The following is a 144179-nucleotide window of genomic DNA, read 5'->3' as shown; positions in this document are numbered from 1 at the left end:
GCGAAGTTCGGAAGTATATATCAGAGCCCGCCGCTAAGGTTTCTATATGCGTCGCAGCCGCTAACGCTGCCATAAGCGCCATCGAGGTTATGTAACACCAGCTGGAAGACAGGTAAATTCGCTGTTGCGAAGTTCGGAAGTATATATCAGAGCCCGCCGCTAAGGTGACTACATGCGTCGCAGCCGCTAAGGCTGCATAAGCGCCATCGAGGATATGTAACGCCAGGCGGAAGACAGGTAAATTTGCAGCTGTGAAGTTCGGAATTATATATCAGAGCACGCCGCTATGGTGACTACATGCGTCGCAGCCGCTAAGGCTGCATAAGCGCCATCGAGGTTATGTAACACCAGCTGGAAGACAGGTAAATTCGCTGTTGCGAAGTTCGGAAGTATATATCAGAGCCCGCCGCTAAGGTTTCTATATGCGTCGCAGCCGCTAACGCTGCCATAAGCGCCATCGAGGTTATGTAACACCAGCTGGAAGACAGGTAAATTCGCTGTTGCGAAGTTCGGAAGTATATATCAGAGCACGCTGCTGAGGTGACTACATGCGTCGCAGCCGCTAAGGCTGCATAAGCGCCATCGAGGATATGTAACACCACCTGGAAGACAGGTAAATTCGCTGTTGCGAAGTTCGGAAGTATATATCAGGGCCCGCCGCTAAGGTTTCTATATGCGTCGCAGCCGCTAACGCTGCCATAAGCGCCATCGAGGTTATGTAACACCAGCTGGAAGACAGGTAAATTCGCTGTTGCGAAGTTCGGAAGTATATATCAGAGCACGCTGCTAAGGTGACTACATGCGTCGCAGCCGCTAAGGCTGCATAAGCGCCATGGAGGATATGTAACGCCAGGCGGAAGACAGGTAAATTTGCAGCTGTGAAGTTCGGAATTATATATCAGAGCACGCCGCTATGGTGACTACATGCGTCGCAGCCGCTAAGGCTGCATAAGCGCCATCGAGGTTATGTAACACCAGCTGGAAGACAGGTAAATTCGCTGTTGCGAAGTTCGGAAGTATATATCAGAGCCCGCCGCTAAGGTTTCTATATGCGTCGCAGCCGCTAACGCTGCCATAAGCGCCATCGAGGTTATGTAACACCAGCTGGAAGACAGGTAAATTCGCTGTTGCGAAGTTCGGAAGTATATATCAGAGCACGCCGCAAAGTTTACTACATGCGTCGCAGCCGCTAACGCTGCCATAAGCGCCATCAAGGTTATGTAACGCCAGCTGGAAGACAGGTAAATTCACAGTTGCGAATTTCGGAAGTATATATCAGAGCACGACGCTAAGGCTACTATATGCGTCGCAGCCGCTAAGGCTGCTATAAGCGCCATACTAGGTTATATAATGCCAGCCGTTAGACAGGTAAATTCGCAGCTGCAAAGCTCGGAAGTATATATCAGAGCACGCCACTAAGGCTAACAACAGATTTCCGCTGCCAGCGCGAAAGTAACAGGAGTAGGTGTGGCCGCTTCTAGGGCTGTGCTTCACCGAGACCGAAGCAGCGGGGCCGTAGCCCCACCGCGTTTGGCAAGAAGCTGCTTCGGCTCCATGAGGTGCATTACAGCTACCAATGGAGGGAAAACCAGAGCTGGGATTCTACAACCACAAAGATGGAAAAACAGCGCCCGACTAACACACAAAGGAATAAAAAAAGAAAAATAACCCAAATTAAGCCGCAACAAAAGAGATTGAAGGAGAGAGACGGTTTACAGTGCCCCCCCCCCCCCCCCGTGCCTCTGCAGTCGCGCGTGCTGCAGATTATTTTCCCGGTGAATCTTTGCAAGCATATAAGGCTCCCTAAAATTTAAACTCGGGAAGAGAGCCAAGTGAAGTCACATTTGGATGATCCCAAAGCCTGGGTATAGTCAGGCTGATGATGATGATGATGATGATGATGATGAGTAGTATGCATGGAGTAGCTGGCGGTCTGGAATACAGCAGAAATAATGGACTGTACCCAGCCGTCTCATGCGTGGCGGTATTAAACGCACATGTGATGAAGGGTAGTATGGTGTCCCAGTTCTTATACCCTGCATCCACATGCATGGCTAACATGTTTATCAGCGTTCTGTTGACGCGCTCAGTCAAGCCAGTTGTCTGGGGATGGTATTGCATCGAATGTTGGGACGTTACGGCACAAACTCATGAGCTCTTCAACAACAATAGCAGTGAATTGTCGACCCCGATCAGTCATGAAAATATCGTGGCGGCCGGTGTCGTAGGATGACTGAGTGCAGCAGGGAAAACGACACCTGATGCGCCCTAGCAGATGGAAGAGCGGCGGTTTCACAGTAACGCGTGAGATAGTCCATGCAGATTACAATCCAGCGATTTCCACCCAGAGACTTCAGAAACGGACTTATCAGGTCAATGCCTACTTGAGCAAACGGAGCTGTCGAGTCTTCACAGGGTGCCAGATGTAGTTGCAGTTCGACGTTTGTGGCGTTGACATTGCTTGCAACTGGCAACGTATTATTCAATCGTCGAGCGCATTTTGGACCAGTAAAATCTTTCTTGAGCACGGAGGAGTGTTCTAACATGGAACGCCGCCGCGGTGATGGAGAACGACGCGCACGGGTGACGGGTGGAGGAGTGACACTTTTGTCAGATGCAGGGGAATGGTCGCGGAGAATCTCGTTATGGATGTAGCGGTAATACCCACGCGGAATATTTGATTGCTGAAACACGGGGTTGTATTGCCGATTGTTGGGTGCTGTTCGAGGCGCCGGGCGGTTATAGCGGGGCGGGAACCCACTGCGGCAGTACCTGGCGATGTGACCTTCGACGCCGCAGCGGTAGCATATCGGTGGGGAAGGTAGAAAATGCTGTTGTGGATAAAAACCAGCTACAGCAGGGCGCATCGTAGGTTTGGCTGAATGCTCATACTGCTCAGGAATCCTGGAAGATCGAACTGAAGATCTAGGTGCACTTGAGGCGCCGTTATACCTTTGGGCGTCAATAATTGACTCATTCGGGTTGGCAAAATGCATAGGCGGGTAGTCAATAGAAGCTGCAACTTCAAGAGCTCGGAAGAAAGGCTGCACCGCAATCGCTTGTCGGGGTGAAGCCGGCCGTCTAGGTACCCTCTGGACAGATAACTCAAGCAGATTCGTGCAGGGAAGTGGGTTGAGCCGTAGAAGTTCTTCCCGCACGTTTTGTCGGATAGTCGACGGAAGGTCTAGTTGGGTATGGTCTTATCAAGGCTGACCACGGTAGGCGCCTTGGCTAGCCGCCCAAATTTCGGCGCAATACGACTTGTTTTCAGAGCTTCAAAAGCACGGATGTGTCTAATGACATCGGAGACAGTGTCAAGGGTGTCTTTGGCGATCAAACAGTTGTACACGTCAGCCGCGATACCCTTCAAAATGAGGCCGACTCTGTCTTTTTCGGGCATGTTGTAACTGACACATCTGCATTATCTGAGGATTTCTTCTGTATACGTGGTACACGTTTCATCAGGCAATTGAGCTCTTTGAGCAAGGGTCTCCTCAGCCCGCTTTTTGCTCGGAACAGAGTCGCCAAAACGCTGTTTTATTTCGGTGGCAAACCGTTCCCAAGTCTTCAAGTTGACCTCGTTATTCTCAGACCAGGTCATCGCAGTGTGAGTTAAAAAGAAAACGACATTTGTTAGCATGGTGACAGGGTCCCACCGGTTGTACCGATTTACTCGTTGATAATGAAATAGCCACTTCTAAACGTCCTCACCTTCTGCAAACGGTCGTGGTTCCCGGTAAGGCAAGGACGGAGAAGGGCTGGAGGGGTCAGTCCTGTCGCCAGCCTGGCTTGCAGCGTCGCGGCTTGCACGACAAGAATCGGTGTGGTCCGTGATGGTCGGGAGCTGTGAGAGTTCAGCAAGGCGGCGGCTACGTCGAAACTCCAGTTGGTCTTGCTGCGCCGTAGGTAGAGATCTAACGGAGCACCTTCCACCAAGTTGTTACGGTAAAATAAGAAAGGGGGTGTTTAGTGTTGTTGCAGCAGGAGAAAGTGAAGCTTACCAGCCTCCAGAAACAAACGCTTCTTCCTCTTCTTCTGACACCATCACAATCCTTCATTGTCGTCAGTAGTGTGACAAAATATGAGAGCACGCGGCTAAGGCTTCCATTAGCGTGGCAGCCGCTAACGGTGCCATAAGCGCCATCGAGGTTATAGTTAGTTATATGAAGTTTTATGGCGCATAAGCAACTGTGGCTATCATGCGCCAACCGCAAGGTTAGACGATCAAGTGGCTACGGTCATGATGCTCAGATTCGGTTGAAAACATTGTCTTCCTTTAAAAATCCGTAAACAAGTGAAAAATCAACAAGTGCTTCTTGGCCTAAAAGCAATGCGGGATCGAGGTTATGTGACGCCAGCCGGAAGACAGGTAAATTTGCAGCTGTGATGTTCCGAAGTATATATCAGAGCACGACGCCAAGGCTACTATGTGCGTCGCAGCCGCTAAGGCTGCCATATGCGCCATCGAGGTTATGTAATGCCAGCCGGAAGACAGGTCAATTCGCAGCTGCAAGGTTCGGAAGTATATATATCAGAGCACGCCGCTAAGGCTATTATATGCGTCGAAGCCGCTAAGGCTGCTATAAGCGCCATCGAGGTTATGTAATGCCAGCCGGAAGACAGGTAAATTCGCTGCTGCGAAGTTCGGAAGTATATATCAGAGCACGCCGCTAAGGCTAACAGCAGATTTCCGCTGCCAGCGCGAAAGTAACAGGAGTAGGTGTGGCCGCTTCTAGGGCTGTGCTTCACCGAGTCCGAAGCAGCGGGGCCGTAGCCCCACCGCGTTTGGCATGAAGCTGCTTCGGCTCCATGAGGTGCATTACAGCTACCAATGGAGGGAAAACCAGAGCTGGGATTCTACAACCACAAAGATGGAAAAATAGCGGCCGACTAACACACTAAGGAATAAAAGAAGAAAAATAAACCAAAGTAAGCCGGAACAAAGGAGACAGAGACGGTTTACAGTGCCCCCCCACCCCATGCCTCTGCAGTCGCGCGCGCTGCAGATTATTTTCTTGGTGAATCTTTGCAAGCATATAAGGCTCCCTAAAATTTGAACTAGGGAAGAGAACCAAGTTAAATCACATTTGGATGATCCCAAAGCTTTGCCTGCTTCACTCGTAGGAGGACAAAGCATTCCTCTCGCTCCAAAGGCCAATCGGAACACTTGGAATATCTTGGCGGTAGAATACTTAGAACGAAGAGTGGAATATTTTTTAATTTTCTCTCTGTATTTGTTGGTAAGGAAGTCCTCGTTTGCATCCGAGGCGACAGCAACCTCAACAATGATGGTCTCATTGGGTGTTTCAACAACCAAGTCCGGTTTCAGGCGGGTCCGTGTGTTGGTAGTGAAGACAGGCTCTTCTCGGACCGTTGCATTGGGAAGTTTCTCCTCAGCCAAGCGAGCGATTTGCTTGGCTCTGTAATTGTGTCGCTCTTTTCAGGGAAGGTCGATCGACTCACACTCTTGCAAGGTATGGAAAGTTGTCTTTTTTCGGAGACCACAACGACGACAAAGTTGAGCGGAAGGATCTGTATACTTCGCTTATTTGATAAAGACCTTGTCGGATACCGATTCGTTCTAAGGCGAAGAGCCTTAATCCGATCGCCATCGCGCAGAAGATTAGAGTTAAGCCAGGTATTTGCCTGGGCTTGGTGCTGGTAGGCGAAGAGATCTTTGTTTTCATATCGTGACACAATTATTCCACCATCTATCGCTACCCCGTTTGAGAGCAGCCTCAACAGACTTAGCAGAAGTGATGCCATCGGGAATTTCAAACAGCCCATTGAGACGACTGCAGTGAGGCTCCAACTCAAGATAAAACAATTTGAAAATAAAAAGTTCATTGAGGCGAAGCATTGCTGAACGGACTGAGCCGTTTTCTCAAGTGAAATGAAACCTAACCCACCACACTTGGTAGGTAACGAAATGTGGGAGTTAGGAAACCCAAGAGGCAGGTGAAAAGTACGCTTAACTTTGTCTCGGATAAGCTTGTCAAGACGACAACCCTCCTGTTTCACTAACAAGGTATTGAAGAGCCATAAAGAAATGCTGGGAGAACCAGCTGTCTCCAGCAGTAAAGTCTCTGAAATGGTTTCGAAGACGATTTGGAAACAAGTTATAGCAACGCAATAGCCTTTTCCGACTCAACTAATGGGCAATTATTGATGAACAAAGGTAGACCTAAATACTTTATTGGCTGATTAGGTTGTTTACTGTAAATTACATGATCATTCATGGAGATAGCAGCAAGATTTTAGTAGAACCATTTCTTTTGATGATCTACTCGCCAACCAAAATACTGCGTTTTTGTTGGATTAATTTCTAGGCTAACATTCGGAAGATAGCTAGAAGTATGTCTTATGAGTGTCTTGAAGCCCTCAAAACTGTCAGAAAGTAGAAGCAAATCATCCGCAAATGCCAAGGCTAACAGAGAAGCGTCCTCCAGGTGCACTCCGGCTGGGCTGGAGTTTAGCTGTTCGAGCAAAGGATCGATGACAAAGTTGAAAAAAAGGTAATAGAGGATCCCCTTGTGTAATACCCCTCTTTTGAGGGACTGACGTTATCAGTGTGCCCTGAACACCAATACTTAGTTGTACAATTAGTGTATATTTCAAGCAGGTGCAATTGGATTTTGAGAGATGCTTGTACGCAAGCGCAGAAAAAATTGCATGATGGGAAATTGAGTCAAAAGCCTTCCGGAGGTCTAAGCTGACTGCAAAAAAAAGGCCGTTCTGCCTTCTTGAGATGCTTCATAAGTGCCTGGAGGAGCAAAAGGTTGGTGGAAGTAGAGCGGTCCTTCGTGAAACCCGATTGAAAGGAGTTGAATGAGTTGGAAGCGTCGAAGCCGCTAAGGCTGCCATAAGCGCCGTCGAATTTTTGTAACGCCAGCCGGAGGACAGGCGTTCTGAAATTCGCAGCCGCGTCATAAAAGAGGAAAACGTTGTCAAGAGTACACCGAAACGAAACAAAAAATTGAGAGAACGCGTAGTCAAAATTCGCAGCTGCGAAGTTCGGAACTATATTGTTACGGTAAAATAAGAAAGGGGGTGTTTATTTACAGTGCTGTTGCAGCGGGAGAAAGTGAAGCCTACTAGCCCCCAGACACCAACGCTTCTTTCTCTTCTGAAACCATCACATTCCTTCATCGTCGTCAGTAGTGTGACATTTCCCCCCTACTCAGCCGAAGCCCTCTCGGCGTGTTCGTCAGCTAGCGCGAGGCTGACACGCCTTCAAGCGGGCAACATGACATAGTTCAGTTTTGGCAGACCGACGACCCGTTGCTGTCAGGCGGGCAATTGCATAAGTTATATCACAGATGCGTTTGACTACCACATATGGGCAGTCATAGTGGGCCAAGAGTTCTTGGTGTAAGCCGCGGCGCGGAATTGGACGCCACAGCCAGACTAAATCGCTTATAGAGTACCTGACTGGCATCGTATCGTACTTTAGAACGTTCTTGTGAAGCACCAGATTGTAAGCTCCGAGCTTCTTCGGCGAGACAGAGGGTCTCAGCCAGGCAGAGATGTTCACAGTTGCAGAATAGTACCGGGCTAAGTGGAGAAATATGGGAGAGGCGTTCGCCCTGTAGTGGGTATAGTCAGGCGGATGATGATGATAATGATGATGATGAATAGTATCCATGTAGTAGCTGGCGCTCTGGCAGAAAGCAGGAATAATGGACTGTACCCAGCCGTCTCATGCGTGGCGGTATTAAACGCACATGTGATGAAGGGTAGTATGGTGTCCCAGTTCTTATACCCTGCATCCACATGCATGGCTAACATGTTTATCAGCGTTCTGTTGACGCGCTCAGTCAAGCCAGTTGTCTGGGGATGGTATATGGCGTAGAATGTCGGGGCGTTACGGCACAAACTCATGAGCTCTTCAACAACAATAGCAGTGAATTGTCGACCCCGATCAATCATGAAAATATCGTGGCGGCCGGTGTCGTAGGATGACTGAGTGCAGCAGGGAAAACGACACCTGATGCGCCCTAGCAGATGGAAGAGCGGCGGTTTCACAGTAACGCGTGAGATAGTCCACGCAGACTACAATCCAGCGCTTTCCACACAAAGACTTCAGAAACGGACTTATGAGGTCAATGCCTACTTGAGCAAACGGAGCTGTCGGAATCTTCACAGGGTGCCAGATGTAGTTGCAGTTCGACGTTTGTGGCGTTGACATTGCTTGCAACTAGCAACGTATTATTCAATCGTCGAGCGCATTTTGGACCAGTAAAATCTTTCTTGAGCACGGAGGAGTATTCTAACATGGAACGCCGCCGCGGTGATGGAGAACGACGCGCACGGGTGACGGGTGGAGGAGTGACACTTTTGTCAGATGCAGGGGAATAGTCGCGGAGAATCTCGTTATGGATGTAGCGGTAATACCCACGCGGAATATTTGATTGCTGAAACACGGGGTTGTATTGCCGATTGTTGGGTGCTGTTCGAGGCGCCGGGCGGTTATAGCGGGGCGGGAACCCACTGCGGCAGTACCTGGCGATGTGACCTTCGACGCCGCAGCGGTAGCATATCGGTGGGGAAGGTAGAAAATGCTGTTGTGGATAAAAACCAGCTACAGCAGGGCGCATCGTAGGTTTGGCTGAATGCTCATACTGCTCAGGAATCCTGGAAGATCGAACTGAAGATCTAGGTGCACTTGAGGCGCCGTTATGCATAGGCGGGTAGTCAATAGAAGCTGCAACTTCAAGAGCTTGGAAGAAAGGCTGCACCGCAATCGCTTGTCGGGGTGAAGCCGGCCGTCTAGGTACCCTCTGGACAGATAACTCAAGCAGATTCGTGCAGGGAAGTGGGTTGAGCCGTAGAAGTTCTTCCCGCACGTTTTGCCGGATAGTCGACGGAAGGTCTAGTTGGGCATGGTCTTATCAAGGCTGACCACGGTAGGCGCCTTGGCTAGCCGCCCAAATTTCGGCGCAATACGACTTGTTTTCAGAGCTTGAAAAGCACGGATGTGTCTAATGACATCGGAGACAGTGTCAAGGGTGTCTTTGGCGATCACAAAGTTGTACACGTCAGCCGCGATACCCTTCAAAATGAGGCCGACTGTCTTTTTCGGGCATGTTGTAACTGACACATCTGCATTATCTGAGGATTTCTTCTGTATACGTGGTACACGTTTCATCAGGCAATTGAGCTCTTTGAGCAAGGGTCTCCTCAGCCCGCTTTTTGCTCGGAACAGAGTCGCCAAAACGCTGTTTTATTTCGGTGGCAAACCGTTCCCAAGTCTTCAAGTTGACCTCGTTATTCTCAAACCAGGTCATCGCCGTGTGAGTTAAAAAGAAAACATTTGTTAGCATGGTGACAGGGTCCCACCGGTTGTACCGATTTACTCGTTGATAATGAAGAAGCCACTTCTAAACGTCCTCACCTTCTCCTGCAAACGGTCGTGGTTCCCGGTAAGGCTGGGACGGAGAAGGGCTGGAGGGGTCAGTCCTGTCACCAGCCTGGCTTGCAGCGTCGCGGCTTGCACGGCAAGTATCGGTGTGGCCTATGATGGTCGGGAGCTCTGACAGTCCAGCAAGGCGGCGGCTACGTCGAAACTCCAGTTGGTCTTGCTGCGCCGTAGGTAGAGATCTAACGGTGCACCTTCCACCAAGTTGTTACGGTAAAATACGAAAGGGGGTGTTTAGTGCTGTTGCAGCAGGAGAAAGTGAAGCTTACTAGCCTCCAGAAACAAACGCTTCTTCCTCTTCTTCTGACACCATCACAATCCTTCATTGTCGTCAGTAGTGTGACAATATGTCAGAGCACGCCGCTAAGGCTACCATTAGCGTGGCAGCCGCTAACGCTGCCATAAGCGCCATCGAGGTTATGTAACGCCGAGCTGGAAGACATCTAAATTCTCAGTTGCGAAGTTCGGAAGTATACGTCAGAGCCCGCCGCTAAGGTTACTATGCGTCGCAGCCGCTAAGGCTGCCATAAGCGCTATCAAGGTTATGTAACGCCAGCTGGAAGACAGGTAAATTCGCAGCTGTAAAGTTCGGAAGTATACATCAGAGCCCGCCGCTAAGGTTACCACGTGCGTCGCAGCCGCTAAGGATGCCATAAGCGCCATCAAGGTTATGTAACGCCAGCTGGAAGACAGGTAAATTCACAGTTGCGAATTTCGGAAGTATATATCAGAGCCTGCCGCTAAGGTTACTACATGCGTCGCAGCCGCTAACGCTGCCATTAGCGCCATCGAGGTTATGTAACGCCAGCTGGAAGACAGGTAAATTCGCAGCTGTAAAGTTCGGAAGTATACATCAGAGCCCGCCGCTAAGGTTACCACGTGCGTCGCAGCCGCTAAGGATGCCATAAGCGCCATCAAGGTTATGTAACGCCAGCTGGAAGACAGGTAAATTCACAGTTGCGAATTTCGGAAGTATATATCAGAGCCTGCCGCTAAGGTTACTACATGCGTCGCAGCCGCTAACGCTGCCATTAGCGCCATCGAGGTTATGTAACACCAGCTGGAAGACAGGTAAATTCACAGTTGCAAAGTTCGGAAGTATATATCAGAGCACGCCGCAAAGGTTACTACATGCGTCGTAGCCGCTAACGCTGCCATTAGCGCCATCGAGGTTATGTAACACCAGCTGGAAGACAGGTAAATTCGCAGTTGCGAAGTTCGGAAGTATATATCAGAGCACGCCGCTAAGGTGACTACATGCGTCGCAGCCGCTAAGGCTGCCATAAGCGCCATCGAGGTTATGTAACACCAGCTGGAAGACAGGAAAATTCGCAGCTGCAAAGTTCGGAAGTATACGTCAGAGCCCGCCGCTAAGGTTACTATATGCGTCGCAGCCGCTAAGGCTGCCATAAGCGCCATCGAGGTTATGTAATGCCAGCCGAAGACAGGTAAATTCGCAGCTGCGAAGTTCAGAAGTATATATCAGAGCCCGCCGCTAAGGTTTCTATATGCGTCGCAGCCGCTAACGCTGCCATAAGCGCCAGCGAGGTTATGTAACACCAGCTGGAAGACAGGTAAACTCGCAGCTGCGAAGTTCGGAAGTATACGTCAGAGCCCGCCGCTAAGGTTACTACATGCGTCGCAGCCGCTAAGGCTGCCATAAGCGCCATCGAGGTTATGTAGTGCCAGCCGAAGACAAGTAAATTCGCAGCTGCGAAGTTCGGAAGTATATATCAGAGCACGCCGCTAAGGCTATTATATGCGTCGAAGCCGCTAAGCCTGCTATAAGCGCCATCGAGGTTATGTAACACCAGCTGGAAGACAGGTAAATTCGCAGCTGCAAAGTTCGGAAGTATACGTCAGAGCCCGCCGCTAAGGTTACTATATGCGTCGCAGCCGCTAGGGCTGCCATAAGCGCCATCGAGGTTATGTAATGCCAGCCGAAGACAGGTAAATTCGCACCTGCGAAGTTCGGAAGTATATATCAGAGCCCGCCGCTAAGGTTTCTATATGCGTCGCAGCCGCTAACGCTGCCATAAGCGCCATCGAGGTTATCTAACGCCAGGCGGAAGACATAAATTTGCAGCTGTGAAGTTCGGAAGTATATATCAGTGCACGCCGCTAAGGCTACTATATGCGTCGCAGCCGCTGAGGCTGCCATAAGCGCCATCGAGGTTCTGTAACGCCAGGCGGAAGACAGGTAAATTTGCAGCTGTGAAGTTCGGAAGTATATATCAGAGCACGACGCTAAGGCTACTTTATGCATCACAGCCGCTAAAGCTGCCATAAGCGCCATCGAGGATATGTAACGCCAGGCGGAAGACAGGTAAATTTGCAGCTGTGAAATTCGGAAGTATATATCAGAGCACGACGCTAAGGCTACTTTATGCATCACAGCCGCTAAAGCTGCCATAAGCGCCATCGAGGATATGTAACGCCAGGCGGAAGACAGGTAAATTTGCAGCTGTGAAGTTCGGAAGTATATATCAGAGCACGACGCTAAGGCTACTTTATGCATCACAGCCGCTAAAGCTACCATAAGCGCCATCGAGGATATGTAACGCCAGGCGGAAGACAGGTAAATTTGCAGCTGTGAAGTTCGGAAGTATATATCAGAGCACGACGCTAAGGCTACTTTATGCATCACAGCCGCTAAAGCTGCCATAAGCGCCATCGAGGATATGTAACGCCAGGCGGAAGACAGGTAAATTTGCAGCTGTGAAGTTCGGAAGTATATATCAGAGCACGACGCTAAGGCTACTTTATGCATCACAGCCGCTAAAGCTGCCATAAGCGCCATCGAGGATATGTAACGCCAGGCGGAAGACAGGTAAATTTGCAGCTGTGAAGTTCGGAAGTATATATCAGAGCACGACGCTAAGGCTACTTTATGCATCACAGCCGCTAAAGCTGCCATAAGCGCCATCGAGGATATGTAACGCCAGGGGGAAGACAGGTAAACTCGCAGCTGCGAAGTTCGGAAGTATACGTCAGAGCCCGCCGCTAAGGTTACTACATGCGTCGCAGCCGCTAAGGCTGCCATAAGCGCCATCGAGGTTATGTAACGCCAGCTGGAAGACAGGTCAATTCGCAGCTGCAAGGTTCGGAAGTATATATCAGAGCACGACGCTAAGGCTACTTTATGCATCACAGCCGCTAAAGCTGCCATAAGCGCCATCGAGGATATGTAACGCCAGGCGGAAGACAGGTAAATTTGCAGCTGTGAAGTTCGGAAGTATATATCAGAGCACGACGCTAAGGCTACTATATGCGTCGCAGCCGCTAAGGCTGCTATAAGCGCCATACTAGGTTATATAATGCCAGCCGTTAGACAGGTAAATTCGCAGCTGCAAAGCTCGGAAGTATATATCAGAGCACGCCACTAAGGCTAACAACAGATTTCCGCTGCCAGCGCGAAAGTAACAGGAGTAGGTGTGGCCGCTTCTAGGGCTGTGCTTCACCGAGACCGAAGCAGCGGGGCCGTAGCCCCACCGCGTTTGGCAAGAAGCTGCTTCGGCTCCATGAGGTGCATTACAGCTACCAATGGAGGGAAAACCAGAGCTGGGATTCTACAACCACAAAGATGGAAAAACAGCGCCCGACTAACACACAAAGGAATAAAAAAAGAAAAATAACCCAAATTAAGCCGCAACAAAAGAGATTGAAGGGGAGAGACGGTTTACAGTGCCCCCCCCCCCCCCACCCCCCGTGCCTCTGCAGTCGCGCGTGCTGCAGATTATTTTCCCGGTGAATCTTTGCAAGCATATAAGGCTCCCTAAAATTTAAACTCGGGAAGAGAGCCAAGTGAAGTCACATTTGGATGATCCCAAAGCCTGGGTATAGTCAGGCTGATGATGATGATGATGAGTAGTATGCATGGAGTAGCTGGCGGTCTGGAATACAGCAGAAATAATGGACTGTACCCAGCCGTCTCATGCGTGGCGGTATTAAACGCACATGTGATGAAGGGTAGTATGGTGTCCCAGTTCTTATACCCTGCATCCACATGCATGGCTAACATGTTTATCAGCGTTCTGTTGACGCGCTCAGTCAAGCCAGTTGTCTGGGGATGGTATTGCATCGAATGTTGGGACGTTACGGCACAAACTCATGAGCTCTTCAACAACAATAGCAGTGAATTGTCGACCCCGATCAGTCATGAAAATATCGTGGCGGCCGGTGTCGTAGGATGACTGAGTGCAGCAGGGAAAACGACACCTGATGCGCCCTAGCAGATGGAAGAGCGGCGGTTTCACAGTAACGCGTGAGATAGTCCACGCAGACTACAATCCAGCGCTTTCCACACAAAGACTTCAGAAACAGACTTATGAGGTCAATGCCTACTTGAGCAAACGGAGCTGTCGGAATCTTCACAGGGTGCCAGATGTAGTTGCAGTTCGACGTTTGTGGCGTTGACATTGCTTGCAACTAGCAACGTATTATTCAATCGTCGAGCGCATTTTGGACCAGTAAAATCTTTCTTGAGCACGGAGGAGTGTTCTAACATGGAACGCCGCCGCGGTGATGGAGAACGACGCGCACGGGTGACGGGTGGAGGAGTGACACTTTTGTCAGATGCAGGGGAATAGTCGCGGAGAATCTCGTTATGGATGTAGCGGTAATACCCACGCGGAATATTTGATTGCTGAAACACGGGGTTGTATTGCCGATTGTTGGGTGCTGTTCGAGGCGCCGGGCGGTTATAGCGGGGCGGGAACCCACTGCGGCAGTACCTGGCGATGTGACCTTCGACGCCGCAGCGGTAGCATATCGGTGGGGAAGGTAGAAAATGCTGTTGTGGATAAAAACCAGCTACAGCAGGGCGCATCGTAGGTTTGGCTGAATGCTTATACTGCTCAGGAATCCTGGAAGATCGAACTGAAGATCTAGGTGCACTTGAGGCGCCGTTATGCATAGGCGGGTAGTCAATAGAAGCTGCAACTTCAAGAGCTTGGAAGAAAGGCTGCACCGCAATCGCTTGTCGGGGTGAAGCCGGCCGTCTAGGTACCCTCTGGACAGATAACTCAAGCAGATTCGTGCAGGGAAGTGGGTTGAGCCGTAGAAGTTCTTCCCGCACGTTTTGCCGGATAGTCGACGGAAGGTCTAGTTGGGCATGGTCTTATCAAGGCTGACCACGGTAGGCGCCTTGGCTAGCCGCCAAAATTTCGGCGCAATACGACTTGTTTTCAGAGCTTGAAAAGCACGGATGTGTCTAATGACATCGGAGACAGTGTCAAGGGTGTCTTTGGCGATCACAAAGTTGTACACGTCAGCCGCGATACCCTTCAAAATGAGGCCGACTCTGTCTTTTTCGGGCATGTTGTAACTGACACATCTGCATTATCTGAGGATTTCTTCTGTATACGTGGTACACGTTTCATCAGGCAATTGAGCTCTTTGAGCAAGGCTCTCCTCAGCCCGCTTTTTGCTCGGAACAGAGTCGCCAAAACGCTGTTTTATTTCGGTGGCAAACCGTTCCCAAGTCTTCAAGTTGACCTCGTTATTCTCAGACCAGGTCATCGCAGTGTGAGTTAAAAAGAAAACGACATTTGTTAGCATGGTGACAGGGTCCCACCGGTTGTACCGATTTACTCGTTGATAATGAAATAGCCACTTCTAAACGTCCTCACCTTCTGCAAACGGTCGTGGTTCCCGGTAAGGCAAGGACGGAGAAGGGCTGGAGGGGTCAGTCCTGTCGCCAACCTGGCTTGCAGCGTCGCGGCTTGCACGACAAGAATCGGTGTGGTCCGTGATGCTCGGGAGCTGTGAGAGTCCAGCAAGGCGGCGGCTACGTCGAAACTCCAGTTGGTCTTGCTGCGCCGTAGGTAGAGATCTAACGGAGCACCTTCCACCAAGTTGTTACGGTAAAATAAGAAAGGGGGTGTTTAGTGCTGTTGCAGCAGGAGAAAGTGAAGCTTACCAGCCTCCAGAAACAAACGCTTCTTCCTCTTCTTCTGACACCATCACAATCCTTCATTGTCGTCAGTAGTGTGACAAAATATGAGAGCACGCGGCTAAGGCTTCCATTAGCGTGGCAGCCGCTAACGGTGCCATAAGCGCCATCGAGGTTATAGTTAGTTATATGAAGTTTTATGGCGCATAAGCAACTGTGGCTATCATGCGCCAACCGCAAGGTTAGACGATCAAGTGGCTACAGTCATGATGCTCAGATTCGGTTGAAAACATTGTCTTCCTTTAAAAATCCGTAAACAAGTGAAAAATCAACAAGTGCTTCTTGGCCTAAAAGCAATGCGGGATCGAGGTTATGTGACGCCAGCCGGAAGACAGGTAAATTTGCAGCTGTGATGTTCCGAAGTATATATCAGAGCACGACGCCAAGGCTACTATGTGCGTCGCAGCCGCTAAGGCTGCCATATGCGCCATCAAGGTTATGTAATGCCAGCCGGAAGACAGGTCAATTCGCAGCTGCAAGGTTCGGAAGTATATATATCAGAGCACGCCGCTAAGGCTATTATATGCGTCGAAGCCGCTAAGGCTGCTATAAGCGCCATCGAGGTTATGTAATGCCAGCCGGAAGACAGGTAAATTCGCTGCTGCGAAGTTCGGAAGTATATATCAGAGCACGCCGCTAAGGCTAACAGCAGATTTCCGCTGCCAGCGCGAAAGTAACAGGAGTAGGTGTGGCCGCTTCTAGGGCTGTGCTTCACCGAGTCCGAAGCAGCGGGGCCGTAGCCCCACCGCGTTTGGCATGAAGCTGCTTCGGCTCCATGAGGTGCATTACAGCTACCAATGGAGGGAAAACCAGAGCTGGGATTCTACAACCACAAAGATGGAAAAATAGCGGCCGACTAACACACTAAGGAATAAAAGAAGAAAAATAAACCAAAGTAAGCCGGAACAAAGGAGACAGAGACGGTTTACAGTGCCCCCCCACCCCATGCCTCTGCAGTCGCGCGCGCTGCAGATTATTTTCTTGGTGAATCTTTGCAAGCATATAAGGCTCCCTAAAATTTGAACTAGGGAAGAGAACCAAGTTAAATCACATTTGGATGATCCCAAAGCTTTGCCTGCTTCACTCGTAGGAGGACAAAGCATTCCTCTCGCTCCAAAAGCCAATCGGAACACTTGGAATATCTTGGCGGTAGAATACTTAGAACGAAGAGTGGAATATTTTTTAATTTTCTCTCTGTATTTGTTGGTAAGGAAGTCCTCGTTTGCATCCGAGGCGACAGCAACCTCAACAATGATGGTCTCATTGGGTGTTTCAACAACCAAGTCCGGTTTCAGGCGGGTCCGTGTGTTGGTAGTGAAGACAGGCTCTTCTCGGACCGTTGCATTGGGAAGTTTCTCCTCAGCCAAGCGAGCGATTTGCTTGGCTCTGTAATTGTGTCGCTCTTTTCAGGGAAGGTCGATCGACTCACACTCTTGCAAGGTATGGAAAGTTGTCTTTTTTCGGAGACCACAACGACGACAAAGTTGAGCGGAAGGATCTGTATACTTCGCTTATTTGATAAAGACCTTGTCGGATACAGATTCGTTCTAAGGCGAAGAGCCTTAATCCGATCGCCATCGCGCAGAAGATTAGAGTTAAGCCAGGTATTTGCCTGGGCTTGGTGCTGGTAGGCGAAGAGATCTTTGTTTTCATATCGTGACACAATTATTCCACCATCTATCGCTACCCCGTTTGAGAGCAGCCTCAACAGACTTAGCAGAAGTGATGCCATCGGGAATTTCAAACAGCCCATTGAGACGACTGCAGTGAGGCTCCAACTCAAGATAAAACAATTTGAAAATAAAAAGTTCATTGAGGCGAAGCATTGCTGAACGGACTGAGCCGTTTTCTCAAGTGAAATGAAACCTAACCCACCACACTTGGTAGGTAACGAAATGTGGGAGTTAGGAAACCCAAGAGGCAGGTGAAAAGTACGCTTAACTTTGTCTCGGATAAGCTTGTCAAGACGACAACCCTCCTGTTTCACTAACAAGGTATTGAAGAGCCATAAAGAAATGCTGGGAGAACCAGCTGTCTCCAGCAGTAAAGTCTCTGAAATGGTTTCGAAGACGATTTGGAAACAAGTTATAGCAACGCAATAGCCTTTTCCGACTCAACTAATGGGCAATTATTGATGAACAAAGGTAGACCTAAATACTTTATTGGCTGATTAGGTTGTTTACTGTAAATTACATGATCATTCATGGAGATAGCAGCAAGATTTTAGTAGAACCATTTCTTTTGATGATCTACTCGCCAACCAAAATACTGCGTTTTTGTTGGATTAATTTCTAGGCTAACATTCGGAAGATAGCTAGAAGTATGTCTTATGAGTGTCTTGAAGCCCTCAAAACTGTCAGAAAGTAGAAGCAAATCATCCGCAAATGCCAAGGCTAACAGAGAAGCGTCCTCCAGGTGCACTCCGGCTGGGCTGGAGTTTAGCTGTTCGAGCAAAGGATCGATGACAAAGTTGAAAAAAAGGTAATAGAGGATCCCCTTGTGTAATACCCCTCTTTTGAGGGACTGACGTTATCAGTGTGCCCTGAACACCAATACTTAGTTGTACAATTAGTGTATATTTCAAGCAGGTGCAATTGGATTTTGAGAGATGCTTGTACGCAAGCGCAGAAAAAATTGCATGATGGGAAATTGAGTCAAAAGCCTTCCGGAGGTCTAAGCTGACTGCAAAAAAAGGGCCGTTCTGCCTTCTTGAGATGCTTCATAAGTGCCTGGAGGAGCAAAAGGTTGGTGGAAGTAGAGCGGTCCTTCGTGAAACCCGATTGAAAGGAGTTGAATGAGTTGGAAGCGTCGAAGCCGCTAAGGCTGCCATAAGCGCCGTCGAATTTATGTAACGCCAGCCGGAGGACAGGCGTTCTGAAATTCGCAGCCGCGTCATAAAAGAGGAAAACGTTGTCAAGAGTACACCGAAACGAAACAAAAAATTGAGAGAACGCGTAGTCAAAATTCGCAGCTGCGAAGTTCGGAACTATATTGTTACGGTAAAATAAGAAAGGGGGTGTTTATTTACAGTGCTGTTGCAGCGGGAGAAAGTGAAGCCTACTAGCCCCCAGACACCAACGCTTCTTTCTCTTCTGAAACCATCACATTCCTTCATCGTCGTCAGTAGTGTGACATTTCCCCCCTACTCAGCCGAAGCCCTCTCGGCGTGTTCGTCAGTAGCGCGAGGCTGACAAGCCTTCAAGCGGGCAACATGACATAGTTCAGTTTTGGCAGACGGAACCGAAACAAAATAAGAAAAAAAGTTGCCAGCGCCAGCCGGAAGACAGGTAAGGCTACCATAAGCGCCTTTGAGGTAATGTAACGCCAGCCGGAACCGAAGCAAAATAAAAAAAAATGGCCGTAAAATAAAAATTTGGCTGTCGAGGTTATGTAACGTCAGCCGGAAAACAGGCGTGCCGAGGGAACGGTTATTGTGTAACGGCAATCGCGGTATTTGAGAGCAGCTGAAAGGAGGAAAACAATGGCAAGAATAGCCCGAAGAAAAAAAAACCTTCACAGCACGCGTTGTCGAAATCCGCAGCCGCCAACGGTCATAGCGAGGGCGGCGATTATTTTGCAGCGGCAAGCGCGGTATTGCAAGCGTGCGATTGCGAGGAGGAAAGTTCCGAGGACGTGAGTGAGGGAGCGCTGCACGGAGTGCTTTTTTCTCGGCAGGCCTAGTGCGCTGGTAGCGCTGGTATGGAGGCGCCACTGCTCCGGAACAAGTAGCGCCACCTCCCGCCGGCGCACCCATATGTGGTATGTCTGCTCGTCGAAGAGATGCGGCGGAGTGAACGCGAAGTCTACTCTTCTCGGCAGAAACCTTGTGAGAAGAAAACTTTTGTCGGTCATTTCCTGCCTCGTGTCACACGCGTACATAACACACACATGTACCATGTGAGCGTGTTGAAAAATAAACCAAAAACAAAGCGAAGAAAGCCGCTACCCATTCATGCCGTCTGGTAGAAGGCCGCCGGCGCTTTGGGCGCAGCGCATCGTCGGCGCGCGAGTGCTTCTGCTGGCGGCTCTACGGTTTTTTTTTTTTTTTTCCTTTGAAGTAGGAATTCGGAACCCGAACAATACGGCACTTTGAAAGTAAAGACATAAATAAAACAAAAACTAAGCCAGTGTGCAATGCGCAGCACTGGCTTTTCGCTTCGGTGGCAGTGTATGTGGAAACGGCATGCTAGACCCCCCAGAAGCGACAGCCGAGAGCTGGACTCCGTTGGTCAATAGAAAGGCTCTTAAAAAAAAAAAAATCAACGGGACGAGCAGGCTGTATATGGAGATGTACCCTAAGGCGTCGGGCCTCGCGTGCACGTGCTTTTTCGGCGCTCGGCAGTTCTACCGTAGTTTTTATTTTCTACTCGATGCGTCGAAATAAGTGGTGACGGTTCAGTGCGCGGAAAAACAGCCATAGCTGAGCAAGCTCCACAGCGCGTGCTGTTCGGGGGATTTCGCGTGATCGGGAATGTTGAGACTTGATTTAAGACTTGGTGCGCGGTCAGAAACTGTACGAAGCCAGCACGTGCGTAGAGTGCGCGGGGAACTTCACAGTGCAGAGGGGCCTCGGATATCTTCAGAAAATGCGCTAACGAAATGAAAACCGCCTTCTACGACGTCAGCTTGGAGGTAAGTTTTATTCGGCCCTTTCGGCGTCTCTTCACCACATATGTAATTCATTTTTTTTTTGTATGTAGTTGTTGGCAAACCCACGCAATATCACGGATGCCAGTTGCATCTGCAAGGCCGGGTGCCACTGTTAACGATGCGACACATCGCTCTCGTATGATTTACAAGGAAACCGCAAAAAAAAAACAACAAATTGATATTCGATTGCCTCCCGACGGTTTTTTTTTTTATAACTATTATGACACCCGTAAACACAACAGCAGATCGAGCTGTTAGTTTAAAAGGACGTTTTCTCTTTGCGGGGAGCCATGAACGTGTGTCAAGTCAGCAAGCGCGCACTCCTGCAATGTGCTTCGCTCTCCATGTCGTGCTTCTACGTCTTTTACGTCAGGCTAGGCTTCCCAAAAGCGACCACCGAGAACAGCTGGAAACTATCATTAGGAAGTCGTTAGAAAAAAAAAAAAAAAAGGCTCCCGTTGAGCAGGAAGGCTCCGCGCTCTCTACAACACAGGCTGTGTCCGAAGACCTGCCAGCGCTGGTTACAACTTTTAGTAGTTGTTACAACTTTTAGAGCTCGAGTTGGGTCCAGAAGTAAAAAAAAAAAAAAGACCCGTTTTTTTTTTGTGTGTGTGTTTTTCGCGTGCTGCGCGCTCGATACAAACAAGCGATCGCTCGTGCATGCTTTAAAGAAACCTAGCGTCAAGTACTGTAAAAAAAAAAAGTGGGAAATGCGCAGCCGAAACAAAAAGCAATGGGTGCGATATGAGATTCGAAATGACTAAGTAAGTACAGGCCCTTGTTTTAGTCGCTGTTTATTTTTTATTCTTACGGGGAACCAAAATGAAATCGGAACACAGCGTCGGCGTTACCCACGGTTGCGGATCCAGACAGCCGCCTTTTACAGCGGCGCCTCCCAGACGGCGCCACATGTTCGGCCAAAGCTGCTGCGCACCAGGCCCATGCCTACTATTTTTAAGTAAATCAGTTGGCTGCAGTAGGTATAGTTTTATTTTATTTATTTTTTCAAGATTGGTGGCTACGTGAAATATACACGACTTCGCAACACTCGTTAAATTAAACAATGCAGCCCTCACAATTATTACTGCCAGTATTTAATTGGTATAATTATGTTGTGCACAACATAAATCTACAAGCGAATCGAAACTCTGAACAATACCAATTGCATATAATATGGTTACATATGGCACAACTATACAATTATAGCTGCTTTGGGACACGACGATGAAGTAAAACTGCAGATCTGAAGGAAATAAAGTGTATTTCTTCAAATACCACTTTTGTCCAAATGGGGTCAGCTTAGGTGCAAGCCTGAAACGCGTTCTGTGACACGATCGACGATGTTTCTGTTGATGGGCTCATTTCCGTGCAATGGAAAGAAGTGCAAACGCACCGCTACGAATCACTTCGGACGTAATGTCACTTTGCTCAATTTTCTGAGAAAATATGAAAACGGAAAACACGCTGTAAATATATTTTCGCGGACATTTATTGCAGCAGCAGTGAGGTATATATATATATATATATTGCCACGTGCCTAGCGCCGCGCGACAGCCGTGTTTGGCGCCGACGAGGACGAAGCGGTTGTTGTTGGCACGAGTGGCGCGCTGGTGCTGGACTCTGCGATCGGAACGACAAGCCGACCTTATTCTCTGGTCCTCGGCTACGTGTACCTTCACGGCTTCCTGTGACTTCAGTCGTGACACTAGTCGGTTCGGTCAGACGGCGGTAGTGTGGAGATGGAATTCAGCAGCCGAGCGTACTGGCTGCATCGCTGCTGTAGCAGTTTCTCCATGATCACAGCTTCAGCCGGTAACGCCGCGACGGTGGTGGGCGGGTTCCGCACGAGGCCGGAAAAAAGCTGTTCTTTGACGCCGTGCATCAGGTGCTGCACCTTCTCCTCACTCATGAACGGGTCGGCGCGATGGCAAAGGCGCATGACGTCTTCAACGTACATTGCGACCCCTTCGTTCTGAAGCTGAACTCGAGAGGTCAGGGCACGCTCGGCATTCTCTCGGCGGTCACTGTTGGCGTACGTACCGAGGAGCTGGCTTCGGAAGGCCGGCCACGTAGACAATGTGGCCTCGCGGTTCTCAAACCATGTCCGAGCAGCGTCTTCAAGGCTGAAGTAGACGTTCCGCATTTTCGCAGCGTCGTCCCAGCCGTTAAACGTCGCGACCCTTTCGTAGTGAGCTAGCCAGTCCTCGACGTCTTCAAACTGCTCACCGTGAAATGGTTTAGGGGCACGTGGGGTCTGAAGGATGAGACAGGACGAAGGGGTGGAAGGGACAGTCATGGTACGGGCGGGCGGTGTCGTTGCCACAGCTAGGGTCTCTTCGTCAAGAGTGAAGGCCTCGGGGCGCAAGCCTCGGAGCCGTCGGCTGGTACGATGAACAGGAGTGGTCACGAGAGGCGGCCGCGTAGGATCGTCCGCAGGAGAAGGGATCATCGATGGCACCTCCACCAGTGTCACGACTCTTGTCGTTCCGATCGCAGAGTCCAGCACCAGCGCGCCGCTCGTGCCAACAACAACCGCTTCGTCGTCGTCGGCACCAAACACGGCTGTCGCGCGGCGCTAGGCACGTGGCAATATAACCAAAATCTTGTTCCTTATATGCTATAAAAATGCACGCATGTAAAATTTTTGCGCATAGCCTTTGATGACATTACAAAAAAAAATAGAAAGGCACGTGTAAATTATATTTTTATCTTGACAGTGCACACGAGTGAGAACATACATGGCAACCGTAAGTAACAATTGGCACTGGTGCAAGTTTTGCTCCTTCGGAGGGAGTCACCAGTAATGAGAGCTGGGATACTTGGATACTTGGATCGGGAGGGAGTAAAGAGGGGAATTGAGTGAAAAAGCGGGTAGCACAAATCGTTTTTAGGAGAAAATATTTAAATGTGGCTTTTTGCGCAGTGGATGAGACATACTTGAAAAAGGGAAGCGATACATATACGCTCTGCCAGTGTCCTCGACAGTTTGTAATCTAAAACAGCTGACAATAAAACGACGCTTTGGCACTTGGTTCGTATTTATTACTTTTTGTGAGACCAAATTGTCATATATTATTTTACCATCGATCGAGGAGCGTCTGAGCAGTCCCGACGAGCTGGAAATCGAGATCTTACAAAAGTAAATACTTGCAAGTTATATTTCTGCAAATTATTGTACTTTAAATAAACTTTAATAGAAAGTGAACTACGTAAACTGGGCGAAATATGACTAATTTCGCTGCACAAGTGAACGAAAGAAAATTTCTCTCTGTCTAAATATATAACCTATATATATATAACCCTCATGGCCCTGCGGGCATTATTGAGGGGAGTGGCAAGCACAGATAACGAAAAATTAATACAATCGTGGGTTACAGCACTACATATATTGTTCACTGCACTGAGTTGTTACAAACTTCAACAATTCATGGGAAAAAAGAAACGAGAAAAGAGAAAAAACCAACAAAAACAAACTACAAATCAGAGTTCATGTGGCAATACTAACCGAAGGGCACGCATGTCATGAGCAACAAAAACAGGCACTCAACTTATTCTTAAAATGCTCGAGATCGTCGGTGAGTGCCACATTTGCTGGCTTCCTCTCGAATGATGTAGTTGGAATGAATTTTGGCGAGGTGGAACGCCCACTTTGCATGGCTGGTTAGTGCGTGATGAAACATAGGTGCGTGGAATGAGCAAAGCATTTTTCAAAACAGGATTCAAATTGTACATCTTAAAAAAGACAGAGTCGTGAAATTTTTCGTCGCAGTGAAAGTAATGGTAGTGACAAAGTGCTTTTAGTTTGAGTGACACTTGATGTACGGCCATAGTCATCAAGGAATAAAACGAGCGGCACGGTTCTGAACAGCTTCCAAAGCAGATATAAGTGACTTCGCTCGAAGCTCCCATATCGACGCGGCGTATTCAAGTTTCGAACGAACCAGTGTCTTATACAGAAAGAGTTTCAAGTGGGTGCATTAGAAAAGTTTCTTTTTATGTAACTGAACATGCGGTTAGCGTTTCCAATAATGTAGGTGATATGCTGGTTCCAGGATAAGTTTGATGTGAGATGTACACCGAGGTATTTGTACGAGATAACTGTTGATGCTGTAAGAGGCTGGTGGCGAGACGCCTTGACGGGAAAATCGCATGGCTTTGCATTTTGATGTGTTTAAAACCATTTTCCATTTAATACACTAGTCAGTAATACAATTAAGATCTGCTTGCATGGCATCATTAGTGTTTTTGATTTCACGGTACAGTATGCAATCATCTGCAAAAAGTTTAATTGAGGAATTTGTATTGTTAGGCAGATCATCAATGTAACAAAGGTCCCAGTACCGATCCTTGTGGTACCCCAGACGTAACCGGCATAGAAGAGGATCGTTAATGTAGACAAACTGCGAGCGATTAGTTCAAAAACAACGAATCCATGTTAGAACATTTGGGTCGATATGAAGGCTTATACAACAGCAGACTATGGGACACCTTATCGAAAGCCCTGCAAAAATCTAAAAAAATGACGTCGACCTCTGAACCTTTATCAAGAATCGAATGAATTTCGTTGCTAAACGATAATAATTGTGTTTCACAGGAAAACTGCTTCCCGAAACCATGTTGTGTAGGTGTGAAAAACGAAAATGATTCAAGAAAATTAGCTAACCGAGAAAAAATTATATGCTCCATTATTTTACAGAAAATGGAAGTTAATGATATTGGACGATAATTAAGGGGTGAATGTATGTCGCCAGATTTATGGAGTGGAATCACTTTAGCCAGTTTCCATTCGTGTGGCATATCTCCTGTTTGAAGCGATTGTTCACATATTTTCAGTAAAATAATTGCGGAGTACACTTTAGTATTCTTAAAGACTTTGGTGTTAATGTTATCAGGCCCGCAAGAAGAGGAGATTTTCAAATTGGTAATTATGTTAATAATGGCGTCATAACTAAACCTGACAGGGTCCATTGGAAAGCTTGTATTACATGCATAGTCTCTAATATCATTAATGTGAGTTGTGGTACTCGAAAACGCTGCACTAAAGGTCTCATTAAAGATGCCAGCGACGTCAGTGCTTGGAATAGTGTTTGATAGAGAGTCAACAAGGGATACAAGTGACTGGTCTCGTTGATTGACAGTCCTCCAAATTTTTTTTGGATTGTTCGTTAGGAGCGTCGGCAACGTCACATTAAAATAGTAGTGTTTCGATTCCTTTAAAGACTTCTTGTAACTGTTAACAATTTTTTGGAGTGCTGACCAGTGCTCACGCTTTCCAGAAGACTTAGCTTTGCGGAAAAGCCTGCTTTTTTTTGTTTGCCAGTCGTTTTAATGAGCTGTTATACCATGGACACTGCCGGTTGGTTAAAAGCTTCTTTCGAGGAATATACAAGTCGACCAGCTCGCAAAGCCTGTCTCTGAAAAGGTGCCAATTGGTATTTACGGATCTTTCGTTGAAATTTGCCAGAAATTCGTCAAGGAAGTCTTCAAGTGCTTTATTGGTCGCAGTGTAATTTCCCTTAGCATAATCATATATTAGTTTTATATTGTTATACGACGTTCGAGCAGGGAAGTTCAACATGACATGTAATAAAGAATGATCGCTTATACCTGATAAGTAGGTAATATTAGATACAGCATCAGGGGCTGTTAGCAACAAGTCTAATATATTGGAAGTTGAAGATGGTGACCCTTGTAGGCTGCGTGATTACCTGTGTTAAGCAAAAGTCTGAACAAACATTTAAAAAGTTAGACAATTCTGACGGAGAGTTGGTTGCGGTATACGGAACGCTGACCAGGTAATATTAGGGAAATTAAAATCACCAAATAAAGAAAAGCAGGAAAATTGGGAAACCCACCGCGCTTAGCGTGTCATGAATTAGGTCACTGGGAAAAGTGGAAGGTCACAAAATACAAGTTTCAGTCGTGATCATAAAAACTCCAGTGACGTAGGAATGTGAAGGCTATCAAGATGGTCCGAGACGGCAACACCTCTTGAGACTGCGCGATCACAGCGAAATATGGAGTAGCGCTTTTCGGTAGCGAGGATTTCGGTGCTTCTAACAGAATCATTCAGCCATTTTCCGTTAGGACAATAATGTCGGCCGATGTGGTATCGGCGGAACAGGAAAGGTCATCACGATTTCGCACAACACTGCGTATATTGGTGAATAGTACTGAAATTCCAAAGATCGGGCGCGCGTGGACGGAAGCAGCCAGCTATCTCGAACAATCAGAACCACCCGCGGCACTAGAATCAACACGTGAGGTAGTAGCATGCACGCTAGTTTGTTCACAAATTTTATCACTTTCAGCACAATAGGTGTAGCATTTCTTGTTTAATAACCTTACGTGTCTCAGTTTAAAGCGCGTGTTAGGCGCAGTTTCCTTCGCAAATTCCACCAGTTTTTTTTCTAGCATGCCTTGTAGATGAACTGAAATCTTCAGACATGGAAACGTCTGAATCTTTCAGTTTAGACTGAGCGTTTAGCAACATTTCTTTTGTTTTGTAGTTGCAAAAATTTACCATTATTAGGGTCTGCAATGCCGATTCGGTGGGCCCGGGCGATATCAGTACTAGAAATGGTAATTGCCATTTCTTGCTGTATTGCATTACAATTTTTTCTTCTCATTGCAACCATGTTTCGGTGCCTTCAGATATACCGAAAAATAAGAGGTTATCTCTGCGGGATCTATCTTCGAGATCATTCGTTCGGGCCCTTAATGAGTAATTTTCTTTGGCCAGGCATTCAGCAGTTGCTTGCATTCAGGTCCTGACGGAAGGATTCAAGACCCGCAAGTTTGGTCTCAACAGTAGTAAGCCGGTTTGAAATATCAGTAACCTTCACGTCTTATTCCTCTTGGTTGCATGTAATAGTTTTGAGTTCAATATTTCGACCTGCCCCTGTTCAATGTTTGTTGAGCTGATTCTTAGATCCTCCAGAAGGGCGAATATGGCACCGCTGTTAGATTCGGGCGTCGGGTTTTGAGTGCTGCTACGAGTGTTATGGCCAGGGTTTAATTCAACGTCTCCGGACAAGAGCAATTTGAGCACACATTTTCTCACAGCACTTGTGAGCAAGGGAGCATAACGAGGCAGACAACGCTTGGATGAAACTGGACTAACCTGAAGGATGAAAAAACGAAACACATTGGTGAACCACATCGTGTCGTTGCTCCCACTGAAGGGGTGGCGACGCCATTTATATCTTCTGCAATGGTTGACGTCGATGTCGATCCGGGGTAGAAATCTTGCGAAGCGGTGACCAACTGCGTCATGAAAGCATATAAGAACTGCATGGTTAATCTGTCGGACGGGCGACATACAACCTATATCGCACGAGCTGCGAGCATATCGACAATATATTGCTCAGTCGATGCTTTAAAAAATCAGGGAGACTTGGTGCCAGTGCAGAATAAGTTACTTTATTTATTCAGGGATACCCCGCTTCGCTCAAGGGCATACAAGTAGGGAGGGGGGGGGGGGGGGGGTTACAACTTGGAATAGAGCAGATCTTCATTAGTACAGCACACATGGTCACGAGACAAATCATTCCACTCTGATATGGTTCTGACAAAAAATGAGTTAAAGGTTCGTTCTAGTCCGGTATTCGCGAATTTTCAGGTCATGATCAGTTCTAATAGACACGTAATGCGGATGTTTAAAATAAATCTTTATTAATGCTAGTCCTGTTATGATAAATTCTAAAAAACAATTTCAATCGCAATTTCCTTCGACGAGTCGACAGCGCTTCTCCAGTTCTCTTTTCATTTCAGTGCAGCTCATCACCTCGATTTTACTGCCCATGAACGAACATTGCTGCTCTGTTCTGTATTCTCTCTATTTTGTCTATAAAGGTTTTTTGATGAGGGCCCACACACAACAAGCATATTCGAGGATCAGTCTAACGTAAGACAGATAAGCGGTGTTTTCCAGGGTACGAGGTGAAGATTTCAGGTTCCGTTAAATGATGTTTTGAGTTTTGGCGGCCTTTGAAACTACTTCACTCACATGGGCATTCCAGGAAGAATCTGACGAAAATGTCACCCAGATATTTATACATCGATTGGCGATTAATAACATCAGTATTCAAATAGGAACGCCTGTAGTTTCTTTTTTTTTTTGTGCGTGTGAAGGACAGATGGACACATTTGTTTATATTTAGTTCCATTTTCCACTTCTTACATCAAGCAACAATTTTCGCTATATCAGTCTGCAAATCTGGGAATCCTGTTCAGTTTTGATTTTTCTGTATATAATGCAGTCGTCGGCAAATAAGCGTAGTCGCGAAGATATACCGGTATGAATGTCATTAATATAAACCAAAAATAATAATGGCCCTAAGACGGAGTGACCTAAACAGTAGGGGAAAAAGCTCCGTTTAATACGACACATTGTCCACGCTGGTAATTGGCGATCCAGTTCCACACTTCCTGGTTGATATTTAATACGTGAAGTTTGTGAAGACGCAATGGGTGACACACCGTGTCGAATGCTTTACGAAAATAAAAAAAAAAAAGTCTGTTTGCCCGTTTTCATCTACCTCCGATGCTAAGTCATGGTAAAACTATTAGTTGTGTAGTACAGGACAATCCCTTACGAAAACAATGTTCATCAATTAGCAATCTGTATTCTAACAAATGTTTCTTTATTTCCTTGTACAGAATATGCTCCAATATTTTGCAACAGATAGATACTAATGAGATAGGCTTGTTGTTGTTTACCTCTTTTTTAGAACCACCCTTATGAATAGGAACTACATGTGCCATTTTTCATTCAGCTGGTAGCACGCCGGTGGAAAGAGATTTAGTGTATATCAGATAAAGGTAGGATGAGACAGGCCGCGCACAGCGCCTCAGTAGGCGGGGAGAAATACCTTCTGGTCCTCAGTTTCATCTATATTTCTTAACAATGATTCAGTACCGTTCACGCTAATCTCTACAGGTGGCATCGGTGGCGCAGCACACACACATCGGGAAATCGGAGTGAAATACGGAATGAAAAAAGTTATTCAAGAAGGACGCCTTAGCTGTGTCACATCAGATAAGACCTCGTTGTTGTGATAAATTTCCCTTATTCTAGTCCCATCACAACCACAGCTTTTCACGTATTTCCAAAACAATTTGGGGTTGGTTTTCATGTTATCATTCAGTCGGCTGAAGTACTGTTCCTTCGTAGTGATTATTTTAGATTGATATTCATTAGTTACCTCGATTCACTTGTTATACTGATAACTACTTTGTGCCCTTTTGTATGCGATATATACACGTCTTGATTTCCTGATTAGTCTCAAGATACTAGGAGTCACCCATGGCTTCTTGCACTTTTTCAGCCTGGTTGACTCGATACTCGGCACATACTTCTCTGTCTATCACTTTTTCTTTGAACAGTGACCACATTTGTTCTACGTCAGCATTTTCGGAAACACAGCCAAACACAGACAAGTGACTAACAGCTGTTGAGGAATGGCAGAATAATCGCCCCTATCAGATAAGAATACCTTCCTCGATTGAGGGGCCTTGTTTCGTTTGGCTGCATATTTAATGCTAGCCGTGGCAGCTAGGTGGTCGCTAATGCCAGGAATGCAAGTGACAGAGTCTATTAGATTAGGCGAATTACAGATCGAAAATATTGCTCTTGCGCGTTGGCCTCATCACATATTGGGTGAAGCCAAACGTGTCAATAATGTTTTTCATTTCCAAGTTTTCGCGAGAACCAGTAATAGTTACACATGTTCCATTAGACCAGTTCAAGTCCGGTAGATTAAAATCGTCGGCAAGAATTATCTCTTCCGACGTTTTAGAAATAATCTCGTAAAGTCGCTGCAATGTAAGTGCATCGAAATTTGGTGGGCGGTAAAATGCTCCAGCAATAAATTTAGCGTTATCAGGACCAGACTGATTCAACGTCATCGTGTCCAATATCTAACAAGGATGACGGTAAAGATAGCAGAAACACCCCTCCGCCTTTTCGTCACCTATCATTACGATAAGCGGTAAAGTGCTTAGGGAACACCTATCAGTGATGGACGGGTTCAGCCATGATTCCGTTCGAAACACGATGTCAGCCTTCAAAGATTCAATCAGACCTGATAATTCATCTACCTTGTGCAGTATGCTTCTGCAGTTTATGACAACAGCTGTTAAATTGTGTGAGCCGATTTGACAACAGGATGTCACTTCGTTAGGACTGGAACAACTTCCTCTTTGTCTGTATCCCAGGTGAAGGCCTTACCATCAACAATCAGCTTGTCAAACCTTAGTTTAATCTATACTGCTGCTGTCAGTTATTTCTGTTTTGGAATTGTCTTCCTTCGTCCCTGTAAGTTTTTTCTTTCTTCGCGTTGTTCTACACAAAGGAAGCTTCTGTGCTCTTCCTGTGCTAAGCTGGGCGTGAATAAGGACAAATGAGGCAGGGACCTCACTGAAGCCTCAGAGATAAAGAATTTCCATAATCTTTTCCGGATATCTCGTACCCATGGTGCGTAATCCTGATCTACACTATAAACAGACCCTTTGAATTTTTTTTTGCGTTTTTAAGGACATCCCTTTTTTCCTTGTCCAAGAAAAATCGACCGTGTGAACTTCTCGTTATATCGACCGACTCGATGCGCTCTTTGAACTGTCTTCAAGTCGATATTAAGCTGTGCCCGGCTTCTGACTGATCCCATGTTCCGTCCTTGTCGTCTTTGACACCATAAAAAACAAGGTTCTGCCTTCGACTTCTATTTTCAAGGTCGATGCTTCTTTTTGCAGGCCCCTAACATCTTTCATGACTTGTTTAACTGCTTTCCCTTGTTCCTCTACAGCCTCGTTAAGTGAAACAATCTTTCCCTCAGCAGTTCCCAATTTACTATTTATTTCGCTGAGCATAGCCTCATGTTCAGCAAATTGAGCTTCAATGTCATTCAGCTTATTCATGATCGTGTTCTGACCAGCCTGTAAACTTTGGAGCAATTCCAATTCAGACTCGCTGAGGGGGCCAGGGTTGCGCTGCACATCATCGGAAAGTAACAATATCCGGTTAGCAAAGAAACGAAATCCCCTATGGAGTAAGCGTTCCCTCAGTCGTTTACAATCAGAGCAAACACATGCCGTTATGGGAGGAGCCGGCAACGCACTCAATAGTATGCGTACTTGAAAGGGATTATAATTACTAACCTGAACCAAAAGGTGAATGAGCCTCATGTCGGTCAGCGTGCTGGCTCCAAATCCCCCGAAGGCATGCAGGCGCTTGGTTAAGTAGGGTAGTCCGTGGTCATGTGATGTATCGCGCTCGGTATCTTCCGGCATATCAGCCGCGATACAACTCGTATCACTGAGGCGCTTATCGTCGATGGCGGCTGGCTCATCCAGGCAGTATCTTGGACGCGCGTGGCATGTTGTTGCTGCTGAAAACGGTTTGAGAAGAAACAGTGCCGCCCCTTGACCGATCGTGACGGTTTCCAGCGCAGTTCCAAATACGGCAGCAACCTGCAGAGCCAAAAGATGCATGAGCCTCATGTCGGTTAGCGTGCCGGCTTGTGCGGCGAAACTGACTTATCTTTCCCCGTCTCGGGATACAGAAAACATGTTAATGATTATTTCTAAAACACTGCGAAGTTTTTGAAACGATAGAGAAGGAATGTTAATACTCAGACCATCACTGACAACTAGATAAAAAATTATTGCCTACTTTACATTCATGTAGTCTTTAAATTCCAGCGCGGAAGGCCTCAGATCCTTGTCAAATACAACTGGGGGGTCTAAGACCTCCGAGCCCTGACTTAGATTTAAGCCCTGACGTGCACAGGCAAACACTCCATAATTAACGCATTAAAGGTAAAAGTCGTGTGCGATCGACCTACGTTTAGCGAAGTGTACAGCGGTACAACTTTATCACATAATATGACATCCTCTCGGTTCAGTTTAGTTCGGTCCGACACTTCGTGACCCTATGGACCATATCACGCCACGCTTTCCGGTCTCTCACTATCTTCCTAACATCACATAACTTCATCTGCAGCGCCTCGAGGATGCCATCTAACCATCACGTTCGCTGCCTACCCCTTCTTCGGTGACCCTCAACCTTTCCCAACATCAAATCTTTCTCCAGCGACTCCTCTCTTCTCATCAGATGACCAAAGTAGCTGAGCTTTAACTTTGGAATTTGACCCTCCAATGAGCAGTCAGAGTTTATGGTCGACAATATCGACTGATATGATCTTCTGGCAGTCCAAGGAACTCTCAAGAGTCTCCGCCAGCACCACAATTAAAACGCGTCAATTCTTCGGCGGTCAGCCTTCTTCACAGTCCAACTCTCTCATCCATGCATCACAACTGGAAAGACCATAGCACGAGTTATACGGATCTTGGTTGGCAGTGTAATGTCTCTGCTCTTTACTAGGCGGTCAAGGCAAGCCATGGCTCTCTTTCCCAGAAGCAGGCGTCTTATAATTTCATGGCTGCAGTGTCCTTCCGGGATAATCTTGGAGCCCAAGAAGAGAAAATCTGTCACAGCTTCCACTTCTTGTTCCTTGATGCTCAAGGATTTGATAGGGCAAGACGCTATGATCTTTGTCTTTTTAATTTTTAATGTTCAGTTTAAGCCCAAACTTCTCACTCTCTTGTACGCACATCAGAAGTCTCTTGAGTTCCACTTCACTTTCTGCCATTAAAGTGGTATCATCCGCACATCTAAGGTTGTTGATATGTTTTCCAGCAATCTTCACTCAGGCTGAAGACTCGCCCAGACTGGCCTTCTTCATGATGCACTCAGCATATATAGGTTAAATAGGCAGGGCGACAGCATGCAGCCTTACCTCACTCCTTTCTCAATCTGAAACCAATCAGTAAGACCATGCCCAGTTCTGACTGTGGCCTTCTGCCCTTCATACAGGTTCCTGAGGAGACAAATGAGGTGAATTGAAACTCCCATCTCTTGGAGAGCTTGCCATAATCTGCTGTGATCTACGCAGTCAAACGCTTTCGCATAATCAATAACGCAGAAGTAGATGGGTTTCTGCATGGAACTCTCTTGCTTTTTTCGTGATGCAGCGAAGATTGGCAATCAGGTCTCTAGTTCCTCTGCTCTTGCGAAACCCAGCTTGCACGTCCGGAAGCTCCCGATCCACATGCTGCTGCAGCCTACTTAGAAGGATTTACAACATCACCTTGCTAGCATGCGAAATAAGCGCGATCGTGCGATAGTTGGAACAATCCTTGGCACTGCCTTTCTTTGGAATGGGGATGTAAACTGACCTCCAACCCTGTGGTCACTGCAAGGTTCTCCAAATTTGCTGACATAAGGTATATAGAACGTTAACAGCGTCATCGTTAAGGTTTTGAAACAACTCAGCTGGAATGCCATCAATTCCGCTAGCTTTGTTCTTAGCAAGGTTGGCTAACGCCCATTCAACTTCACTCCTCAGGATGCCCGGCTCGAGATCAGTAATCACAACCGTCTTATGTTGGGTTTGCACATCCGGGTCCTTCTTGTACATTTCTTCTGTGTATTCTTGCCGCCTCTTCTTTATCTCTGAGGCTTCAGTGAGGTCCCTGCCTCGTTTGTCCTTATTCACGCCCAGCTTAGCACAGGAAGAGCACAGAAGCTTCCTTTGTGTAGAACAACGCGAAGAAAAAAAAAACTTACAGGGACGATCGAAGGAAGCTCAACAAGACGAGCGCTGACTTTCAACTGACAAGTTTACTGCATGCTTGCATCAATATATGAACACGTTCACACAATAAAAGAAACAAGAACAAATTAGCAATACACCAGAAAATGTAAGATATGCAAGAGAAACATGTGTCATCCAGAATTTCACAACGCATAACTTTCTCGTGTTCATAAATCTTACTTCACGTTCCGATAACGCTAGGACGGGCTGCTGATACAAGTTCCTTTATCCTGTTGATTTCTTTTGCTTCTAAAATTTCACGAACTGTCTAGTCATTATGCCTATTGATTATTTTTGCTTCCTCTATTCCTCTAGAAAGGGCTGGCAAGCGTCGCTTTTACAGTACCTGCAGTGTATGCACATAGTTTCTTTTACCGTACCAAAAACATTGTGATGGTCCATTAGTATTTCGTTAATACAACATCCCGTCTGTCCGACAATGTTTTCCACGTGACAGTGAAACAGAGTCCACCATCTCCTTTTGGCAAACCACATAAGGGTCTTTGTGTTTTATGGTACAGCCCTGACAAATGCTTCTCGTAAAATTAACTTTTTTGCACATTTTCCCTAATTTATGGGAGCCGAAAGCACAACTTTCACACCTGCCCGATTTCCTATACATTTTAGTCTATGCGAGAGGTGATGAATGTACGGAATGACCGCTATATTTTCTTTTGTCCGCTGGTTTATGGCTGAGCTCTCCATGCTAGGATATCCTGCGTTTTGAAGCCGTCGAGTTTGACAGATGAAACTATCTTAATTAGAATGGATGCATGATTTTCTTAAAGCATTAATATAGCATAATTTCGCTACGCTACGTTTCACTAATTTCGAATACGAGGACTCGAAGGAAAGCAACGGTTTGCTGGCGCGCGGTTCGTATGTCCAACGCGTGTTAATCTGGAAGTGGACTGGGCGGCATTGCATCGGCCAGACATGCCTCACCTTTGCCTTGTGCAGCAGCTGTTGTGTTCCATCCGTTTCCATCCCCAGTGTTGCGCTGCGACTACGCAGTCCCGCCGTTTCCGAAGGAATGCTATTCCAGCTGCATCGCCTGTCGTCGCCGCAGGAACCGCCCGCCCCGGAACCACCTTTCTGCGCACCCTCTCCACGCATTACATCATCGTCACCGCATAAAAGCCTCCCCGTAATCAATTGTTACACTCTTTACGCAAAGCGAACTGGTTATGCTGGTCTAATCGTGCTGTGCTGCTCTTGCAATTGAATGTGCACATGTGCTAATCAATCTCCAGTGCGGCACTCGCTTCGGCGGGGGTGATAAGGGCAAAAGTAGTGATAAGAGTGACATGCACTGGACGAAATATAAAGCCGCTTTTAAATGAAATGATAGCTATCTGTGCGTGGCTGAACATGACAAAAGAAATTAAAATAACACGGAGCTAGTTGGTACATATTTTTAAGGAATAACAGCGCGGAGACGAAGGACACCTGCGCCAGAGAAGTTCCAAAAGGTGCTGAAGCTCGGACCGAAGTTTTGTTTCCAGCCTACGCTCAACAAAGAGGAAAAACTGGCACTTGGCGTCATGCCCGGCAAGAGGAGGTGCGTGGCAGAATGTGTTGAAGCTCTTAAAAAGACTCGGGGAGGTAGCTTTGCACCACTGGTTAATTTTCTGCATTCCGAAAAGTTAAGGGTGACTGTTTCTGACAAAGAGGGGTATTTTGTTATTTGCCCGGAAATTTTGTTCGAGGAAAAAGCTAGTGAAGCTATTGCAAAGAACTTTAAACAATTGCCTGTCAATGTGAAGCAGAAAAAGCGTGAAGCGTTGCGGATGCTGGGGGGAAATGAATCTAGCTGCACTTCAGTCTTCAGTTAAGAATGCAAAAGAGGTCTGTTTGGATGTATTTTTTTTTTTCGGTGAAAACACACAAGCCTGATTTTCCTTTTCGCTGCATTGTTACTGAACGCGCTACTTGGCAGTACGAAGTTTCGAGTTTTTTACAGAAAAATTTTGGTTCTGTCACCATTGACGATCCGTTCCTAGTGTCTAATTCTCTGGGTGTTGTCGATTATTTGAAGTCTCGATGTGTTCAGTATAGACGTTCAGGACTAGTTTTATTCCCTCCCGCACAATAGCCTACTTCAGTTTGTTAGCAAATGTATACGCGATGAAGAAGAATTCATTTCAAACTGCGGAATCTCTGTGGGGGCTTTTTTGGAACTTTTGTCGTTTTATCTTGGGTCCACCTTTGTTGAATGGGAAGGAAGACTCAGAAAAAGGGGGTATGCTCAAAGGTGGCTCCGGTACTAAGCAACATCTTTCTTAGCTATGTAGATAAAGCCATTGTAAGTAACCTGTCGGTCAAAACAAAGCGCATCTTCAGGTACGTCGATGATTACCTTGTTTTTGTGGATTCCGGTGACTTCAATAGGCAGCTCATTGACGTGTTAAAGGTTTTTGAGTACAGTGGACACGGCCTTACATTCACCTTTGAAAAGCCTAATGGGAATGAGCTGCAATTTTTAGATATTAGACTGGAAATGAAGCCGGATCATGTGTGCTGGTCCTTTCTGCAGAGATCTGAAAAGCCTTTACTTAGTTATTATTCTGCGCATTCCAAGATTGTAAAATGTGGTATAGCTGTTTCTTGTTTAGGTGCCGCCATTTATAAGTCATGTGTACATGCTATCAGTGACAGTTTTAATCGACAGGTTCAAAGACTAAGAACAGCGGGGTTTCCGGATGATACCATAGTTCTTGCATGCAGCAAGATACTAAAAAGGATGAAATCGTGCGGTAGACAAGAATCACCTCAGCATTCCCAAAAACAGAAAAATAAAATTGCAGTCCTGCCGTATATTCACCAAATGTCTCACCGTTTGAAGCAAGTAGGTAGCAGATATGGAGTAGATGTTCTTTTTTCTGCCCCCAAAAAGCTGGAAAAAATATGCGCCATGGTTGAAGCAAAATCTAGGGAAGATGAAAAGAAACAAAGAAAAATGAAAAGAGGGTGCCAGATAAAGCATGACTTGAGGTTTGTCGGTTGCGCAGAAGGAGTTGTGTATGAAGTGCCTTTTACATGCGGGAAGACCTACATAGGTCAAACGGGAAGGTGCTTAAATACCCGCTTACGTGACCACAACACTTCATTGAAGGGCGCCCCATCCTCAAACCTTGCTCTGCATTACAGGAACTGTCCGCTTAACAACCAACTGAATTGTTCTAAAAATTCATGTGTTCCCCTTTTTAATGAAACAAAAATTCTGTACAAACACAAAGATAAACTAACAAGGGAAATCAGTGAAGCCTTTCATATTCATAAAAATCATGACTCCTGTGTAAGCACCCCTTCTGTATCTGTTCATGACTGTGAACTAATCTATCTTGATTCAAAAGACTGAAGTATCTGTTTGGCGATTGGTGTCGCACATGCGTTATTGGTTGTGAAAAGAGTATATTTTGCGTGTTTATTTCTAATAAACTGCAGTTGATAGTACAGCGCAGGTGTTGTCTCCTTCCTTGTCCTTCGTCTCCGCGCTGTTATTCCTTAAAAATTAAAATAAGGCTGACAAAAATTGAAGACGACTGCGCTTCATTGAGCACGCTCAAAGCCCAGCTTGATAACGTCCAGTGTCTGGCTGAAAACAATTCGCAAAAAATAGAATATATGATGCATAGAGTAGATGACGCTGGAGACCGTGCCCATCGATCTAACCTTGTGTTTTTGGCCTTAAAGGGGCCCAAAACAGCCATAGCAATAGTTTCCCTATGCCTAGTATGTGAAAGAATGTCGATGTAAGATAACCTTCCCGCAAAAATTTTTTAAATGCGTCATTTGGAAGCAGAGTTATTTGCAATCAAATTTTGAATATATGCGCCTTCGCGGCTTTCCTCCTCTTTTCAACTTTTTATCGCGCGCAAAGGCTGGCCCTCCTCCAAGGCCTCGCCCACTGACACGTCACAACTGACGCATCTGCGCTTTTACTTATTTTGCTTAGCGCCGCACGCCGCAACTTCCGTTTTGTCGCGCTTGCTTGCCGACGCGCCGCCGGGGGCCTCTTGTCGTCTGCTTCATCGTCATCGCCCGATCGCCCTTCGGCACGAACTCGCAAGTTTTGTTGCCACGCTATACATCCCTGGCGTTGACCTCACCTTTGATTTTGTGTTACGTCGTGTGCGCGACGGGTGCAGGACAGTTTTGGGCTAGACTGGTCGCTCTCTTGAATTCGCGAAGGCAGTTATCGAAGCGCTGAATTGTTGTTGACGGGACATGAGCGGGAGGTTGTTACAGTGTGCAGTCCCTGGCTGCGAAGGTATTGCTAGTGACGGGAGGAAAAAAATTCTGCATCAAGTGCTTAAAAACGCCAACCTCCGAAAACAGTGGCTACAGCTCATCGGATAGCCAGCATCGGTGAACAAAGCGTTTATCCAAGGTCTATGTACAACTGGTCGCGCAACTTGGAAGAAAACGCGTGCAGCTGCCTACTGCCAGCGGCATCAACTCGATGATGAGGGCTCCTGCGAACTGCGAGGCAAATTACTAGCGCACAGAAAATAAGATTTGCCAGAACTCCAAAGAACTAGAAAGTAAGCATAATATTCGCGCTCAGGAATGAATGCAGTTTTTGTTTCTTGCGTAAGAAAAAACGTGTCACATTTATAATAATATTTTAACTTGTTTCTAACGGCCTCTCTCGGCCACTTATTATCCGCTGCGTAGTTGCCCGAAGCTCAGAAATGGTTCAGACTGTACAGACCGAAGCTTTTTTCATCCGCGGAATGGGTGCGTCGTCGGCCCCGGTTCAACGTTCATCGTTGCGTGCTGCGTACAGAGTGGGTTATCCGTAACAAACAGTATTTCATTCTGCTGGTTTTGGTAGAGCTTTACAGCAGTAGAAGTAATCCAATTTTTAGAAACCCATAGGAACAAAATAGTCATGGCTTGTTCGTTTGATGTTGAAGATCTTTACTATTCCCTGCCGCATGAGGGATTGTTTTCGTGCATAGAAGATTGCATAGACCGGCAAGGGGTGGTAACATATCAAAATGAGACAGGTCTGTCGGTGGGGGGCTTAGAACTTTTGCGTATGTATTTAACCTTCTACCTTCGCCAATTGGGACGGCGAACAGGGCGAGATTTATTGGAGCAAAGCTATATCGTAGATATTTTCACTTTTCAGACGCATTAACTTCTAAATACTAGCAATCCCAATTTGAATTGCTTACCTAAGCTCTTACAGGTTGGCGTTCTAGCGCTAGCGTTATGCCGTTCGTTTGTTTTTGTTGTTCTTTGACGCTGATATGTACGTTGTTTGTTAGCAAGATCTTTTACCGTTTTATAATCTCACCGCGTCTCGTTTGGAGACCTACGCTCAGGTCATTTTGTTATCACGAGGATTTCATGAAGACCGTGACGAATGAGCGGTGGTCGCTCTCCTACACTGAGATTTCATTGTCGTGAAGCGTCTATGTAAGTAATCGTGAATTAATAAAGCCTGGCTTTCTGTGCAGCGCAGCTTCTCATTTATGCCCTTAGTGAAATGCCTCAAGCCATGTGGTTCTATCCATGTGCTTGCCGAATTCACTTGAAGGCCCTTGTTCACAAACGTGCCCGAAGAAATAAGCCCCAGAATGCGTTTACATGACGCGCGACCAAAGACTAGGCTAACGACGACGGAGGCAGAACGATGCTATGATAAGGTGGTTAAAGATGCCGTAACATTTCAGTTAACGTAAAACTTGACTGTAGAAATCCATGTCAAGTAAAGTTGGCTGAACAGTTACGGTGTCCATTTTTCTGCCTTATCCGAGCATCGTTCTGCCTCCGTCGTTGTTGGCCTTGTTTTTCGTTCATAAGTAAAAAGACAAATTCCCCGCCAAAAGTACGTCCCTGTGACGTCACAAGCAACGTCACGTGTTTGTTGTGCCTCACAGTTCTCAGGGGGCGCCGGGAAACTAAAGCCTCGCTCAGAGTCGACACACAGGCGTCTATGGGAGTTGCGCTACCATTTGTTCTTCTACCATGATTTATCTACGTTTGCTTTACCCGGATATGTGGTTCGCGATTGGGGGATCCCAAAAAGACTGAATCTGTGTGAAGGAGCGGTACCAACGCTGTTTCTTCCAACCCTGCCGGTAAGTGTAAAATGAAAAGATTGTGATAATATTAGCTTTAGACGCGTTATCACAGTAGTGTGGATTTTTTTTTTTTTTAACTCAGGCGATCTTGCTCGGCGTTGTGGCATGCATATAGCAAGATTTGTCATGATCACTGTGAACTACACTGCTCAAAATAAACCAGTGGCGAGCTTACGATGGGATTTTATTTTTTAATGTTACGCTAGTCGACCCCACGCACCAATGCACCCATATAAGCCGTATACTATCATCGTCGGGGTTCAGCAGCGGATTCTTCAACGGCGTGTACTTATGGGGGTCGAGTCCCTTCTCGGTACTCATTCGCCGAAGTCGCTTTTCGAGCTCGGGGTCCATAATATCCGTACCGCAGCAAGGGCATGAGATGTTAGCGAAAGACTAGAAATTCAGAATCGAGATCGCAGAGAGCGGTCTTCCGGGCGTTGCGGAGGGAAACTCTCTCGTGCACCTTGTCCGAACCGCCCGAACCTTGAAACCTTCGTGTTTAGGCTCCTCTTGCTTTTGACTATACGATGCCCCTTCGTGAAAGATAACGATCGATTGTAAAGAAAAAAAAAAAAGGAAGGGGATGAGGAGAAGGGGACTGCGTAGTTGTGCGCTGTGGTGTAGTTTGTCAGCCGCGGTTCGGCGTCAGCTGACTGCAACGGAGAACGCCGACAGGGAGTAAACAAACTCTGTTCGGTGCCCGATTATTATCGCAGCATGACTCCCGCCCTGTAGCAATTTTGTTTTTCTTTTTTTTTTTTTTAACGCCGTGTGGTGTTTGTACAGAGCGCACTATGAAATGTCGCGCGAATGGAACCGCGTCCAAGTTCACCAACCGAGGCAGCCAGGAAAGAAACACGTGAAACCGAGATGGGCGTTGATAAGAAGAAAGAGAAGAAAGGAGGGACACTGTCAGGAATGAAGAGATGGAAACAGAAAAAAAAAAGTGCCAAGAGGCTTTACCCTTCAGCAAAAAGGGGGAGGGGGGGGGGGGAATCGCAAAATAAACGTTATCACTCGCGTGAACTGGCTTAGTCGCTCAAAGTTGTGCCTCTTTATCCCTAAGCGATCAGCTGCCGATCGGAAGTGTAAGAGTTGGTTTTGACAGGAGCATAGACAGGAGTTATACACAACTAGATTTTTCCTGCGGAAAGGGCGGGGGGAGATAAACCGCAACAAGGGAAGAGGACTTCTCCAAATGGCTCACCGACAAGCAATAAGAGCAGGAGCCTTCTCCGGTTCCTAACGGAAAATAATTTGCACGGGTTCTTATAATATGCCTTATGGCAAGCTTGCATAATAAAAAAAGAAAAAACAGCGCGCGCATGCAGTAGTGCAACGATCGAGTGACACAGTTGGGCACAATGTTACAAGTGGCTCAGAAATGCACATTTATTTTTGTCCCAGATTTTCCAGGAACAGCGGGTACAGATCATCAGCCAGCTGGATGGAATGGAAGTGGACCTCGCAGGAGATGGGCGTTGCGACTCCCCGGACTACAGCGCCAAGTACTGCACGTACAACGTTGTTATCATTCAGACTGACCATATTCTACAATGGGAACAGATAAGAATAGGAGAGGTAAGGCAATGCTGCGATACGAAAATTCGCAAGCTGCAATTCCTATTAACTGTGTGAAGTCAGCTGCAGTGCCCAATACTGCGAGCATGGGGCCTGGCCTCAACTAACGAGTCTCAGTGCAGTCTTTAACAAAAGGCGCCAATTTCTGCATATTATTAGGAGAAATTTATTTCAGCCTCACCAAGAGTGCCCTTGGCAAGTGCTGATTGCATGTCTATATATAAAAAAAATCAAATTAATCATTATATAATACAAACAATTGAATTACAAAATGTTTCATCGTTGCAAACCATTGGGGAAGAGGTACATTTGCTGACATATATTATTATGTAATGAGGTTTTAATTTCATCTATCTACAAACTGGACATCTATCTGGACATATTGCAAGAGCAGCAAATTGCCCATACAGCACTACTTTGATGCTTGGCGCATTACTAAAGATGCATGCAGTTGCTTGCTTTAATAAATAGGGCGAATACATGGTAATAACATTATTCTATACTGCATTTACTAAGTTAAAAGCTGTGAGCAGGTCAAAGGGCTGTGAAGCAATAGAACCATGGATCCAGACAATCACAAGTCTATCCCTGGGCCAGGGTAATGATGACCTGATCATCAGCATGTAGTGCAGCCTGTTAAACCACATATGCGATAAGCGTGATGGCCATGATAGACCATACAGCAAATGCCTGCATTAGCTCCTTGCAAACAGGCAATGGATGAGCAGAGGTAATCTGTTTTGTATAGGTTTTTTTTTTCAAAAGTTTTTCACTTTGATGTAGTTTGGAAGGTGCACGGCTCACACTTGTGGCATTTGTCAACCAATGATAAATTTAAGAGATAGGTAATGCAAATAGAACTTCACGGAAAAAAATTTTTACACATCCGCACATTACAGCAAGACATGGCCAAGAAAGAAACCCATAATGAAGTGAAGAAACAACATAATGTAAATGTGAGTGCTGAGACTGCGAGATTAATTTAATACTGAGGCAGCTTGGTTATAACGCCAGTAAGAAACACAAAAACAATGGGATGTTCTATACTTTCTTATACTGACAATTGTTTGGTCAACAACACCTCTTAGATTTCTTGTCACAGTAAAATAGCAGTACAAGACCAGGTGTCTTTTAACGAATATGTTGCTAAAATTGTTTTCAACTGCAATGCAGCAGCTGTAAGCAGGTTCAGCATCTATGATTGATTAGAATACACACCAACACTACCAACTCATCAGTCAAATATTATATATATATATACTGTTGGCGCGTTGTTTTTCCTTCCGCTTTGCATTTAATGCTCTTTATTCCAATAATCATCATAAGAGGAATTCCTGTAAATGTCAACAGTATGTTTGCCTTGCACTCGCAGACTGTTCGCTCCTTTAAATGCTATATATATGTATATATGTACATTTTTTACAGATTCATGTGCTTTCAGGAAGCTAAACTGCATTCTCATGAACTCCCTGTTCCTGAAGGACATTCGACAACTCTCCCCTAAAACCCAAACATCCTCCCTTGAATCGTTTCATAATTTGGTCATCAGATTTGCTCCCAAATCAATTGCATACTCGGATGATGGGATGCAAGCAAGGTAAGTTGAATGAAAGAGAAGGATACAACATTATTTTTTACTCCAGTGCCAGTACGCATTCCAACTTTTCTGCATTGCATATGCAAACAATCAATCCTTGCATGAAGCATTTAATGTATGTTCATAATATTGTCATTGTAAAAGGAACAGAGGCCAGAGGAAATAGAACTCAGTAAAAAAAAAAAATCAGAAGTTCATCTATGAAAGCCTGTGCTTCATTCGCACCATATCCTTTTCCTCCTTTCGATTCTTCAACTTGCTAAGTAGCCCAACTAAGCAGATCACGTTTAGTTAATGCTACAATAGCCACTACGACCAGCACTCCCCTTAGTACAGTGCTTGATCTGGAGCTGTCATGTTATCAGGCCAGGTAATATGAGACCTTACAATTACGACTCACAGGAGTCAATTCTGACATCTGCCAAAAAAGGGCACCCACTATGTCAAGTGAATCCCAACTCCTGCTCAAAGTATGCACCCAATGAGAAATTTTCCACAATCCTTCCATCCTGACATTAAATACTCTACTGTCAAATTAGCTGAACCTATCTTGTGTCTTTCTCTTCGAATCTCAAGACTGCTGCCATTTCAAAGGTAGTTTTCATACATTTTGAGGAGACTGCAGTGCACACTTCTGACATTCTAAGAATGCTTCATATAATATCGTAAAAACATATTTGCTAGCATGGTAGCACTAGCCATTCTATAATCCCCTTCCATAGAAAAAGTGAGACAGGAGGCTACAGACTGCACAGGCCATCTAAGGGTCCTCATTGGAAGTCACTGCTCTTATGTTAGAATAGGCAGATGGGATGACATAAAGAACGAAGTTGAGGACAAGCATGAAGCGCAGGCTGAAAAAACACCTCGTCTCTCTTTTGTGCTCCTCATCTTAGTGCAGTCCCAAGACAAAGGCAGTTTTTAAAGAACTGGAAGTTATCAGCGCAAGTTTCCGACCCCTCTAGAACCATCTCGAATGTCCCGAGGCTACTGTATTGAAGCTGCAAGAATGCTCAAGGTTCACTTGACCACTTGAACTAATGATGATCGCTAGAATACAACAGCAGGGAGAACACAGGTGATTCACGATATGATGTTGTATAGCCCATGTCATACATTCATTTTGCTGCTTGGAGATCATTGCATCACATTCTTAATTCTAAAGGCGCTGAACATAGTAGCTAAATCAAAAGCAATTTCTGCTGCAGTGTTGTGAATATAATGCATAATGGTTCTTTATGGTAGCCTCTTGTGTATAATTTTGCTGGTAGGCAACAAGAAACATTTTTTTCCAAAGTATGAAAAATTAATTCATATTTACCTTCTTTATAGGTCACATATGGCTGTAATTCACTTTATTGAAATTTCCTCAAGGCTCCAGGCACAGACAAAAAAAGGAGATGACCGCTGGAAAGTAAAGATGGCAAAAGCAAGGAAAGGACATTTCAATTACGCTCCAGTGAAAACGCAGCCTACGTTTTGTAAGTTCAAAGTTTTTTCTACTTATAATATTACACGAAAAACTAAGTGCACTGTTGTAATCTCGATGACTATTTCATGCAGCGTACGTCCACAAGCTCCTCCAAGATGTGGAGAAACGATCTGAGAGCTCTTTGCACAGAGAGACAGCTGCAAGCACAGCTTCAGAGCGTCACTTTATGACGCATGCCTATGAAAGACCGTCAAAAGAACTGATTGCTGCTCACAGACACAGATTTGCTCTTCACAATGACTAGTCAATTACACAGTACAACTGTCAGTGTGCTTAACCTAAATGCTAAACAGACTGGCATCATTTTTTAAAAATACACAGTGCAACAAACATAGGACAAGCGAGTAGACGGGAACAGCGCTGACTATCAACTGCATGATTTATTGAAAGAACACTAATATATACAAAAATGCTCTGACAACCAAGTGCGCATGTTCGCAGATAAAACAACATTTCAAGTTTTATCCCTTCTACTCATATCTCTGCGTTTTCCTTGTGGCTGCGGCTAAGCAAAAGTGCACACAAAACATGTTGCTGTTTGCTTATCGCGGCAACTACACATGGTGTGCGACCGCTCGCAGGCCTTTCAAGTATTATATCAAAGCTGCCGCTTGAAACAAAAGTAAAAAAGGCAGAGCAACTGTGGGTTCAAGGTGTGTAAGGCTAGATTGCGAATAATTATGCCAGTCAGAGTTTTTCAGCTTCTTGAAGCCAAACTAGAAGTAAATGGAAATTTCAAGTGAGCCGGCTTCACAAGTGACCATGTAACATCTCTCTTTTCATGGGCTTGCTGTTCCCCATCCGTTAAGCTACACAGTTTACAAGACAACAGTGTAATTATGCTGATTATTATTATGTGCGCGAAATAATACAGTGTTCTTAGCGGCAATTTAAACTGCTGAGCGACTCAACTTCATTCAGATTTTTTTCCTCCTATCGACAGAAAAACAAATGCTAAGGTAGGAACAAAAGGCTACTAATACAGTAGCTTGACGAGGTTTTTACCCCTGTTTGACATGGACGACAGACGGTCATATTTTTACAGTGATCTGCTAGCGAAAAGAAAAAAAAGGATCAGCAAGTAAAAGAAATGTGCAATATGGACAAGTGCTGTGTCAGAAACAAAGTGTGAGAAATGTACATGTATTTACATTCACTTGCCACTGACTCTTGTACACACTTTGAGTATCTTTAACGCGCAGAACATAAAAAGAAAGACATGGTGACAAAAAAAATATTAAAGTGTCGCATACATTCGAATGTACACCGGCTCAAACATAAGAAACAACAAGGTGGTCAGTTATAAAACTAAGAAAGCACAGTTTTTCGCCGAGCAGAGCAATTCTCTAGGAATTATCTCGAAATAAAGTCGTTTTCTTTGTTTCTTCGGTGCGTCCTCATCACTGCACGTCATGTGAAACCTTGCAAGGGCCAGATACAGCATGCGTATCCTAATACTACATGTTTACCGCGGCGGCTTGTACCTCTCCTGCTCTACCGCTCAGTCGTTTGTGGTGAAACTGCGCACGGAGCTTTGATGTTACGGTAAACTTTATTTGCTCGTAGGAAGTTAGGTAAGGGTGCTTAATTCGTTGCTGCTGCGTACAATGCAAACCCGCAGTCTGTACCGGGATCGGGGCCGAAAGCCGCCAACGCCGGCGCACGATTCCGCGGGTTCGCGCACGGCCGAGCCAGGTAGGCGCGGTTGTCTTAGGTAATTTACTATAAGGCAAAAGTTTATAACCTACAAACTTACTACGAGACAAAATGCAACCTCCGTGAGTAGTTTCACGCAATCAAGTCAACGGTTAAGACGGTAGGATTTTAATAGCCGCCACAGTAATGATGATCAAAACAATGACTAACTCATTGCACCTGTGAAACCGTCGCTTATCTGTGCGCTATGTTCAAGCTAGTAAACACATTACTTACCAGCGTATGTTGTCGCCTTGACTTGATCCGAGGTGCGTATTTTGGTTTGGTGGACACAGGGACGGAGCAGCGGTTGCCTCCGAAATTTTGCTGCACTACGAAAGGCGCAGTGGATTGGGGCCCGACATTTAAAGCACCGACTTAATGCTGTAAACCTGTAAGCCGACTTCGAAGTTCATTTCGCATGGGCGACACAAGAAACGAGAACATTCACAGGCGGAAAGTGCCCCGCAAGTACACTGCAAGGAACTGTAACGAGACCGCCGCCTGCGACCGCGCCGCGATTGCCGTGGTTGTTACAGTGTGCAGTCCCTGGCTGCGAAGGTATTGCTAGTGACGGGAGGAAAAAAATTCTGCATCAAGTGCTTAAAAACGCCAACCTCCGAAAACAGTGGCTACAGCTCATCGGATAGCCAGCATCGGTGAACAAAGCGTTTATCCAAGTGCCTGCGCGAAGGGCAAAGAAAGAAGGGCAAAAAAAAGCTTTGAAAAAACGTTTCTGTCTACAGAACATCCTAATTTTCTTTCCTGATAATTAAAAGTTAAGCGTATTTCAATTTTTCTGGCATAAGCGATAGTTTAATGGCTGTGTGACGTCACAAAGAAGCAGACCAATAGTCATTCGAAAACGCATGCACGTAGCAGCGTTGCACAGAGGAGGAGGAGGACTGGCAAAAGCGAAGGAAAGAAAGCGCCAACTTTCGAATGGGATTGTGGGACCTGCACTGCGCGTAGACGTGTATTATTGCGTTCAAATGTGTATCGCAGCATAATCTAGCGACTGAGATAGTTTGTGAGGAGTGCTCGGGAGGTGTTTGTGGGCCCCTTTAAAGACACCGACCGCGAAACGTGGGTGGAGTCAGAAAAACTGATAATTGATCTCTGCTGCACTAACCTCAATGTTTCAATCGCGCCGATTGACATAGAAAGGGCTCACAGGCTTGGCCGGTATGACGAGAACAAAGACAGACCAATAATAGTAAAATTCGCACATTTCAAGGTAAAGGAACAAGTCCTCACTAATGCAAAGAAACTAAAAGGAACCGACTACAGCCTTCCTGAAGACTATTCCCCAAATACCCGCCTAGTCCGTAAGAAACTCATCCGATTTGCAAAAACCCGGCCAGGAAAATTCACTCTCCGACACAAGACGATGAAAATAGGAAATACTACATATATATTCGATCTCGAGTCACAACAGGTAGTACCTATTAACACGCGTGATCGCACAGGCAACTCCCCGTAGCATTCAGCCAGTTCCCATCATTGTTCGCTACCTCATTCAACCTCGTTTCTGTACACTAACATCCGAAGCCTTCTGCCAAAACGCGATGCAATCGCAAGTCTCATTGACACCACTGGATGCAACATTGTCGTACTAACTGAAACCTAGTGAAATGAATCAATACACAACAACGAAGTACATCCCATATTTCCAAATTTTGATGTTTTCCGCTGCGACCATGTTGGCAAACGAGGCGGGGGTGTCTTAGTAGCCACACACCGCAACCTTCAGTGCTGCAACTTAAATGTAGAGTCCTCTTTCGAAATATTATTTATCTGCTCAAATGCCTCGTTTCCGTCAACAAAGTCATTCCAGTTCCAAAAAAGTTCTTCATCTTCACGTCATAATTACCGACCCATATCTATCACTATAGCATTCCTTCAAAGTTGATGGAACATGTCCTCTTTTCTTATATTATGAATTTCCTAGTATCGGTCAACTTTTTTCACCCAAGTCAACACGGCTTCCTCAAAGGTTTATCCTGCGACAATCAGTTAGCATTGTTCATTAACGACCTAAGCCCTAACATTGATTTTAACATTCCTATTGACGCCGCGTTCCTAGACTTTGAAAAGGCATTCGACAAAGTTCCTCATAAACGGCTTTTATTAAAACTTACCCGCCTGAACCTTAATTCCTTTGTTTTAGAATGAATTCGCAACTTCCTCACTAAGCGGCAGCAATTTGTTCTAGCTATTAAATATTCATCTTCACGTACATCTGTTATGTCCGGCGTTCCCCAGGGCACCGTCCTGGGGCCTCTGCTTTTTCTTATTTATATAAATGACTTACCATCTAACATACGCACTAACATCCGGATGTTTGCAGATGAGTGCGTTATTTTCCGTCCTATAATTAATAGCAAAGACCCCCAAACCCTTCAACTGGACATCGAAAGCGTAACAACCTGGTGCAATAATCGGTTAGTATCATTAAACACGAAGAAAACATCATTACTATTTTTCCATCGTCGTCGCTCCCTGCCATCATCAAAATACTTTATCTCCAACACCGAAATCGTCGCTGTATCAACGTATAAATACCTAGGCATTTATTTAACTCGCGATCTAGATTGGTCCCATCATATAACGCAGGTAACAAACGATGCTAATCGCGTGCTCGGCTTTTTTCGGCGAACACTGCGCGCAACTCCCCCATCAGTTAAGTTACTAGCTTATCTAACATTTATTCGTCCCAAACTAGAGTATGCATGCGCTGTCTGGGATCCTTACCAAAATAACCTTTCCAGCATACTAGAAGCAACACAAAATCGCGCGGCAAGATTCATATACTCGGCTTATGCCTATCATGTAAGTGTCACTGAACTAAAACAAAATGCTCACCTTACTAACTTAGCGTACAGACGCAAAATTGCTAGACTTTGCCTTTTTTCACACGTTTTACTAACACCCCCTGCTCAAGTCATTCATCAGCCCCGCCCACCATACATCCAGCCGCACGCACCATGAAAAGACCGTTTATCCTCCACCTGCCCGGACATCTGCGCATCTGTCATCTTTTTTTGTTCGCACCCCACGGGACTGGAATGACTTGGCAAACACCGTCGTACTTCATTCCGACCCATCAACCTTCAGATAATCCATCGAATGATTCATGTACTCCTCAACCACTCCCTCATGTAATACCCCTTAAATGGGGCCTTTGAGGTGTCAATAAATAAAAATAAAAATCTTGGTGGATGCAAGACATCGCGAAATTTTCTTTCTACTTCTGAGTTAACGGCTGCGAAGTTATCACTATCAGGATCCAACAGGACTAAAAAATCATCTACATACCGAAAGCATCCTACAACATTCGAGTCTTCCAAAGTTCGCTATAGCGTCCGATATTTTTCCGCCAGTAATAGATTGCTCAACACTGGAGCAATGCATGACCCTATGCAAACCCCTTGTTTTTGCAAGTAGGTGTCACCGTCCCAATTGGCGAAGGTAGACGTTAAATACATACGCAAAAGTTCTAAGCCCCCCACCGACAGACCTGTCTCATTTTGATATGTTACCACCCCTTGCCGGTCTATGCAATCTTCTATGCACGAAAACAATCCCTCATGCGGCAGGGAATAGTAAAGATCTTCAACATCAAACGAACAAGCCATGACTATTTTGTTCCTATGGGTTTCTAAAAATTGGATTACTTCTACTGAACTTTTGGTGTAGTATGGATCATCGGAGAAGACCAGATAACTACAGATTTGTTAAAGGACGGGCGGCATATCGTGCTAGAAAAACTGGCCACCCAGTATACGCAGTGCCTGGTGTCATCGACGGTACCGGAACCATGGAAGAACGAAAACATTATCCTCCTTTATAAGAAAGGGGACTCTAAGGACCTTAAAAATTACAGACCAATCAGCTTACTGTCGGTTACGTATAAGGTATTTACTAAGGTAATCGCTAATACAATCAGGACAGCCTTAGACTGCAATCAAGCAAAGGATCAAGCAGGTTTTCGGAAACAATACTCTACTATCGATCATATCAATACCATCAACCAGGTGATAGAAAAATGCTCGCAATATAACCAGCCCTTATACATAGCATTCATTGATTACGAAAAAGCATTTGACTCAGTTGAAACCTCTGCGGTGATGCAGGCATTGCGAATTCAGGGAGTAGACGAGCCGTACGTGAAAGCGCTGGAAGATATTATATAGTGGCTGCACAGCAACCATAGTTCTGCATAAAGAAAGTAACAAAATTCCCATAAAGAAAGGTGCTAGGCAAGGAGATACGATATCCCCAGCACTCTTCGCAGCTTGCTTAGAGGAAGTATTCAGAGACTTGGAATGGGAGCAGTGAGGGATAAGGGTAGATGGAGAATACCTCAGTAATCTGCGATTTGCTGATGACATTGCCTTGCTAAGCAACTCGGGGGATGAACTGCAAATAATGATTGATGACCTAGACAGGAAAAGTAGAAAGATAGGCTTGAAAATCAATATGCAGAAGACTAAGGTAATATTCAACAGCCTCGGGAAGGAACGGCAGTTTACATTAGGTAGCGAAGCACTGGAAGTAGTAGGCGAATATGTCTACTTAGGACAGGTAGTAACCGCAGATCCGGACAATGAAAAGTAAACAACAAGAAGAATAAGATTGGGATGGAGCGCATTTGGCAAGCACTCGCAGAATATGACTAGCAGCTTACCGGTATCGCTCAAGAGGAAAGTATACAACAGTTGCATCTTACCTGTACTCACATATGGGGCTGGAACGTGGAGGCTAACGAAGAGGGTTCTACTTAAGTTGAGGACACCCCAGAGGGCTATGGAACGAAAAATGGTAGGGGTAACATTAAGGGGTAGGAAGCGCGCAGAGTAGGTCAGAGAAATAACTCAAGTTACTGAAATTCTAGTGGAAATTAAGAAGAAGAAATGGGCATGGGCAGGACATGTAGTGCGAAGAGAGGATAACCGATGGTCGCTTAGGGTCACAAACTGGATTCCAAGAGAAGGAAAGCGTAGCACGGGGCGGCAGAAAGTTAGGTGGGTGGGTGGATGAGGTTAAGAAATTCGCAGGGGTCAAGTGGATGCAGCTAGCACAGAACCGGGTTAATTGGAGAAATATGGGAGAGGCCTTCGCCCTGCAGTGGGAATAGTCAGGCTGATGATGATGATGATGGATCATCCAGGGCAAGCATGTTAAGGATTCCTTTCAAATATATTGATACACATTTCTGCCACGTACCATTTTCAGAAATAATAACTCTAAAAGGACAATCTGGTTTGTGGGGTTTGGCACTAAAGAACAGCTGTAAACCCAGACCCTTGCTTTTCCCGATAGGTTTGCCTAGCGTTTCCAAATTAAGTTTTTTAGGTTTCGCTTTCACCTTCTTTAGAGAGATGTTTGTTGCAATACTTAAGGAGGAATGGGCTGCTTCATGGCTTTTAGTTATATACAGATGTGAAGGTAATACCATAAATCCCCCTTCCTTCCCAAGCATCCTTGGCCGACCATTTACCTGTGGCCGACGTTCGGAAAATGGTCGGCAGCCTACTTAGTCGGGTTGTAAAACACGGCAAGCGGTCGGCCCGGAGGTGGCCGCTAGCCATTTCGGCAAGTAGTTCGCAGCGGGCTTTGGCCCGACTTTTCGGGCAGACTAAATGCCGCGCACGGCGCCAGGTTAATGGCAAGATTGCGGCAATGCGTCGGCCCGACTGTTGAGGCGGTACATTGAAAAAAAAGTTATGATGAGCACGACTGCTACTTTTTTTTTTTAATTTGCCTGTTACTTGGCTTTGGTTTTTCGCGATTTTATGCAATTTGCGCTTAGTATGGAACAAAATGATACATGCTATTTAGTGTAAATGTTTTGTTACATTAATTAATGCTATTGTTTATTTAACTTGTCGCTCAGATTTTTAGTGAACCCTATAGCTGTTAGTAAAATTATTTACCGAGTTCTGATAAACAGCAAGCCACAAGGTGACCACGATTTCATGTGTAGATCATGTCATTATACTGTTTGCTTGTTACGAAGCGCAGCAATAGTGATGTAACATCGATTATATTTTGGCGCACAAGCTCCCGTACACCCCATTTAGCCCGTATCACTCACTGAAATTCGTCCGCTATATGGCAGGGCACTTGAGCAGACGCAACTTCTCATTGTAAGGGAGAAGAAGGCTATTTTGTAAAATAAAAGAAGCGGACAGAAGAGAAAAAGCACACGGGAGCAGAAATTATGCGTAGGGCACTGGCAAGCCTTGGCTGCGGCGAACGCTCCGGCAGGCAAGCAGAGACAAATTCTAAAAACACTACTTCGCAGCAGAAGAGAAATGCGTACACGGAGGGAGACCCGGAAGAAACAAACCGACCTCACGCTCGGACGTTTGGAAGGAAGGGCGGAAAAGAGGGGGGAAATGGTGGGAAGGGCGGGGCAACTGTGTCACCCCCGCAGCTCGAAAGTTGGTGGCGAGAGAAGAGATGTGTGCACGCTGACTTTGAAGAGAGCATGCAGTTTTGTGGTATTTGTATACTATTTTTGAAGGAGCTCTTTTCGAACAAAGTTGTCTTACGATCAAATACATGAAGAAAAAAAAACGAAGGAAAATGATTATTGTCCAGGTTATTAATCGCATACTTTTTTTCTCAAAACAGTCTGGTAAAGCTAAGAGCCGCGAGAAAACGGGCCAGCGTCCTTGTCATTTGGTTTTGTTTCTTTGCGTGTGGCCCATTCATCCTCTTTTACGACCTGCCGGGGTGGGACGGGCGGCTCTTTTCATTTTTTTTTTTTTTTCGGAAGTCGGAGGGGCGCATTTTCGCAGCGAGCGGTCCGATTCTACAATGGACCGAAAACTACCCCCCTCTCCTCCCCCGCTTCTTGTCAACAGTTCTTGGAAGACTCGGCAGCAAGGAGGAACCATGCTCGGTAGCTTGTGCTCGTGGGTGCGTGCGTGCTTTCAAGTTCATTGCAGAAGTGTAGAGCGCGACCAAGAGACGATCTCGAGCGCGCGAGGACGCTGTACGTGCGAACGAAATGTTGGAAATGTAAGCGCGTTTTCCAAAGTTGCGCGTTATTAGTTAAAATTACAAGACAGTCAACTTTGTTACCTTCAATAACTAGGCGCTGGACAACCAGACCTCTTTTTCATTCGCATTTATATATTGTCAGGACAAGTGACTGTAGTAGTTTTCAACTGCTGTATCCTTTCAGTAACTCCGCCAAGCCATCCTGAAGTAACGCGCTCCTCCGGCGCGTTTGGACACAAAAAATCGAAGATGCTCCGCTTTTTCTGTTTTTTTTTTTCCTTTCTTCTTTTTGCTCAAAGAATGGGAGTGTGGTTTCATAGGAACGAAACAGTTGATTTTTATTTATTTTATTAGTATTTCGCTTTTGTTTTACAGATTGTTTTGAATTATGGCTTCTATATTTTCTTGCTTGTTACTGTCCACTCCTGGTCCGCGAGAGACATATTTTCTCAACGCATCCTGCATATCAATATGAGTTTGAGACCCCTATGTTAGACAGAGTGATTGAAAATTAAGAGTATTTATTGAGAGCTACATGAGGTACGCGCAATAAAAGAAGCTAATTGAAAAGAATTCTTTCCTGAAACAGCTGCCGCAATTTCGGGTTTTTGTTGTGGCTTGCAGACTAATAATATGGAGAACTTTTAGTTTTAAGGCGTGAACATGTATCGGAAGTGATTAAAGCGAATTATCTGTCGTACGTACTAAGCCGAGAGATCGCTTGTAGAACAGCCCTGCATATGGAAGGAATGCTGCATAGGTCCAGAAACTTAAGACTTCTGCTTGAAAAGTACCGGGATAAGAGAGTAGAAACGATCATGACGTCATAGGCGTTAACTTCAACCATTTACATAGCAGGGAACCAAACAAATCTTATTGATAAACATGGAAATAGCAAAGCACACTGGGACAATATAAGATAGCGGCAAGAAATATATAATGCAGTGAGTTTCTGGTCACACGTTGTATATCAATAATGCGCAGCTGCAACAGGACTCCCTCGGGAGCTCTGACCACCTAACAAATTTCCAGACAGTTGATTGCTCGATCCTTTGTGCATACACATATACGCGTGAGCCGCAGGCTTGCGTCTTTCAAGACAAGAACCGAGTTCAAATCACTTCGATGTACAAGTGACCTTCTTGAGGTGGATGTGCCGCGTCAACAACCTCCGGATAAAGCTTTGCTCTCCAAGAACTAACAGCTGGCTATATCTAGGTGAGACGCACTAGCATGGGGAACAGTAGACAACGGGGTCACCGAAAGAATACGATCGACCGCGTTCCTATTCTGCCAAATGATCAATCCCACGGACTTCACTACACGTTGTTCGAACGCTTCGCGCGGCCTTCCACTGTGCGACGAAAAAGCTCACGGCGCTAGGCAGCGGAATGTCCAAGCTGCGACGCAGTCCTTAAGGACACGTGTGTGAGACTCGACCTGACCAAAGTTGATACAGTGAGGATCAATATGCCAGCTGTAAAGCCTGTCTTAATTTGGTGGGGATCGAATACGCCACACTCAGTGCGCCACCGAAAGTCTCTTACAGCATGCGGGAGATTGGGTGCAACAGGCGTCTCCCACTTCGCATACCTTTGGCACATATGTATAGGGGCGCAGAATAGCAGAGCGCTTCGCAGAGATTAGATACTGCTATGGCTATCCATGCTCCGTCTACAAACATCTCCTCTAACTATGCGAACACGTGCGCCTGTTTCCCCTGACCATGTACTACAAACATCTGCCTTCTACTTCCAAGCCAGTGTAAAAGTTAAGGCCGCCCAACTTAACCTATGTGATCCACTAACTCGGATACCCAATAGCGCACAACAAAGGGCATAATGAAGACAAGGCGGAACCCAGATAGGCGCCACCACCTAGCTATAATGAAAATATATCAAAGTAGGTTGACTTTATACACAAGAAAACACGTGCTAAGCCATGCAGGGTCGTATCATTGGGAGGCTGGATCAATAAACAATCAAGGAACACAGATGTGGGAAAGTTGGCACCTGTGTGCACTAGGCTTTATCAGAAGTTTCGCGCATACGTTAATTAGCTATAACTTTAGGATGAACAAGATGTCCGAGATTATTGAGTTAATAGTCGATCCCGACATCGGCACGAAGCCGTGTGTGACGCATGCACGTACGCACGCACGCACTTACGCACGTCTGCAGTCGCACAGAGTAAATTGTTCCACGACCTTACACAGTGGTACGATGGAATAGTTAATAATAATTGAAAGATGGAAATAAAAATTAGGGGGACGCTCAAGCTTCCCCTTAGCATTCGACGGGATACAACGCCTTCTCATTCTTCTCTCTATCTGTCTATTTCGGTGGACAACCGCAGTTAATTGTAAATTGGTTATAGGAAAGTAAAGGCGCAGCATCTGTCACAGATCCCGGTGGGAACCTGGACCGCATCTCCATATTTACTACCACATTCCGAATATTTCAGACAAAACTCGACGATACTCAAGCGAAAACCGGGTTAGCGAGGTGGCTTTTGGACCAAATGAGCTGTAACGCTTCGCATATATACATATATGCTGCACTCTCGATAGACGAAACTCGGGTATATTGCCGACATGAGGGTAAATGGAACAGCTTAGGACAAATATTTGCCCGCCTCAGTTAAAACACGGGGATTAGGAAAGCTTTATTCCTGATATATCAACATGCCGAGGCCGACTGTCTTTATCCAGAACACAAATGTGGTCCTGATAGTTTTCAAATAAAAATGAAAGGCACGCAAAGAGCCGATCGCCCGGACGATTCGCCTGTCGAACGTATACTTCCTGCGGACACAAGCATTGTGCAAGAAGTAACCTTTGGTTCTTTTGAGAAAATTCAAAGGGATTGCGTTTTGAGAATCCCGCGCAACATGACGAGGATCGATCGGCTCCTGCACCAGTGGCGGTCTACATTGTGTTAAATTCTTCAACGTCAGCCTCACACGCAGAAATATGGTATGAAATGCCACAATTTATATAAAGTTCCTCGAATCCCCTTTTCCCCAACCGCGTATTCACTGCTGCTATATCATTAAATAACATTGTGCATATCAAAGTAAAGTCTCCTGCAATACAGCAGGTTTCCCCTCTACGTTCCATGAGGCAGTCGGCTTAGCAGGAGAAAAGTGGAAAATTCGTATAATTGAAACAGCTATTTTTATGCAACATTGAGTTATACCGCGTGCATGATATATATTGACACTATATCATTTGAGCCATGCTGATAGAATTATACATTGCACAACAGAAGGTGAAATTAACTGTTATTTATACATATTTTGAAATAAAGCTTTAACCGCGCGATAATTGAGCCGCGGCGGGTATGGTACACTCTGTAGTTGATCGCGAGTTGTCATGAACTTATGCTTGAATTTGTGAACTGGTAGGCGCTGATTGTCTGTTTGAAGCATACTTAGTATTAAGTGCCTAAGATTTGCGCGGTAACTGCTATGAACCTACGAATGTAATTGTCCATTTTTTTTTATGGTTAAATGGTAACCTCTGAATTTAAGCCACCTCATCATAAAGTTAACCTATACATAACCCTAAGCAAACCCACGGTAAACCGAAGAGATCACGTGCCTTTAAGGTTTATATGTTAACCGTCAATTACTTTCGCCAGTGCCCTCGAAACCTATCAATCTTAAACGCCCTTAAATTCGTTTCGCAGCCTCCGTGAGTTTACATTTCGTACGGGGTCAAGAAGGCGGTGAGCTTTTATGAGCTTTCATCCGGATCCGGTGCACTTTGCCCTGCGACCTTCTACTGATTTTCATGCATCCCTAGAACAAATGGACAAAATATATTTTTGTCAGAAACTTGCAGCAGTTACTATGCGGTTCAATCGGTATTTATCAGCTTGAGCTCGAGGTCACGGGCTTTAGTCGAGCTGCAGAAGCCGCATTATGATGGAAACCAAACGCGAAAACGGAAATGTGGTTTGCGATTAATATGACAGCCCGAGGGGCTCTAAATAACCCACGTACTGCTTTGGGAAGTACAAATCCGCATGAACTATGTAATCTCTGCAAAAGCATTCATAATATACAGTGTTCTGCAACTTAACCGTCTGGAAAAATTTTCCAGGACGGTTATGATAAAGTTGCTGAACACTATATATGTAGCTAGGTCTTGCTATTTTGGCTAAATGAAGCTGCAGGTGTTCTACTGCCCCACACTTGGTTTATGTGGAAGATATTCGGTTAAAAGAACATTACATACATTCACTCCAAGCCATATTTTTTTCATGCAAAGAACTACAGCCGCTGGTATCAAGACGAGGGCTCTACAGAAGCCGTAGAAAAAAAGAAAATAAAAGAAAAGAAATTACCTCGACGCTTCTTGAACGACGAGGGAGGGAGGGGGCGTGAAGAAGAAATAAAACTGCTTCTCGCTGCGCGGGACCCGCTGCCCCCCCATCGGTCCATCTCTTCTCCCTGCGGCAAAGCGGAAAGAACCACGGGGAGGCGAAAGGCATCCAGGCACCCTACCGCGGGCCAAATGGCGGGAAAACATATCCCGCGCGAGCTAAGATGCGCGGCGCCACTCAGTCAGTCGACGGCCAGCCTCCGTGTGGGCGCGATGCTTACTGCCTAATTTTATCGTCCGCTTTTATTTCGCGCAAATTCAATCTGTCTCAACCTCCTGCAGCAGTCAGCGTTTGAAAAGAACAGCCCATATATGCAGCTGATTATTGCAGCCGCTCTGTACAGATTCTTCGTGCCGAAGTTCACCAAAACATGCGTAAGTACATGATCTTTCGGTCTTGATCAGAGGAGCTTTTTGCTAGATTCGATATTGTTACGATGAAATAGCAAAGGGGTGTCTATTTACAGTGATATGGCAGTGGGATAAGGTGAAGCCTACTAGCCCCAGGCACCAACGCTTCGTCTTCTTCTTCTGTCTCACCATCACCATCCTTCATCGTCGTCATTAGCGTGACATTTCCCCCCTACTCAGACGAAGCCCTCTGGGCGTGTTCGTGAGTCGTGCGAGGCTGACACGGCTTCAAGCGGGCAACATGACACAGTTCGGTTTTGGCAGACCGGCGACCCGATGCTGTCAGGCGGGCTATTCCATAAGTTAAATCACTAAGGCGTTTGATAACCACATATGGGCCGTCATAATGGGCCAAGAGTTTTTGATGTAGGCCACGGCGCCGAATTGGACGCCATAGCCAGACTAAATCACCTACAGAGTACGTGACCCGCCGGTGACTGGCATCGTATCGCACTTTGGAACGTTCTTGTGAAGCACCAGACCGTAATCGGGCGATTCTCCGAGCTTCTTCGGCGAGACAGAGGGTCTCAGCCAGGCAGGGGTCTTCACGGCTTGTGAAGGGCAAGATAGTATCCAGAGAGTAGCGTGGCGGTCTGGCATAAAGCAGAAACAATGGACTGTACCCAGTCGTCTCATGCGTGGCGGTATTAAACGCATACGTGATGAAGGGCAGTATGGTGTCCCAGTTCTTATGCCCTGCGTCCACATACATGGCTAGCATGTTGATAAGCGTTCTGTTGACGCGCTCAGTCAAGCCATTTGTCTGGGGATGGTATGGCGTCGAGTGTCGGAAAGTTACGGCGCATAAACGCATGAGCTCTTCAACAACATCAGCAGTGAATTGTCGGCCCCGATCAGTGATGACAATTCGTGGCGGCCCGTGTCGTAAGATGACTGAGTGCAGCAAGAAAAGCGACACCTGATGCGCCGTAGCAGATGGAAGAGCGGCGGTTTCACAGTAACGTGTGAGATAGTCCACGCAGATTACAATCCAGCGATTTCCATCCACGGACTTCGGAAACGGACCTACGAGGTCAATGCCTACTTGATCAAACGGTGCTGTCGGGGTCTTCACAGGGTGCAGCAAGCCAGACGGAGTTGCAGTTGGACGTTTGTGGCGTTGACATTGCTTGCAACTGGCAACGTATTGTTCAACCGTCGAGCGCATTCTGGGCCAGTAAAATCTTTCTTGAGCACGGTGGAGTGTTCGAACCGATCCCAAATGCCCAGAAGTTGGATTATCATGCATAACACGCAATACGTCCGTGCACAACGTCTTGGGAACTACGAGTAGGTATCGCTGGCCGACAGGCGAATAACTCTTTTTCCATAGGAGGCCATCATGCACACAAAAACGGCTTGTAGGTACGTTGGCTTGGGCAAAGAGAGGCTGCAGACTGGTATCATTTTGCTGTTCCGTTTTGAAAACATTCGTGTCGGGGAACGCTGGCTCGAGGGTCGATATATAATTGTCGAAATCGTCGCTTTCAGGTCCAGTCGTGGCCATTGGCATCCTAGAAAGACAATCTGCGTCTGCATGACGCCTCCCGCTTTTGTAAACCACGGCAAAGTCATATTCCTGTAACCGGAGGGCCCAGCGCGCGAGGCGACCACATGGGTCTCGAAGGTTCCGCAACCAACAGAGTGAATGATGGTCAGTTACGATAGTAAACGAACGTCCGTACAAATATGAACGGAAACGCTGCACAGCGAAAACTACAGCTAGGCATTCCTGTTCGGTGACTGTGTAGTTTCGCCCCGGCTTGCTCAGGGTACGACTTGCGTACGCGATAACATTGCGTACGCGACTTGCGATACGCGATTGTGCCGTTGGACAAGGACTGCACCAAGACCGATTCCACTAGCGTCCGTGTGTACTTCTGTCATTGCAGTAGGATCGAAGTGACGTAAGATGGGTTTCGATATTAAAAGAAACTTCAGTTGACGGAATGACGCGTCGCAGTCTGGTGTCCAGTTAAAAGTAGAGTTTTTGTGGAGAAGGCACGTCAGTGGGTAAGCAACGTCAGCAAAGCGATGTATAAAGCGTCTAAAATACGAGCACAACCCTAGAAAACTGCGCAACTCCTTCACTGTCTGCGGGGGTTTAAAAGACTCAACAGCGGCAGTTTTCTGGGGATCCGGCATTACACCATCACCATTGACAAGGTGTCCTAGCACCAGCGCTTGGCGCTCTCCAAAGCGGCACTTTTTGGAGTTCAGAATTAGGGCGGCGTTGTGCAGGCAATTCAAGACACGTACTAGACGGTCATTGTGTTCTTGGAAGGATTTCCCAAATATGACGACATCGTCCAGATAGCAAAGACAAATGTCCCATTTTAAGCCGCGCAAAACTGTGTCCATAAAGCGTTCAAATGTAGCTGGCGCATTACACAGCCCGAATGGCATACCATTAAACTCATAAAGGCCATCTGGCGTTACGAAGGCTGTTTTTTTCTTATCCGCAGGGTCCATTGGAATTTGCCAGTAGCCAGATCTGAGATCAAGACAAGAAAAATAGGACGCACCAGAGAGGCAGTCGAGGGCATCGTAGAGGATAGACGTCCTTTTTCGTAACAGAATTTAAACGCCGATAATCGACGCAGAATCGCCACGAACCGTCTTTCTTGCGTACAAGAATAACAGGAGCAGCCCAGGGGCTAGATGACTCCTGTATCACCTTTTTCTGTAGCATGTCCTCCACTTGCTCATGAATGACTTTGCGCTCTGATGGGGACACGCGATATGGCTTTTGACGAATGGGACGAGCCGAACCAGTGTCGATGCTATGATGGGTCCGATGTGCAGGGCGAGAGGTTGGTCCATCTGTTTCAGAAAAGTCAAACATAGGCGAAAAGGGTAGAAGAATATCCACAAGAGTACGGCGTTGAGGTGAGCTGAGATGGGCGCTGATCATGCGGAAGATCGAAGTTTCATCAGCAGGCAGAGGTACGGTGGCACTCGTAGCATCTGTGACCAAAGCAACGACGTGGGGCGCATCGGGTCCACAGGAGGCAAGCTTCAATCCCGTTGGTAAAACTGCGGGCTCGGACGATGGATTGATGGTCCATAACGAGGCACTACCGTGATGCACGGAGATCATACAGTGAGGGATAATTACATTTTTCTTCAGGCATGCTGAGTGAACTGGGTGCACCATGGCCTGGAATGAAACCTTCTCAAGAAGTGGAACGGATACGGGGACGAACATGGCAGACAAGGGTGGAACTACGGTGTCTTCGGTAATACTAAAAACTGTTCCTTCATCACGGCCACTTTCAAAAAGTGTCGGTAGATGCGAGCCATCAAAATGAACCTCTTAACTTCGGCAGTCCACGGTAGCGCCACAAAACTTCAAGAAGTCCATTCCTAAAATGATGTCATGCGTAGAGTGGGGTAACACTACGAATTCGGCTTGGAAACTTGCACCACCCACAGACACTTGCGCACTACACACACCCAGTGGTCGCAACGCCTCTCCACTCACACCACAAAACGTTGAAGAACGGTCATATTCAAACATCACTTTGCGTCCCAACAAGCGCCTAAACTGATTACTCATCACAGACACAGTCGCACCCGTATCCACCAAAGCTAATGTATACACACCATCTATAAACACACGAATTTTGTTTTTGAGCATTGCAGTTGGAGGGATGTTGGCACACAGCACATTTCCAGCGGCCTCACCCCCATTGGTTGCGCTGGTTAGTTTTCCTGCTGAGGATGCTGAGGCGACATGGGGCGCCGTCGTGGTGATGGAGAACGACGCGCACGGAAGGCGGGTGGTGGAGTAGCACTTCTATCAGATGCAGGGGAGTGGTCGCGGATATTCTGGTTATGGATGTTGCGGTAATACCCACGCTGAGTATTTGATTGTTGAAAAACGGGATTGTATTGCCGATTGTTGGGTACTGTTGGAAGCGCCGGACGGTTATAGCGAGGTGGGAACCTACTGCGGCAGTATCTGGCGATGTGACCTTCGACGCCGCAGCGGTAGCATATCGGCGGGGAAGGTAGAAAATGCTGTTGCGAATAAGAGCAGGGAACAGCTGGGTGCGTCGTAGGTCTGGCTGAATGCTCATACTGCTCAGGAATCCTGGTAGATCGAATGGAAGATCTATGGGCACTTGAGGCGACGTCATACCTTGGGGCGTCAGGCACCGACGCATTCCGGTTGGCGAAATGCATAGGAGGATAGTCAATGGAAGCTGCAACTTCAGGAGCTTGTGGGAAAGGCTGAACGGTAATCGCTTGTGGTGGTGAAGCCGGCCGTCTAGATACCCTCTGGAGAGAGACCTCAGCAGATTCGTGCAGGGGAAGTGGGTTGAGCCGCAGGAGTTCTTCCCGCACGATTTGCCGGATCGTCAACGGAAGATCTAGTTGGGCGTGGTCATCAAGGCTGGCCACGGTAGGCACGTTGGCCAGCCGCCCAAATTTTGGCACAATACGACGCGTTTTCAGAGCTTGAAAAGCGCGGATGTGTTTAATGACATCGGAGACGGTTTCAAGGCTGTCTTTGGCGATTAAAAAGTTGTACACGTCAGCCGCGATACCCTTCAAAATGTGGCCGACTCTGTCTTCTTCGGGCATGTTGGAAATGACACATCTGCACAATCTGAGGATCTCTTCTGAATAAGTGGTACAAGTATCATCCGGCAATTGAGCTCTTTGGGCAAGGGTCTGCTCAGCCCATTTTTTGCTCGGTACAGAGTCACCAAAACGCTGTTTGATCTCGGTGGCAAACCGTTCCCAAGTTGTCAAATTGTCCTCGTTATTCTCGAACCATGTCATCGCCGTGTGAGTTAGAAAGAAGACGACATTTGTAAGCATGGTGATAGGGTCGCACCGGTTGTACCGACTAACTCGTTCATAATGAAGTAGCCACTTCTCAACGTCCTCACCTTCCTCTCCTGCAAACGGTCGTGGTTCCCGGTAAGGCTGGCAGGGAATAGAGCTGGAGGGGGCAGGCCTGTCACCAGCCTGGCTTGCAGCGTCGCGGCCGGCACGGTTAGAATCGGTGTGGTCCATGATGTTTGGAAGCGGTGGCAGTCCAGCAAGGCGGCGACTACGTCGAAACTCCAGTGGTTCTTGCTGCGCCGTACTTGGGGATCGAACGGAGCACCTTCCACCAAGTTGTTACGATGAAATAGCAAAGGGGTGTTTATTTACAGTGATATGGCAGTGGGATAAGGTGAAGCCTACTAGCCCCAGGCACCAACGCTTCGTCTTCTTCTTCTGTCTCACCATCACCATCCTTCATCGTCGTCATTAGCGTGACAATATTATACTGAACATAATAATGTATTGTTTTGGAGCATATGTTCGTCTTGTTATATACTCCTTGCATCTTTCTTCATATATATATTGTCATGCTAATGACGACGATGAAGGATGGTGATGGTTTGCAGAAGAGGAAGAAGCGTTGTTTTCTGGGCGCTAGTAGGCTTCATCTTGTTCCGCTACATCAGCACTGTAAATAAACGCCCCTTCTTGTTTCATCGTAACAACTTGGTGGAGGTGCTGGGTACGATCCCCTCGATCCCTACCTACAGCGCTGCAAGGCCAACTGGAGCTTCGACGTAGTCGCCGCATCGCTGGACTGCCACCGCTCACGACCATTATGGACCACACCGACACAAACCATGCAAGCCGCGACGCTGCAAGCCAGGCTGGCGGCATGCCTGCCCACTCCAACCCAATTCCGTCCCAGCCTTACCGGGAACCACGACCTTTTGCCGGAGGAGAAGGTGAGGACGTTGAGAAGTGGCTACTTGATTATCAATGAGTTAGTCGGTACAACCGGTGGGACCCTCTTACCATGCTAACAAACGTCGTTTTCTTTCTCATTCACACGGCTCTGACCTGGTTTGAGAATAACGAGGATAACTTAGCGACTTGGGAACGGTTCGCCACCGAGTTAAAACTGCGTTTTGGCGACTCTGTTCCCAGCAAAAAGCGGGCTGAGCAGACCCTTGCACAAAGAGCTCAATTGCCCGATGAAACTTGTACAACTTACACAGAAGAGATCCTCAAGTTATGCAAATGTGTCAATTCCAACATGCCCGAGGAAGACAGAGTCGGTCACATTTTGAAGGGTATCGCGGCGGACGTGTACAACTTCTTAATCGCCAAAGACAGCCTTGACACTGTCTCCGATGTCATTAGACACATCCGCGCGTTTCAAGCTTTTAAAACACGTCGTATTGCGCCGAAATTGGGGCGGCTGGCCAACGTGCCTACCGTGGCCAGTCTTGATGACCATGCCCAACTAGATCTTCCGTCAACTATCCGGCAAATCGTGCGCGAAGAACTTCTACGGATCAACACGCTTCCCCTGCATGAATCTGCTGAGGTTTCTGTCCAGAGGGCCTCTAGACGGCCGGCTTCACCACCACAAGCGATTCAAGTACAGCATTTCTCTCAAGCTCCTGAAGTTGCAGCTTCCATTGACTATCCTCCTATGCATTTCGCCAACCGGAATGCGTCGGTGCCTGACGCCCCAAGGTATGACGTCGCCTCAAGTGCCCATAGATCTTCCATTCGATCTACCAGGATTCCTGAGCAGTGTGGGCATTCAGCCAGACCTACGATGCGCCCTGCTGTGCCTGGCTCGTATCCACAACAGCATTTTATACCTTCCCCACCGATATGCTACCGCTGCGGCGTCGAAGGTCACATCGCCAGGTACTGCCGCAGTAGGTTCCCGCCACGCTATAACCGCCCGGTGCCCCCAGCAGTACCCAACAATCGGCAATACAGCCCCGTTTTCCAGCAATCCACTCCCCGTGGGTACTTCGGCAACATCCAGAACGGGAATCTCCGCGACCATTCCCCAGCATCTGAGCGAAGTGTTACTCCTCCACCCGCCTTCCGTGCACGTCGTTCTCTATCACCGCGGCGGCGCCCCATGCCGCCCCATCCGGAAAACTAACCAGCGCGACCGATGGGGGTGAGGCCGCTGGAAATGTGCTGTGTGCCAACATCCCTCCAACTGCAATGCTCAAAAACAAAATTCGTGTGTTCATTGATGGTGTGTGTACATTAGCTTTGGTAGATACGGGTGCGACTGTGTCTGTGATGAGTAATCAGTTTAGGCGCTTGTTGGGACGCAAAGTGATGTTTGAATATGACCGTTCTTCAACGTTTTGTGGTGTGAGTGGAGAGGCGTTGCGACCACTGGGTGTGTGTAGTGCGCAAGTGTCTGTGGGTGGTGCAAGTTTTCAAGCCGAATTCGTAGTGTTACCCCACTCTACGCATGACATCATTTTAGGAATGGACTTCTTGAGGTTTTGTGGCGCTACCGTGGACAGCCGAAGTTAAGAGGTTCATTTTGATGGCTCGCATCTACCGACACTTTTTGAAAGTGGCCGTGATGAAGAAACAGTTTTTAGTATTACCGAAGACACCGTAGTTCCACCCTTGTCTGCCATGTTCGTCCCCGTATCCGTTCCACTTCTTGAGAAGGTTTCATTCCAGGCCATGGTGCACCCAGTTCACTCAGCATGCCTGAAGAAAAATGTAATTATCCCTCACTGTATGATCTCCGTGCATCACGGTAGTGCCTCGTTATGGACCATCAATCCATCGTCCGAGCCCGCAGTTTTACCAACGGGATTGAAGCTTGCCTCCTGTGGACCCGATGCGCCCCACGTCGTTGCTTTGGTCACAGATGCTACGAGTGCCACCGTACCTCTGCCTGCTGATGAAACTTCGATCTTCCGCATGATCAGCGCCCATCTCAGCTCACCTCAACGCCGTACTCTTGTGGATATTCTTCTACCCTTTTCGCCTATGTTTGACTTTTCTGAAACAGATGGACCAACCTCTCGCCCTGCACATCGGACCCATCATAGCATCGATACTGGTTCGGCTCGTCCCATTCGTCAAAAGCCATATCGCGTGTCCCCATCTGAGCTCAAAGTCATTCATGAGCAAGTGGAGGACATGCTACGGAAGAAGGTGATACAGGAGTCATCTAGCCCCTGGGCTGCCCCTGTTATTCTTGTACGCAAGAAAGACGGTTCGTGGCGATTCTGCGTCGATTATCGGCGTCTAAATTCTGTTACGAAAAAGGACGTCTATCCTCTTCCTCGCATAGACGATGCCCTCGACTGCCTCTCTGGTGCGTCCTATTTTTCTTGTCTTGATCTCAGATCTGGCTACTCGAAAATTCCAATGGACCCTGCGGATAAGGAAAAAAAGCCTTCGTAACGCCAGATGGCATTTACGAGTTTAATGTTATGCCATTCGGGCTGTGTAATGTGCCAGCCACATTTGAACGCTTTATGGACACAATTTTGCGCGGCTTAAAATGGGCCATTTGTCTTTGCTATCTGGACGATGTCGTCATATTTGGGAAATCCTTCCAAGAACACAATGACCGTCTAGTACGTGTCTTGAATTGTCTGCACAACGCCGCCCTAATTCTGAACTCTAAAAAGTGCCGCTTTGGAGAGCGCCAAGCGCTGGTGCTAGGACACCTTGTCAATGGTGATGGTATAATGCCGGATCCCCAGAAAACTGCCGCTGTTGAGTCTTTTAAACCCCCGCAGACAGTGAAGGAGTTGCGCAGTTTTCTAGGGTTGTGTTCCTATTTTAGACGCTTTATACATCGCTTTGCTGACGTTGCTTACCCATTGATGTGCCTTCTCCACAAAAACTCTGCTTTTGACTGGACACCAGACTGCGACGCGTCATTCCGTCAACTGAAGTTTCTTTTAATATCGAAACCCATCCTACGTCACTTCGATCCTGCTGCATTGACAGAAGTAAACACGGACGCTAGTGGAATCGGTCTCGGTGCAGTCCTTGTCCAACGGCACGATGAACGAGAGCATGTTATCGCGTACGCAAGTCGTACCCTGAGCAAGCCGGAGCGAAACTAGACAGTCACCGAACAGGAATGCCTAGCTGTAGTTTTCGCTGTGCAGCGTTTCCGTTCATATTTGTACGGACGTTCGTTTACTATCGTAACAGACCATCATTCACTCTGTTGGCTGCGGAACCTTCGAGACCCATGTGGTCGCCTCGCACGCTGGGCCCTCCGGTTACAAGAATATGACTTTGCTGTGGTGTACAAAAGCGGGAGGCGTCATGCAGACGCAGATTGTCTTTCTAGGATGCCAATGGCCACGACTGGACCTGAAAGCGACGATTTCGACAATTATATGTCGACCCTCGAGCCAGCGTTCCCCGACACGAATGTTTTCAAAACGGAACAGCAAAATGATAGCAGTCTGCAACCTCTCTTTGCCCAAGCCAACGTACCTACAAGCCGTTTTTGTGTGCATGATGGCCTCCTATGGAAAAAGAGTTATTCGCCTATCGGCCAGCGATACCTACTCGTAGTTCCCAAGACGTTGTGCGCAGACGTATTGCGTGTTATGCATGATGATCCAACTTCTGGGCATTTGGGATCGGTTCGAACACTCCACCGTGCTCAAGAAAGATTTTACTGGCCCAGAATGCGCTCGACGATTGAACAATACGTTGCCAGTTGCAAGCAATGTCAGCGCCACAAACGTCCAACAGCAACTCCGTCTGGCTTGCTGCACCCTGTGAAGACCCCGACAGCTCCATTTGATCAAGTAGGCATTGACCTCGTAGGTCCGTTTCCGAAGTCCGTGGATGGAAATCGCTGGATTGTAATCTGCGTGGACTATCTCACACGCTACTGTGAAACCGCCGCTCTTCCATCTGCTACGGCGCATCAGGTGTCGCTTTTCTTGCTGCACTCAGTCATCTTACGACACGGGCCGCCACGAATTGTCATCACTGATCGGGGCCGACAATTCACTGCTGATGTTGTTGAAGAGCTCATGCGTTTATGCGCCGTAACTTTCCGACACTCGACGCCATACCATCCCCAGACAAATGGCTTGACTGAGCGCGTCAACAGAACGCTTATCAACATGCTAGCCATGTATGTGGACGCAGGGCATAAGAACTGGGACGCCATACTGCCCTTCATCACATATGCGTTTAATACCGCCACGCATGAGACGACTGGGTACAGTCCATTTTTTCTGCTCTATGCCAGACCGCCACGCTACTCTCTGGATACTATCCTGCCCTTCACAAGCCGTGAAGACCCCTGCCTGGCTGAGGCCCTCTGTCTCGCCGAAGAAGCTTGGAGAATCGCTCGATTACGGTCTGGTGCTTCACAAGAACGTTCCAAAGTGCGATACGATGCCAGTCACCGGTGGGTCACGTACTCTGTAGGTGATTTAGTCTGGCTATGGCGTCCAATTCGGCGCCGTGGCCTACATCAAAAAATCTTGGCCCGCTATGACGGCCCATATGTGGTTGTCAAACGCATTAGTGATTTAACCTGACAGCAACGGGTCGCCGGTCTACCGAAACCGAACTATGTCATGTTGCCCGCTTGAAGCCGTGTCAGCCTCACACGACTCACGAACACGCCCAGAGGGCTTCGTCTGAGTAGGGGGGAAATGTCACGCTAATGACGACGATGAAGGATGGTGATGGTTTGCAGAAGAGGAAGAAGAAGCGTTGTTTTCTGGGCTCTAGTAGACTTCATCTTGTTCCGCTACATCAGCACTGTAAATAAACACCCCTTCTTGTTTCATCGTAACAATATATAATTGGTGTGGGCGCTGATCGCGCAGGAAGACTTGCTGAGCCTCTTGGAAACAAGGCTGCGGCTGGCTGCGGTGGCAGAATTGGATCATTTTGCTGCAGTCTGGGTCCTTGGGTATCTCCTGCCCCAAAATGCTCGCCTTTTAATATGGAGGGACACTCACTATACCGATCAGGTAAGTCCAATTAGCACATATTTTGTTCGATACGACAATATACTGCAACTGTTTCTGGAGCGCGTCTTGTTACTACGTGCATTTTTTTTTTTATAATCGACGTGTGCGCATTTCGCTCTGATTGCGCAGGAAGCCGTGTTGAGCCGACTTGGAAACGATGCTGCGGCGGTGGAATTAGCTCTTTTCGCTGCAGTCCGAGGTCCGATCTCCTCTCCCCCAAAACGCCCGTCTTTCACTTCTTCACATCGAAGTGCATGCACTGACATGTATACCGATCAGGTAAGTCAAATTAGCGCTGATTTTCTTCTATACGATAATGTACTGCAACTAATTATGTATTGTTTTGAGACTTATGCGCATCTTGTTGCTGTAAATGCATATTTTGTAATTGGTGTGCGCGCCTTGTGCTGATCGTGCAGGGAGGCGATATCAGCTGATCTGGAAACTGGCTTCGACAGTGGAAGCTCGTTTCGCCGAAGCCCGAAGTCCTTGGTCTCCTCTACACTAAAACGCTGGTCTTTCACTTCTTCATGGCGGTGCACTTGCCGGACAGGTATTAGCGCTGATTTTGTTCGGAAAATTCGATTATCCGACTCACATCGATAGGACGCATGCAACCCAGTTAAATGTCAAATGCTATCACTGATATAAATATTGCAGCACCCCTCGCCATAGGAGCGATCAGAAGCTGTACAAGCATCATCGCTGCTACCAAGCAAGCTCGTGCCAGGGCTGAGTACAAGATTTATGCCGTGTTTATTATTATTATTATTTTGCTGCTGTAATGATGTCTATACGTGAAAATTGATGATTGAGTGATGCGGTATGCTGGCAAGGTAAGTGAGCCAGTGCGTTCATTTTGTGGATTTTGGGATGCACACAGATCTGAGCCGTTTCACATCGATTTTGCTGTGCGCTTGCTTTCTGGGCAAGCAGTTTTATTTTCATCGTGCGGATTATTTCCTGGTGCTTACATACTCATGAGGTGTTCAGCTAACTTGTTTCAAGCTTTAAAAGTTTACAACGGGTTCTATAAGCTTCTAAGAGTTGGGCTGTCTAAATAGCCGTCTTGGCTGATAGACAATTTTTAAAATAATGCTCGGTTGTTAAATAACGAAAATAAATCAGATGACCTATCGTTAAATATCCGGTCGCTTTTGCTGTAAAAGTTCCATCTAGTTTGAGAAATTTAAGCTGTATTCTACGGAATAAACTTATTGTAGGTTTCATGTAAATATCGCGGAAACTGTTTGTTTAGCCGCGTTGGAATCCCTCATACGCGCTCTATGACAAGCGCGGACACTTGGTTTTGCTAGAATTATTAAATTGCAGCATTAGCATGCAAGAACGCGATTCGGGAGGGTAAGGTTTGAGTGCGCTACGGTTGCAAATTGCAACATCATGACTCCAGCAAAATGAAGTGATCGCGCCTTTCTCGCGGATTCACGGATCCTGATTACCTATTGCGGCTTTGCGCTAATGCGTTTTCAGTAGGGTCGCATGAAGTCAAGCGCATAAAATATATTGATGTGATAGTGCAGTTGGTGGCAGTGAGCAGATATTTTTTCTACCTTTCCACCCTATATTTGCCTGCAATGTAAAAGTCTAGGCGAAAAGGAAATATTTAATTAAAACACTTGTCTTCATACAGCTGACCAAGATGGAACCTGCCGCAGATCCGACCAGTCGCAGACATCAAGTGATCGACAGGCTGCCAAAAGGAGACCAAGCCTCAAGCCCATCTTCCATATGTGGCACACGCGCAGTCATATATCCACGCTTATTAAAAAGCAAATCGCGAGCTGTTTCTGAACGCTGTTGACAAATATAAATTTTTCACCAAATACTGCAGCTTTTGTTTCTTCATGGCATCAGAAAAGCTACTGCTTTTCTTGATGCATTTGTATGTGCTACCCCGTTATATATGCATGGGCCACGATATATTAAATGCATGGCATGATACCTGCACAAGGGGCGATGCCGGCCACTAACCGGCGTCGGGAAGCAACCGGCCGACGTACGGTCATTCGTCAGCAAAATGCTAGGGCAGACGAGCGGCCGACCGTTCAGTAACGCTGGCAGACGGCAGGCCCACGTGCGGCAGGTGGTCGGTAACGTCGGGCCAAAAGGTCGGGCCGTAGTCGATTGCCGAAAATCGGCCGACGTTAGGTCAGTGTCAATCCCCGACGCCGGCCCTCATTCGGGTGCCGAAGGTCGGCCGGCCACTTTTTGGTCGGCGAGAAAGGTCGGCCCTACCTTTTGCCACACACTTTTTTTTTGCTTGGGTTGTCGGCCGGGAGCAGGGACAACGAATTCTGTCTTAAGTATGAAACAGTCTTCCCCACAGGAAGGGTGTTCACTGGACCTTGGTAGCGAAGCACGGCATCAACTCCCTCGGAAACACACCTGTTACTCTCAGCCTCAGGTGACGTTCTGGAGACTAGTCTGGCCATCCCTAGAAGTTCGGCAGCCGTTTTCTTTGGTTCCGTAGCAAAATGGATTATGAAGACGGCGCGAAAGGGACGAGGACAAGGAAGGAACACCAAAATAACAGGACAGGCGCCAACTTTCAACGCGCCGTCTTCGCGTTGAAAGTTGGCGCCTGTCCTGTTATTTTGGTGTTCCTTCCTTGTCCTCGTCCCTTTCGCGCCGTCGTCATAATCCCCTTCAACCATGAACCAACTAGCCCAAAGCAAAGTACTTCTTCCGTAGCAAATTTTGGACCATGGGAGAGAACTCGATGTACGTCCTCCGGGGGGGGGGGGGGGAACGTTGCCTGTTTTATGGATGTCGTTCGTGGTCTTCTGATCTCTGGCTTGCGACGCACGGAGCTCACAAAGAGTACTTTTGCCACATAAAGTCAGCGGTCGCATTAGCCAAGTCCGAATATTCTTTCCATCTCTTCTTCCCTGGACACAATTGATTATCAATGTGCCCAAGCTTGTGTTTTAAAGCTTCCGTTGATATCTTTGATTGTCTTATACAGAGCTCTTGTGTTCCTCAATTGGCTGTTGTCCCCAACTGCTTGGCGCTTTATGTTCAGGAAGGCATTATCTCCCTTTGCTATTCTCTGAAAATCCGCATTGGGAACCTTGTATCATACTCCTTCAACCATAACTTTTGCCATCCTCCTTCGTCGGCTATTTGCACAGCCTCTTTAGACAACCAGTTTGTGTTCTTGCATTTCTATTCCTTTGAAACTACTTTAGTAGCAACTTGTACTATATCACAAACATCAGTCCACATCTCTTCAGGCTTTCTGTCTTCTAGATCTAATTCTTGTAATCGATTCCTCACTTCCACAGCAGTACTCATATGTGATTCCTAGTGATCAGAACACTCTCCTGCTTTTTTCTTGTTTTCTATCGCAGGAAGCACTAACGTGAATGAATAAAAATGGAAACACGCCTATGACCCCAGTATTCCACAGAAATACACAGTGTAACCCAATCTATAGTCCAATTAACGAACCAATTAAGGCAACATAAGAAATGAAAGCGGGTAAAAGAAACGCTGTGTTGCGCAGTTTCACCGTTTCACTGCTCCAAGTGCTTTTCACTCTTCATACGTTTCAGCGACGCACCCTAACCTTCGGTGATAGCAGTGCTTCCGCGCAGAGTCCAGTTCAGGCTGTTTGCTTTTTATTCGAAAAGTTTGCCAGGTTGCTTAATTGTTCACGGCTTCCTCTCTGTTGAGCGATGTCACGTGTGAGGGAATCCCCCCGTGTTCGTGCCCCCATGAATATTCCTTTTTTTTTTTTTTTTTTTTGCACCTCAACACGACTACCAGCCGAATTCGTCGCTTTTTTTCAACGGCAACGCTCGAACTCGCTGCGCTGGGCCTCACTCCTACGCCGCGTTGCGAAGCAGACGGCAAACTTTCCTCCTCGGGATGGATGGATGGAATATAGGAGCGTCCCCTTTAAAACGGGGTGGTAGCAGTAGCTATCTGCTCATTTTTCTCCCTATATCTTACTGTTTTAGATTTGTTAACTATACCATCATTCTACTTATTAAATTTTTGTTTCGACATTACTAACATTATGTTAATCTTCCAGTCGTTTTTTGCTAGCTTCCACCGCCGGTTTATTCACCCGGCCACTGGCATCTCTAAACCCCAGTATTCGGGAGCGTAGTAAATAGCGAGCTGAACCCACGAGGCTCCGCCCACTTTCCCCAAGACGGCTGATGGGTACCTAGGTTCAGCACGGTCAGGGATTTCCCCAGCCGTCCCTGCTTTTTGTACCTGTTGTATTTTTGTTAATAATATGCATATTCAAGAGTGCATAAAAGTAATGCTTAAAACTTTATCTTGTCATTTTAGTTATTGTCTAACAAAATATTTTATACTTGCTACATTTATATGCTATTAACGAGGTAGTAATACGTTAGACACGTGACCACATTTCTTGCGCACATTTTTTGTGCCCATTGCTCCTTGCTGCGCGTGCCAGAGCGGTCGGCTTGAACTCTTTGCTTTTATCCAACTGTTCTTTTCGTCGCTGACATGGAAAGCAAAAGTGCAAGTAGCGCGGGAATCCCTGCTGCGGTCTCCGCTGAACAAGATAAGTATCACTGTTCGGTGTGTAATGCTGTTTTCACCTATGAAAGTGCCCGAAGGCGGCACGTGCGAAAACAGCACCCTGAAATTGCCGACTCGTTGGTTCCTAATCGCAGCGCTTCGTTTGCATGCGATGTTTGTTCTAACGTGGCATTTCCCCATCGTGGTGGCCTCTTGCGGCACCACGAACAGGTTTGTGTCAAGGCGTATCAAGCTCGAATTCTCTTCTTAGCAGGAGAGTGCGGCGCCGCATGCGCTATTGTTATACCGGCAGATTGAGCGTGTGAAGTTGTGATTTTGATATTGTATAAAAGGTTCTCATTGTTTTATTATTTAGCTATGCATTTCATGTGCGCGATCCGCTGAGGCGATAGTTTTGCGACAGTCACGCACACCGCTCATACGTAATCATTACAGCCAGATTATTCTGTTTCATATAACTAGCCGGTTGCAGTGTTTGCATGCACAATATTGTTGACATCACTGACCCTTTCAGTGTCAAGTTTTAGTGGAAAACATTTCTTGGCGCATGAGGAGCGTGGACGGGATCTGTGGGCAGAGCTGTCCGCACTGTCAGTTAAAAAAAAATAAAATAGCATGCCATCACTGGACTTCAAACGAACAGATAAGCTTCTCTGGTGCAGGCTTGAGAGCACTATGCATTGCTGCGGTCTATCACACCTTGTGTAAGTTGCCACACACTCTTGCGCTGAGTAGTAAACATAGTCTTCATTGAAGTTCCGTACCTTCATTTAACCTAGGTAATAAGCCGTCCGACCGAGTGTGGCTGAGGTTCGCTAGTGTAGTGTCAGGCGAATCTACCAAGTCTCACAGAGCTTGCAATGTTTTTATACTACTGCACCAACGTAAAGTGCACCCGTGGAATTTTTTTTCAGATTGAGCACGCAGTCAGTGTTGAGCTTTGTTGATTATTTTAGCAAACATTGGCCCCGATTTAGGTGGGACAGTCCTGCTTTTGCAACTTTGGTCACTGTGTCCCACCGAGGTGCTTGTGGGATGCCGTTTTGTTCCGCTTTAGCTTTTCTGAATGAAGCGCTGGTTGATAAATCGCTCTTAGCATCGTCTGCTTTGAAACATGGTTGGTACAAGCAACACGAGCAAATTTATTTTTATTTTTCTGCTTTCCAAGCTGTACGTGTTTGAATCATAAAAAGAAATCTTATCTTGATCACTAATGCCAGCCCCTCCGTGGCCTCCCCAAACTCTTGTCTGCTTGCACAGCGGCTGGATAGGCCAGAAAAGGCTCGCTTTCATGCTGCCTATGGCTCGAAGGCCTGCATTGTTCAGCGAGCCGCAGCCATAATCAAAGCCAGGTGCACGTGGGCTGTGTGATGTCAGTGCAAGTTAACCCCAGGTGGTTCACTTCGTGTGTAAGGGTAAGAAACATCTGGCATCAGGAGAGACAAAGAAGTATCTTGTGTTTCATCGTGCAGGGTCATATGTGAAGACAGGAGAAGGTAAGCGTCAGTCAAAGGTTCATGGCAGTGTAAAGTGTGAGAAGCACTGCTTGGCAACAATGAACGTGACTGTAGGTGATGAAAATGTGGTAGTAGATTATCAAGTTGAGCACTATGGCCATGACAAAGAGCTACGATGCCAACCCTTGTCACTTGCTGACCAGAAGGACATAGCATCCAGATTGAAGATGCAGGTCCCTCGTAGAGCTTTTCTTTCAGAGGCACGCTCGCCTGCCAGAGCTCCACTGGACAGGCTTCACCTTCTGACCTCGTCAGATATTCAGAATGTAAAGGTAAAGTTTAAAATTGGCAATGAAGTGGAGAAAAATCGTGATGACTACATCAGTACTCAGATGTGGATTAAAGACCTGAAGGACTGCAATGCTTTGCTGTATGCAGACCTAGATAACCTGACAAAAGAAGGTATTGGTGACTTTGTGGTTGCCCTGATGACTCCTACCCAGGGCGATATGCTACTTAAGCATGGCCAAAGAACAGTGTGTGTTGATTCTACTCATGGCACAAACAGGTATAAGCACCAACTTGCAACTGTGATGGTTATAGGCAATGATGGGTCAGGCATTCCATGTGCCTTCCTCCTGTCTCGGAGCGTGTCAGAGGATGTCATGGTAAGGTTTTTTATTGCCATCAGGGACAGGCTTGGGAGTCAAGTTTCCTGTAGTGCATTCATGTCAGATGATGCACCAGCATATGCAAATGCTTGGGAATATGTTATGGGTGCCCCTGAGAAACGCCTGCTATGCGTGTGGCATGTGAGACGGAACTGGAAGCTCAACATGGCTAAGGTAAGTAATAGCCAAAGCAGAGAAGTTGTCCAGGAGAAGCTGACTGCTATGTGGACCAGCAGAAATGAAGAAGACTTCCTGAAAGAGCTCTCAGAGTTCCGTGCTTTAAAGGAGCATGATGGGTACATTAAGTTTGTTGAGTATTTTGACAGAGTGTATGCCAAGCGGCCGGAACAGTGGGCTCTTTTGTACAGGCAGGACGCAGGACTGACAACTAACAATCACCTTGAGTCTATGCATAATGAGCTCAAGAAAGGTCATTTGGGAGGGCTTCAGAACTGGCGGTTTGACAAATCGCTGGCATCTGTGATGAATTTGGCACGTGACCGGCTGATGAAGCAGCTCATCTGCCGAGTGAAACCCAAGGCAAACCATCACACAGTAGACTGCTTCAAAAAGCATACTGCAGGAATGGAAATCTGTAAATCTGGTGTGACCAGATTTTCTGATGGAAAGTGGTTTGTGCAGTCACTGTCCAAGGAGTGTGTCGAGTACACTGTTGTTAAGACAGACACACAGTGCAAAAAATGGTGCCCGCAAAGCTGCTTTGTTTGTGTTACTTGTGTTCACAGCTTCCAGTGCACATGCATGGAATTTTTTGCAGGGCGGTTGCTTGGCGGTCTAGTTGGTTCATATCTAACTTGTATTACAGCGCGAACCACAAAAAGAGATGTGTTCTCTTCATCCATGTGTTCTCTCGTTCTTGGTTGCCGACGCAGCGTGCCAGGCTCGCGCACTGTCTTTCTGCATACGAGGGAAGTTTTTGCCGCCTCCCATTCGCATGAACTTCGGGATCATCAATCCTTCTGTCGGTCACGGAATCCGGATCCTCAAGATTCTACGGTCCGAATGGCGAAGACAGGCCCGGCTCTACAGGGAGTACCTGTTTGTGCAAGTGAACAGGACTGCCTCCTATTGTACGGCTGCACGTATTTGGCAGCACTGCCGTAGGAACATCGATCAGTTAACGGAGGTCCGCTGGCATGGCTTGCTACCTTGGCTTCGAGCTCTCCAGCCCGTCAAGAAAGAGGTGAGGCCCTGCAACCCTGTTCACATCGAAGGTGACGCGGATATTCCGGGGGATATTCTACGGACCCTACAGCTCGGGCCAAAGTGTGCTGTTGAACCTAGGAAGAAAGCGCCGGAAATGTTGGCGATGGTCAGACAAGTTGCAAGATTCGCACCGGAAGATCAGAAAAGCAACTGTATATCCCAGGGAGTGGATGTTCTCGAGCGCGCAGTGAGGTCAAGACGCACTGTGCCGTTGAAAAACTGTGTCTGACTTTTTGTGCAACAACCAACTTTGTGTTCTTACGGCTGATAAGGAGGGTGGTTTCGCCGTTTTTCCACATGACCTCTTCCGGAAGAAAGCCTCCGAAGCTATCGAGAGCAATTTTAATAGAATGAGCGAAGTAAAACTAAAGAAAGCTAAGGCCGTGGCAAAAAAACTGTGCAAGCGGTTAGGATTACAAACACTCGTCAAGCAAATTCAGGACAAGGAAAAACCTTGTTTAGACATGTTCTTTTCCGCAAAAACTCATAAGGATGGCTGTCCACTTCGTGTGATTATTTCAGAAAAGGAAACGTGGCAGAAATGTTTAGCTCTTTTTCTGCAGGATAAGTTGGCCATGCTAACAATTGAAGACCCATTCCTTGGTAGGAACTCTGAACAGGTTGTTGAATACTTGCGGCAGCATGAGACTGCAAATGTATCGGCCTTTTCCATAGACATAAAGGACCTTTTTTACTCTTTGCCGCATAATGCCTTGCTATCATGTGTTGAACAGGCCATTGATAGGATGGGTGCCGTTTCGTTCCAGAACAGTTGTGGTTTAAATGTTAGTGGCTTTCTAGAATTGCTTGATGTGTACCTGCGATCTACGTTTGCCACCTGGGACAAAGATTTTTACCTGCAAAAACGCGGAGTATGCATTGGATCATGTATTGCCCCGGTCCTTAGCGACTTGTTTTTAGCCATGCACGACAGAATAATTGAAAGATGTCTCGAAGGTACAAGTGTTGTCCAAGTCTTTAGATTTGTAGATGACTTTTTAATCATAATTGACAATGCCAATGCGGATTTTCATGTAACAACTGAAGACGTGCTTGACATATTCAAGCGGAACTTATCACCTTTAATTTTGACGCATGAAATGCCCAACAACCATTCCATTAGATTTTTGGAGCTAAGACTAAAGTTTTGTAATAACCATGTTTGTTAGGGGTATGAACCACGGGGAAAAAAAGGTTTAGTACCCGCTGTATCTGCTCACTCGAAGCTTGTAAAACGCAGCGTTGTCAAATATTGTTTTGTAAATGCCCTGACTAAATCCTGTGACCATATGCTTAAAGAAAGTCTAGCCCTGCAAATTAGACGCCTGTCTGACGCGGGGTTCTCGGAGGCCCTTGTAGTTTCTGTGGCCGAGGGCCTGCTCCAGAAAATGAAACAAGTCCGGCAATCTGAAAAGAATGCCGTGACAGGCCCGGATGCACGCAAAAGGGTAGCAGTCATTCCGTATATCCACCAGACTTCCCACAACCTGAAGAAGATTGGAAAGCGCGCAGGCGTTGACGTTGTGTTTTCGGCCCCACTCAAACTATCAGTTCTATGCAAGAAAACGAACCCGTGCTATAGCAAAAAGAAAAAATCGTGCATGATTAGACACCAGAATCAGTTTGTCACTTGCGACGAAAGTGTTGTATATCGCGTTCCGTTGTCCTGCGGACGCGAATACATTGGACAAACCGGTAGGTGTATTAATACCAGATTGAAAGAACACAACAAGAATGTAAATGATAGTGACCAGGGCCATCTTAGCATGCACTGTCGTAATTGTGGCGATGAGTCTACACGTCGCCGCAGAAAACCTTGTGTGCCCGAGTTCCAAAAAAGCACAATCGTTGCTCGACACAATGATCAGTGTGTCAGGGAGATAATTGAGGCAGTGAACATTGCTCGTGCAGAGGAAAGGTGTGTAAGCATGCCATCAGTCGCACTAACCAAGAAAGAGCTGAAGTTTCTCGATCGATGGTGATTAGGGCCTTGTCCTATCGCCTATGCCTTTCATGCTGATTGCTTTTCCTGATCTTTCCTGCTGAAGCTTCAAATGTGTATAAATGCGTGGCATATCAGAATAATAAACAGTTGGAAGTCAGCGCTCTTTTCACTCTGTCTGTCGTCGTCCCTTCTTGTGGTTCGCGCTGTAATACAAGTTAGAATTTTTTGCACGCATTAAACTGTGCCACCATATCCATGCAGTTGTGCAGTGGGAGCTGCCGGCAGCAGATGGTACCGTTCATGAGCTGGTCACTGAGGACGCATCTGCAGATGGCCATTCAATCCCTGCCAGTAATCCTGAGGCACTATTTGAGAGTATTCAAAGTGACATGATTCAGTCACAAGAATCAAATGTACTCGCAGGTATTGACATTGAGCTTGCTGCTCTTACATGTGAAGTCAGTAAAAAGACTTCAGCCGACCCAGAAGTGGCAGCAGCTCTGCATAAACAAATTGGCATACTTAAGCAGATTGTCGGGAGATGTGCTGATAAGGAAGAGAAACCACCTCTGCCTAGGCCACCTCCTGCCAACAAACCGCACGAGAAGCAGTCAAGGTACTGGCCAAAAAGTAGCAATGCCACCATTTCTGCGTCAGCTGCATCAAGTTCACAAAGTGAGCATGCAAGACAGCAGCCCTAATGTCAACAGGATCCATGTAACAGCAGCATTATCTTAACTCTGTAATCTCGGGTGTCGAAAACGTAAATGCCTTGAACGTCAATAATGGTTCTTTGATGACGGGAATCTAAAAACCCTGTGACTCATTGCAAATATTTCCATGACAAAATGGTTACAGCTAATTGTAATTTCTGAATATCTCAGGTAATAAAAGTGTGCAAATATAAAGTCACAGGAAATAAGGTGCAAATTTGAAAACTGCTTTAAGAATTTGAGGCTGTTTTGCTTAGTTGGTTTTTGCTTTTGCATTAACATTTCTTTTCACAAGCCTTTGGCATTTTTGCCTGCTTTCGCTTTCCATTGATAGATATGTTCTAAATTACTATTACTGCAAGAATACTACTTGTACGAGCGAAAATTAATTCATTTATACTCTATCATATTTTGGGATTGGAGTTTTTGGCTATATTCTCACAATTTTACATGTTTCTCAGTGTTTAGTTCACAATGCTTGTATTGTTTTCTTGGCAATTAATGATGTAATTTACATTGTGTGATTAATTATCTTTTACCATCTATTTCCAACTTAAACAGTTTATATGCCATAGCTTACACGTAAACGGCAGTGCTTCAAGCCATGCTTGTTGTAAAGGAGTTTCTAACCTCATTACAAAAGCAATTCAAATTACATTCGCCTGCAGACAAAAATGCAAGTGATTGTATATGACATTGATATTCACAGCACAATCATCGCAGTTGAGCAAGAGGGCAAGGAATCAAGGTTTGTGCTAGTGATAGATCTTTCGTAACGCTGATACAAAAATCCCTTGTATTCCATGATGTTACTGAAGCTATTTAAGTGACACATATGGCAAATTTTCAACGAGTGCATGTAACTCACTCATAATAGCTACCTACATATGCATTGCATGTTAAATTGGTGACCTCTTTCGTTGACAGGCAAATTATGAAATACGATTTTGGCATACTTCTAATTGCTTTAACCAAAAAGTCCAACCCTACACATATGCGAAGCCGGGCATTACAGGGTTAAGCATTGATGTGCCTGCTGTGGTTTCCTTGAAATTGTGGTACTGCTTTTTTTTTCAGTGGTGAGCTTGTGTGTGTAGTCTGCAGTTTTGTTGAACTATCTGGCTTTGTTAGTATGTCTGCAGTAGATTCCCCAGGTGTTGCCACATGCATAGTGGGAACACGTGTATGGTGATGGTGTGCTCACACGTTGTGGGCAGTCATAGTTTGCAGCCAAGTGGCATTAACTAGCCTTGGAGGAACGTAGTGATGGTTTCCTCCAGGTGTTGTTGCCACATGCATTGTGGGAACAGGTGTATTGTGATGGTGTGCTCACACGTTGTGGGCAGTCATAGTTTGCAGCCAAGTGGCATTAACTAGCCTTGGAGGAACGTAGTGATGGTTTCCTCCAGGTGCTGTTGCCACATGCATTGTGGGAACAGGTGTATTGTGATGGTGTGCTCACACGGTGTGGCCAGTCATAGTTTGCAGCCAAGTGGCATTAACTAGCCTTGGAGGAATGTAGTGATAGTTTCCTCCAGGTGTTGTTGCCACATGCATTGTGGGAACAAGTGTATTGTGATGGTGTGCTCACACGGTGTGGGCATAGTTTGCGGCCAAGTGGCATTAACTAGCTTTGGAGGAACGTAGTGATAGTTTCCTCCAGGTGTTGTTGCCACATGCATTGTGTGAACAGGTGTATGGTGATGGTGTGCTCACACGGTGTGGGCAGTCATAGCTTGCAGCCAAGTGGCATTAACTAGCCTTGGAGGAACGTAGTGATAGTTTCCTCCAGGTGTTGTTGCTACATCATTGTGTGAACAGGTGTATGGTGATGGTGTGCTCACACGGTGTGGGCAGTCATAGTTTGCAGCCAAGTGGCATTAACTAGCCTTGGAGGAACATAGTGATAGTTTCCTCCAGATGTTGTTCCCACATGCATTGTGGGAACAGGTGTATGGTGATAGTGTGCACACACGGTGTGGGCAGTCATAGTTTGCAGTCAAGTGGCATTAATTAGCCTTGGAGGAACGTAGTGATAGTTTCCTCCAAGTGTTGTTGCCACATGCATTGTGGGAACAGGTGTATGGTGATAGTGTGCTCACACGGTGTGGGCAGTCATAGTTTGCAGCCAAGTGGCATTAACTAGCCTTGGAGGAACGTAGTGATAGTTTCCTCCAGGTGTTGTTGCCACATCATTGTGTGAACAGGTGTATGGTGATAGTGTGCACACACGGTGTGGGCAGTCATAGTTTGCAGTCAAGTGGCATTAACTAGCCTTGGAGGAACATAGTGATAGTTTCCTCCAGGTGTTGTTGCCACATGCATTGTGGGAACAGGTGTATGGTGATGATGTGCTCACACGGTGTGGGTAGTTGCAGCCACTAACTGGCGTTGTGTTACATGTGTGACAGTCGCCTCAAGTGTTGTTCCCTCATGCATAGCACAAACAGGTGTATGGTGATGGTGTGCATGAATGCAGTGTATAGTCTCAGTTTGCAGCCACTAACTGGTTTTCAAAATCTTGCTGTGGTAAAACGGGGGTCAGTGTTGCCAGTTGCATAGGTTACAGGCATAATGTTATGTGCTGTGACGGTGCAAACATCTGTCTGAGTGGTGGCGGGCTGTCACGGTCAATAGAGAAAAATTGGAGCTTGGTGTCTAGGTACCCTGTCGAAGTGTTTTCATCTCTGCCTTAAGCACTGTTCAATAACGATTGTTCAATAATGATAATGAATGGAGTTAATGTTACCTGTTGCATAGGTTAAACAGGCATAATGCTGTGTGCTGTGATGGTGCAGACATCTGTCTGGGTGGTGGCGGGCTGTCACGGTCAATAGAGGAACACATTTGAGCTTCCTGCAATCTAGGTACTGTAGTGCAGTGAATATTGTTAAATTCAGCCCTGTCTAATAATGTTTGTAGGGTGTGCATTCTGAGCCAATGCCTTACAGCTCCCTCCGTCTTGCTTGGTCTTGCTGAATTGTCAAATTATAGAACAATTTTGCACAATTATCTAGGTTGTGCTGACCTGCTTTCAGTACCATGGCATTAAATTCTAGGTATCACTCATTCAAAAGCTTTTACTATAATTAGGTGTTCACTTTCGGGTGCATTTCAGTCTAGTGAGGCATGAGTCATACCTTAATCCATATGGCCCATTAAAATGGGCTGTTCTTTCCTTAGTTTGGAGGTTTTCTAAGCATCTGAGCACGCCTGCTCTTTTTATCTTAAGGTATTCTATTCCTCCATTTTTACTTGCTAGCTTTACTTTTGTCTATTTTGCTGTTACCTGCAGTGGTTGCGGCTGTATTTACATTTAGATGACATTTTGTAGTCAGTTTAGATTTCTAGGATGGTGATATTTGTAATGGTTCATTTTAGCTCTTTGTGCTAATTACATTGTGATAATGTGCCTTTCTTTCCAGGGTGCTGCTTGCAACTATGAGTTTCCAAGGCTTTCTATCCTTTCTGGAGGTGTGAAATAAAGGAGCAAAGGAACACAGCTTGTTGTTGCATTATTTATTTACACAAGTTCTGGCTTTGTTGACCAACAAGGTCAAGGTAGGCAGCAGTGCACTACCGAACCTTCATTTTGTTTATGCATTTCATGACTGACCAAGCCGCAGCATAGTCCTAATAACAATGCATCCAGCAAAACTCTTTGTGTGCTTTTAGTTCATGCAAAAAAGAGCAACAGGACGCGGTGTTAATTCTGCTGTCACTTATATTCATGAACAATAACCCTTTATTTCTTTGTAGCTCTTGCCCTGCAGAAAACATTGCATTAGGGGTCGACTCACATAGGTATTAGTTCGATTGTGACTGATGTCTTTTTGTTGCCAGGTTGTTCCACTTTTCCAGTCTGGGCAAAAAAAACTTCAAATAGTCAGGTGTGGTCAATATGGCATGAATGACGAAAGCATTTGGGGAAGAACAGCAAAATATTGTGAAAGGAAAAAAATGTATTTGATTGCAAAAGCAATACTACGCCAAGTCTAACCGCTCGTCGCAGTGTGCCATGTCCGTAAACAAAAAGAATGCTCTGTCACCCGCAGCTAATGCTTTCGCTCCATATTTGGTTCAGCAGCGTTGAACCCTTTCATATTTTCGGTGCAGTTCAATGCAGGGAAAGTCAGCTTGAGATTTCATAGATGAAAAGCATGATTCTGGATGAATTTCAAGGGCTAAAGTTTGACGGGAGTCCAAAATCGCACATGCATATTCAAGATTATTTTTTTTATCAAAGTTAAATGAATAGCTACTTTTACTACAGGTGGGACGAATATATGGTGTTTTAGGTAGCCAAGGAAATGGTTAGTGGCTGCATATGCTATAATTTGCAGGATGACAATGAAATGGGACTAGTGTTCTCCTATACCAGAGGTGGAAGTGCTGCTCCATTTACTCCATTCTGCTCCAGACCAGCTGCCTCAATGTTTTGCCATCAAATTTAGCAGAACACAGATTTTTGCTGCACAGAGGGTTATTTATAAATCATAATATTTCTTCAGAAAAATGTGATTCGATGCAATTTGATTAAGTGACTGAGAGAAACACACTGGGGCGGTGGCATGCTGTGAGTTCCGTGTACACACTCTAGGGGCTGCTTCAGTCGAAACAGAGGCAGCACAATAGGTACGTTTTGAATCGTCAGTGGTGAGAGAAGTGAGCAAAGCAGTCACGGCGGGTATCTCGAGCCATTAGTAAAGTTTTTCGACAACACAGTACAACTCGAATTCTAAGGGTTCAGCTGTGAAAACCAGCAGGTACTTCACCATCGTGCCTTTTTGTTAGTAACAAGCGTGTGAAGCATACATCAGACCAAAGCATACTTGAAGCATAAAGGAGTCACGCCACAAAAATGCCATTCACTTCACATGTTCTCAAAAATGCTCGAAAGCCACACGGGCCTATCGCCAACGCGTTTAAATTAAGGAAGCGCTGAAGTCGCTCAGATGAAAATATGATGAGCCATTGGCAAAAGGCTATGAAGCAAAAGAATGTGGAGGAGGAAACTACCATCCTTGAGTGTCATCTATCCTTCCTGAAGGCACTGCTGACCAGTTCCCTGGAATTTTTCAGCACAGGTATATGTTTAAACTGATATGCACAAGACAGAGTTGAAATGTGCTTTTCATTGATGTCAACTTCAAACTAGTGGTGGGTGGCGCTTGAACACATCAAGTGGTGAACTCCACGTTTGAACCTATCGTGTCAAAACAGTCAGACTTAATAGAAAGGAATCAAATCGGGTATTTTGGTGTCAGGAACAAAAACTTGCAATTATTGAAAGCGTTTGACCTTAGAAGCATGCTCTAAAATATAATATGAATGCTCCAAATTCTCATTTTATTGCTTCAGATATCTTATAGTAGCGCGAACAAAAACACACACAAGACAGGGTACAGGACGAGCGCTAACTGCAACTGTTTATTGCAAGGAAAGAGAAACGTATATTTAAACCCTCGGCCACTCAGGTGTTCATAGCCCCAATCGCACTCACCCCACCCGGTATCAAAATTCATCAATGACATGCCTAGGCATGTGTGAATAAACACAACAAGAAAGCGATAAATAAACAATACAGATCTTAACAACAGTCAAACGTAGCAAAGCAGTGTGAAGACTTGAAGCAAAAGCAGTCAAAACTAAACAACATAAAAATTAGAGCTCACAACAAGGTAATAACCAAAGGTAACTAGCAAAGAGGCATTAGCAGTCAATCCCTCGTAGCAAAAGCAGTGTCCATAGCAAAGCAAAAGCAGTCTAACAAAAAGCCGTAAAAAACCAGAACAAACAACAAGGTAACAAAAGCATTTTAACAAAAAAAAACCAACAAGGTAAGACCACGGTAAAAAACCAAACCAAAGGGTAACTAACAAAAAAATTGTAGCAATAGCAGTCAATATCTCATAGCAAAGGCAGTGTCATGTATACGAAGCAAAAGCAGTCAAAATCTAAAAATTAAACAAGGTAAAAAATCTATATATAAAAAAAATATATAAAAAAACACCACTAATACCAAAGACAGGTCGTCCGAAGCAGGTTACAAACAGTGGACAATGGAATACTCATTTCAAATCATATTATCGAGGAAAGATACTTCACTGCTGTAGAGCACTACAGAAGACTCACTGATACAGTCAGTCCCTCTTATCTTTATAAAGTACGCTTCCATGATTTCACGTGCGAGTGAATTGCGGCTCTTGCCAAGAATCCTAATCTCATACAGCCGAGGCTAGCAACCCCTACAGGACACGCAATGCTTAGCCAAATTAGAACCTTCCCCCGTTGTTAATGATAAGTCATGTTCCCGTGCACGATCGTTCACGCAGCGTCCAGTCTGGCCTACATACACCTTTCCACAAGACAATGGTATCTTGTAGACAACTCCGATGGCGCATTCCGCAAAGGGCCTAGCATGTTTCTCGCCACAGCCGCTCTTCTTTGCTCCTTGTTTGGCGATATGGGGGCATAGCTTTGCCATTTTGAAAGCTGCTGAAAACGCCATCGGCACTTTGTACCTCCCCGTCACCTTCTTCAAGTTGTGCGACACCTTGTGCACATACGGCATGACTACAGGTTTACCTTTGCATTCAGCCCTTTGTCGCGCTTTTCCCTTTATCTTTTGCAGCAATGTCTCAGCCACAGCCGCCACGATCGCACAGGGGAAACCGGCAGAAGAAAGCCTGCCCACCTGATCATTTGCAATGGTTCATGCGTAGCACCAGTACTAACCAACATCTTTTTATCGCATATTGACCAGTCATTGACGACAGCCCTAGATGGCACCAAGATTTTAAAAGTGTTCAGATACGTGGATGATTTTCTAGTTCTGTTGAGCAAAAGCCATGCTATGACATACCAGGATACGGTGAATGATGTTTTAAATCAGTTTAGACAGCATGGCAAAGGTTTAACATTTACCCATGAAATGCTTTCGAAGGACTGCCTACAGTTTTTAGACATCCGCATGATCATTTCGAACAGCAATGTTTGCTGGTTGTATCACCCCAGAGTCCAGAAGGGTCTGTTCCAGAAGGAAGCCTGCCCACCTGATCATTAAAACTTTCCTGCATTTTGTGCGGACACGACTTCATGAGGGCGGATTCCAGGCACAGAGCGACAATCCCCCTCTTAACTATTTTCGAGTGTGCCGAACTATAGGGCAACAGACCCTTCTGGACTCTGGGGTGATACAACCAGCAAACATTGCTGTTCGAAATGATCATGCGGATGTCTAAAAACTGTAGGCAGTCCTTCGAAGGCATTTCATGGGTAAATGCTAAACCTTTGCCATGCTGCCTAAACTGATTTAAAACATCATTCACCGTATCCTGGTATGTCATAGCATGGCTTTTGCTCAACAGAACTAGAAAATCATCCACGTATCTGAACACTTTTAAAATCTTGGTGCCATCTAGGGCTGTCGTCAATGACTGGTCAATATGCGATAAAAAGATGTTGGTTAGTACTGGTGCTACGCATGAACCATTGCAAATGATCAGGTGGGCAGGCTTTCTTCTGCCGGTTTCCCCTGTGCGATCGTGGCGGCTGTGGCTGAGACACTGCTGCAAAAGATAAAGGGAAAAGCGCGGCAAAGGGCTGAATGCAAAGGTAAACCTGTAGTCATGCCGTATGTGCACAAGGTGTCGCACAACTTGAAGAAGGTGGCGGGGAGGTACAAAGTGCCGATGGCGTTTTCAGCAGCTTTCAAAATGGCAAAGCTATGCCCCCATATTGCCAAACAAGGAGCAAAGAAGAGCGGCTGTGGCAAGAAACATGCTAGGCCCTTTGCGGAATGCGCCATCGGAGTTGTCTACGAGATACCATTGTCTTGTGGAAAGGTGTATGTAGGCCAGACTGGACGCTGCGTGAACGATCGTGCACGGGAACATGACTTATCATTAACAACGGGGGAAGGTTCTAATTTGGCTAAGCATTGCGTGTCCTGTAGGGGTTGCCAGCCTCGGCTGTATGAGATTAGGATTCTTGGCAAGAGCCGCAATTCACTCGCACGTGAAATCATGGAAGCGTACTTTATAAAGATAAGAGGGACTGACTGTATCAGTGAGTCTTCTGTAGTGCTCTACAGCAGTGAGGTATCTTTCCTCGATAATATGACCTGAAATGAGTATTCCATTGTCCACTGTTTGTAACCTGCTTCGGACGACCTGTCTTTGGTATTAGTGGCGCTTTTTTATATATTTTTTTATTATATAGATTTTTTACCTTGTTTAATTTTTAGATTTTGACTGATTTTGCTTCGTATACACGACACTGCCTTTGCTACGAGATATTGACTGCTATTGCTACAATTTTTTTGTTAGTTACCCTTGGGTTTGGTTTTTTACCTTGGTCTTACCTTGTTGGTGTTTTTGTTAAAATGCTTTTGTTACCTTGTTGTTTGTTCTGGTTTTTTACGGCTTTTTGTTAGACTGCTTTTGCTTTGCTATGGACACTGCTTTTGCTACGAGGGATTGACTGCTAATGCCTCTTTGCTAGTTACCTTTGGTTATTACCTTGTTGTGAGCTCTAATTTTTACGTTGTTTAGTTTCGACTGCTTTTGCTTCAAGTCTTCACACTGCTTTGCTACGTTTGACTGTTGTTAAGATCTGTATCATTTATTTATCGCTTCCTTGTTGTGTTTATTCACACATGCCTAGGCATGTCATTGATGAATTTTGATACCGGGTGGGGTGAGTGCGATTGGGGCTATGAACACCTGAGTGGCCAAGGGTTTAAATATACGTTCCTCTTTCCTTCCAATAAACAGTTGGCAGTTAGCGCTCGTCCTGTACCCTGTCTTGTGTGTGTTTTTGTTCGCGCTACTATAAGATGTCTGAAGTACTGCACCAACTAGGCCGACAACACATCTTACTGAATCATTTTATTGCTCCAAACCTGCTCTAAATAGGCTTTATTACTGTTCCCTGAGCTGTTCCAAAATGTTTAAGCCTGCTTCCACTCTGTCACATGGGCAATCTCAATGCCCATAAAGTGAATGGCAATTGAAATTTTTGATGGTCATCGACATGCACCACTGCCGCACGGCATATTTCAATGACAACTGAGTAGTGAGCGTGTGATTTAACAGGTAGTGCCACGGGTAATATCCATTAAAAATGAAGTGCAACGGGTGGATATCACACTAAAAGCTATTTTTCAATGAAAGTTTGTTCATAGAAAGTTATTCAAATACCTCACAGCACTGCATAACCCATAGGCAAGCGACGACGGAACGATGACGTGCAATTGCGGCATTCTTTTTGCCCCAGGATGCTGCCACGGTGGTCTTCATTGTGTTCGCAGTTGCTATTGTTAGAAGCACATGTGAGCCTCTTGGTCTCAGTTGTCGCAAAGCACGATAAAGGGCGAACATGAGCGGAACACTGCAGGATTCCACACAGCCACACACCAGCAGCTAGACACCCTAGAACAATGTGTTTACATCTGAACACTGCCCATTCTATAGATCGAACAATCCTTTTGACTCCTGAAAAACTAGTTTATGAACTGTTTAACCCAGAAGATGTTCATTGGGTGGGTACAAGGCTGCTCTCAATATTCCTTGGCATTCCAATGGTCATTCGCAAACTATTGAGTCAATGCTGACCAAGTTCAATAATCTTCAAACTGCTGTGAGGCAGTGGCCGATCCCCATTGAGTTCGATCTCCATCGACTCAATGGACATTGAAACTGGCCGTGGGACAGGGGTATTATTAGCATTCAAGGACGTCAAGTTAGAACAGCAATTTTCAATTAGTGTTAAGTTGTTTTGTAGATGGGATTAGGCACTTCTAATGTTGCTCCATTAGATGATGCTGCCATTTGGAAGACTTAACGCAGGTTAGAAATAAAAACTGTTCATAACTGCACAGTCTTGGTCAAAAGTCTTGAAGCCAAGGATTTTTATCTCAAGTGCAAAATCAATCAGTCATGGCACCATTAAAAACTAAACAGCCGTGAAATGCGATGAGACAGTTTCTTGCTGTGATAAATGATTTCCTAGAATTTTAAATGTCATTTGGCCTTCGACGATAGCCTGACTGCTCCACTTTGCGGTTCAGACAAATCCTTTGGTTGGTTGGTTTATTGGTTCGTTTGTGGGGTTTAACGTCCCAAAGCGACTCAGGCTATGGGAGATGCCGTAGTGGAGGACTCCGGAAATTTCGACCACCTGGGGTTCTTTAACGTGCACTGACATCGCACAGTACACGGGCGCCTTGCTTTTCGCCTCCATCGAAAACCGGCCGCCGAGGCCGGGATTCGATCCCGCGTCCTTGGGAACAGTGGTCGAGCACCTTAACCACTGCGCCACCCCGGCGGGGCACAAATCCTTTGGCTTCAAGATATTTGATAAGACCGTACCTTGCGATACACTACACATTACAGGGAACATTGAAGACTCATGGTAGCCAAAACAAATTGCTGGCAGCTTCTGAAAACCCTTAATGCAAAAATTCATCTGGCATTGTAGTTAATGTTATCAGCACACTATAGAACAAACATAAATGAGGCAAGTGGTACACTGAAAAATAACGTTAATTCAATTTAATTGCTTGGCATTAAGGTTTAAACCCCAGCCCTCTGTGCACTAAGCAGGCATGCGACACATAGGCCAGCCACAAAGGGTAGTTGGCTCAAGCATGTCGGAGCGGTACCTAGCGAACGCGTGTGGTGTGTTTCTCCGTATCTGTCCTCGTCCCTGTGGTGCCACAACAAGATGAATCCATACCAACTTGCCCAGTTTTCTACTCTTGTATATAACTTATGTTTGGGATGCATACTGATACTGCAGCAATAATCACTGAATGCAATCGGGGAATGCGGTGGATGTGCTGAGGCGGTGGGTTATGTGACCGGCCTTCACGCACTGAAGCACTGCACGATATAAACATGAGTGAAGCCGCGAACGCACCTATGTGTTATCAGGCCACACATAGTTGGACTGGAATCTGTCGTTTTGTAGCAAAAAGATCCAAATATCAGTGATTTGTTGTACAGCACTTTATAAGAAGGAACTTCAACGAATTTAAAACAGTTGTAGCGAGATTGCAGCCACACAAATGGCTATGCTTTCGCATTCTCACACTGAAGCAGTTTCAAGCGTGTGCCAAATGCTTTTACCAATGCAACAAGAATAACTTTCAGTTCAAGTGTGAGAGTTTGCACAAAATATGTTTAAAGCCACTTTATCAAATGCTTTTTCAAAATCTTAATCTTAAAAGAATTATATCCTCAGGTAGGTTAAAGCGCTTTTATTGCGTAAGCAATACTACGCCAGGTTTCAGCCTGTTGCGGGAACCCGGCCAGTAGCCACGTTTGACCGTTGACCTTTGGAGAAGAAGAAGAGGGAAAAAAAGATACGTCGGCCTTGCCTACGCAACCTACCGGATTTGACTAGAGCCAAACTCCAGCTAATTTTTTTCTACCATTGTTTTCTTGCATTAATTGAAAGCTCCTCCTAAATTGAAGAACACACCGCTTGCAAAAGTCAGGGACATAATATATACTTTGTGTAGTAACAATGCAGCTCTACGGTCAGGAAAGCTGCCGTGGAATTTAGGTTGCTTGCAGTGGCAATAAGGACGACACTAGTCAAGATGCGCAGATTTTGTTAAAGCTGTTAAAGAAGAGTTTATGTTAAGGAAGGCCAGGTCGAGACGCCAAAGTCGTGACGGCAAGGCAAGGTAAGCTGTGTCAGCGTTTTAATCTGATGGTGAGCCCAGGCGTGTGCTGGAGCCGGTGCCGCGGGACGATGACGATGGTATGTACAAAAGAAAGAAGAAGATTATGGTATGTACAAATGAAAGAAGATCCGCGGAAGGCTCGCAATATAGCAACCACCGTTCTTGCCTGTACATGGCTATCATAGATATACCAACAACCATGCAGTACACATCTATTGTACTTGCCAGTTCAATCGAAAGTGGTCTGCTGCAGCCAGTATCAAACCCGGGCACCGTGGCCTAGCAATCGAGCGCTCTAACCACTGAGCCACCGGGGCGGTGTATTAAGTCAAACATCTTAATATTTTTTAAAGCAGGAAGCATGGCTTTATTTCATTCATCTCATTGCTATAATGCCCCAAGTGTACTTCACTTTCCAACTATGGATCAAAATAGACATCAACCCTCTTATGTACAGGCACAAGCCTGATTCGCAGGCCCGGCCCAGGCCCAGTGAAACGACTCATGTGCTGGCCCAGCCCGAGCCACTGCAGTGCTCAAGTGGAAACAGGCTCGCGTATTTTAGAGCGGCGCAGGGATCCAGGGAGCAGTGGTAACACAATTTACAGAAATTAAAAGTCAGTTTTGCAGCATCCTAATCATGTTTTGCAACATGTTTCTAGAGACATTAATAATTGTGACTGCCCATTCCTGACATACAAAAAAAAGATTACTCCTTTTTATTCAACCTTCAATGCTTTGCCTACTAAAGATTACTATGCATGCATCACAAACAAGATGAAGGCTAAACATGTACACGTTTAAAATAAATTGGCTGATCTATGCGCACCAATTTGGCACAGACTGGCATAAAAAGGAATGCTTGCTTTATAAGTGAATGCCCAGTTTGACTAAAAGCTGCTTCCTCTTTTCAACTGATCAATTTGAACAAGGTCTACCACTTGGATACACTCAAACATCGTCACTAGATTGAAACTCACACCAATAAACAAGACATTTCCACTCTTTATCCTGTGCATGCCATTTTTGATGCTATGCCTGCGCTGACAGATTCTGAGCAATAGCCAGCAGTGCCTTAAGGGGGACAGACAGCACTAAAGGTTAGTTTTTCCGTCATTTAGCTGCTTCACTGCCTTTTGCCCCTGGCTCATATTTTTGCTTGAGTGATGCTAGAGCTTCTTCAATTTTAACATGTTGGCGACAGGCCCTGTACAGATTTCCCACACCCTAGAGAAAGGTTCTAGTGACTGGCAACTTTGGTGCATCATCCCCATAATACTTAAAGTATCCTTTTGTTTGAAATAGGCTTGACATGCTTGTTATTGACAAAAAGGCTCCATGGCGTAGTACCTGCTTGTTTTCATAGCGAAAGCCATGAAACAAGTAATTTAGTTCTTCGTAGCTGGAGAAATTTCCTAACTCGCAGTACTTTGCAGTGTCTGCTTTGCTCGCCATCAGCGACTGAAAAGGCTGGGTAGATGTGCTATGCAACGTTCACAGAGCATTTTTTTCGCAATATCCTCCAATCACTTGTGGTTCGTTTCAATTTAGTTGCAAATAAACACTTATCATGCTGCATGCTTCTCTAGTTCACAGAAACTTAACATGTTTTTGGCCCCACACAATATGCATTAGACCTCTGCCACCGCTGCACTTCCATCGTTTCGACTATGGCGGCCTGGATAGCACCGATGCACCACTCGCAACATGCCACCGGCCTGATGAATTAAATCAGTCTGAATCAGATCGCATTTTTAGTAGGCAATACAGTGACCTACCGTGTGACAAAAAGCCACATTCTGCTAAATTTCAAGGTAAAATATTCAGGCAGCTAGTATGGAGCAGTCTTAGGCCTAATTTCGGGTTTGAAGCAGGATGCAGCAGGGAAAGCAGTTTTGTACATCGGGGTTGTCCCTGACGATTGGAAAAAAGCTCAAATTACACCCATATTTAAAGCGGATGACCGCATGTGCCCTAACAACTATCGTCCCATTTCCCTCACTAGTATACCGTCTAAACTACTTGAGCACATTATTTTTTCCAATCTTATGACCCACCTAGAATCAATGAACTTTTTCTATCCGAATCAACACGGCTTCCGGAAGCGGCTGTCATGTGAGACCCAGCTCGCCGAATTCACCCACGACATTCTACAATACTTAGATAACCTTGTCCAGATCGACGCTATCTTTCTCGACTTTTCAAAAGCATTTGATCGTGTTTCCCATAATCTTCTTCTTTTTAAGTTGTCATCGCTCGGCATTCCACAAACCTTGCTCTCCTGGCTAGAGCAGTTCCTTAAAGGACGTAAGCAGTTCACCTGTGTTAATAACTGTCACTCAGCTTTTTCCGACGTAACATCCGGCATACCTCAAGGTGCAGGCTTATCACCTCTTTTATTCCTCATCTACATCAATGACCTACCGATCAACATAAAATCAACGCTACGTTTATTCACAGATGACTGCGTAATTTACAGCCCCATCCACGGCGCTAGCGCCATTGCCGCTCTTCAACAGGATCTAACCACTATCTCAGCGTGGTGTGACAAATGGCACATGCCTCTTAATTTAAATAAATGCCAATACATATCATTCTCCCGCAAAAACACAGTTATTGATAGCACTTACAACATAAAATCGGTCGCCGTCACGAGAACATCATCTTATAAATATCTAGGAGTACACATCACATCATCGCTGTCATGGACAACACACATTCAGACCATCTGTTCCAAAGCATCACGCACACTTGGTTTTCTCCGGCGCAATCTAAAATCTGCATCACCTGAAGTAAAAAAGTTGGCATACATAACATTCGTACGTCCTAAATTGGAGTACGCGTCATCTGTCTGGCATCCATCACAATCGTATCTCATCTCAGACCTCGAAGCCATTCAAAATCGCGCCGCCCGTTTTATTACATCGCAGTACTCAAGAAATACCAGCATAACATTACTAAAACGATCCCTCGGCCTTCAAACACTAGCAACTCGCCGTGTTATTTCCCGACTATGCCTCTTTCACTCTTTCTTTTATCGCTCACCAAGACATTTGTTGCTGCAGCCACCCCCACGTACGTCATCCCGCCTAAACCACAGTAACCCAATCGCACGCATTAAAACCCGCACCTCCGCAATGAGCAGTTTATTTTTTCCCGAAGCCATAGTGCTCTGGAATGGCCTTCCCGACAACGTAATTACATGCTCCGATCGCCGCCTTTTCCGCGAGAAACTGGCTAATCACTTCTCATAAACATATTCATACTGCGACACCGAAGTGCCAACTGTTCCTTGTTTTCTTTTTATATGTTTATTTCTTGCTTTTGGTTTGTATATTATTTTACACTTTTTTTGGTACCCCGTGTATTTTTCCCCCTTTCTTTCTTTTGTGTTCTCTGCTACTACCCTCCAACCTGTGTGTACGCCCCCCCTTATGTAATGCCTTCGGGCCTTTAAGGGACAAATAAATGAAATGAAGCAGAACAGAGTACCTATAGAAGCACTGCCACCCTTGAACGAAGGTGAAACACATGGTGCACTGTGTGATTCAGTGCACATTACAGAATGCTAGGTGGGCGAAATGTCCACAGCACTCCCCTATAACATCCTTCATAGCCCGAGTCACTTTGGTATGTTAAGCCTCATAGATTATCCAGAGTATAAATACCTGCAGGTTGTGAAAATGCACCAGGTGGTGCACATGCACTAGTAACCGTTGTAAGGAAAATGCACAGCTTTCCTTTGAATCATTAGTGATTTAGCTTGCCGGAGACGTACTGACGTAGACGTATACCGGTTTGCTGGGCCCCTCCTACGCACGCGCATTGACGGGTGAGTGCAATTGCGGCCACTGCACCTGTGTGGGAGGCGACGGTAAACCGATATACATCGACGTCAGTATGTCTCCGACAAGCTGAATCTCAACTTATAGCATGTGTTCTCACTTTTGGCATGCAGAAACTAAACTACATTTCCATGTTCAAAAATTTTGAATTCCTCAAGAATCTCTAAGAAACACTTGCATTGCTTTTCTGGTTACCTGTTGTACATGCGCTGCCCAGATCAGTTAAAAGCAAAGATTACCAAATGATGCTCAGCAACACTTACAGTGATGCTATTTTTAAGCTAATAACAATAATATATAGTCATGGCCTTAGGCTTGCAGAAAGAGGATGAGGCTCAATGCTGCTATGTGGTTGATAGGGAAGACAAAGTGTATTCAAGGAATGAGCCCTCATTGCTTGGCTCCTTGGCCGTCTCTCTCTCTCTGTATATATCTTCAATACTCTTTTGTGAACATATTTCTTCCCGTTACATTATTATAAAAGTCAGTACTAGAGTAGGTATGCCACAACAAGTGTCATCTGCTCTCTTAAACAAATGTTCCAGGTGCCCTTATTCCAAGCAACTTGTAGCAATGGCAAGGCACACAGGTCTAATTTATGGTTTCACAGATTATGTAACGCATCTATGCGGGTTGGTATCAGGCGTTTGGAAATAGTTATTCGAAAAGCCAAGCCTAGAACAAAACTTGAAGTTCCCTGAATACAAATAGGCATGACGAGCTTTTAAGGCTAAAGCTGAGCATAAAATGAAAATGTATTCTCTTTTTCATTGCTCCACTCTGTACTCAAAAGGTTGAGGTTACTAGTCAGCCATTAGAATTTCATTTATAAACGTGCTAAGGAATGTAATCATGCAGAGGAGAAAGACAGGTCACTTCAGGATCTTGAACTGTAGAGATGGTACCAACATCATTCTTGCAGATAAACCTTCCACCACACACTGTTTCAACACATTTTACATATAGCATACAGAGTATGATATGCCTTCTTTCAAAAGCAGTCCAACACCCTCTTTCCTTGAGCCTACTGCCCTGCGTACAGTTGCCCAGATGGAACACTTGCAATCTAGCTTGCAGGTTGAAACGAGTTTTACAGTCCTGGCTAGACCCCAATGTAGCTTGTGGCCTGCCCGAATAAAGTGGCCTGTGTTCAATAAAGGACTTTGTTGTCAAACATGCGTTTGACAGACCCAAGGGCAGCCAGAAATCTTAAAACTTCAATTTGGTCTCAGCATCCCATTGCGAATGTATCAAGGAAGGGCAACGATTGCTTGGTTAGGTGAATACCGATTTGTAACACAGCCTGAGTGTGGGTACTTAATGCATGATCAATCGAATGACAAGGAAGCAGACAGCATCTCAGCCCCACTTCTTAGGCAGTGGAAACATCCATAGTTGCATTATCACAGCCGTAGTTGCTGTGCGTTTTTCAGATGCCTAAGATATGCGAAGCATTGAAAACTTAATTTTCTGTTTGATATGAGCAAAATGTTCATCCTGCTGCATTTCGCTCAAAGTTAAGCGTGAGGTGCTTGTGTACTATGCAATATGTGTACGCATTCAAGAACTCCAGGTGGTCAAATTTCCGGAGTCCTCCTCTTAAAGCTAAACTCGTAATCCAAACCAAACCAAGCCACACTTTCATGTCACATTAAATTATTTGCAGTTTAAAAATATAGACCAAAACATCACATTAATATATGTTGGATTACATTAACACCATGAAGCATGATGTGTCAGGGAGATTTAAGATAAGCTGTTCTATTGTACATACAGATATCATGGGCGCAAGGTAATCTGCTGGTGTAGGTAAAAACGTCCCCGGAAAATTCGGTGCCAGAAAAACCGTACCTGGATGAAAGGGCCCCTTATGAAGCAACTCCTAGGAGAAAACATCCCCAAGGACGAATTTTGCCCACAGAATATAACCTTCCAAATTTCACTTCGCAAAAAAAATGAACCTTTTGTTGCATTCTGCGCTGACGTTAATAACTGTTGATAGTAGATGTAAGCATTGTATAGTATCTGGGTCCTGTGATTGCCTAATTAGTAGCCTTGAGTAACCGCCCACAGTAGAAAGCGTTACTGAAACACCCTCACAGATCTTTCAGTGATGAGGGTCAACCGTTCTGGTGACCACGGTACGAAATTCTAGCTGCACTACCAGTAGTGCTTTACTAGGGAAATCAGGATGACCACCCTGGAACGCCCTTCCCCGCTTCTGCCACCAAAGCCGGTGGTCAGCGCGCAAACAAGACAAAGACGAGGCTACTGGTCAGCACCAGATCATGCCACGATAATGTAGTGCAGGTCAAGCCATAAAACACCACGCTACCACTACTCGTTGCCATAATCTTTGTTGTTGCAATAATGTATGCTGATATGGGGCGCATCCGCACTGATTATTACAACTCGACATGTATAATCATAGTCTACGCCTTTATAGCACAATGAGCTGCAGCAGCATGTAGAACGAGAAAACACGCAGAGAAACATACACAAAAAATTCAAATCAGGTTCAAACTAAAATCACAAAAGGAGATGCAAGGTCAAATAAGCAAACAGGGGCGACACTAGTGTCCTCTTGTTAATTCATCATGTAAAGGCTCGCTTGCGGCCGTTTTTCACACTATGTTAGGCAAAACACCCATTTTCCGAGCATTTAATCCCAGAGAAGCCAATCTCCAGGGCAGGCGAAAGACTGAGATTACGATACCTTACTTTGATTGCACTCGTTTGGAGATATGTTCCCCTATTTCGCAAAAAAAAAAAAAAAAAGGACTTTCTTTCCGGGGGCGTTTGTTCCGGGAACATTTATTCCGGGAACCTTCTTTCCGAGGACGTTTTTAGCGGAACCAGAGAATCTGCACACCCCTATCTCGGTACCCGACTACAAATCTCATCTGCTGCTGAGAACTGAATGGGTCGCGGGGCCTTAAGTTTGGATCACCTGCATTTTGGCTTGGTCAATGAAACAGAAAAACGGAGTTCAAACGGGAAATAGTAGTATCATTAAAGTCTGAAACTCTCCGCGATACCTTGGTTGGGTGATTTGTCGTTTACCTACTGGCTCAGCGCAATAGATCAAAGACCACACATGCTGAGTGCCTCAATGGTTGGGGAGCTTTAGATTGCGGTATTAGTACGACGTATGCCTATAATTGTTAGGCGTACCGCTTTCAATTGCTCTCAATACGAGGTTGTCTAGATGGTCGCATTCGGGCCATTTCATCAGCTACAATGGTAATATACTGTTTCGCTGTGATGCGTAGCCCAACTAAATGCTGGACGTTCATGTCCGCATAGCCTCCAGCGTTAAGTAACATAGAGACAGCAGAGCCAATGCACACTTGTTACTGAAACATCAATGCTCGACGTAAATGGTCTTGCCTGACGTTTGATTTTAATGACCGTGTGCTGAAAATCGAAGCCTTCACATCACGCGAAACATTTACAGTCAACTGCTCACTTTCCACTATTTCTTAAACAGCCTCTGGTACATAATGTTGAAGTAAAAACAGCATTCGTCCGCCTCCCCACGCACCAGACTACAGCTGCCCTGCCGTGCCCTGAAATCAGCCAAGGCCGGTAACGAACAATTGTGTGGTTATAACACACAGTGCATGAGTTGCTATTACATAGAGCTTAATTACCTTTAGCAAGGCTGACGTCTTCACAACTCTTTGCGATGTTTTCATTAATCTTTCCTTCATGTTTTGATACGCAACGCAAGCAGCACGGACGCGGCCATTTTACTAAGCGCTGTTGAGACTCCTAGCGGAGAACGCAAGCACATTACGAAAAAGAAAACCTTATCTAATTTAGTTGTGCGCTTTAAATGCTTTTCAAAACGCACACCAACATTTCATAGCTAAGAACTTTTCAGTGCCCCCAGCATGGAATAACGTGCAGACGAAATGCCGTGCATCTATATATGTACGCATTGAAAAAGAGGCCTAAGCTGCCGAGTTTGTACAGGGTTTTGAATATTTGGGGGCTGGGATTTAAACCATTCCTATGCAAAATCTACTACACCATTCGAGCTGAAATAACGTTCACAAAGCAGCAAAATATCGTCTATGTTATGTGATAAGTGATTCAACATCGGTACTTGCCTAGATTTTCCGAAATCGAGAAAAAACTGCTCTCGGCGGCGTGCACAATTTTCGCAGAAGCGAGTTGAAAAGCTATTTTACCATGGTGCGTCATCTGTCGGGCAGCGAGGCAAGCGCGCCGACGGCCGGGATGGAGCTTGTCTCACTGCTCGACAGATGGCGCATCATGTTAAAATAGCTTTTCGACTGTCTTCTGCGAAAATTGTGCACGCCGCCGAGAGCAGTTTTTTCTCGATTTCGGATAATCTAGGCAAGTACCGATGTTGAATCCCTTATCACATAACATAGACGATATTTTGCTACTTTGTGAACGTTATTTCAGCTCGAATGGGGTAGTAGATTTTGCATAGGAATTTTTTAAATCCCAGCCCCCAAATATTCAAGACCCGATATATTAACTCTATGCTAATCTGCGTACTCTGGTCGTGCATTACTTCTGACATTAGTAAATATTAACTACAACAGGTGTATTACTCTTACATGTACCGAATAATGAATACTGAACTTCTATATGTTCTGGTTTCGATTTTAAAGAGCCTGTTAGCAACTGCAAAAACAAAATTATTTCTGTGCAGGTTATGCAAGCATACGGAACTCTATGATAAGAAAAATTCAATAACAATTTCAAATTATTTAGTACGCGTTCGCTAAACCTCAAGCAATAAAAAAACTACGCACCGTTCGAAAGAAAGCACACGCTGTTCAAGATGAGCCCGCGCGGCGTGCCCATGGCGTGCCTATGTCGTCTAAGCACAACTTTTCAAACTTACCGCATGTAGGCACTGTATTACGCTTGTCGTGAGTGGTATATATGCTTAAAAGTTAACCGATACTTCTTGATAAACGGCGATGTTGTCAATATGACCAGCTTCACGGCATTGCAAGAAACAGTGCAGTGAAGCCGTCATCCTGCGGTACACTCGCTGACCGACATTTGCAGCCCTCATTGTCCTGACCACACCGGGAAGACACTGTGTTACACGTAGTTTTTTTTTTTTTTTAAATTGAATGCACTTCTCACGGCCTTTTCGTTTTCCCGTTTTCTCCTACCTCGAAGTTGGCTGTGGAGGTATTTGTAAGAGCACCCATAGTTTAACCTTTCTCTTTACCTGTTATTTTTGAACAGACATTCATTCCCAATATTGTATATTATTATGCCATTCACTTCAAAATTTCATGAATCTAAGGTAGTCTTTAGGTAATGTTTAGTAGCCCGCTTAATTTTCCCACAACTGACGTCACACTTTAGCAAAATAAAACACCAGTGGACAAAACAGCTGGCACTTACAAAGCATAAGGCTGATAAACCACAGCGCCTTTTATAACCCATAACGCAAAGACAGTAACAGGTTGGTGGGTGTGCTCAGTAGGAAAAAAAAAAAAAATGACACCTCATAGTCAAATGCCTTGACAGGTCGGGTGAATGCATGATTAAGGAAAAATGTAATCATTACCTATCTGACCACATAAAAAACTGTAAAATGTGACGTTTTTGTTGCACTATTTTGTGGCGCATACATTTCTGGTCTCGGAGGTGCTTGGCACATGCTTAGTATGAATGGTGCAAATGGAAAACACTACACAGTAACACAATATGGTTCGCAACAATATACATTTACAACTTCTCATAAAACACACATACAAGCAGGGTGTGAGGGCACAACTATGCACTCAAAGCACACATATGACATATGCATGAACACGACTTCTCACAAGAATGTGCTCCCTGGAAAATGGTCACAGACAGTTTCCCTCGTGATGCGCGTACATACTGAGAATGAGAAGAGCAAGCAATAACTTTGAGGAAGGCTGAAATTCTTACGAAATGAAGTATCACAACTTAGTCTTGCCAAAGAGGGGCATGAAGCTGCATCGAATTTAATTACAGGTTAGGCATATACAAAGCTGCTTCCTAGTAATAGTGATGATGAGCTTGAACAGTTGATATGCTAAGAAAATGAAAAAATATGATTTAAAATGGCCATTCAGGAACATGCATAATTCTGTACTGTTTGCTGCCAATTACATCAAGCAATTGTACATAATTTGCATATTTCATTTAGTCAAATGTATCAAGTATTGAGAAAATGACCATACTGATAATGCTGATATCGCATTAGGAAAGGAATAGGAAAGTAAAGCAGGGCGAAATCTGTATATTGGAACCGGGTTCTGGCAGGTCATTTTACCCGATCCTATCTCATAAACTGCTCCAATATAAAAGTATTTTTTCCACTGTATACATGATTTGAAGACTGCAGTTGCTGCGCAGCCACTATAGATAACTCCCAGCAATTTCACATGTGGCTCACCTACACCCTGGTTTTACAATGTCAGCATGACTGCTGAGCTTTCGACCCAGTCAAATGCTTTCGCGTAATCAAAGGGCTGGTTATATTAATTCTATCCAGAGCATTTTTCTATCACCTGTTTCACAGTATGGATACTATCATGAAGAGAACCTTTACCGAAAACCTGCTTGATCCTGTGGTCAATTGAAGTCGAAGGTTGCCCTGATTCTATTAGTGATTATTTTAGCAAATTTATATATAGTTAGCGTCAATTTTATATATAGCAAATTTATATATAGTTGAAAAGCACAGATTTCGGTGCTGTCAAATGCATAGTGTTCTCGTGCGTTTAGGCTACTGCCATTCTTTCTATGCTCAATTTTCTCCGTATAGAGCGTATAGGTAAAATTTTTGCCTCGCATAGTGTTCTCTTGCGTTTAGGCTACTGCCATTCTTTCTATGCTCAATTTTCTCCGTATAGCGCTTTACATTGGGCACTTTACGCCTGTTGATTAGCTATAATAGCTCTGCCAGTTCTATCCTGTCTTTTTGGTAGGAGGCTCCCACCTTTTGTTTTTTTTTTTGACCAAATATTTCATCCCCTCAGACAGTTTACCAGTATCCTGTCTAACCATCCTACCATCTATTTCTGAGGTGCACTCATGATATTTCCAACCTTCCACCATTGCCACATCCGCCAATGGACAGCATCACATTCAACTGTATGAAGTTGTTAATATTGTTACGGACGAAGGAGGAAGAAGGCAGTGGCGCGGGCAGGAGCGCACGCTAGGCCAGCACACAGATTCATTAAATGTCATCTCACTGTCATCGAGCATCTTCTCTCTGTCCTCTGTTCTCCTGTTGTCATCGCTTGCCACCACGTAACAATATTATCAATTCACTTAAATGTTCATCTTCCTGCAGTATCGGCGGAATTAATTCCAAAGCTTTGAAAAACAGTAAATATTGTTAAGAAAAAGTACACAACGGTAAACGCTAGTTCACTGTTAGATGCATACCACACACCACAGAACGAAGCCAGCTAAACCTGAGCGTCGTCTTCTTCCCTACTTCACACCAGCACATCGTCGTCGTCTCGATACTGTGCTCCGTAACAATATGTTTCAAGTCTTATTCTTTCACTAATTTTTCAGCAGTCTTTTGATACTGGCTCCGTTCCACTTGACTGGCAAATTGAGAAGGTCATCGCAGCCAAAAAAGGTGATCAATCATCTTCAGGTAATTATCGACCCATTTCGCTAACTAGTGTATGCTCTAAAATCATGGAACACGACAATGTTGCTACATTTCTAGCGTCGGTCAGCTTTTTCCATCCAATCTTAAAGAAAGGTCATTCATGTGAAACCCAATCAGCTTTGTTCCTGCATGATATTCATTCCAATCTTGACCACAATACCCAACCGATGCATTATTCTAGGATTTTGAGAAAGCATTCCATAAAGTACCTCACTCCCGCCTCTTACTCAAACTGTCCCTTTTAAATCTTCATTCACTTGTCTTCAACCAGATCCGAAGTTGTTTAACAGATTGCATGTAATTTGGTTTTGCTAACAACTTCTCATCGACTTACTCACATGTTCTTTCAAGAGTGCCTCAAGGCACAGTCCTGGGCCCCTTAATCTCTTTAATATACATGAACGACCTGCCTTCCAAGCTAATATCTACCATCCGCCTCTTTGTAGATGACTGTGTACTCTACCGCCCTATAACCAACACCGACGATACTTCTGTCCTTCAAAACAGTGGCGTCCCAAGGCGGGTGCGGTCCGCACCGGGTGCAGCGTTTGAAGAGGCGGGGCGGGGGGGACGAAATGAATTATTGTGTGAAGGCACAAAAATGCACTCATTGGTCTCGCTGAGGCACTGACTGGATCTTCTCATAGACCGAATTAGTCTGTTGTGAGAGTGCTTGAACACATGCCTTAGTTTATGCCAGAGACTCCACACCATTTTAACGTTGCAGCGGCCTGTGTATGTGCGTGTATCCCCTGTAAACATTAGCTAAGGTACCCGACACCCATTGGAAACCCCTGTGCGCGGGAGCATTAGACGGCTACTGTCAGCAGCCGCTCCGCCGCATCGCCTCTTTTTGTGTACGTGTAGTTCATTCTCCTTTCTCAAGCGAGGACCACTGGTAGTATCTTTCCGGCAGTCTTTGTCTTTTCATTTATCTCCTGTGCCTTTCTCGCTCCTTGGCCTTACACTTTCAAAACACCGAAAAGCACGGAATGTTTACACAATGCGTAATGCATAAGGCCCATTTTTTCTTATGGTCTCATACTGGGCAATCACCTGTCTTAAGTTGCTTGCTCAGTGAATTTCCTCGCAACTTGCTAGTTTTTCTACATTTTACAAAAATATGTGCTTTTAATGTGATGTTTTGCTGAATTATTTGTCGTGGGGCACCATCACTGCGTCTAAGTGTTACAAATAAAAAAAAAAGCCAATTCACTCGCACTGCGAGGTTGGGTGCAGAGCGAACTTGACTTCAAAGCAAACCATGAGAACAGAAGAGGTAGAAAGGAAGTTGCGATTCTGTGCTTAAAAATGCGCGAGAAAGGGGGGGGGGGGGGGGGGGCGTTTTTGCACCGGGTGCGGATGACCCTAGCGACGCATCTGCTTCAAAATTACCTCAATGGCATACATCAATGGTGCTCAGCGTGGCTGATCTCTTTAAATAACACAAAGACAGTACTACTTTCCTCCGCCGCCAAAATTGTACTCCGCCTGCTGATAAAATTAACGATTCTGCCATTACTTCCACTAACTCCTTTAATTACCTTGGTATTACCTAACTAGTGATTTATCATGAACTTACCATGTTAACCATATTAATAAATCCATTTCATCGAACAATTGGCTACCTTAGTCGTAACCTACGCATGGCTCCTTTTCCATTAAAATTATTAACTTAACTTACAAAACACTTGTGCGATCTAAATTTTAACACACTAGCGCAATCTTTAATCTGCACAAAGCTAACCTTATCACAGCTCTTGAATCTGTACGTAACCATGCTACTCGCTTTATCCTTTCAAACTGGCGACGATACTTTAGCATATCCACCTTAAAGCTTCAAATTCCTTCTCTCGCTTTCCGTCGCCAAATTTCATGCCTCTTCCTTTATCACACGTTTTTTTATAGTTCTCCTCGTGACAGCCAACTTACCCAACCGGTACGTCGAACATCCCACACAGGCCATTCTAACAGGGTCATCCCTCGTCGTGTCCGCACTACTGCATTCTAGACTGGAATGACCTTCCCAGCAGTCTTGTGCTAATCTACGACCCTGCTCATTTCAAGACTGCAGAGGCTTTATCATCTTTGTAATCATCTTGTAATCACCAAGTTGAGGACAACCCAGAGGGCTATGGAACGAAAAATGGTAGGGGTAACATTAAGAGATAGAAAGCGTGCAGAGTGGGTGAGAGAAATAACTCAAGTTACCGACATTCTAGTAGAAATTAAGAAGAAGAAATGGACATGGGCAGGACATGTAGTACGAAGAGAGGATAACTGATGGTCGCTGGGGGTAACAAACTGGATTCCAAGGGAAGGAAAGCGTAGCAGGGGGCGGCAGAAAGTTAGATGGGCGGATGAGATTAAGAAGTTCGCAGGGGTCAAGTAGATGCAGCTAGCACAGAACCGGGTAAAATGGAGAAATATGGGAGAGGCCTTCGCCCTGCAGTGGGTATAATCAGGCTGATGATAATGAATCACCTTACAAATAATGTCCCACCTGGGAACCCTTGAGGTTATAATAAACAAATAAAAATAAAAGTAATGATATCTCTCAAATTATCTTTCACTGCTTGAAAGCTAAGGTCGTCTTCCTGGGTTTAAAGCATATTTGTTCTGTAGCGGGGCCCAAAATTCCTCTACTTTCTCTCTCACCGCTAGTCCATTGATGGACTTCTGCCTTACTTTTTAGTTCCATTCCTTCTTACAATACAGACTAATTTGCGACCTTACTGTCCCAGTCACTGCACTTCATATTTCCGATTACTTCTACATCCTGCACAATGCCAGGGTTTGAGCACAATATGAACTCAATTTAATATTTTGTCTCCCCATTCTGGCTTTTCCGGGCTCAAATCCAATGCTTCAGTTTGCTGAATTTTTGCTGAAGAAGGTATCCATCACTCAAGCTATTGCATTCTGCACACTAGCCTAATAACTGCCTCTTACTATTTCTATAGCCAATACTATAATCACCTACTATCTGGATTTATCTATAGGCACCTTCATGAAGAAAACATTATGGGTAGTTTTGCGTAGGTGCCCATTTCACAGCCCCCAATCTGGAGCAAAGGTACAGACCACAAAAGAACTTGCTTGAGTGTTAACAGTGCCACGAGCACGAATTCAGAACAACGACCTCATCCGAACATGCCTGCAGACTGAACAAGTACAGGCAGAACCAAAAAACATGAATGAAATGCAAGTACAAACAGTTAAAAATATTTTGTGCCTCACTACTGTGGTGTTATAGACACTGTACGAGAAATTAGGGCTTGTGCTGTCACAGAAAAAAACACCTGTTTTTCATTTAGATGTGTATTGAGCCACTTTTTCCAAGCATTCCAACATGTTAACATGCAGATCAATTAAGGGGAAATGAGGGTGCTACGTGACGCTGGCGGTAACAAAGGACGTTCTACGTCCGCCGCTATGGTTGAGGGTGGCGCTGGTGAACACTCTCAAGGTTCGCATACAGACAACATAAATACCCAAGCAAGTAGCAGGGGGGACAGCGGCCGATGTAGCTCAGTTGGAAGAGCACCGGACGCGATATTCGGAGGTTGTGGGTTCGGTTCCCACCATCGGCACGTTGTTTTTTCTGCTACTTCGTGTTTAATTATCTTTCCCTTAAACAAGATTACATAACTAATTTCCGTGATTATCCAAGTAAATATTTAAAAAAAAAAAAAGACATAAAGTAACATCCCCAACGCTTTCCTTGGCCTCGCCGGCTGTTGGCTTCTTTCCTTCATGTATTATAACGAGCACCCTCATTTCCCCTTAATTGATCTGCTTGTAGCCTACGGGGGTCTCGGTTCTGGCAGTCTTGAAGCCATAGCTAGCGTAAGAGGGTTCTAGCACAGCTTTCGCCCTCGCTCTTGATCACGTTCTATGTGATGCTGGCGGTAACAAAGGCCGTTCTACGTCCGCCGCTATGGTTGAAGGTGGAGCTGGTGAACACTCTCAAGGTTCGTATACAGACAACATAAATACCCAAGCAAGTAGCAGGGGGGACAGCGGCCGATGTAGCTCAGTTGGAAGAGCACTGGACGCGATATTCGGAGGTCGTGGGTTCGGTTCCCAACATCGGCACGTTGTTTTTTCTGCTACTTCATGTTTAATTATCTTTCCCCTAAACAAGATTACATTACTAATTTCTGTGATTATCCAAGTAAACATTACAAAAAAAAGGACATAAAGTAACATTCCCAACGCTTTCCTTGGCCTCGCCGACTGTTGGCTTCTTTCTTTCAAACATGTTAACATGGCATTTAGGTCACACTAGAGGTGCCACGGTGATCAAGGATAGCAAAAGATGACAGAATTGTCCACAGAAAGTAACATGCACAATAAAATGTTAGCAGGTAGATCATAACATAGATAACTAAAAGCAACAAATCGTGAATACTGTTCATCTTTAGTGCTTTAAACACTTATTAGGCTAGTCACACCAGAATATTCAACGTTTACTGTGCAGTCTCAAAAAAAAAAAAAAAAGACAACACCGTGTCATATCTGGGGGCTGAAGTGTTCAGTTTCTTTTTTATTAAGGCTAAAGCCTTTCTAGGCTCATGGTGAAAATCTCGTGTCAGCGAGATTTGTCTGCGAGATTCTGCGAGTGACATATACGGTGTCTTTCCTTTCCTGTAAAACAATTATATATTGCCGGTGAACTTTGATGCGTTCAACGGAATGCTGGCTGTGTTCGACAAGGGGCGCTCTATGTACCGTGTGCAGTAGCGACGCTCAGGCTTTCGCATTTCTCCACTGCAGATTCTGCTGAAACTGTTCAGTAGAGATTTCGTGAAGGTTCAGTAGAGATTTTCTGAAGATTATTTCAGAACTCTTTTCTCATCTTTTTGTGACTGTAACTTCTGAAAGAATTATTTTTTTTTCCAGCAACATATGAGGCACCTCTGTGCAGTCAAATGTAATGTAATGATGACTTGTTTGTTAAATTCATTGAACTGTATTGGTGTCTTTATGTCCAGAGCATTGCTAACAAAATAAAATGCCGTTACCAGAGGGATTGTATTAATGAGAGTTACATGATGAGGCAAAAAGATAAATTGAAACTGTTATCAGTTCATGACTACAGCTTGCAACTTGCTGGTTAATGCTTCAGTCATGGACAAATGTGAAACCACTGAATGCCTCACATAAATAAAATTGCATGCTGTAGAGAAAGGTGTCCAAAATGAGAAATTCAGAGATGACTAAACAACCGTGGAAGCTAGGATGTGACATTTGTTCGCTATGCTTCTGCACGGTTTGCACTGACTGTGGCCTAATATGGTTACAGGTTGCGGTGTCAGTACATACAGTGCCATAATCCCCTTAACAATGCAATGGCTCTAATTGGGTATTGCCAATTATGAACAGGTGGTGCTATGCATCTGTGCTGCCATATGTTTCAGGTAGTGCAGAAATGCCTCAAATCAAGTAGTAGCACTGTTTAGTTTACCGATCCCACCATGCTTCTCGTTCTGATACTTCATTTTCTCTTGAGGCTGTGTTAGCACAGTTAGCATGCTGTGGTTGATATTTCAAGGCTACTGGCCTTTCTTCGTTGACCATGAATAGGAAAAAAAAAAGAATTTGGCTTGTTATTGTGTTTTTTTTTCTTTTTTGCTGAAGCAAACTGTACACCATCTAGACCCATAAATTGTTGCAGCCACTATTTGCGCTGGTTCTGTAACTTTCGTACTTCTTCATGTGCATTTTTTTTCTCCTATTGCCCTCATTTGTGAACCCACTCCTGTAATGACCCCTTTGGGGTTGGCAGTATTCTAAATAAATAAAATAAATAAATAACAGGAACCACTCAGCGGTTAAGGTGCTTAAGTGATGATTTTAAAGTCATGCCTTCAATCGCATCCACGGCAGCTGCGTTTCAATTAAGGCCATGCACAAGGCATCCATTTATCATGTCAGTGCACATTAAAGGATCACAGGTGATGTACCCAGTCTTCAAGCAGCGGGCACAGCTCATGCATCAAACCGAACAGGGCCCATATTCCGAGTTTGCGTTGTTATCGAAGTGTTGCTATCTCACGTGACCTCGAGTCATCTGATTGGTGGAAATGCCAGAACCGGGTGTTGCCACCACGAAACTGGAAGATAATGTTCCGGTGTTTCCACCAATCAGATGACTCGAGGTCACATGAGATAGCGACACTTTGATAACGACGTAAACTTGGAATGCGGGCCCAGGTCAGCAACCACAGCATATGACAGGAGTTTGAGGATACAGGTGTTGCTGAGTTTTACTTTTTTTTTTAACAAGACACTTCATCGAGCTCTGGATCACCAAGCGACAAAAATCATTGCATTTTCAAAAGCTCACAATCGTGCGAGCAATTATCACTACCATCTGTACTGAAACAGTCATTCCACGTGAAATGCTCCAGACACCATTGATGACCACCACTGACTGTTTAAAAAAACAAGAATGGGCATGTTGGTAATTGTGTGAACAGCTTTTCATTGCTATCACCTGATATCACTGGCATGTGTCAAGAAACTTCTTGAACACGTCATTGCATCTAACATGGCACAATTTTTAGGAGGCTTCTGAAGGTTTCTTCTTTCCAATACAGCACGGATTTAGAAAACTATACTATCATGAGCCACGCAACTCTGGGCCTTACTAATGAGCTGCTACACAGAAGACAAGACTCCTCAAAATAACTATGTATTCCTCGACTATACTAAAGCCTTCATTCCATTTTCAAATTGTTGTCTGATAGCTGACCTATCATCTTTGGGCCATGATTCCTCAGCAATTGCTTGAATAAGAAACTTTTTCTCAATTTGTAAGCAGCTCACTTTTGTCAATCATCATCATCATCACTTTTGTCAATAATTGATCCTATTTAAACAGTACAACACCTAACATACTACAAGGTAGTATAATAGGCCCGTTATTATTTTTGGTCTGCAAAATAAGGGCTGGAAGCACGCTCGAGCATTTTGGAGTAGCCCAGGGGGCAGTAATGATGCTATTATGGAGCAGCTTTGGAGTAATAAAAAGAGAATTTTTGAACAATTATGTATTGGAACATGTTTTATAGGGCCAAACATTTTTCATCATCATCATCATCAGCCTGATTATACCCACTGCAGGGCGAAGGCCTCTCCCATATTTCTCCACTTAACCCGGTTCTGTGCTAGCTGCATCCACTTGACCCCTGCGAACTTCTTAATCTCATCCGCCCACCTAACTTTCTGCCGCCCCCTGCTACGCTTTCCTTCCCTTGGAATCCAGTTTGTTACCCTCAGCGACCATCGGTTATCCTCTCTTTGCACTACATGTCCTGCCCATGTCCATTTCTTCTTCTTAATTTCCACTAGAATATCGGTAACTTGAGTTATTTCTCTGACCCACTCTGCACGCTTTCTATCTCTTAATGTCACCCCTACCATTTTTCGTTCCATAGCCCTCTGCGTTGTCCTCAACTTAAGTAGAACTCTCTTGGTTAGCCTCCACGTTTCAGCCCCATAGGTGAGTACAGGCAAGATGCAACAGTTGTATACTTTCCTCTCGAGCGATACCGGTAAGCTGCTAGTCATAATCTGCGAGTGCTTGCCAAATGCGCTCCATCCCAATCTTATTCTTCTTATTTCCTTTTCATGGTCCGGATCTGCGGTTACTACCTGTCCTAAGTAGAGGTATTCGCCTACTACTTCCAGTATTTCGCTACCTAATGTAAATTGCTGTTCCTTCCCGAGGCTGTTGAACATTACCTTAGTCTTCTGCATATTGATTTTCAAGCCTACCTTTCTACTTTTTCTGTCTAGGTCATCAATCATTATTTGCAGTTCATCCCCCGAGTTGCTTAGCAAGGCAATGTCATCAGCAAATCGCAGATTACTGAGGTATTCTCCATCTACCCTTATCCCTAACTGCTCCCATTCCAAGTCTCTGAATACTTCCTCTAAACAAGCTGTGAATAGTACTGGGGAGATTGTGTCTCCTTGCCTAACACCTTTCTTTATGGGAATTTTGTTACTTTCTTTATGCAGAACTATGGTTGCTGTGCAGCCACTATATATATCTTCCAGCACTTTTACGTACGCCTCGTCTACCCCCTGATTTCGCAATGCCTGCATCACCGCCGAGGTTTCAACTGAGTCAAATGCTTCTTCGTAATCAATGAATGCTATGTATAAGGGCTGGTTATATTCCGAGCATTTTTCTATCACCTGATTGACGGTATGGATATGATCGATAGTAGAGTACCGTTTCCGAAACCCTGCTTGATCCTCTGCTTGATTGCAGTCTAAGGTTGTCTTGATTCTATTAGTGATTACCTTAGTAAATACCTTATACGTAACAGACAGTAAGCTGATTGGTCTGTAATTTTTAAGGTCCTTAGAGTCCCCTTTCTTGTGAATGAGGATAATGTTTGCGTTCTTCCATGGTTCCGGTACCGTCGATGACACCAGGCACTGCGTATACAGGGTGGCCAGTTTTTCTAGCACGATATCCCCCCCGTCCTTCAGCAAATCTGTAGTTATCTGATCCTCTCCAGCTGATTTCCCCCTTTTCATAGTTTCTAGTGCTTTCTTGACCTCGTCCTTCGTCACTGGTGGAACGTCTGACTGTTTTTCCCTACCGCCAATCTCATTACAGTCCTGACTACTTTGGCTACTGTAGAGATCTGTATAGAACTCCTCGGCTACTTTGACTATCTTGTCCATATTAGTGATGACGTTGCCCGCCTTGTCCCTTATCGCATACATCTGGTTTTTGCCTATGCCCAATTTCTTCTTTACCGCTTTAAGGCTTCCCCCGTTTTTTACAGCATGCTCAATTTTGTCCATGTTATACTCCCTTATATCGGCCACCTTGCGCTTATTGATTAGCTTTGATATGTCGGCCAATTCGATCTGGTCTGTTGGATTGGAAGCTTTCATACTCTGGCATTTCTTAATCAAATCTTTCGTCTCCTTAGACAGCTTACCGCCTACCTCTACCGCGCACTCAGTAATGATATTTCTGAAATTATTGTTCCTTGCCTCTAGGGTAATGTCGCCATCCTCAGTTAGAGCTGAATACCTATTCTGTAGCGAGATCCTGAACTCTTCTGCCCTCCCCCTCACCGCTAATTCGTTGATGGGTTTCTTTCTTACTAATCTACTGCGTTCCTTCTTCAGATTTAGGCTAATTCGGGACCTCACCATCCTGTGGTCACTGCATCGCACTTTCCCGATTACCTCTACATCCTGCACATTTTATTAACATTTTTATTACCTGCATTTTTTTATCCCTGAAATACATAGGAATTTCATTTGGTCAATTTTAATTCAACATTCAGTGCTTCGCTGGCTATGCATGCCTCCCTGTCGAGTCAGGACAAACAGCCCAAACCATGTACAGAAGATTAAAATAATACAGCTGACCTAAACAACAATTTAGAACAGACTAGCAGCAAACAGAATGCTTGCTTCACTACAATACTGAATATCAAGTTTGACTAAAAGTTTTCGACTATTTTGGTTTCATTGATTCAAATGTGGAGTGTAGCACATTGATGCATTGAAGCACTCCCACTAGCTTGGAGTTCACATCAATGAGCAGTATATTTCTGCTCCCTATCTTGTGCATATCCTGTTTCATCCTATGCTTGTGCCTATAAAATTCCTGGGAATTTGTCAGTAGTGCATTCAGGGTGGATAGATAAAACTAAAGAGCAGCCTTTTCCTCTTTTAGCTTGTTTACTTCACTGCTTTTTGGCAGTACATCCTCATGCTTTCACTTGAGAGACGCTGGGGCTTCCTTAATTTCAACACACTGGAATTAGGCCCTGTATGGCTTTGCAACACTTGTGAGAACATTTGTAGCAATTGGCACCTTCAAGGTGCCAACCCCATAATGCTTCAACTACGTTTTTGTAGGCTTGAGATGGTTGTTAATAGAGAGGCTCAGTGGTGAAATACCTTCTTGCTTTAGCAGCAGAAGCATCAGAACAACTCATGTAGATCTTTGTAGCTGGACAAGTTGGCAGACATCTCGTGGTAGTTTGTAGTGTTTGCTTCTCTCGCTTCTCTTACTACCAGTGACTCAAAAGGCTAGGAGGTGGTGCTAGTTCATACACAAAGAACATTTTTTGAAATTCCCTCCAATCACTTGTGCAGCATCAAGACCGCTCCATCGAAATGCACTAGGCGTGTTAGTATACAGATATTGGAAAGTTGGTGCAACAAGCTCTGGTAGGAATTGTGGCGAATAGAAAGAAGTGGGGAACTAAAGAAAAACTAGTTTCTCATTTCAAATTTCCTCGCGAAAAAAATATTTATCATGCTTCGTGTATCTCTTAGTTTATGAAAATTTTATTCGTATTACCATTGCAAGAACACTTATAACTGTGGTACCAGTGTGCTGCCATTGCTTGAACTAAGACAGTCCTTATAGCATGGACATGCAACTCTTGACATGCAACCAACCTGCTGCACTTCTGACATTTGCTTAATTGAATTGGATCGAATCATATTTTCCTGTAGGCAGCATTAATGGCCCATCGTTTGACAAAAGTCCATTGTCGTGTACGATGTGTTTTGCACCGAATACTGAAAGAACAAACAGTAGTCTTCTTACGTATTTATGTGTGAGCTCTGCGTCCTAACAAGTGGTGATGGACGAAAGACATCCCCAAAACGAGGGAACAGTAATGGGGACCGGAAGACTAGTGCCTGAAAGGCGGTAAGAAGCAAATGAAACACAGGCTGGAAGAGAGGCATGCCACTCTATGGAGGGGTGTACTCCAAACTGACCGCAGTCTGTGCTTCGAAGCTATGACTTACGGCTGTAACGGCCATTGGGGTCTGGGATCAAAGAAGCCACCACGACTGTGGCGTTCAGGAATTTGGAAAAAGAAAACAATGAAGAAGAAGGATCTTCCAACAATCAGGTGAAAAAAACTTCAAGGGAGAGGGCAAATTCGAGGAGAGCAGATCGACGCAAGAGACAGGAGAGATTGAACTCTGGTGTCGAACAGAGAAGCCACACTCTGAGTGCAATTTATTGTTCACAATTATGGAAATCAATTCCTTGTAATCTGGAATTGTCAACTGCTGTTGGGCTTTGTTGGAGAATGCCTGAAAGACGGAATAAGGAACCTGCCTGACTCCCATGTTCTGCTAAATTTAATGGCAAAACACCAAGGCAGCCAGTTTGGAGAAGTTATGGTGCAATATTGTATTTTCGAATAGGATGGAGCAAGGAAAGCAGTTTGGAGCAGCAAATCCATTCCTGCATAAATGTCGTGCCATTAAATATTGCCTCAGCCATCGGACAATTTGCCGAGTATTACATTATTTACAGAAAAATCCTGTCTATTGACAACAATGCTTTTCAGGAAGATCAGTACTAGCTGGTGTTCATTATGAAAAATCCCCTTACGCTATAAAAGCCTGATAATGTCATTTAGTCACAAAGAATCCGATTCTCTTTACTTATTAACTGCATAAGTCCAGGCACTGTTGTGTCATCATACAAGTGCCTAGCGTTCATTTTGTTTTCTTTCACGAAAAGCCAATACAGAAAAAGCTTTTGCTAAAGACAACCGTCCATCTATATAAAATATCACCTCAGAGGCACGCTCACTTCCACCCAGCAGCTTGCCTATCAAATGTTTGTTCTGCCTTAACTTGAATATGCATCTTTCAGTGTCCTTCATCAACACTACTTACTTGACTCCATAGAGCACATAAAAAGTGCTGCAGCTTGTTTCATTGTTCAACATGACAGCTGAAATTTTACTAAGATTAAGAGACTGCCGTTCCTCTTGTCCTTAGAATTTCACAGAACAGCACTTATTTGCCTCTTCCATAAAATTGCTTACAGCGGGCACCGTTTTACCCTACCTCGAGCACAACTGAGCTGCACATTCCACATGATTACCCAAGTTTCAAGTGTTCCTTGGAAAGAACCACTGCTTTTTATTAATCAGCACTGTCAGTCATGTGCTATTGTGGTCGTTTTTTTCAAGACATTGTTGTTCATGTCTCTGACCCCGTTACTTTCGAAGCAAAAATGTGCTGCATTTTGTTATGAAGTGTTTTCCATCATGAGCTCTATTTTCGAATTGGTCATTTACTATGGTAAAATGATGTTGAAATAATGCTGTTCTATTGTCACCCCAGTTTCTAATACAGCCTCCTCACACTTGCTGGAGCATGTTAGGCATGTGAACAAAAAAAATTAGGTAAATTGACACAGCCAAGCTGAGATTATCGAAATGGGGAGAGAGGGCGAATATTATGCTAGTAGACTATTTTTTACCAAAAGAGCTCGCCAGTCCATGGCCAAATGCAGGCTATAGATATAGATATATAGAACGCGTTTATAGATTATACGTACAATGAATAAATGTTGCTGCAAGTCAGCCCTCAGATCATAGTATGGTCTCAATTCTGCTTGCTTCTTCTGTGCTCTGTTCGCTGGTAATGCGTAGATCAAGACACACACGAGATCAAACGTTGCACGAAACATGCATTCTCACTTCCGGGTTCAGTATCACAACATGGTTCATCAGCTGAAAAGTCCTCTTGATCTTTTTGTTGAGTAATCGACGGCCGTTGAGCCAGCGGCGGCTTGCTTCATTGTCTGCTCCGAAGCAGCGTGGCAAAATGTTCGTGACAAAAGCAATGCCCACGCCACCCAGAAGCTGCAGGACGAGGGCCAAGGATGTGAAATGATAAATGAGACTATTACTGCAATTAAAAAGCGTCGACGATTTGTAAGATCACGTACCTTAATGTTCTCGCAAATATCTTGCGGTCTGAAATCCGGGTTGCACAGGTCGTTGCCGCCGACGTATACAATCGCAAAGTCTGCGCGCCGCAGATCAAGGCGCGCCGCACGACGTTTGCGAGACGCAAGGCGTCGTAGCCTCCGAAGCTGAATGTGCAGGTCTCTACAGATGGAATTAACCGCAGACGAGTCCTGCACAAACGCTTCAGCTGGCTATCGCCAACCAGTACGCCTCGCAATGCCATGGCGGATGATGGACGCTGTGGGCTGCAACAAACTAAAGTTCGCGCGCAGAGAAGGTACACGTGCACAACGCATACAACAAACCTTGGTTGGGTACAGTGGTTGGGGACGGTTGGGGACATCCAGAAAGCTAGAGACCAAACAGCACTAGGTTTGATTCAACTAGGGAAGGCATAGGGACGGCTTGGAGTTGGGTTTGGATCGTCAGCCAAGCCCAACTCCAAGCCGTCCTTATGCCTTCCCTAGTTGAATCAAACCTAGTGCTGTTTGGTCCCTAGCTTTCTGGATGTCCCCAACCGTCCTAATGGATGGATGATAGTGGCTCTGCCCTTTGTATCAGACGGCAGCTTGCGTCGCCTAGCCAAAAAATTAAAAGAAATATATTTATCTCTTTCCCATTTTTAGCTTCTAATTCGCCCGTATCTGCCCCCCTCCCTTTTTTTCCTCTCTTTACTCTCTTGACTTTTTCCACCAATCCTCTAACCTCTCTTTTGTTATCAGAACGCGTTCCTCATCCATTCGTCCATCTTCCCCAGCAAATCCCAGCCATAGAGTCCCTTACACTACCTAGAGGGAAAGCTGAGGACGCTGCGCTTCAGCCACCATGGGCGCGCTAAGAATCATGGGCCGGTGTGCTACTTGTTGCGGGACAGTCGGGTTTTCTCGGGTACGTGGAGTGGCGTTACGGTGATGTTTCTTTTTCGTCATCATCATCATCTGAAGGTGCGTACATAGACCGCGAAAGCCATAGTAGCGAAAGCGCAAAAGCAGACCTGCCGGTCGCCACCGCGCGATCTTAGTAAGCTGCGCATGCGCGAGAAGAAAGAAGGTAGGTGAGGAGGAATCGTTTGTAATCTGGCGGATGTGACGTAATAAACTGTTCATGTTTGTGTTCTGCACCTGCCGGTCGCCACCGCGCGATCTTAGTAAGCTGCGCATGCGCGAGAAGAAAGAAGGTAGGCGAGGAGGAATCGTTTGTAATTTTGCGGATGTGACGTAATGAACTGTTCATTTTTGTGTTTTGCTTGCGCTTACTCTCGGACCCAGGAGCTTTTCTTCCGCCGACTCCGAAGCCGCAGGTGCTTTTTTTTTTTTTTTTTTTTCAATTTTGGCATGCAGCGGCGATGGCGGGAGGTTCGTTTGCATCGCATTGTTTCAGATCGACCGGACTAAAATGGATTCTGCAAAATAGATTGGGTGGCACGCATCCCTGCAGCTTTCTCCAAACATTCGTGAGTACTGCGAAATACAGCGCAAAGCACGTGTTGCATTCCGTACTTGCCTCGCCTACTCATTGCACCGCTGCCCCCTCGTTACAGGTGGAAATTTTTTTTCTGCATCGACGCGCTATTGTTCAGCGATCTCAATTATTTTTTCGTAATCTTGCTGTGAGTCTGCAGTGACTGCAAGTGAAGTGTAGAGGAACTAGGGAGCCCTTTTTCGCGCGCTTAAAAGCAGTCCCGGCGGCTCGCACGAAAGGGCTTTCCTTTTGTAGTTCATTTTCGAATACGCCTCCGTTTGGCCCCGGCTAGCCCTGTCCCAGCAAGAGCAACCATTTCTGTTTTCTTTCAGTGTGTACCGAAATAATCTTGAAGCACGGCGATTGTGAGATCTTGGCTTCGTCGCAGCTTCTGCTCATGGCCTCTCCCGATGGTATGAATTGTGCCTCATGAAAAGGTGAGTAGCACTTACTTGAGTGCACCTGCTTTTAAAAATATGTGCCGGCAAAAACCGGTTGCTCCACAAGGGTGCTGATATATGGAATCAACAGACTTTATTTATGAAGATAGTCCACAGCATGACTTTGATGTGGCCAGGGCATGAATTTCGATCAGCACCGCCACAGCCAAAGCAATTAAAAGCGGGGGAGAATCGAAATTAATGGTGGCCCAACAGCGCAAAACAAACACAGACCAAGAAAGAAACGAAACGAAACACACGAACAGCGGTGAACTTACAGCTGATTTTTTTATTGGGAAGAATCACATCATATATATGCACACGAAGAAACAGCGCACATGCGCAATGTCAACGCCCTCAAGTTTTGGTAAAAAGGAAAAAAAGCATTTAAAAGCATGAGTGCATCGGCAGAACTGCTGCCCACTGTGCAGCATATTCATTTCCCGAGGAGATAATGTGACAAAAGGCGTACTCACGCACCCTTTACTTTTTCTGATGTGAAAAGCTTTGGCTACTTCTCTAGTGCACTGGTAAGAATGAACGAACAAAACATCACTGTCATCAAAAAATGACGTGCATTCGCACGTGGATCAGTGCTTCGCTAGGTTAGTTTCTTTCTCTTTCAGCGAATTAGCGTGCTCCATGAGCCGCACTTTAATGCATTGCACAGTCTGGCCTATGTAGGTAAGGCCACAGGACAGAGGGATTTGATATACTATGCCAGTCTTACAAGAAACATGTCTATTTTCATGATTTATGTTGCTCTGCGCCCCTCGTGCATTCTTTTAACCGCGGCTCCCACTCTTTCTAGTTTGTTAGGAGAAGGAAACAGAACTTTTACCCTATGCTTGCTTCCTACTCTTTTAATTTGGTGCAACAGCGTGTGTACATATGGCATGACTACTACCTTTCTTCTTCCTTCCTCCGAACCCCTTTCCCGTCCTCACATGCTTGAAGACGATTTTAGCGCGCGGAGGACTTTGTCTGCACTCGAGACGAGAACTGAGTTCAGGAAACCAGCTTCCCTGCATTTGTCCGCCTGAGTTAAGAGACTGGACATCATTTTATGATGACAAGATTTCTTCACTGCCATGCCTAAGCATCCCGTAACAAAACTACTTTTTACGAGCTTTGAATGAAAGGACCTGTAATTCAGAAGGTGCTTTTCACTCCTAGGTGAATACTGCCAACAGACATGATGGGGTTGGAAAGACAACTTAATCAAGAAATTGTAAGGCTGTTTCTTGGGGGACTTCATGCGTGAGCCTTAGTCCCGACCCAATACGTGCAAAAACATCAAGAACATTTGACACAAATTCAGGATTCACAGAGCTAGCTAGCACCAGAAAATCTTCCACGGAACGGAAAATGTGCATGCAACAACTGGCTAAATCATTCTCAACTTTCATATCAACCCTGCTTAGATAAATGTCGCTGAGGATGGGAGCTACCTTGGCACCTATGCACACACCAGATTTTTGCGTATAAAGGCGACCATCTCACTCAACAAACGTGTTACTCAGGTAGTAAGATAACATTTCCAAAAAGGATCTGGTTAAGGTTCCACACTCATTTTGGAACCAGCATTCATCATAGTCCTCCGTAATACATTGCTGAACATACTGGATGAGTTGAGAGTGTGGAAGATATTATACAAATCAACCACATCTACGCTAAAACCAGCACTGTATACCAAGCTTTCATTTTGGAGCAAATCAGCAACTGCCTCAGAATTAGAAACGAGAAATGGATCCTTTACGCGAAGTGACGACAAATGTTTGCAAAGATAGTACACAAAACCAACTGCCATGAATTGCGGAATTCATACTTTCATTCATTATACTTTCTGTGTTGTAACAAAATCCTTCACGTCTTACCTTTCCCAGGAGTGAGCATTTATTGCATTGTTCTGATTTCCAGGTCCTTCCCTGTCTTTGAAAAATTGAAAAATTGAAAAAAAAAATTTATTTCCAGTAATATACAGGAAATGGGCCTCGGGCGAAAAGCTACAGCGATAGCTTGAGAGATGCCCGAGGCCCAGTAATTGCAGAGCAACAGGACGTGGGACGTTAAGGCGAAGATATACATATATAACATGAAAATTTTGAAGCACAGAAAGAGCACATATATACAAATGAAACAGCAAGTTAAAAAACAGCACAGTAAATTAACGATCCTCAATAGTGTAACAGTATGCACGAAATATGGCAGAACGTAATGAAAATGAAGTGACTATTCTTGTAATAATGTTTAAGGCAAGGAACGGAAAGTACAGAGAGACAGTGCGGAATTGATAAAATATAGCTTAAAGTCCTTAATTGAGGCGGTAAAGATGTTTGGGTTGTGTATGCTATAATGATTTAATGTGCATGGTAAAGTAAAACGAAGGCTCTGGTTACCGTATAACGTCCTCGTTCGAGGAACGTCCCATATTTGTTTACTTCTGGTGTGAAAGGGTTTCTCGTAAGGCTTAAGTCCAGATATATTCTTCAAGAAGTCAGTTAAGCATTGAGGTGACAATTTAAGGCAGTGAAGTAGACGATACTCAAACATGGCATGCACACGATGAATCCTATATTTCGGAAATAATGTTTCTGTATGGGCAGTGTAGCATGCACCAGCGATCAGTCTAATTGCCTTCTTTTGGAGACCGAGTATGATGTTTAGATTTGTTTTGGATGTTGTACCCCAAACGAGGTGACAGTAGTTTATGTGAGATTGAATTAAAGCGTGATAAATAAGGAGCTTATGCTTTGAGGAAAATTCGTTGCGCAGTCTCGAGAGAAAACCAACAGATCTAGTGAGCTTGCTTTCAATATACATTATATGGTCAGACCACCTCATCAAGAGTCGAATACAATACCGAGTGATTTGAACTTGTCTACAATTTCAATAATGTTATTTTCTAGATGCAGAGTACTGTTTACTGTAATATCCTGGCTAAGGGGACGAAAAAAGACTGCTTTGGTCTTGTTAGAGTTAACTACCAAACCATTAGCTGTGGACCATTTGTGGAGAGCACAAAGAACCAGATTTGCACTATTGATTAGTTCATCGGCAGAAGATCCTCTAAGAAAAAAACTTGTGTCGTCAGCGTACTGAATACAACTTGTATGATAAGCTATGCTCGGAAGGTCGTTAGCATATACATTAAAGAGGAACGGTCCAAGAAGGCTACCTTGCGGGACACCACATTCAATGAGAAGGGAGCTAGACTTATGATTATCGACCGAAACAACCTGCTGGCGCATGTTTAAATAAGAACGAATGAGTTAGGGAAAGACCACGGACACCATAGCTTTCAAGTTTACAGAGTAGTATTTCATGATTAAGAAGGTCGAAAGCTTTGGTAAAGTCGATGAAAATACCAAGGGTCAAACTTTTAGCTTCGATATTATTTAAAATAATTTCCTTTTGTAAGAGTAAAGCAGATTCCGTGGACTTGCCCTTTCGAAATCCAAACTGACTGGCATTTATTAAGGCATGTTTAGAAAAGAACCCATCGGTTCTCTTGAGCATTACTTTTTCAAGTGCCTTTGAAAAAACAGGGAGAATAGAAATTGGCCTATAGTTTGTCATCTTGTTTCTATCGCCTCCTTTGAAAATAACAGTTACGTTTGCATATTTCATTCGTGCAGGAAAAATTCCTGATGTGAGCGACAAGTTAAAGATGTAGCTTAAGCATGGTGCTAAGAGATCCGAAACAAATTTAACTGGTTTAATTTGGAAGCCATCGAAATCGGTGCAACTTGTAGGTTTTAGGTTCATTATAACGCTAAAAACTTCCTCGCTGGTCGTTAAATGAAAAGCAAAAGTCTCTAAACCTGTATTTTGGAGATACCGAAGTGCTTCGACCGCGGAACCACTCGGTCTAAAGCTTGTGAAGAAGTCATTGAATTTTTCTGCCAGCAAAGAGCGGGAATAGGGCAAGCCATCGATCACAAGCTGACCTAAGTGCGTATTTTTATTCTTGTTTAGAAACGATTCATTTAAAAGTTTCCAAAATGCTTTCGGACCTTCCCTGCTAGTGAGGATACGCGATTGATAGGCATATTTAGATCTTCGCAGTTCGTTGGTTAACTTGTTGCGGTGTTTTTTGAAAGCTGTAAGGTGATCAGGGTTCCGAGTGGACATAAAGCGTTTGAAGAGCCTAGACTTATGATTCATCATTTTGACGTGTGTTGGAGTCACCCAAGGTTTACGGAGTTTTGTGTTTGATTTCTTTGTTTTCCAGGGAAAACACTTATTGTAAATGTCTTTCAAAGTACTTAAAAAGAGCTCATAAGATTCATCAACGGAAGAACAGGCAAAAACACAGTTCCAATCTGCAACGCGTACAGATTCGCGAAATCGGGCAAGTGTCGCATCAGTTATACATTGATAAGCAAAACTATTTGGTTGTGCGTAACTTGGTGAGCAGCTATGTGTCATGGATACGAAAATGGCACAGTGGTCACTAAGGTCACAAGCAATAGTACCGGCAGAAATGACGGGGGAGACAATGTCTACTATAAAAAGGTCAATTGTACTGATTGACGTCGTTGTTATCCTTGTGGGTGTAGTGATAAGATTTGTAAAACCATTGGAAGCAATTGTGTGATTCAATTGGCGATTTATACTAGAAGGTGCAAGTGTATTAATGTTGAGGTCACCACCAATAATAGTAGAGTATTGGACTTCAGCGGCAAAATCGAGAAATTTGTCGAGATGTGTTAAGAACTTATCTGGGTCACCTGACGGCGGCCTGTAAACGACAGAAACCATTTTGTCCGCAGTCTTCAGCGCGAGCATTTCACAGTCAGGAGTCATTATAGAGAACTCAGGTAAAACTTCGCTATGAAGGCCACTGTTCTTTACGTAAATGGCAACACCCCCTCCACGAGAAGGGCGATTCAGGAAACAAGGATCATAGCCGGGAAGTTTCACCAAGTCAGCATCGCATACGGCCCATGTTTCAGTTAGCAGAATTGCATCAAAATTGTGCTGCAGACTGTCAACAAAATATGAAAAGTCATCAAACTTGTTACGCAGAGACCGGACATTAATATGTAAGGCAGAGAAATTATTTAGGTCGAGGCAACCGTTTACTTTATGGGGAAGTAGTAATTCGTGATACTCCATATTTAGTTTTCAGTTTACGGTGAGTTATTGGGCTAGCAGAGCAAGGTCACTCTCTGACCGAATGGCAAAGGCGGAGTCCCCTTCCTTCCTCCTGACCAATATTTTGCCATTGACATGCCAAGCAAATTTGAGGCCAAATCGTTTCGCCTGCTCTTCCACGATTCCAAGGAGGTCTCGCGAATACTTGGTCATGTTCTCTTTGACAAAGACAGAGCTGTCTACATCACGGAAGGCGCTCCTTTTGGCGAACCATTTGTCCCTTAGCTCCTGACGAGAAAATCGGACAAGAATGATGGGAGTTCTGTCCTTTTTCGCGGGCAGTCTATGCATGGTCATGACATCCTGTTGCAGTAGTGGTTCAAGAGAAACCTCGGCCCCCACTTCATTAATTTTAGCCAGTAGGTCTTCCTGTTCGCTCTGAATAACACCATGAAATTCCAGGTTTAAACGCAGACTACGCCATTCCAGGTCATTGACACTAGACTTGATCTCGGTCAAATCAGACCCAGCACAGTTGCTTTCCAGCACTGCAACTCGAACTTTGAGCTCTTTGGTTTCCTTTTCTTGGGCATCGAGTCGTTCTTTGAACTTGTCGAACTCACCCGAAAGCAAGTCAATTGCCTTTTCGATTCCGTCCACTTTTTCAGGGAGGCAAAGGAGAGAGCTAAGCTTTCTGTTTATGTCTAACAGAATTGTAGGTATATTAACTTCTGCCTGGTCGGCTTTCCCTGTGATAGCGCCATTACTTGCATTCGGTCTGCAAGACCCACACTTCCATGTTTTTCTAAACGATTCTCGTTTCCCCTTGAGGGTTTCATCAATCACACCCGAGCAAGCGCCCGAGTGGAAGGAAAAGTCGCACGCGCAGCATATCAGTTGTGAGTGCTCTTCAGACAGCACTCCTCTACACGCGCAACAACGGGACATGTCAAAAACTAGACCGGTAAAAGCAGAAATGCATCAACAAGAATTTTTGTTTCTTTGGCAGCAGCGGCAGGTTTGGACTGAAGGTATAAGAAAAGTGACCAACCTGGGAAATCACAGAGGAGCGTTAGGCGAGGTGCGTCACACGAGCTGCTGCTGCTGCCAAATGCGAGCAAAAAACACCCACAGTAGACGAAGCCGATAAGGCAAAGATGTGTCGCCGCTGTCGCCCAGGAATGCCACGAATGGTGGAGAAGCTTCTTGTTGCGTGAAGACAGGCGCCAACTTCAAAACGGCAGTCCCGAAGTAGCAGCCTCCAGAACAGCGCACGTCCAAGGGGCACACAGATGCAGAGGCCAGGAAAGCGGCAGCAACACGAACTGGGAAATCACAGAGGAGCGTTAGGCGAGGTGCGTCACACGAGCTTGGAGGCAACCTGCGGCTTTCTTCTGTGCTTTTGATTCTGCCTTAGTTTCCATCGGATAGCTGTGGCTGGTACGTGTGGGCAAAGGCGTTTCATATTTGCAGACCAGCATATATATGGTCCAGTGCTTGTCAAGCCAACAATTTTTTTCGGTACAAAGTGTGATGCTGCTGCAGTTCCACAAAAAAAAATGTTTTTACAATTTTTAGACAGCTTACCTTCAAGTTCTTCGATTTTGTGATGGTGTATATATGTTATGCTACCACTGTTTGTTTTTTTTTCTTGTCATGCTGATGCATCAAGGATAATGCTAGGCTGTTATGGCTAGCATGATCTACTAAGGTAAAGGTGCCGGTTTCATTCTACACCAACTGATACAGGTTGTGGGCTCAACCATCCTCAATTTCTTTTTAAAAAATCATAGCAAATTGTATTGCTATGAAGAATATTATCCCAGCTTGTTTTTGGTGTAAAAGTATTTTCTGCCCGTGACCACCATCTTAAAGGAGTATAGACACCAAATTTTGGTGGCATTTTTGTAAGACATTCCTGTATACGGATCGCCACGTGGTTTTCGCCTACGACTGCTAAATAATTCTCAGTTCAATTTTCTTTTCTCGCCAGTTTCGGTTTCAGCAGCTGAGAGATGGCTGTGACATCACAATCAAGTCCAAGCCATGCACGGCATAAAAAAGCCGCAGTATAATCACCAGCTCTTCACTTGTGATTCCGGTTCTCGAGGCAGGCTGGCTTCAGCGTGGTAGTGAATTTAAACATCACAGGATATCACAATTTTTTTTTCACCCGTCACGTGACCTAGACTTAACTTTGGCGTCACAGCCACCACACGGCTTTTAAAACTGAAACGAGTGAGGAAAGAAATTCAATGATAAATTGTTTAGCGGTCATAGGTGGATATCACCTGGTGCTTTCTGTACAGTAATACCTTGCGCATCATTACAGCTAATAAAACACGAACCTAAAAATTAGGTGTCTATAGGTCTCCGCCATGTTTAAAACAAACAGCAATCAAGGTGGCGCGGCAGTCGTCTATGGCCCCAGAGCAGGCGGAAAGCATGGGAGCCACCCCACTGCTGTGGCCATACTTGCCAAGAGCGTGTTATTGTGATATGCAGGCACCTTTTTGGCAGATAAAATACCCACGCGCTGTGTGAGTACTCCGTGAACCTCAGTAGTGAGTACAAAAGCAATACTTGGAAAAACTTCACGTACACAGCATGCATCGCCTTGTCCTGCACACCGTACCAGACCAAGAGCGGGTTCAAAGCGCACGAGCGAAGTTGTTGCTGCCTTGAAAATGAGCAGGGTTGATTGATATCTATTTGCTATTTGCCCAGCACATTAGTCGCGGAATGCGTCGAGGATTGCAAAGCTTTGGGTGTGTACAACAACTTTCAGTCGGGTAAGTGGAATGTGATTTTTCTCGCTCGTAAAAAGCGCACGCAAGCCAGGTAGGAAGTACTCCGCTCAAAGCATCATTGCATTCTCGGACGATTCTTCATACCGAGCACCAAATAAGCGTTGTTGGTAAGCATGGCAACAGTAGCAAGGGCATTGTGCCTTGGCACAGTACAGGTTTGCTTATCCTTGCATTATTTCTTTAAATCACCACGCTGCACGCCTATCTGTTGTGTTCGTGGGAGGTTATTGGTGTCAACATTTATAATTTCTTCATGGGTATTCAAGCTTTTAGCTTGCATTACAAGCTGCAGCGTCCGCATGCTGGTTCCGTAGTTAGGGCTACCCAGTTCAGTCCTGGCCGCCGTGACCACGTTTCTATGTAGGATAAACTCTGAATGCGACAGTGTGCCATGCAGTACGTAGTTGCTGTAAAGATCCTCAAAATCTGAAACAGCTAGGGGCCCATATGTCGCTCGGGACGCTCAACCCCACAACTCGCATTCAAAATTAGCTGCAGTGAATACCACTCAAACCCCTCAGTATAATAAAATTCAGCTCCAATTGAGCAAATCAGTGGCTGTCAGCGCACGCACATTTCATCACAAAATTTAAAATAATATTAGGTGAACAAAGCTAATGTTAGCCATACAATTTAACCACGAAGGAGTGCAACGCAGATCGCTTGCGCAGCAGCTCACTATGCGCATAATACGTACAATTAGAAAGTAAAAAACAAAAATTTGCTTGAGGAATTGTTTACATTATAAATAGGTCTACGCATTAATATACTGGCTGCCTCGTCAGCATTTTACGTGCACTCACAAAATACCATTACGCGTCATAAAGAAGGCCAAACTCGAGTTATTCATGACCTTTGAGCTTGTAACCGCTGTGGCGTAAAGGTGTCGGTATCCAGCCTTCGCGCCTCACTGCGATGGCCCACTGTTTACGGCGACCTTCGTCCGTAAGAAACCTGTGCAAGCTTACTAAACTTTGCGTTCTTTACCTTCCAGTACATGCCACGGTGATGCAACTAGTCAGCATGGTGCTTTGTTTTTTATTTTTTCGGCTGCAGCAAACCATCGCACAATCACAGTAGGCGAAAGCAACTGAAGCATTGTTTTTCCTACCACGCGAAAGTCTAATTACGAGACAGCGCCACCGCATCTTCATGACGTAGCCAGAGTGAAGGTGGTCTATACTCTTTTAAGTTTGCAAGTGATAGCAAAACCTAGTCACACAGATAAATTTGTAAAAAAATTAACTTTTTGATGCATCACTATAAACAAAAATTTTCATATTAATAAAATGCATTGTTCTTTTGATGTGCAGGAAATAAACAAACTCTGCCTTATTTTTGTTCAAATAAAAATCGTAAAATATTGTCACGGACAATAGGGCTAGACGTGCCTAAAAGACAGGGAGAAGCTGTACCAGCAGCCAGCGTTCCGCACAGAGCGCGTGAGCAGACTTCAGCGTCTTTTTCTGCCAGGCACCACCTAAGAATCTCGGGAACACCAGGTGGCATTACCCCCCCCCTCCTAAAAAAAAAAACGAAAGCAGAGGCTGATCGCGAGCGATCGGCCTTATATTTGTTCAAATATAAATCGTAAAATATGGTACAAAAAGTTGAAATTTTGAAATGTTTATCAAATTTTATATTCTTATGGTATAGGTGCTAGACTAGAGTTCCAGAGTGCCTGGGTTCAAATCTGACTGCCGGCAGCTGCGTTTCGATGGATGCAAAGTGGAGAGGCATCTGTGTGCTGTGCGATGTCAATGCATGTTAAATATCCCCAGGTGGTCAAAATTACTCCGTAGCCCTCCACTATGGGGCCTCTCTCCTTCCGCTTTCGCTCCCATCTTCCTTCCCTTGCAGCGTGATTCAGGTGTCCACGGAAAAACGTTTCCTTTCCTGTAAGCCAATTATTACTATTATAGTACTCAATCTATTTCTCCAACCTTTTTAGAAGACAAGAAGCCTATAAAAGAGATCAAACAATGTAAAGTCCACCTGCAAAAATATTCTAAATCCAAGAAAATTGCCTTATTGAGGTTTATTCCTCTGTCAGTTATGTAATGAAGTGGCCCTATTAAAAATATGAAAAATACTAGTTTGCACAGAGCCATTCATTGCCATTTAATTCTGAAAGTTTAATCAGGGTGCTTTTAAGTGAGAAAATAATTTCTCAAGTTGAGCCTTTGCAGGCAACCACGGTGTTGCTGTGTGCCTGCTCATCACAGCAGCCCACTTTCTGCTGGCTGCGAACTAGCAGTCCACTGCTTGAGTGCAATGGTGCTTTAGGCCTGGGCACTGTCAGCTTTAAATGTGCAAATTTTTTGCAGGTATATATATATATATATATATATATATATATATATATATATATATTACATGATTCAGTACCATTCAATGGCATTTATTTTTTATAGCTTAATCTAATTTGTGCTTTAGATGAAAAAAAAAAACATTTCCATTCAGCGATCGCTTTGAACCCTGGCGTTGCTCTGTGCTTGCTCTTCACTGCAATGGATGCTGGAGCTGACCTCAAGGAGACATGTACCAACACCTTGTGGGGGTTCTCACGGGACTCGGGCTCTGTGCTCAGAACCGAAAGCCTTGCCGCTAGCTCTAACCACATCCGTGGCAGGGAAAACGAAACACGGAGGCAGAGCCACCGTACTGGGCTGTTTATTGGGAGTGCCCAATTTTTATACTTGGTCATAGCAGCACCCGCGCGCTCCGGCGTCGCGGCGTCGTCTCCCCAGGATGAGATGCTGTGCATCGATATGAGAGGGTAGGGGGAAGGAGGGGCTGCCCGGCACGCTACGCCAGTTTTCTCGCCCCTGCCCTCTCCGCCACTGCTTCAGGGGAAGGAGAGAGCTGAGGTATCCCCGTGAGGGAGACAGAGTTCTCCGTGTCGTGCGGGCGCGGGGGATCTAAAATTCCAACACCCTCCTCCCTTAATCGTGACCTCCACCTGGGTCCCATTTTCCCCTTTGGAGTCGCACAGCTGGTCCTTCAGCAGGCCCATGTAATACAGGAATCAGGGCAGGGGTCGGGACTTGGGTTGTTGGACTCTGCTCCTGGTGCCGCTGCCAAAGCGAGGAAGGCCACCCCCTATACCGAGCGGGCCCCGCATGCAGGCCGTACATCCGACTCGTTCTGCGCTGAAATCCCTGTCGCCGCAGTCGCGAGGAAACACAAGGGTGCGAATTATCATGGCTCGCCTACCGGTCATGGGCTGCCAGTACGCCCGTGGTACGCTGCTCGCCCACGGCTGCGCCGACTTCCCGCAGGTCGTAAATCAGCATCAGACTCTATCCCGATAGGAGCTCCATACTGTTTTTGTTGAATGCCAGTCTCTGTGCTCGACCTCAAACCGAATACAGCACCTGCATTTGATAACTCTCCTTGCAGCTGCGGGCAAAGAACAGTCTTCTCTGCAGCTTTTTGATCTACATCTCAAATTACTTTGCGGGGAATTCTGATCCTGGTGCCATGCTACAGCTTCATTTAAATTTTTCTTTGTGTCCGTGGCCTTCAGCAGATTCTTTTATTGTCGAAGCTGGCAGTGGCCAAGCCTAAAGTAGCATTTTATTGAAGCAGTGGAGTGCTGGTTCTGTGTATATTTGCAGCTGGCAGAAAGTGTCCTGCAGTGAAGAGCATGTAAGGAATTTACGGCGTTGTAGCGGAGCACCAGAACAAGAGGACCAGCGTGGCAGGCTTCTCAAACCGAACAGCCCATGCCGTGCTTGCTCACTGAGCACGCATCGTTCAACCTTATTTCCTTCTTTTGCTGGCTGTGAACGGCGATCTTAGCGCCTCCGCTTTACAGCGGCGCTGTGCGCTACAGAGCCCCCCGACCAAACGGAGTGGCGAAATCTACGCGCCAACGGGGAAGGGATGGCCTCAGCGGCAGGCACGTCGACAGATAAGACAGCAACATCCGAGGGGAGCTCCTAGGGAGGTGTCTCCATGTATTTGGGTTTAAGGCGATTCAGGGAGACTACCTCTTCACGACCATCCAGCAGGATAGTCGCCGACTTTGTGGTCTTGTTGAGGACGCAATACGGGCCATCATGGGGGGGGGCTAAGAGGCGCCTTTACAGTGTCTAGCCTTAGAAAAACATGTGTCGAGGACGCAAGGTCTGGGTGCACAAAGATCTGACGGTCAGATGATCAAGGTGGGACTGGGTTTAGGTGTTGAATGCAGTCCCAAAGGCGTTAAAGGTACTGCAGGGGCTGGGACGAGAAAGCCGAAGGAACTAACAAGTCTCCGAGATGACTTCGGCCACCGAACAGCCAAGGTCGCGACGAAAAACGGTTCGTAGGCTAAGAAACACCATAAAAAGGTGACCAGCCCAGTGCTCGCGATCTAGGCGAGCAATGAGGGCAGTCTTGAGCTGACGATGGAGCCGCTCAACCATGCCGTTGGCGCAAGGATGGTATGCTGTGGTGCGGCAGTGTTTAGTGCCGAGCAGACGGGTAAGGGAAGTGAAGAGGATGCATTCAAACTGGCGGCCACGATCCATGGTAACAGCCAGAGTGGGAAATCCATTCTGAAACGAAGGCTTTGGTAACTGTTTCCGCAGTAATGTCCAGAATGGGCACTGCTTCGAGCCAACGAGTGAAGCGGTCAATCATTATCAGAATGTGCCGGCAGTCATTAGATGGAGGTGGTGGTCTAACCAAATCAAGGTGAACGTGGTCAAAGCAACAACCAGGTGGCAGGAAAGACTGGGGCGGAGTCCTTGTATAGTGAGTCATTTTGACAGACTGGCAAGCAAGACACGAGCGGGCCCACTGGCGAACTTCTAATGTTTGGCCAGACGTACCGCTGGGTAATGAGGCACTATGTGGCTCTGATGCTGGGATGGCAGATGTCGTGAAGGGAATGGAAAATGGCAGGATGAAAGACCCCCGGGATGGATGGACGCGGTAGAGCCGATGACAAGTCGCACCAGAGCAATCCGGTCACAAGCGGATGAGGCATGAGCTGCAGACGGAGGGCACGGGGGTGGTCACGCAGGGCCTGAAGCTCAGGGTCTTTGTTATGTTGTTAAAAATTTAGAAATTTCATCTTTTTGTACCTTTCTTCTGTGACTTATACCTAAAAAAACGCAAAGTTGGTTTAATTTGCTGCATTCAAAAGTGCAAGTCGTGCACCGCGATAACCTTTGCACATGCGCAGTTCAGCTGCCCCTCCACGCGCAGAGAGAAAAGAGCATGTGCAGTTTAATTAAAAAGTGTTGGAGCCTAAATGTTTTATGAATTTGTGAAGCCTCTTCGTAGACAATACGACATGTCGGCAATATTTCTTTTTACACGAGCAGTATCTAGAGTGGCAGGGAGTACTCAGGAGGAGAGATGAAATGCTGGTGTCACCGTTGGCGACCGATTTTTCAAGTGAAATGTACATGTCAGTATTGATTTTGTGAGTGCAGATCCCAAAAGTTATGCTGCACGGCCATTAATTTCAGAGTGGTGGCAAATTGGCCATTTTAATGAGTTTGGTTCAACTGATGGGAAGATTTTTTTTTAATCGTTTTTTCCGTGATAAAGGAGCCCTTTGTTGCCATACGGTTTTTATTTGTCCATAGCTCATCATCATTATCATCATTAGCTGGACTATTTATTTATTTATTTTCGATACCCTCAAGCGCCGAGGCATTACAGAGGAAAGTGGGCAAGCAAACAACGCAAGAAAAAAATTATTTTTTGTTAAAGGCGGCACAACAACGTAGTTAAAATGTAGCAACACACAGTATTCGAAAAAGTACAGAAACAACAACTGTAACAAATGCAACGCAAGAAACTGAACAAACATAGCAGAAAAAAAAGTAATAAAAAACGAAGAAAATAACAAAGCAACAAAGAAACTAACTATTCGCATCAGATAAAAGCATCGTCATCAGAGACTGACGATAAGCAGTATAATCCTGTATACAAGCCACGGCAGCGGGAAGGTGGTTCCACTCTTTCGATGTGCGAGGAATGAAAGAATGCAAAAAAGTGTCAGTACGGCAAAAAATAGATCCAGTCTTATGTTGATGGTCGACACGAGAAGAGCGATAGGGGGGTGTAGTGATAAAACGAGAGTGCAGTAATTGGTGATGATAAATTTTATGAAAAAAGCATAGGCGTAAAAATTTTCTACGTTGTGCGAGAGACTGTAAGGAAAGGTTAGATTTCCCACTGCAGAACGAAGGCTTCTCTCATAATCCTTCAGTTAACCCGGTCTTGTGCTAGCTGCACCCACTTGACCCCTGAAAACTTACTAACCACGTCCACTCACCTGACTTTCTGCCGCCCCCTGCCACGCTTGCCTTCACTTGGAATTCAATTTGTTACTCTTAGCGACCATCAGTTATCCTCTCTTTGCAATATATGTCCTGCTTGTGGCCATTTGTTCTTGATTTCGACTAAAATGTCATTAGAGTTGATTTCTTGGACCCACTCTGCATGCTTCCTATCTTTAGACTACACTTACCATTTTTTATTCCATAGCTCTATGCATCTACTTCAACTTAAGTATAACCCCTTTAATTAGCCTTCACACTTGAGCCCCATAGATGAGTACTCGTAAGATGCAACTGTTATTTACTTTTCTCCTGAGTTATACCGGTAAGCTGCTAGTCATGGCCTGCAAGAACTTGCCAAATGCGCTCCATTCTAGACTTGTTCTACTGGTTTTCCTTCTGAATTTAATCCTAGTGCCAGCGGAAATAATCTGAGCGCCAACTGATACAATCTGCGCACCGTGTAATTTAATTTGAGTGCCAAGCATTTAATAAAAGCGGCAGTGTATTTAATTCGAATGCCAACTCGAATAATGACAGCACCAAACAATTTAATCAGAGTGCCAATGCAATTAATACAAACGCCAGCGGATTTAATTCATATGTGAAAAATGAATGCGGTAGAGGGCTCTAAAGCACGAAGCATGAATTCCAGAAATAAATCGAAATTGAGATCACTTCGCAGACCATGCGACGCTTAGGCATCACATCTGCATGCACTATTTCGCTTTGTTCTTGTATCTTGTAAAAAACCAAGAACCACACGCAGCTGAAAAACTGCAGTTTATGACACGCCCTCGCAGCTTTTAGTTTAGACGTATGACAAGTGAATAAATATGACCGTCATCTTCTAATCGGCTGGTTAAGCACTGCTTATTATGGGCTGTCATATGCACTGAATCTGCATGCCGATGGCATTTCGGCCTTCACACAACAGCCTGCTGTTTTTTACGAAATGGCAACCGGTGCAGAAACGTATTTGTGTTTCTAATAATGATTCAATGCCACTAACAGAAAAGAAGGATTAGTGTAAAGCAGAGTTGGTTCAGGCGAGAAGATATGGAGCCAGAAAAACATATCTCATTTTACCGCTTTCTCAATTTTACACGGCCACTACCACGGAAAGAGAGAGCGCGCGCCGTTGCATTCAGTCTGGTTGTGACATGGCAAAGTGGCTGAAACTATGTACAGCAGAGCTTACAACCCAAACAGCAGTGCTTAATTTGCCTGGGCGGCAATCGTACCGGCATAGGTGGATAACAAACTACAGGCTTGTAAAAGCACAGAAGCGGCCGTCTTTAAAATGCAATTTTATTTTCTGGGAGACTTTAGGTTTAAAACACTTGCATCAAGGCAATATTTGTCATAATACTGATGAAGGCTATCCTATAAGTTGACGCTTCGCTGATTCAGCGCATTGTCTGAAAGATGATCTCAATTTCGATTATTTCTGGAATTCATGTTTCGTGCTTTGGAGCCCTCTATTGCATTCATTTTGCACATATGGATTAAGTTGGTTGGCACACGGATTAAATTTGCCGGCGCTTGTATTAATTGCTTTGGCACTCAGATTAAATTAGTTGGAGCTGGCATTATTTGAGCTCGCGCTCAAAATAGATATGCTGGCGCTTTAATTAAATGGTTGGCACTCAAATTAAATTACATGGCACGCAGATTATATCAGTCCGCGCTCAAATTATTTGCACTAGCACTAGGATTAAATTCGGGTGAAAACCTGTAGTTATCGCCCTTTCATGGTCCGGATCTGCGGTTGTTACCTGTCCTAAGCAGACACATTTGCCAACAACATCTAGTGCTCTGTTACCTGCAGGGTGGAAGTACTGCTCCATTCACTCTGTTTGCTTTATTCGGCTCCATCCTGCCCCAAACGCAATATTGTTCCAAAACCCCAAAACTTGATGTTTTGCCATGATGTTTTGATGCCTTGTTATTTTGCCATAAAATTTAGCGAAACATGATTTTTGCTTAACATTAATTGTATTGGGCCATTAATTGCGCCAGGTACAAGAAATGCGGTTCGATGCAATTTGGTTAGGTGACTGTGAGAAGTGCAGCAGGGCAGTGGCATGTTGTGCTATAGACCTTTTCACGAGCCTCGGCGAAACTGGTTTGACTGGGCTGTGGGGCGGGTTTGGAAGAGATAATTCTCAACTTTTCCTGTGCGAGCAGCACAGCCCAGTATTCAATATGGCAGCTCCCACGACCACTTTTCGAAAAAGTCTATAGACCAGAGCAAGGAGGGTAAATTGAACACTGCCATTTTAAGAGCGTTCTAGCACCATAGGTGCCGCAGCGAAACTATGGCTCTGGATTGTCAAACGAGGCAGCCGTGGGTGTCTAGCTCTTGCGCTTCTATGTTGGTTGGTTCATAGGAAGGGAAAGGCGCAGTATCTGTCACACTTGCTCTGTGGACACCTGAACCGCGCCGTAAGTGAAGGGATGAAGGTGGGAGTGAAAGTGGATAGAGAGAAAGGGGGGCCGTAGTGGAGGGCTACGGAGTAATTTCGACCACCTGGGGATCTTTAACGTGCGCTGACATCGCACAGCACACGGACGCCACTTCGTTTCGCCTCCATCGAAACGCAGCCGCCGAGGCCGGGATTCGATCCCGGGAACTCCGGCACAGTAGTCGGGCGTCTTACCACTGCACCACCCCGGCGGGGCCGCTTCTATGTTTCTTTGAAGTTTTCAGAACTGGCTGCTGATAAAATTCTCAAAAGTTAATTTCCGCCTCACAGCAATGCTATTCTTTACATCTTGCGAGGGCAGAGGCAAGTACAGTGTCCACAAGTGAAGCGAGTGGTTCCTATAAGCGCATGGTACCGTTGCATGCAGGCTTGCTATGGCTGTGACTTTTCTTATTTGATTTGCACCCCCAAGTCATGTCCCATGTAGAAGCAAAACTTTTGCAGTCCGCAATATGTTTTACCTTTGCGTAGTGACTGCAAAAAAATCTGCCGCAGCCCACACCTCACAAAACAGACCGCATGCCGCTAGCGCGAGTGAATACTTCTCATTGGCGATAATTGCCCGGTGTCTCTCTTCTTCTTCTTCTTCTTTTTTTTTTTTTTTTTTCCCCTTTCCAACAGGGTTGAAGAAGGAATCAGCAGCACATCATCCAAGCAGGAGATATCAAGAAGTCTTATTTTTGTGACTGGTTGGCGTTGCTTATCATGGCTGGTAAAAAACAAAAAAGGCACTTCCTTGCTGAAATGACAACGGAGACATCAGGGAATCGGAGCAAATGAGACATGTTTACTCACACTTGCGGCATGCCACCTGTTTGTGCGGTGCGGACTGCAACAAATTTTTGCAGACACCACGTGAGGGCAAGATATGTTGTCTACTGCAAGGGTCTTGGTAATATGTGGCATATCATTGGGCGTGCAAATCAAAATGGAAAAGTCACAACCGTAGTATTTTTCGCATAGAAAGGTACTATGCACTTAACCGAACCACTCGCTCCACTTGTGGACGCTGTGCTTGCCTCTGCCATTGCGAGATGTGCAGAACAAACAGCCTTGCCATGAGGCGGAAACGCACTTTTGACGATTTTGTGGGCAGCAAGTTGTGAAAACTTCAAAGAGACTTAAAAGCGTAAGCACTATGAATACTCATGGCCACCTCGTTTGGTAGTGCAGAGCCGTCATTTCGCTGCAGCACCTCTAGATAGCCTTACAGCGCCCTCAATATGGTGGCGATCAATTTACCCTCCGTATTCTGGTCTATAGGGGCCGTCATAGTCTAAACGAAGGCAGCACACTGGTGGTGGAGGTACAATGCACCTTGGCTGGGCCTAGCTATCATATATAAATTTTTAATAAACTAGAAAAGCGAGCATAAGAAATCTTTTGATCTCAAGTTATTCTAAAACGAGTCACAAATGACTGGGAGGAATTAATTGCAAGAAAAATGTTTTGTGCACATGACGGCAACTTCTCCCAGCCTTTTGAATCGCCAGTGGTGAGACAAGTGAGGGCAAGGAGCGAAGCAATTGCCACAGGCTACCATGAGCTGTTGAGGAAACTTTTCTGGTTACAAAGATCTACACGAGTTGTTCCAACAGTTCTGCTGTGAAAACGAGTGTGTACTTTACTATAGAATCGTTAACAACAAACCTGTCAAGTCTACTTCAGACAAAAGCATACTTGAAGCATTGGGGGGTGATGCCATGACGGTGTCAATTTCAAGAAATGCTTTCAAGAGTGTTGGGCATAGAAAGCCTGTTGCCAACGTGTAGCCCCAGTATTACTTAAGGGGGGACATGGGTCCTAAAACTAACTTTATTATTTACTGCCCAAATGTGATGAAACTTCACAGAAATGTTCAGGTTTTTCTGCTGATTTCAAATATGCAAAAATTTCTCTTCTGGGGCAATTAGTTCTAAAGGTATTAGAGAATTATTGCTATTGTCTGCTCAAACAATAGAGGAAAAAATGCTCATTAGAATTAATTTTTAATATGAAGGTAGATACTATAAAGTATAAGGAATGCAATGTTGGAAGCACATTTTTTATTTTCACTTGTAAAACTTTTATATCTTAACTTGAAATCCTTACACAGTTGCCATGCTTGTGAGTGCAAAGTTCAGTGGGCTGCTAAATTTCTATTATTAGCTCAATTACAAAACTGCTTCCAACATTGCACTCCTTACACTTTATAGTATCTATCTGTATATTAAAAATTAATTTCTGATGAGCATTTTTTTTTCTATTGTTTAAGCAGACAATATACAATAATTTTCTAATACCTTTGGAACTAATTGCCCTAGAAGAGAAATGTTTGCATATTTGAAATCAGTAGAAAAAACTGAACAATTCTGTGAGGTTTCAAAAAATTTGGGTAATAAATAACAATACCAATTTTAAGACCCATGTCCCCCCTTAAAAGAAAACATGAGTCACTGGGAGACAACCATGAAGTAAAGAAGCTTAAGGAAAAAAAGGCCAGAAAAGGCTTCAGTGCCATCTATCCTTCCTGAAGGTACTACTGAGCAGTGCCCAGGAATTTATCAGCACAGCTGCGGGATCAAAAAGGATGTGAAGAAGATAGCGAGTGGCGATGTGCAGCTCGTTTATTTCAATTCCAAGGGAGTGGTGGTGCTTGAGCGTGGACATGTCTAAAGCTGTCAAGTCAGAATAGGCAAAAGCTTTTAGTCAGCTGTGTTACTTTAAACATCTTTACATGTTGAGATATGCGTGCATAGGTAGTACAGCATTGAATATTGAATAGAAAGTAATCAAATTGGATTTTTTTATATATCAGTAAAAAAATTGCAATCATTAAAAGTTCTTGACCCTAGAAACATGTTCTAAAGCATGTTCTGAGTGCTCCAAAGTGGCATTACCACTGCTCCCTCAGCTGTTCCAAAATGCTCGAGCCTGCTTCCACCCCTGCACCTATTAAGGCGAAAGCCTTCAATGGCTCATACTGTTGCTGTTTGTTCGTTCGGTCACACATAGCTGTAAATCCAATGACGTCATCACCAAAACCGAAAGTAACGTCATCAGGAAAATGAACTTCAGTAGAGTAAGTTGTTGGGCTAGTTGGTATTCTAGATTTAAGGACATAGTTTTCAGCACAAAGGCATAGTCCCTATAGTCTTTCTTCTTCTTTGGCCGCGTGCCTTTGCGCTGAAAACTTTGTCCTTAAATCTAGAAAAATTAAAATCCGATCTCCACCGGGAATTGAACCTCCATCCCTCGGATCCCCTGCCGAGCGATTTAACCTACTGCGCCATGCCCGGAATCGTGAAACACATCATAATTCTTCTTGTCTACAGTGAGGATGATAGTAGCGATAACAATAATGCTGCAATTAGTGATAATGACAATGATGGAATTAGCAATGACAATGCAATTAGTTGGTAATGATAATCAGAGCAAATGTGATTCACCTTGTGCACCAACAACACTCAGGCTGTCATATTTCTGCAGTGTAGATTCTACAGTGCCCTCGGAATTTTTGTAAACTGCTGTTCTTATCCAAGGCTATTGACCATTACCTTAGGGTTCCACATATTAATTTTTAGGCCTATGTTTTTGCTTTGCTTGCCTAGGCCATTAAGCATTCTTTGTAATTTGTCTGCTGAGTTAATTAACAAGGCAATGTATTAAATCAGCCCTTATCCATAATTGTTCCCACTCCAGGTCTCTGAATACTTCCTCTAAGCAAGTGGCAAATAGTACTGGGGACATCATGTCTGCTTGCCTAGTGCCTTTCCTTATGGGAATTTTATTACTTTCTTTATGGAGGACTATGGTTGCAATGCAGCCACTATTGATATCTTCCAATACTTTCACATACGGCTCATATACACCCTGATTAGGCAATGACTGCTGACGTTTTGACTGAGTCAAATGCTTATTCTAATCAACGAATGCTATTTATAGAGGCTGGTTATATCCCGAACATCCTTCTATCACCTCGTTGATAGCACGAATGTGATGTAGAGTACTCTCTCTGACAACCTGCCTGATCATTTGGTTGATTAAAGTCTAAGGTTGCCCTGATTCTATATTTGATCCCGGATATATCAAATGCACATATATCATATTCCTATATCGAACTCTCAAAATATCCCCCTGAAAATTCTACATTAAAGTTTAGCAGCGTTGTTCATGTTCATCGAATTGCGCGTCGTGCCCTGCAAAGGATTGTTTTAACAGCTCACCGGCGATCATTTTTCATGCATGGAGCCGGGTTGTAGTCTTGGCAGCTGCTGCCTGCCAAGATTTCCGGCACCTGCGAAGCGGCATTTGGAAGTGTGCCCGATGTACTCTCCTTTTCGACACTAGGTGGGAGGTGACATTCAATGCGTGTGTACGCCTCGCGGGTCATCGCCGCGCCCTTGGTGAGCAGTGTGTTGCTGGCAGGCAACGCACCGCTGCCATACATGTACCATATTCATGCTTCTGGGTTATAGAGAGCCTCATCTGTTGGTATGCCTTATATATGAAATTGCTTATGTATCTAACTATTTCGGGATCCCCTTCGAGTTCAATATATATAACTGTAGTAGCAGGTAGTATGTTGATTGGTCTGTAATTTTTCAAGTCCTTAGCATCCCCTTTCTTAAAGATTAAAATAATGTCAGCATTCTTCCAAAACTCCGGTGACAATGTCCAGACATTGCATATGCAGGGTGGCCATTTTTCAAGCACAATATCCCCACCGTCCTTTAACAAATCTGCAGTTACCTGAGCCTCCCCAGCTGCTTTCCTCCTTTTCATAGCTTCTAAAGCTTTCTTAACCTCTTCCTTTGTCACTGACGGAACGTCTGATTGCTCTTAACTATTGCTAATCTCATTATCAGCCTGGTTAAGTGTAGAACTCCTCGGCTACCTTGGCATGCATACATCGGATTTTCACCTACTTAATTTCCCCTTCACCTCTTTCAGGCTAGCACTGTTTTTTTAGAGCATGCTCAATTCTCTCCATAATATACTTCCTTGCGTCGAACACATTACGTTCACTGAGTACCTTTAACATCTCTGCCAGTTCTATCCTGACCGCTGTAATGGAGGTTTTCGTGTCTTGCCATTTCATAATCAGATATTTCGTCTGCTTAGGTAGTTTACTGGTAGCCTGTCTAATTATCCTATTGCCTACCTCTGCCATGCACTCATTATCAATGGCTCTGAAATTATCGCTCATTGCTTCTAGACTAAGATCGCCTTCGTCACTTAAAACTGAATTATCTATTCTGTTCAGAGATCCTGAATTCGTACACCTTCCCTCGTGTGGCAAACTTTATCCGTTCCCTCCCAAGTGTAGCGTGCTGCCGCGCTAGTTGATGATTCGTGGAGTCTAGAATTTAGCGCAAAAATAAAGAACGGACGAAAAAGGACATATAAAATGATTGACTAGCGCTAGTCAATCGCCTTATGTGTCCTTCGTCCATTGTTCTTTACTTTTGCGCTACATTCTTGACTTCGTTTAGCAAGGGGCAGCAGAAAATGAAGTGTGCGAATGAGATGAAGTATTCAAGGATTAAGTCGCCACAGCTGGCTAAACATTAAGATAGGCGTGTAGGGACCTTGATGTCGATATTGGGACCTTGCCATTTTCAGTGGGTTCAATGACCAAGATACATAGGATTGGCTTCCCTCTTACAAGCGGTTAAGCGTCCACAACCAGGGAGGCGACGCTGGGAAGCTGAACAACATGGTGTCTTACGTGACAGGCGTTGCCAGTTTGTAGAGCAGAAACCACAAAGCAAACTTCATCACCTAGTCTGCTTTTAAACGCGCCTTTTCTTAGATCTTTGGCCGCCCTTGCATACAAAAGCTGTGTTCCAAACAGTACTTGTGAGCCTAAACCCAGCTGCAAGGATCCTTCACCAGTTATTCTGAAGACATTGTGAACCTGTGTACACATCTAGAAGTCTCCAGCCAGAGATGGATCGGATAAAGCGCATTCTCAAAAACATCGAGGCTGACGCAGTCCAGATGTTGTTGTCCGAAACCCTATCACTGTTGCCAATATATTCATGCTTTGCCAGGAGCAAAGCAGCGCATTCTTGTTCAGCCACCTTCTGTGCACTTTGAATCACTTTCCAGCTTGGTTCCGTCCTGGACCAGTTTAAACCAGGGGAGGTGGCATAACAACTACTCCTAATTAAGGACATTTGGGGATCTCCATCTAGCCTGGCCATGACCCTTCAAGCTAATTTGCGAGCAAGTGTCTGAAGTGCTGCCATTCATTCACCTGCAGGTTCCTGCTGCGGTTACGCTCATGTATGGCAACGTCAGATCTGGTCAGACATGTTTATCCCATTCCGCCTTCCACTGTAACCTACCGCCTTCATTCCTACGTAGCCGTCCCCTTTTTGTGTGGACTCCTGGCGCACATATGACAACCTTCTTATTTGTTATGCGTGCAGAGTTTCTGGTCACATTGTGCGTCATTGTCGCCACCTGCAGATGTGCCTGACTTTATGCGCCTCCTGAGCCCCGGCCACGTCTGTCCTGCAGACAACTTTGACACCTCCACTCACCACCTGCCTACTCGCCTCCATCCTCATAGTGCCACTTGGTTTCTTTGCTGCATCTTTGCCCCAGGAAAACTAGTTACTGCCTGAGGCAAGAACTGCGATTATGTCAACAAATGTAGGGCCCACGTATTGTTCCTACAAATGTATTTGAAGCGGTGGAGGGCCGTTCCTTGTTGATACTGGTGCTACTGTATCTGTGTTGTGTAGGAAACTGCACAAGCTAATAAAAGTGAGGACATCATTATCTGATCTTTCGCTTCTCACACCATAATGCGCAGTGTCTTTCGCCTTTGACCGCCTGCTCGGCCAGGGTCGCCATTCACAGCTCGTTATGTACCATAAAATTTGTTCTCTCGTTGTGCTCCTGTGGCACCATTTCAGGTTTTGACTTTCTCTCTGACCATGGCACCATCATCATCATCATCTGCGTTAATGGCTAATTAGAACTTCTCCCATGCAGTTTGATGATTTGTCTCCCACTTTAAGCAAACTGGCTGTGGCTGCCGAGATTGAGCTTCCTGCATGCTCATCTTCCTCCTTACAAGAGAATTAAAGGAGACTTTTATCCTGCAGTGGGTGTAGTCAGGCTGGTTAGGATGATGATGAGGAACCTGTTCGGCTATGCTCTTGCCATTTTTTTTTCCTTTGCTGTTGCACACTATTGCATCCTCTTCACCTAAAAAAAAAGTGCAAGACACCCCTACATAAAAACGTACACAATATCCATGGAAACCTACTTGTTGTGAGATGCTAGTCATTGTTGCATGGCTAGTGTTTTGTACTTTCCTAGGTGCAGAAAGTGCCGAGCATTATTTTCATAGAGTCGCACTAGCTTCATTTTTTATTTATCGATTTAATTATACATACTATCGATCCAACCTGGACGAAGATAGAAGTGGACACAATGTCAAACTTGGAATAGCGCTGCCATTTCGTATCTAAAAAAGAAAAACAACTTTACCAAAAAAAATAAAAGGACACTGCTCAGTTCTATGGCGCAGCTAGGAAGTGTTGTATGGTGCTTCATTTCTTTCTTTTCTGACATGATGGGAAGTTTTACTGAAGAGCCAAGATTTTGCTGGGGAAGCAGTTTCAGATAACAGAAATAAGCAGTTGGTCATATATGTGCTTGGTAGAAGAACATAGCTGCTATTCTGCGAGCATGAAACTGTGCGGCTTGTGTGAGTTCCCAACATTATTTAGGTGCCCCAATTTTTGTGGAATAGGGGTTTGTTTCTAACTAGACACGCAAGTATTTAGACATTTCTTGACAGATGAACATAATGCATGCCTGCAAGACCTGAAAGACACTGTGTTTTGTTGTGCCCGAGTGCATATTTAGCAAATATGGTAAGTGCAGCACATGCCCTCTCATTTTGGAGATGTAAATTCAGGGGCTACTTGTAAACGTAAACTGTAAACTGAATTCTCATTTGAGGTGGAAAAAGATTGCTAGATCAAAGCAGTGCATCTTACTGTTGCATTTCATATTGCTTCCCCACAGTGGCGGCAAGTTTTAGATGCATAGCCGCAGATATCCTGCTGATGACAGGAAAGTTGCTTGCATTACAGACCATATTTTGCGAACACATTTTATAAGCATTGTGTTCATCCAAAAGAAAAGAAGGATTGTAGTATAAGATTATTTCAATTTGAGAGTTTCTATAGGCTCTCCAAGAGCGTTATGTGCCTTTATTTGTACAAATGCTGCATCATTTGTCATTCCTTGTTCATATCCATACAGGTGCATAACCTGCAGGATTTTCATCCTCCTAGGTGTGGGCGCTCATGCATGAAGGAAAAATAAGAGTGCGAGACAAAACAAACTATCGCTTGTTTGTATGCTTGGACCGCTTTGTTTAGTGCATTTATAAAATATCTGTATAGCATGAGTCGCTGTAAAAAGTAAAAAAAAAAAATCGTCAAGGGTGAGTTGTGCTCTAGTTGATGCCTGTAGTTAGGCTGCTTGCTGTCAGTTGAACACATCAACAAAACTGCCAGGATCAAATCTGCCGCTTGTTTTCCAACATGTCAATCCAGTTGGATTCGTAATGGGACTGCTCAGCGTATTCTTCCTTTTGGGCTCTGCGAAGTATTTTCATTGTCACTTCTATTTGAGCTTGGAATATTGCTTGCGAGAAGAAAAAGGAGCAAGGGAATATCTTCACGTTTCCACTGGTTCCTCACAGGTCTGCGCTGATGTGCCTTGCGATCCCTGCTACATGTCGTGCGTCAAATGTCTCGATAGAGCAAAGCAGCCCTTGCGAGGTCTATCTTCGCAAACATGCGCTCGTTTAAAATAAGTACTTCAAATAGGGCGCCGAAACTGCATTTGCGAGCGGTGCAGATGGCGGCACTTACCAAATTGTAACGAATCATTTTTTCTCTCTTTAGGATGCTACAAACTAAGCTTTCTTATCAAGAGTATAGTCCTAAATGTTGAAGTCATGTTGTTAGATGTCATTCAGAAGGGAACTTTCTTTTTGTAACTGATATTTTCCATAAAGTTGTAATTGTTTAATTTCCAGTAGTGGCGCTGCATTCGCTTTTGCATTTTTCTTCATGGCGCCGTGCTTGAAGCATTTAACAACGTTCGGCAAGTGGTTCGACGTTAGAGGCAGAAATATGTGCTGTTATTATGCTTTTACATTTCCTCTTTACCGCTGTGGTTGTCATATGCTTTCTCAGTTTTTATAAGTCGGCAACCAGACCCTTAAACGCTGCGCTAAAACATTGTTGTACACTTGCAACTTCGACGAACCGAGATCACCGATGCGCGCAATTCACCTCATCTTGGTAAGTTCGCTCCTATTTAAAATGTCCGTGCATCGGAAACGAGCTTAGGAGAGTACAATGATTTTAGCGGCTTCTGCAAGGCTAAAATGGTTCAGTGCCATTTATAATGTCAATGCGTGGGGGCAAGTACAGAACTTGGGCGAGCGCACTAAAAGCCTGTTCGGAATGTATTGGCAGGAAGAAAGTAATTTATTGTTTCCGATGTAAAAAGTGCCAGTTATTCTCTGAAAAACGACAGGACTGTACAAACGTGCACGCAAGATTTGAGGTAATCGATGGTGTGATCAGCTTTCACAGCGCTTAGTTTTCTTTAGTTTGCATTCTTTGACACGCCGCTCTTTGCATCTGTGCCCAACCTGAAGCGCGGATTTTTTTGTGGGTTGCATGTTTTTAATTCGTATTTTTAGCTCTAGATTTTCGCCTATGTACTTCGAAAAACTGGCAAAAAAAAAAATCTTTGGTAGTCATGGTGTCCATGCCACACACTTTCCAACAATTTTTCTTTGCACTGTTCAGCTGACTTGAAGGGGAACTGCGCACCAGGTTGCTTGAGGCGAATTTTTATTTCGGTTTTGCGGGTTCAAAAAGTTTGTTCCGTAAAAAACCATACTGCTGCAAACTGTAGTACTGTACGCATGCCCGTTCTGAGACCCACACATATTACTGCCGCTAAAGCCGGTCTCAATTGCTTTCTCATTGCCGGAGTGAAATAGATTGTTTACTAGGTGGAGGGTTTTTGCTGTGGCAGAAGCCTATTTCATTTACTTCACATACTTTAACACAAGAATCAATCTATTTTGCAGCCCTTATCTTTCCTGTACTGCTTCAGCCTTGAAAAGAACGAAGTACAAAAAAAAAAAAAATTTCCGTTGGCAGATAAAGACATGTATTCTGTGGCACGTTCATGAACGAAAACAAAATAGTAATACACATCAAGAAACTGAAGTTCCTTCTTGGCTAGAAGCAGCTGTGTCTGCAAAACCTTTCAATGAACTGC

At 45.1% G+C, this 144179-nt stretch overlaps 1 protein-coding gene and 1 long non-coding RNA gene across 3 annotated transcripts; one reads left to right on the top strand and one right to left on the bottom strand.

The window, feature by feature from the left end:
• Window positions 1-24474: 24474 nt before the first annotated feature.
• LOC146177903 (uncharacterized) lies at window positions 24475-98579 on the bottom strand. 2 transcript variants are annotated; one of them, XR_014701105.1, is made up of 3 exons: window positions 98478-98579; window positions 31179-31490; window positions 24475-27287 (listed from the first exon to the last, which is right to left on the bottom strand). XR_014701105.1 is itself a non-coding variant. In XM_084580642.1 (3 exons), exons 1-3 carry the CDS (start codon window positions 34790-34792, stop codon window positions 27081-27083), a joined length of 690 nt encoding a protein of 229 aa, XP_084436768.1. In that variant the 5' UTR covers window positions 34793-35182; the 3' UTR covers window positions 24475-27080. The 2 variants fall into 2 exon arrangements, 1 of the variants encoding a protein (XP_084436768.1); XM_084580642.1 differs by lacking the exon at window positions 98478-98579 and adding an exon at window positions 34622-35182.
• An 18037-nt stretch (window positions 98580-116616) lies between these two features.
• Window positions 116617-140643, top strand: LOC146177902 (uncharacterized). The gene is made up of 3 exons (XR_014701396.1): window positions 116617-116728; window positions 117069-117173; window positions 140316-140643. It is a non-coding gene; the product is annotated as an uncharacterized LOC146177902 (long non-coding RNA).
• Window positions 140644-144179: the final 3536 nt, after the last annotated feature.

This window comes from Amblyomma maculatum, chromosome 10, assembly GCF_055883805.1.
Source record: "Amblyomma maculatum isolate TAMU_Amacu chromosome 10, ASM5588380v1, whole genome shotgun sequence".
Lineage (NCBI taxonomy): Eukaryota > Metazoa > Arthropoda > Arachnida > Ixodida > Ixodidae > Amblyomma > Amblyomma maculatum.
This window is presented reverse-complemented; position numbering and strand designations above follow the sequence as displayed.

Coding starts and splice junctions, on each gene's coding strand:
- LOC146177903 (XM_084580642.1), bottom strand. CDS start 34,792: ATGCGTGGAGAGGGTGCGCAGAAAGGTGGTTCCGGGGCGGGCGGTTCC. Junction 31,491..34,621: donor AGCTGCTGCACAAGGCAAAG/GTGAGGCATGTC, acceptor TTGGCTCTGCAG/GTTGCTGCCGTATTTGGAAC. Junction 27,288..31,178: donor TCATTCACCTTTTGGTTCAG/GTTAGTAATTAT, acceptor TTCATGACGCAG/TTGGTCACCGCTTCGCAAGA.